This window comes from Onychomys torridus, chromosome 2 (genome assembly GCF_903995425.1).
Source record: "Onychomys torridus chromosome 2, mOncTor1.1, whole genome shotgun sequence".
Classification (NCBI taxonomy): Eukaryota; Metazoa; Chordata; class Mammalia; order Rodentia; family Cricetidae; genus Onychomys; species Onychomys torridus.
Window position 1 is genome coordinate 65,875,034 of NC_050444.1, and position 121,896 is coordinate 65,996,929.

Here is a 121,896-nt window from a genome sequence, read left to right on the forward strand (position 1 = left end):
GGTAGAGGGGAGCTGGTTGATTCACCGCCAACCAGGGAGCTGAGAACAAGGAACAGTTGGGCATAATGGTAGTATGCCTGTCCCCAGTCACCTAATTCCTCCAGATAGCCCTCACTGGTGGGAGTTTCTATAACCTTGAAAGATGGCACTACCAGCTGGGGGCCACGAGATCATGAGCCAGTGGGGGAGGGGGCATTTCATACTCAAACTGTGGCATTTCTGGCCTCTTTACCTGGCCTCACACAGAATGAAATGGAAAGTGTCTCTCCAGGCCTTTTCAAATGGTCTGATTTTCTAACTACTAGAGAGCACTTAAATTAAACACGACAATATTAAATTCATCTTCTGTAATAACTTCATCTCGGGACTCTTTCCAGCTCTGTTCACCTCCTGAAGGAGCGTGGAAAGCAGCTGAACCCTGCCGTTTTCAACATGCTGGCAACTGTTTAGATACTTTGGGTTATTTCCTCCCTGTTGGCTTTGTGGGCAAAACAACACCAGGAACTTATAAACAACCATCATGACAACTGTGAGATGGTTTCCTGAGTAACCTAAAATTTGACAGCAATCATATTAGCAGGCCACTAAGTATCGATTGTGGTGGTTTGAATGAACATGCCCCCATAGTCTGGGGCATTTGAACACTCGTTTGCAGTTGGTGGTGCTGTTTGGGAGGTTTTGGAGCTGTGGCTTGTTGGAGGAAGTGTGTCACTGGAGGTGGGCTTTGAGAGTTAAAGACTGGCACCATTTTGAGTTCTTCCTGCTTGTGGTTCAGGATGTGAGCCCTCAGCTTCCAGCTCTGGTCGTCATGCTTCCTGCCACACTTCCCCGCCATGTCAGATTCTGACCCTCTGGAACCATTAGTCAAATAAACCTTCCTTCTCTAAGTCACCTTGGTCGTGGTGTTTATCACTGCAAAAGAAAAATAACTGGTACACAGGTTCCTGAAACCTACCTGACATTCAGCTATCAGTAATTAATTACTGTCATTATCCCAGACTGTGTCTTGCCTTGTTCTCTGCTTCCTGGCAAGACTACAGACTTACATAACCGATAGCTCACGTGAGAATTTCTGATATTGGGCTGACAGGATGGCCCAGCAGGTAAAGGCACTAGCTGTGCCAGCCTCATTATCTGCATTTTATCCCCTGATCCCACTGTGGCAAGAGAGAGCCAACTCCTGAAAGTTGTCTTCTGACCTACACACACACACACCAGGCACAAATAATAAATAAAACAAATTTAAAAAGAATTGCGAATATCAATAAACACATGAAAATGCATGCAGCTTTGCTGGTAATCAAATATGTATAAATAAAAAATTAAATGTATGAGTTATCATTTGCACCTACTTAATTAGCAACACTTTTTAAGTGGTAGTGCTCTGTCAAAGATGAGGTTAAATGGGAATCTATACATGCACAATAAATCCATATATCCCTACTAGAACATACTTTAACTTCGAGACAGGGTTTGTCTGTGTAGCCCTGGCTCTCCTGGAACTTGTTCTATAGACTAGGCTGGCCTTGAACTCAGAGATCTGCCTGCCTCTGCCTCCTGAGTGCTGGTAGTAAAGGTGTGCACCACCACCCAGCTAACAGGTGCTTTGACTCAGGAATTCTGCCTTTAGAATTTATTTCAAAATAATCAGGAAAGCAGATGTTGACATGCACAAACATGTTCATGATAGTGCTGTTTAGGAGAAAACGGAAAATAAAATATCAAAAATAATTGAATGGTTGAATTTATAATATATCTTTATGAAAGACATTCTGAAATATTACAATCATCTCTTTGAAAAACCATTAACACAAAGAAATTCTAGGTTGTGATATTCAGCCAGAAGATTCAAATGTAAAATTATGTCAGTCACTCAATTCTGTAAGAAAATAAAATAGAAAAAATAATGGCTTGTGGTAAGGTTGAATATTACTTTCTAACGTTTTCTGTATTTTCTAACTGTGTATTATGGTGTTGTTCCCCATAGAGAACATATTAATTTGCACTCCCACCAACAATCTATAGAGGAGTTTGTGTCTGCTGATCCTCAACAATACAGTGTGGTTTTGGATATTATAGAGCTTCATTATTATGTCTGGTAATATGTGACAGCTCAATGTCTCTTTCACTTGGAGAAAAGGTTAATTTACTTGATTTGTGTGGGTGTTTCGCTGCAGGTATGTCTGTGCACCACCTGTGTGCAATGCCTGTGGAGCCCAGAAGGGAGCGTCTGGTCCCTTGGAACTAGTTACAGTTATGAGCCACCTAGTAGATTTGAACCTGCATCCTCTGGGGGAACAGCCAGGGTTCTTACTCACTGAGCCATCTCTCCAGCCCCTACTTGAAACTTCTTATGAATGAGGCTGGGCGTTTCTTCAGCTACCAGAGCCCCCATAATTGTTTCACTATAAATTATCTATTTCCTGTCGCTTGACCATTTTCCTTTTTTTAAATTTTCACATTTAAAAAAAATTTTTTTTACATTATTTTATTTGTGTGTGTGTGTTCATGGACAAATTGTGCCCAGACAATTTGTGGGACCGGAGTCAGTTCTCTCTTTCCACCATGTGGATCCTGGGGATTGAACTCAGGTCTTCAGGCTCAGTGGCAGGCACCTTTACTGGTAGAGTGATCTTGCCAGCCCTGATGGTTTTTTTGTTGTTGTTGCTGTTGTTGTTTTGTTTTGTTTTTTTGTTTTTGGATGGATTGGTTTTTGATCTTTTCATGTTGGTTATTGCAAACCAGTTGATTTAAGAATATAGTGACTATCAAGAATATCAAGTCACTCTGAACTCCCGTCCACAAAGCAGACTCCATGGAGTTCTGACTGGTTTAGTGATAGTCTCCAAACTACCACTAAACAATCATTCCAGGAGTCAGTAATTTGGACAGAGTACATGGGGGTGACTTGATTCCATTATGTGGTATCTGGGTCCTCACTCGGGCTGGTGGTGACTTGGTATCTGGAAACTCTAATCAGATGTCTGATGTGGAAACTGCCTGGCACTGCCTGTGGAGAGCCAGTGTGCATTCTACCCTAACCTTCTCTGCGTGGGAACTTTAAGTCTTGGAACCAGTTAGTTCTACACAGTACGAAAACTGGCAAAGACTCTTTTAAAAGCCAGCACTATATACTGATGGAAAAGTGAGTTCACTCACCTGCTGACTGTGGGTTAGGACTTCAGCTGAGTTGAAGGGTGGCCTCTCATGGAAGCTCTCTAGGGAGGCTGGCCTGTACCTCACAGCACTGATAGGCTCCTAGTGTGAAGAGCCTGGGGATGCCAGTCAGAAGCAGGATTGCCTTCCCTGGCCTGGTCATGGAAGTCACATAGTATCTTAGTGTAGCCATGAGGCTGCTTAGGTTTGGTGGGGGAGAGATGGACACGTCTCTTCTGCTCATAAGGAGTATCAAGTAACATTAGCAGTCTGTGGGTTGGGAAAATTTGCCACAGAAAACGCTTATGACTCTTCATAGTTCTGGAAAGTTGCTAATTTACTATGCACTGTAGAAAACAAAATATTTTGTGATCTTCGTATATTCTTTTCTATGCTTGTTCACTATGCTCTTTATTGTTGTTGTTATGTTTGTTTTTAGAGACAGCATTTCTCTGTGTAGCTTTGGTGCTCATGCCAGAACTCACTCTGTAGACCAGGCTGGCCTCAAACTCACAGAGATCTGCCTGCCTCTGCCTCCCTCTCAAGCGCTGAGATTAAAGGTGTGTGCCACCACTGCCTGGCCAGTATACTCCTTTGTTTTAGTTACTTTTCTATTGCTCTGAAGAGACACCATGACTAAGGCAACTTATGAAAAGGCTTTTATTTGGGGGCTTGTTTAGAGTTTCAGGGGGTGAGCTCATGGCCATCGTGGTAGGGAGCATGGCCAAAGGCAGGCAGGCAGGCAAGTGCTGGAGCAGAAGCTGAGAGTTTGTATCTGATCTGTAAGTTAGAGGCAGAGAAAGAGGGAATGTGCCTGGCATGGGCTTTGGAAACCTCAAATCCCTCCCTAGTGACACACCTCCCCCAGCAAGCCACACCTCTTAATCCTTCCCAAAACAGTCCACTAACTAGGGACCAGGCACTCAGATATATGAGCCTGTGTGGCCATTCTCATTCACACCACCATGCCCTCTAATGGGTTACACCGGCTGGTGGCACCGTTAGGTGCACTGGTTGGTATTCCCCATGGCTGTGACCAATACCTGACCAAATCAGATTAAAGGATGAAGGATTTACTTGGGCTCATGGTTCAGGGGATAGAGTCCATCGTGGTGGGGAAGGCATGGTAACTGGTGCCTCATCTGTGACAGTGGGAGCTTGAGTCACAGCTTGTTACCCGGGATCAGGGAGTTCAGGGCAGGAGCAGAGTTGGCCTGTAACCTCTCAGAAGGCTGCAACCAGCAAGTGTCCAAGTGTTCAAACATGTGAGCCTGTGGGGCACACTGCACATCCAAATTGTAACAATAAGAAGCATGCTTGTTTGTCGGGGAAACACCTCTTCTCTCCCCGCCCATCTTTTCTGCTTAGTTCGTGTGGTGTTTTGTAAAGTATTCAGTAACTGGTAGAGAGAGTAGGCAAAGTTTTGGAAGTCAGTCTCTCCAGGTCTCACTTTGTTCATCTGTAAAATGGGAGCTATATCACCACACTCCTCTGTCTTTCAGATCTCTCAGGAGGTTGAAAAGATATGCCAGGTGTGAAAATTGGAAGGGTAGGCACTACTTGAGGGCAAATGATCACCTTGAGAATGAGTGGATGGGTTGGGAAAGAGGAAGGAGGTCACTGGATGCTAGCTTAATTTAAATAGACAATGTCTCTGGGCTCTTTTTTTTAAAAGAATTTTTATTTTATGTATGCTTTCGTGGTGCCTGTGGAGGTCAGAGACTCTCAGCTCCTTTGGATCTGGTTGTGAACCACTCTGTGGTACTGGGTACCAAACATCAATGCTCTGCAAGAATAAATTCTCATAATCACAGAGGCACCCACCAGCCCCATATCTGTGTTAATATCTTAATGAAATGACTTATACTCTAGGTAGCCATGCCTGTGTGGCCTGGCAAGCACCTTTATAGTGGCAGGAAGTGGCTGTCCACCTGTCTGTCTGGTGGCTGTCTACCTGTCTGACTGTGAAGTGTTGCCCACAGATGCTCAAAAGTGGACCCCATTTTAACAACCTTCCTTGTACTTAACATCGTTTTGTTTTGTTTAACTCATTCTAGAGAAGGGGTCTAACCTCAGCACTGTGGTACAGGAGGCCAAGGGCGCTGTCTGTGACGGCTGTGTGAGTGGTGTCTTCCACATCTGTGTCTGTTTCCTTCTCATAGTGAGTGAGAGAACAAGGTCTCTGGACCTCGCATGCACACCAACAGTTTTGGAAGCTCTCCACTTAGTGAGGCCTCAGAGTTCCCGGGGAGAGGTGCTTCCGTGTGCCATAGCAGCTCACTTCAGGCAGGCACCTGCCTTAAAGCCTTTTCTGTTGTTTGTGACAGGGTCTCATGTAGCCCAAACTGGCCCCAAACTCACTATGTGGTTGAGATTGGCTTTGAACTGATTCTCCTGCCTCCATAGCCCATGGACTGGAGTTTCTGAGGTGTGTATCACCACACCCAGCTGACTCAAATGTTAGTTTTCTTTCTCTTCAAAGCATCCTATCTTCAGAATCCTGAGCTTCCCATCTCACAGGGGCCTCTCCCTTCTCTGAAGTCCCAAGAGCACGTCTAAGACTCTCTATGAGAGCATTTCATAGACTCTTGGAGTAAAAATGAATAACTAGTAGTTTTATATATTAAGCAGTTAGACCCAAACAATGTTGTAGTAACTAAGTTAAGTCCCAGTAACTGTTAGAAAACCAGTGCAATACATTAAAAACATTATTATTTCATCTCACTTTTTAAATTTAAAAAATTATGCACATATGTGTGTGTGGTAGGCAGTATGTGCACATGAGTGCAAGTGTCTTTCGGGGCTGGAGTTATAGGTTGTTGGAATGGAGCCAGGGTCCTTTGCAACCTGCTCTTAACTGCTGAACCACCTCTCCAGCCTGTTGTATCCCATTTTAAAGTCACCCCTGTCATTTACTGACGGGATTGTGTGTCTGTCAGAGCACCATACCTTCCTAAGCCCCAGGGTTTTCGTTTCCTGTTCCATTCTGTCATGGCAATCAACGAAAACCCAGCTTTTACAGACACACAATGGCACAGAAAAGACAGGCATGATCCAGTGTTGAGATGGTGAGGTCCAGGGAGCTATTAGTACGCACAGGTCCAGTAGATTTTGAATATTGACATGTTGCCTTTGAAAACTGAAAATGTAGGAGCTGGGTGAATTAGCTCTCCTGTTCCAGGAGCCACAACTGTGGTTTGGCCACAGTTCCTCTGTTCCCACTGGTGACAATGGCTGTACTCTGCTGCTGTGACAGCTACCTGAAAACACACATTGTATTCCTCATCACAGCCTTTGAAAGGTCAGGGCCATGTCTAATTGGTCTCTGTGTCCTCCGTAGCACCTCTCAGGGACAGTAGCAAGCATTTAATGACCTTTACAGAGGCAGGGCATCCACACAGGCCACATGATTATTCTCTTCCCAGGACACTACTCTACCTCGGTGAGCTAGCACAGTGCCTTGCTCCTAATCACCTCATCAATTTTACTTAAATAAATGAACTTGTGTTTGCTTGCTTTGGTCCACACCTGATTCCTGACAACAAAGCAGAGCAATTCATAGGCCCCAGTCAGACTGAGTAGATGCCTCTACCCCTCCAGTGTGAGGTGGGGCTTGGCATGCTGGACACAGCTCCTCCCCTGCTCCTACACTCCGATGAGCATTTTAGCCATCCCTCATCTAGGAGGTGTGGTAACAGTACAGGGGAGAATTGTAAACGACAAAGGAGATGTTGCTTGCACCAGGGCTTTGAAGGACATCCAAGTGGTGTGCCCTAAAGGATTACAGTTCAGCTGTGGACCAGCAACCACCGGCACACCCTACCCTTCTCGTCCTGATTGGATTGATGGGGGAGGGGAAGACAAAGCGGAAAGGACTGGGGAGCGGAGGCGGGGGCTATAAGTAGCTATTTCTGATTCCCAAGTGACCATGCTTTAGGCTTAGGCTGAAATTCCCTGTGAGCTGCACTAATGGAGAAATTAGTATCAGTTGACACAGTAGCATATGCTCTGAAATGTTCTCCCATTATGCTTCATGAGAAAGGGCAGGAATTCCTGGTCCATTATAGGAAATCTGTGCAACGGTAGCCTCTGGGAAAGCATGCCCTGATAGCCTCTAGGCTCCGAAAGTCAGCTGATAACTCCAACTTCTGGAGGATGCACAAGGTATTACTAATTTCTTAATTAAATATTGTATTATTTCTTTTCAGTTTCATACCATGTATTTTGATCATATTCATCTTCTCCCCCAACTCCTCCCCATCCACCCTTACTAACCTGACGTCACATCCTCTTTTTACTTTTGGTAAGAGTCTAGTAAGTACAATTTGTACTGCCCACATTCTCTTGGGCATGGGGCCATCCCCTGGAGTATGTATGGTCACCCTACCAGGGGTCACACTTAAAGAAAACTGACCCACCCTCTCACCAAAGCTATCAATTGCCAGTAGTTCCTTTCCTCGTGGTGGGACTTTATGGCAGGCTGGGATTTTGTACAGCTTGAGCTCAGGCAGGTCTTGTGCATGCTGTCACAGAGGGGTGAGGACATATGTGTGACTATCCTATTGGTGTCTGGGAGACACTGCTCCACTGGAGTCACCCACTGCCTCTGCATTTTACAGTCTTCCTGTCCCCTCTTCCATGATAATCCCTGAGCGTTGGAAGAGGGAGTGTGTATAGATGTCTTAGTCAGGGCTGAGAGCTCCCAGGTCTCTTACTCTCTGGATTGTGAACCTGCTGGGGGTCTCTGTGTTAATTGCCATCTCCTACAGGAAAAGCTTCTCCAATGAGGCTTGAGAAGATGCACTAAACCATGGGTATAATGATAGCTCATTAGGAATTAGTTTAATATTATGTCCATTGAACAGACTCTAGCACCTCTGACCTGTCTAGCTACAGGTTCTTAAGACTCAGTCTGTGAAAGAAAATCGTCTTTGTCCATCAACACAGGGCTCTTATTCTTTGAAGGGAAAAAGAATATATACTGTTTTCATGAAACTGAGCATTTCAAAGCAAATGTTATTCTGACAACTTTGTGAATACCTGCTGTTTGTTTTCAAGCTAATCAGCGTGTGTGATATTGATTGGCCAGTACTGACATTTTAAAAAACATGTCTTCGCTGTCATTGATAAGTGTGTGCTATCTCATAAGTTAACAGTTGTATTATGGAACCATTAGGACTGATTTGTAAGAAGGGTCCGTCTCTTTCAATGCCGGTAAGGATGCAAAGGAACGAGGAGAGAAGGGAAGACCCGAGCTTCACGGATTGTGCAAGGCAGACAAGTGCCTTGGGGACCCAGGGGCTTCACAAAGCAAAATAATAGCTGGGAAAGTCCAAGGCATCCCAGCTCTCACACGGGATGCATGTTTCACCCTCCAGAATCCTCACAGACCCTGGAAGTCAGTATTATCTCTGTGTTATGATGAAAAACTGAGCCCTCATCTGTCCAAGGACACAACCCTAGAAAGGGCTTGAGTTAAGATTCAAGCCATGTCTGACCCAGCAGCCCAGATCCTTTCTAGAACATTTCTCTGATTCAAAGAACAGGCTGAGGCACAGTGTCACAGTACATCATGGCAAAACATGAACAAAGCCTTGTTTTTAAGAGAATCTGGGTCACCTTCCTTTCTTCTGTCCTACACAGAAGATAGGAGAGGACACTGAGAAAATGGTCCCTGTGCCAGGGTCTCCCTGGGTCCAGCTCTCGGAACTTAGGGAGAAATACCAGCCCACACCCTCATCCCCCAATTCAGACTTGCCCAGTTTGTCTTTGACACCAAGGGGTGGGTCCTAGCTCTCAGAACTTAGGGTTAAGGAGGAGTACCAGCTCACATGCCCATTCTCTCCATTCAGGTTTGTAGTTGTCTCCTTCCCACCAAAGTTGGAGAAATCCGGCTGCAGCTTTTTGATAGTGAAGATGGGTAGGCTGGGCTAACACACCCAGAGAGCAGGACAGAGCCTTTTGTCTTTAAAGGTTTTCTTCTTCCTTCCTTCCTCCCTTCCTTCCTTCCTCCCTTCCTTCCTTCCTTCCTCCCTCCCTCCCTCCCTCCCTTTGTTCCTTTCTTCCTCTTTTTTAAAGGCATATTTTTATTTTTATTTATGTGACTACATGTGTGTCTGTGTGTGGGTTTGTACACCTGCATGCTGGTGCCAGTGGAGGTCAGAAGATGTCAGAGCCCCTGGAACTAGAGTTACAGGGGCCTGTGAACCCTCTGACATGGTGCTGGGAACAAACCTCTGGTCTTCTGGAAGAGTAGTATGTGCTCGTTTGTTTGTTTGTTTTTCAAGACAGGGTTTCTCTGTGTAATAGCCTTGGCTGTCCTGGATCTCCCTCTCTAGACCAAGCTGGCCTTGAACTCACAGAGATCTGCCTGCCTCTGGTGTCCTGGGATTAAAGGCATGTGCCATCACACCTGGCATAGTGTGTGTTCTTAACCACTGAGCAGTTTTTCCAGACCCTTCTTCGAAGTCTTCCTTTCTGGGTCATTATAAGGCAGCTAATATGACATTGACAATACTGTGGGAATAGATCCCAAGGCCATGCTAGCCTGTTGATCTATCAGGGTGCCATGTGAGAACCAAATTTAAATTGTGACCCCATTGCCTGCTGGCTGGGTAATCTTGAGCAAATTGCTTAACTTTGCTGAGTCTTCTCATCTGCAAGCTAGACACCATAATCCTGTTTATTGGAGCTTTGTGATCATTGACAGCATGTTGAAAACACATACCACACAGGTGAGGTTTCTTTCTGTCCTCAGAGCCTCCAATGGGCTCTTCGTTCTCTGTCTAGAAGATGTACCTCTTCTCTCTCTTCAGGTGGTTAACACAGATTCATTCTCTAGTATCCTCCAGTAGATAACCAGAAGGAACTCGGTACTTACTAGTTGAATGACCTTGATAAGGTTGTTATTAGTTTTATCATCTCTAAGGTGGGTAGATGGCTCAGTTGGTAAGGGACCTGCTGACCAAGCATGAGGTCCAGAGTTTGGATTCCCGGAACCCATATGAAATGCAAGGTGTGGTGGCATCTGTAACCCCAGATGGTTGTAGCCAGAGTTTTCTCCATACCTACCTGGCTCACGGTCAGGACAAATCTCTCTCACCCGCTAGTCCAGCAGCCGCTCAGACCCAACCGAGTAAACATACAGAGACTTATATTGCTTACAAACTGTATGGCCATGGCAGGCTTCTTGTTATCTAGTTCTTTTACATATATAGTTCTTCTATAGAAATTAACCCATTTCTATAAATCTATACCTTGCCACATGGCTTGTGGCTTATCAGTATCTTACATGTTGGTACTCATGGTGGCGGCTGGCAGTGTCTCTCTCCTCTCTCAACCTTCCTGTTCCCAGAATTCTCTTTTCTGTTTGTCCCACCTATACTTCCTGCCTGGCTACTGGCCAATCAGCATTTTATTTATACATAGTGACATCCACAACAGATAGTTTCCTAGAGCTCATTGGTCATGGTACCTAGTTGAATCAGTGAGCTCCAAGTTAGGTCAAAGACCCTGCCTCAAAAGAGAAGGTGAATGGGCTGAGTGTAGTGGTGGGCGCTTTCTTTGCATTTGGTTTGGTTTGGTTTTTTGAAACAGCCCTGACTGTCCCGGAACTCACTCCATAGCCCAGGCTGGCCTTGAACTCACAGAGATCCACCTGCCTCTGGCTCCCGAGTGCTGGGATTAAAGATGTGTACCACCATGCCTCACAGTGATGCATGCTTTTAATCATAGCACTCAGAGGTAGAGGCAGGTGGATCTTTGTGAGTTCGTGGCCAGCCTGGTCTACATAGTGAAACCCTATCTCAAAAAAGAAAAGAAAGGGGTTGAGGATTTAGCTCAGTGGTAAAGCACTTGCCTAGCAAGCTCAAGGCCCTGGGTTCAGTCCTCAGCTCCAAAAAAAAAAAAAAAGGAAAGGAAGGAAGAGAGGAGGGAGGGAGGGAGGGAAGGAGGGAGAGAGAGACAGAGACAGAGAGAGACAGAGACAGAGAGAGACAGAGACAGAGAGAGAGACAGAGACAGAGAGACAGAGACAGAGAGGTGACTAGGCAGGGCATGGTGGCTACCTCTTGAATCCCAGTACTCCAGGGGCAGAGGTAAGTGGATCTCTTTGTCTTTAAGGTCTCCTGGTCTATACAGTAAGTTTCCGGCCAGCCAAGCTACAGAGTAAGACCCTGTCTCAACAAGTCAGGTGAAGAGAATAGAGGAAGATACTCAACATTAGCCTCTGGCCTCCACGTACACGAGAGGCCTTACCTGTGCCTATACGGTGTTTAGAGGTACATACAACACACACACATAAAAACAAAAACAAGCCAGGCGGTGGTGGCACACACCTTGGATCCCAGCACTCAGGAGGCAGAGCCAGGTAGATCTCTGTGAGTTCGAGGCCAGCCTGGGCTACAGAGTAAGTTCCGGGAAAGGCACAAAGCTACACAGAGAAACCCTATCTCAAAAAACCAAAAACCAAAACCAAAACCAAAACATGGAAACGCTAATTATATATAATGCCTAGGGTTGTTACCTGAAATAATAAAATTTGGTTAGAGCAATGCTTGACAAATTATTAGGAATCAGTACTTTTTTCTTAATTTTCAATGCATTTTCCAGAGGATATTTCGAGTAAAGCATTGCCTGTGTTTAGCTTTTTAAATTCTCTTTGATATACTTTCTTTTTGAGACAGGGTCTCAGTATTCCAGGCTAGCCTCAAGCTCGCTGTGTAACTGAAGCTGTCCTCTCAAGTCCTGGGATTGCAGATGTGCGGCACCCCTGGTTTATGTGGTGCTAGGGGCAGAATCCAGGGTTTTGTGCACACCCCACCAACTGTTGTTCCTCAGACACCAGCCACCTTGTCTTTTGTCCCAGGGCTTTTTGCTGGCTTGCAACTTGCCAAGTGGGCTAGCTGGCCAGTGAACCCTGGGGATTTTCCTGTCTCTACCTCTCCAGGCCCAGGATTGTAAGCACACACCACCACACTCAACTTGCATTTAATATGGGTTCTGGGGGTTAAATTCAGGCCCATGTGCTTCCGAGGTAAGCACTTGTTGATGGCGCCATCCTCGCTGCCCACTCTCGATTATCACCTCTACGCACATTGAGAATGGCATCTGACAAGGTTATAACTAATTTCCCTTCTTCTATTGAACATAAAATTTAAAAGTCAAGAGGAAAATTATAACCCACTATATTACTCAAACTTTTTAGATTTTTATTTTATGTGTACGAGTGTTTTGCCTTTATGTGTGTGCACCATGTGTGGGCTAGGAACTGACCCTGGGTTCTCTGAAAGAGCCGCAAGTGCTTTTAACCACTGAGCCATCTCTTCACCACCACCCCTTTTTTAACTGTTGCTGTTATTCATTCTCCATTACTGATAATTGAAGTTTGTTTCATTTATCATGTCCTGTAGTTATACTCTACAGAAAGTCTGTGGGCCACAGATGCTCAGGCTTCCTCACGTCACTCTTCGCCTTCATTCATTGCTGGGTATGAAAATCCAAGTTTTTGCTGACTTTCCTTCAGCACTTACAAGGTATTGTACCACCTTCTCCTGGCTACCGTGATTCTTCTGAGAGTGCCACTGTCATTTGACTGGCGCCCCTGGGTCAGACCACTTAGTGTCGACACTGTTTCTCTGTTTTCCATTTTCAGTGTAATTATGACATTCTGACACGGGTTTCCTTGGCTTTATTCCTTTGGGTTTGATATTGACTTCTTGACTGTTGGCTGCCTTTTGCCAAATTTGGGAGAATTTCAGTGATTTTTTTATTTATTTTTATTTATTTGGTTGGTTGATTGGTTGGTTGGTTGGTTGGTTGGTTGGTTGGTTGGTTTGGTTTTTCAAGACAAGGTTTCTCTGTGTAGTCTTGGCTGTTCTGCATCTCGCTTTGTAGACCAGGCTGGCCTGGAACTCCACCTGCCTCTGCCTCTCGAGTGCTGGGATTAAAGGTGTGCACCACCACCTCCCAGTAGCAATTTTTTTTTAAAAGATAGTATTGCAATGTAGTTCAAGCTGGGCTTGAACTCACTATGTAGCCCAGGCTGGCCCTCGGACTTGATCTTTTGCCTCAGCCTCCTGAGTGCTGGGATTGCAGGTGTGCATCTCCACACATGGCCTATCAACAGGTACTTCTTCGAATGCTTTTTCAGCACTGTGCTCCCCTCTCTACTTGTCTTGGGAATCTGATCTTGTGACTGTTTGCTTAATTCCATTTTTGGGAGTTTCTGTTTGTTTGTTTTTTTCTTCATTGTATTTCTTTTGCTCAGGAGAAAGACTATTAATCTACTGATTTTTTTCCCTGTGTTATTTTTACTCAGTTATTGAGTCTGGCCAGTCAGTTTTTGTTGTTGTTGTTTGTTTGGTTGGTTGGGTTTTTTTGTTTTGTTTTGTTTTTTCTTTTGGTCTTTCAAGACAGGGTTTCTCAGTCTACTTTTTCAGCCTTTCAATCTATATTGTAGCAGGTGATAATTGACTGTCAGGGAGAGAAGAATATCACCACACTGTCATCGGGTGGGAAGAGACTTTGGACCCCTCACCAGACCACTCTGGTGTGATGTGTAAAATAGAGTTAATCATAGCAAGGCAGGATGACGCTCCCACTGACCAGTGCAGAGGAGTAGCAGAGGACGGCTGTGGGCCACTTTTCCCATGGTGTTTGGCTGGAATGGGGGTATTGCCACCAACCTTTCCTATCTCTTTGGCTCCAGAGAGCAGGACCTGTTTCTCTGTCTCTATGTCTCTTTCTCTTTTCACCACCCCCCCCCCCCCCCCCCCCCCCCCCGTATTTCCTGCTTGCTGGTCTCTTTAGTGCGCTGTCTGAGATTCATAGGAAAGAATTCATCACCCTGATTCCTGAAGTGCTTTGCTCTTTTGCTTTCTCTCTGCAGTGTCCAGTGTCTGCACAGGCTGTTTATATACCACACTTAGGGGCTTTATCTGTGTCTAGAAGAAAAAGGGTGTCTCTCTCATTTTATCTGGGACAAGACATCCTAGGGTTGTGTTTTTCAATTCCTATAACACAGCAAAATGGTGAATTTGTATTTGGTAACTCAAGTTCTTCAAACGCTGCCGTTTTCCTCTTTGGGACAGCTCTGCATGCTTGTTCGTTTTGCTCCTTTGGAGACTCTTATCGTTGGTGGGCCTCTGGATGCACAAATTTGTCAACTCTTGCACTTAGAGCTTGCTGGTCTCTGTACCCTGCTTGCACCGTGAGACGCTTCTCCTTTCCACCTTCCAGATCACTGAATTAGTCCTCGGTGGTGTCCACTCCGATTTCCACTTCCACATTTGAAGTGGTGAACTTTTATTTTTATAGTTTGGTGGCTCAAGTTGAACTCCAACACACTCGCCTACTACCTTGGTCTCCGGAGTATTTGAATTATGGTGGTGTGTCGCCATGGATGGCTGGAATGTTTACATTTAACAATCGCCTGTTTAGGTCCCGAGAGCTAGCTCGGCAGTAAAAAGCGTTTGCTGCTTTTGCAGAGAACCTGAGTTCATTTCCCCGCCTCCTCACTCTAATCATTTGTTTTCTATCTCTATGTGAGTCTCTTTACAATTTTTTTTCCAAGACAGGGTTTCTTTGTGTAGCTTTGCACCTTTCCTGGAACTCGCTTTGGAGGCCAGGCTGGCCTCGAACTCACAGAGATCTGCCTGCCTCTGCCTCCTGAGTGCTGGGATTAAAGGCGTGCACCACCACTGCCCAGCTCTCTTTATAATTCTTAGTTTTTTGTTTCTTTGTTTTTAATGTATTCTATTGCCAGGTGTAGTTGTGCACGCCTATAATCCCAGCACTTGGGAGACAAAAGCAGGACAAGGGCCCTGTGTCAGCCTCGGGTATAGAGCAAATTCCCAGTTAGCCTGGCCTCTGTGGGACCCTGTCTTAAGAACCAAACCAAACCAAAGCGTTCTTTCTTCTTTACAAGACAGAATATCTATCCCATATGGCTCTGGATACCAGCTTGATGTTATCCCTTCAAGAATTGACTCCCCTCAGTGACATCTGCTCTGCCTTGCCTGCTCCCATCAGTACCTGTGCAAGACAGCCTGCTGTGGTTTCTTGGTAGCAGCAGTTCAGAATCAAGAAAGGGAAGAAAGACATTACTACTTCTTCTGTGGTTTAGTGGGGAACAAGGTGTTTTTTGGACCCACTAGGCTGAGATGAAGTAGGAAAGACCTCTAGGGTCTCCAGACAGTCCCCAAATAAATGGGGAGGGGCTGGCTGCTGTGTGCCACTGTACTGTCTTCACAAGGGCATCTGGTACGTGCTAAGCTGGGTACCCTGGGGTGGAGCTACATTGGCCTAAAGGAAGGGCCAATTATTAGCTCATTTTCACAAAGACTTCTGATAGTGAATGCCTTTTCTTTTTCATGTATGTGTGTGTGTGTGTGTGTGTGTGTGTGTGTGTGTGTGTGCCTGTGGAGGTCTATGGAGGCCAAAAGAAGGGGTTGGATCCCCTGAAATTGGAAATACAAATAGTGTGAACTACCCAGTGTGGGCTAGAAACAAGTTCAGGTCCTCTGGGAGAGTAGCAAGAGCTCTTAACTCCTGAGCTAGCTCTCCAGCTCCTGGACACCCTTCCTAATCCACATAAGGATGCTGTGCAAGCAAGTGGTGGCTCTGGGAAAGGCAGTTTGGCCCACTTGGAACATCTCCCCCCGCACCCACCCCAGCAGGTCTCAGTAGAATCATGATATTTGCTCACAAGAGGGCAGAGCCATCTCTCCCTTGTTAATAGTCCATCTCAGTTAAGATGGGGTAGGCCCCTTGGGCTGCTCTAAGATTCACACCCTTCACTGCAAACGTACTAGTGAGGCCACTGTCTTAGTTTCTTTTGGTGATAAAATGCCATAACCAAGGCAACTTATAAAAGAAAGCATTTGCTGGGCGGTGGTGGCACACGCCTTTAATCCCAGCACTCGGGAGGCAGAGCCAGGTGGCTCTTTGTGAGTTCGAGGCCAGCCTGGTCTACTGAGTGAGTTCCAGGACAGCCAGGAGTGTTTTACAGAGAAACTTGTCTTAAAACAAAAAAACAAACAAAACAAAACAACAACAACAACAACAAAAAACCCCAAAATAAAAAAAACCCTAAATAAATAAATAAATGCATATAATGTGCAGCTTAGTGATATAGAGGGTTAGAGTCTATGACCATCATGGTGGGGAGCATGGCATCAGGCAGGCAGGCATGGTGCTGGAACAGTAGCTGAGAGATTACATTTAGATTCACAAGCATGAACAGAGACAGCTAACTGGGAATGGCATGGGTTTCTGAAACCTCAAAGCCTGCCTCCAGTGTTACACCTCCTCCAATGAGGCACACCTCCTAATCCTTCCCAAATAGTTCTGCCAACCAAGTATTCAAATATATGAAAGCACCACAGCTATCTTCTAGGGTCTTAGGCCTTGATTCACCGTGAAATTTTGTACAGCATGGTGGAGCAGCACGTTCACTGGTCCTGCAGTGACTATCTCCCTGAGCACACCCCCAGAAGTGTCCTGTAGTCCCCAGCTACAGACCCCAGTGTCCTGTGTCCTCTAGTCATCCCAGCAGTAAGCTCAGCTGTAGGCAACAAGCTCCTATCTGAAGAGAATGCCCCTGGGTAGTCACCCAAAGGTGACTTAAGGAATGTCTTTGTAGTGTGACTTGGTTGCAGTCATCTTTCTCCCCCTCAGATCTGAATTGCGTTATCAATCTCTGCAACGTCATGCAGACATTTGACCTCTCTGCACTTGGCTAACTTTCGTCATCTGTGAGATAGGGGGAAAGGTATTTGTCCTGCGTCACTCAAGGAGCTGGAAAGAATGAGATGAGAGGACAGCTCTGACTTGGGGTGTTGACAACTGTAAAATTCCTTGGAAGAACAGAAAGTATGAACGTAGTGCTGGAAGATGGCAGCCTCCGTTGCCGGGGTTGTAGGAAGAAGGCTGGTGGCATGAATTTGTCACCATCCGGTATATCCAGAGCCGAACTCCCCATAGAAAAAGGACCATGGGAAGCGGGAGAAACCACATTAGGAACACAAGAGAGTAGTTACCATCACTAGGCCATGCATTCCTGGGAGCTGATCTCCCAAACAGTAAACTAGGAGAGTAAAGGGAATTTTACCAAGAGATAGAAAAGACAGCATAGGAGATGCTGAATCCATTCCTCTGTGCTCAATACTGTCCCCCAAACACTGAAAAATCTATCACCAGAGGAATGTACCTGGTGAAGGCCATAAAGACTCTGAGTATTTTTTTTTTTTTATTTGTGAGAATCAGTCTCAACTCTATGTAAATGTCCTGATTTCTCCCTCTGTTTCCAAGTCATTAAGTCCATTGCATTAGCAAAATATTAGAATTCCAGTGTTATCAGTAGCATCAAGGAAAGAAATTATGTGAGAGCAAAGGGAGCAATCCAGAAAGGAGATGTGTCCCATAACAAAGCGGAAGTGCAAGGAGGCCATTCTTAGTGACTGCAGTAAGTGATTAGGAAGGTTTGGATAGTATAGAAGGCTGAGCAATCCACTAAGAAGGACATGGTGGCCAGGCATGGAGGAGCACGCCTCTCATCCCAGCACTCGGGAGGCAGAGGCAGGTGGATCTCTGTGAGTTCGAGGCCAGCTTGGTCTGTAGAGCGAGTTCTAGGACAGTGAGGGCTACACAAAGAGACCCTGTCATATCATTGTGACCAAAATGCCCAACAGAATCAGCAGAGGAAAGAAAATGTTAATTTTAACTCGTGGTCACCTGGCCTCACGTGCTTAGCAGAACAACATGATTGCAGCGGCGTGTGGTGTAGGACAGGTGTTCATATCTCAGCAGATCAGAAAGCAGGGAGCATGTTGAAATCATGGGCTAGCCTACAGTACCCAAAGGCTATACCGAGGGACCTACTTTCTAAAGTCCTCAGTTCCCCTCAAACAGTACTATGAGCTGGGGAATGAGCATTCCAAACATGAGCCTGGAGAGAGGCATTCCTGTTCAAACTATACCATGGACTTACTCGTCCAACTCAGTTCTTAGGACTTTGTGACTAGATGATTCATTCTCAATAAGTGAGCAAGGATGTCTGCATCTTCATTTTCAAATCTGGGGAATAAGAACTGTTGCCACCATTTCTCCCTTTAGAGCAATAATTCCTTAGCCTCGGGTGGTCACGTGGTCTTCAGGACAGCTGCCTGGTTGGTTCCATCTGTAGAGCACAGCACCTCTCCTTTGTGACTAGATAATGTTAACTCTTGATTCCAGATCTCAAAAACCAGTCAACAAAGGACTCCCGGATCTCAACTGTCATCACATGCCATTCTTTCTCTTCTTTATAGGAGAGAAGCTGTAGCCCAGAGCCTTGGCTTGCCACATGGCAAGGACAGGGGAATCAGAGTCAAGAACTATGGCAGAGATGTCATAGAGGGCTGTTTCTTTGGTTGTTGTGACTACATTGGGATCCTTATCCCTTATCCTTGTGAGTGCAAGACACAGCTGTGCTCCACTATGCCTGTATGGGATGGGGCTTACTTCTACTGGTCGCCTGCAACACTTTTAACAGTTCATGGGACTTAGTTCACCAGAGTCTGGGTTTTTTTGTTTGTTTGTTTGTTTTTTGTTTTTATCCTTTTGGATCTTTGGTGGGGCCACCTAGCTCCCAAATAAATCACATGGAAACTTATTATTACTTATAAATGATCAGCTTTAGCTTGGCTTGTTTCTAGCCAGCTTTTTTGTTATTGTTTTTTTTTTTTGAGACAGGGTTTCTCTGTGTAGTTTTGGTGCCTGTTCTGGATCTTGCTCTATAGACCAGGCTGGCCTCAAACTCACAGAGATCTGCCTGGCTTTGCCTCCCGAGTGCTGGGATCAAAGGCATGCACCACCACTGTCATGCACTAGCCACCTTTTCTTAGCTTAATCTGTCTACCTTTTGCCTCTGAGCTTTTACCTTTCTTTATTTCTGTATACCTTTTCTTTCCATCTTATTCCACGTCTGGCTGTGTGGCTGGCTCCTCTTTTTGTCACTCCTTCATCTCTCTTTGCTGTGGATATCGCTCTGTGTAAATAAAGTTCTGATTGGTCAGTGGCCAGGCAGGAAGTATAGGTGGGACAAAGAGAAGAGAATTCTGGGAAGTAGAAGGCTGGGGAGACACCGCCAGCCGCCGCCATGGAAAGCAACATGTAAAGACACTGGTAAGCCACAAGCCATGTGGCAAAGTATAGACTAACAGAAATGGGTTAATTTAAGATAGAAGAAGTAGATAACAAGAAGCCTGCCATGGCCATACAGTTTCTAAACAATGTAAGTCTCTGTGTGCTTTCTTGGTTGGGTCTGAGCAACTATGGGACTGGCGGGTGAGAGAGATTTGTCCTGACTGGGCCAGGCAGGAAAACTCTAACTACATCTCTTCCCAGATTTCTCCTTCTATTTATCTCTCTGCCTGCCAGCCCTGCCTATCCTTTCTCCTGCCTGGCTGTTGTCTGTCCAGCTCTTTTTTAGACCAATCAGGTGTTTTAGACAGGCAAAGTAACACAGCTTCACAGAGTTAAACAAATGCAACATAAAAGAATGCAACACATCTTTGCATCATTAAAGCAAGTGTTCCACAAATGTGACATCTTAATATTCTACAAGAGTCCCAATGCAATTGCCTTTATTATACTTCCTCATTAAGAAGAATTGGAATATAAGCTAAACTATTGCATTACTTATCCAGTATGGATCTGTATTAAAATCATCGCACTTCAAAGGGCTTAGGTCCGTGATGGGCACTCAGCCAGGCTGAAGGAGTGGATGAAAGAATGACTGCTTGGAACCCCACTAAGGAATCAAGCCATTAGATCTGAAAGAGACTTGAAGATCCCTGAACCCCACTTCTCCTTTCTGCTGAGTCCCCAGGCAGGAGAGGATTTACACAAGTAGAAGAACACTGTGTCACCCCTCCTCTGTCCTGCTTCTCAGTGTTTTGATGTGAAGGCATTAAAACGCCAATATGCTTGCATTCTGGCACACAAACTAAACATTTATAATGTCTAATATAAAATACTACTCCATACAAAATGGAGGGGTCAGATTTTTGTTTTTGTTTTTTGACCCTATGGGATTGAATCATTCTGAAGAATACTCTGTACTCTAAATACTATAGACAGTAAAACTGAAATTTGAAGCAGTAAACTATTCTATTTTGGGAACAATAGATGTTTAGTCAGGAGGAGCCGGGCATTCTAAGAAGGGAGTTGTATAGAAGAGTTCACTATTAAGTCAGCTCTTAGGAGTATTTGAATGCAAAGAACATTAGTGCAGATAAAGGGAAGGTACCGGCACTTAGCACATGACAAATGGCACCCTCACTGCCATCGAGAGAAAGAACTTTGAGCTGAAATGGTACTTATGGGAAATAAATTAAAATCTCAGATGTTTTAGTCAGGAAGTCTCATTAGGATGCAACACAGAGTCTCATTATGGGTTATTATACGGTGTCACTAAAAAAAGGAGAGACATCTGAGAGGGACAAGGCACAGCCAAAGAGCAGCCTCACTGTGTCTGGTTCTGTATTAACACAGCAGCACCTGATGCTGTCCTCCATCAAAAGTGACTCTTTGGGGTGACGAAGGAGAAGACTGAGTGGTTTGTATTGAAGTGACAGCTGTTAGTGTAAACCTCTTCTGAGAAGCATATATATATATATAATTTGCCCGTTTATTCATTCACTCGGAAGCATTTATGGCATAGTAGGAAGACAAAACTCAGTAAGGCACTATCTTTTTCAGGAGGGTCCCAAGAAGACAGACACACCAGCAAACCACTGTAAGGAGTGTGTGTGTGGGGGGGGGGGCGGTGCTTTATCTGACAGATGTGGAAATTTATCAGATACACTGAGGGAGACTAGGAGGGCTTGAGGAAGCAGAAAATATTAAAGGATGAGTTTGTCTGTCAGGCAGGGTAGAGCTGGGAACTGAGGACGTCTTCTAGTGGGTGGTGAGCACTCACGCCAGGTCTTCAGTCGTGAGAAGTTACGATGTGAGCCTCAGGGCAGCTGCTTTAACTGTAGGCAGGGAACTTTCTCTTGGACACTCAGCCGCCTTCTCTGAGGTAAGCAGGGCAAGCACACTGTTATAAGTAGGTAACAGCCGACGACTTAAGCATCACTAACAGTGCCGGCCAGCAGGCCATCCTCCTGCCCCAAAGCAGAATTTAGATCATTGCCAGGTTGCAGGTGTTTCTGTGATGCCCCCTTTCCTGAGGAAGAAACCCAGAACTGAGGTTCTAGCACTTTCCCCAAAATTACACAGGGTAAAGAAGTGGTAGCATTGGGATTTGAACCCAGGTGCCTGGCTCTTAGTCTATATTTTTAGCACAAAGCTTGTGTCTTTTTTTTTTTTTTTAATATGGAATGCGTCATGAATTTTTGTGTCATCCTCTTGCAGGGACCATGCTAATATTCTCTGTATCATTCCAGTTTTTTAGTGTATGTGAAGCCAAAGTGAGCACAAGTTCATGTCTTTCATTTCAAGATGTAGCCTGGGAACATTGGTGTTTGGTGGGCAGGTGTGCAAGGAGTGGAGATTGGCCTTCAGCCATAGTAGGGCATTAAGACTTAACTGCCAGGCATTGTGGTACACACCTTTAACCACAGTACTTGGGAGGTACAGGCAGGAGGGTCTCTGGGTGTTCCAATCCAACCTGTCCTATATAGTGAGCTCCAGGTAGAGAGACTGTACCTTTAAAAAAAAAAAAAAAAAAAGCCGGGCAATGGTGGTGCATGCCTATAATCCTAGCACTTGGGAGGCAGAGGCAGGTGGATCTCTGTGAGTTCGAGGCCAGCCTGGTCTACAAAGTGAATTCCAGGCCAGCTTCCAAAGCTACAGAGAAACCCTGTCTCGAAAAAAAAAAAAAAAAAAAAAAAAAAAAAAAGGAAGGAGCAGCAGAGGAATCTTCCTGAAAGGGGACTTAGATTGTGTTTAGAGACTGTGGCAGTGTAAGAAGGATGAAGGAGGGCTGGAGAGACAGGAGGTATTACCGTAACCCTGATAAGAAACAGTGAGACTGAGCTGAACAGCTCAGTGGTTAAGAGTGTGTACTGCTCTTGCAAAGGACCCGAGTTCAGTTCCCAGCACTCATGTCAGGTGACTCACAACAGCCTGTTACTCCACCTCCAGGGATCCAATGCTTCTGACCTCCATGGGCATCTACATTACATGTTCATATGCATGTGTACATACACACACACACACACACACACACACACACACACACACCCCATTGGAACGAGTCTTTCTCTTTGCTGCCAGCCCCCAAATAATGACACAGAGACTTCTTATCAATTATGAAAGCTCAGCCTTAGTTTAGGCTTGTCCACCAGCTCTTATAACTTAAATCAACCCATTTATATTAACCTAGATTTTGCCTTGTGCCTTTTTACCTCTCTTTCATTCTGTATGTCCGACTCCCATGTCTCGTTGGCGTGTCCCTGCACCTCAGTTTTCTCCTCTGACTTCCTCTCTGTGTGCCTGGAAGTCCCACTTATACTTCCTACCTAGCTATTGACCATTCAGTTTTTTACTACACTAATCACAGCAATATTTTTTCACCCAATGTACAAATATCCTACAGCATTTCTCCCTTTTTTTGTCTAAATAAAGGAAAGGTTTTTAATTCTAACATAATAAAGCTATATACAATAAGAACAATTATCAGGTAAGAATTAGATTTACAATGTCCAATCTTATCTGCATTTGGCAAATTCAAATAAAATATTCCATTATCTATCTTATCTTTGTGAATCCAAAGTTTTGTACCTAATTTACCTTTTATTCTAACTTGTATTACCAATCCAAAACTATCTTTTTAGACTTTAAAACATTTTCTTAGATAAACAAATTAAGCTTTTATGTCTCTCAACCCTATATATTTTACATCTATTATGTAAGTTTCTTTTCTGAATTTGGTAGCAAGAAAAATTGTAACTATAACTATCTTGTCTTTAATTCCATCATGGACTTGGAGAAGGATATATTTATTACCTGAGTAAACAGCAATGCAGAGAAAATAACTTCCAAAACTATATAAACAACAGAGACAGCTGGCTCTCAAGTCACTCAAGTTTCTTCTGTAGTATTGGGTCATCCATCTTTGGCCTACCAGTCTAGAATATCTCACAGATTTTTCTGTGAAGAAGGAATTTGAAGGACCATTCTACCTTGTCTTGGCAAGGTTCAGCAGTCACTTTCTTTTGTGTCCTGCTTGTCCAGTTTGGACAGCATACTATCAGCAGTTGAGGCAAGGGCAGTTCCTTGCCCAGTGGCTAATTTTCCTACAATAAAAGCAAACTGCAAAAGGAGGTTCTTTGATGCTCATCATCCTTTTTTTGAAGTAAATTGGTGCAGCCAGGAGCAGGCATGTCTCACTGTCATAAAAAAGCCTTAGGTTATTAAACTTATTAAATGCCATATTATGTTGGTCTCTGAAGTGTTTGAAGACCCTCTATCTATCTAAAATACATCTTTGTTTAACCTTGAAAGCATACTAACATAACTACAAGTTTGATTATTATAGATAACTACTAACATGTATTTCTTAATTATACATTATATTTTCGAATGAGCAGCATAGGTACAATACCTTAAACAAGAGTAGAAACATATATACACTATTTTTAAAAACCTTAAATTTGTATTAATACACAAAAATGCATACCAATGTAAAATATTTGAAACTAGTGGTTATTCAAAAGTAGACTCAATAATAATACACCTTTTTATCCCATCATTATATGCTGTATGCCCTCCTTTTCCCTTAAGAAACGATTATTGAATCCAACCTTCCTCATTTAGTTTCCTCTCTTACCATAACCAGTAACAATTTACAGCCAATCCCTGTAAACAATTACAAACATCCATACCCCACCAAATGACCACCCACCCCACCTCTTGGGAATGTGGTCAACATGTTCCTGTTGTCTGAGGGCAATGGCATCTTTAGGGGACCCTAAGAAAATGGGGATAATGGTCAAATCTTGGGAAAACTAGCTGTATTATTGGTTGTTCAGTCTCTGCTTGATGGGAAAGTATAGAGCTTAACTGAAGTCTTGGCTGGATAGTCTATGGGGCCGAACCATCTCAGCTAGCAGCTTTGAAGTTGGTCTGGATGCAGAATATTGAGGAAACCGCTATAGAGTCATTCTGAGAGGTTGGCTCACCTGGACTACATGTCTTCATTGATGTTTGGTCCTTTTTCCCTTTTCTAAAATCATACAAACTTTTAAAGGTAACATACATATCTGTATTAACACAAGTATGGAATGTTGGTGTGTACAAGTCAGCTAAAGGCGCTTTTTTATATTTGAGCAGATAAAAGGCATTTGTCAACTTCATAAGTTCATTTGGACCGTATAACCAAACCTCTATTCATGCCACATGAAAGGATAGTATTAATAATAAGTCATGAGGATTCTTTAGCCAACAAAGTTTATTTTATCTCATCCAGTCTCAGAGCTGTTCCCATGAGAGGAATCAGCATATACATCACCTATCTTGTAGTTTCTCTTGGTTAATTTCTTTATGTCTGTAGACAATATTTTCAGGAGGTCTCCCTGATCAAATATGGTCTCTATTAATTTTGAAGGAATCCACAGCTTTTCATTTCCTGTGGAAACAAAAGTACAACTTCTTTGCCAATGCAACACATTTTCCATTCTGAACTTCCACTCTGAAGCCAAGACATTCCTAAAGTGTATAGGCTGGTCTAATTCAGCAGTCCCTCTTATAATCCAGTGTCTCTCAGCACTTGTCATTTTTTGTTCATTAGCATTTTAAAAACTCAGTGCCAACAAAGCATCGTACAGAATCCATACACCCTGTGTATTTCCCATCTTTACATGGCTTTTTAAATATACTCCTTTACTCTCTTCTTAAAGAGTTCACTTTATAAATTTTAAACTATTTTTTGAGTGTCTCTATGCATTTTCTTTTCTTTCTTCAGCATCTAAGCACATTTTAAAGCATATTATATCTGTTTAGAGGTTTTCTCAGTCTAGATCTGACTTTTTGTGCATCTGCAGCATTTTCTGACCACAATGCAAATTTCAAATTCCTAAATGGCCATTGCATGGCTCTGGCTGCTGGCCACACCCACTCTGTTCCCTGAGGGCCTAACCTCAAGTCAGGGGATACTGGGTGGGAGCTGTGTTTACTGCTCCAGCTCTGGGAATTTGTTGAGTGTGAGCAGCAGGCATTTTACCTAGTGCACCAGCTGCTCCAATGCATTTTACCTAGTGCACCAGCTGCTCCAATGCATTTTACCTAGTGCACCAAGTGCTCCAATGCTCTGCTGCACAGCAAGGCCTTTTAAATGAGCTGCAGGCCTCTATGCTTCTAGCACTGGGCTCTGTGTATGTGACCCACCTTGGGCGCCAATTGCAATGAATCTTTTTCTGTACTGCCAGCTCCCAAATAATGACATAGAGACTTATTGTAAAAGCTCAGCCTTAGCTTAGACTTTTTCCACTGGCTCTTCTAACTTAAATTAACCTACTTATATTAATCTACATTTTGCCTCATGGCATTTTACTTTTCTTTCATTCTGTATGTCGGACTCCCTCCATGTCTTGTTGGCGTGTCTCTGTGCTTGATTATCTCCTCCTACTTCCTCTGTCTGTGCAGAAGTCCCGCCTATACTTCCTGCCTAGCTATTGGCCATTCAGTTTTTTTATTACACCAATCACAGCAATACATTTTCACACAGTGTAGAGTATCCCACAACACATAATTCTTTTTTTTTTAAGCCTATAAACAGATGCAAGGGCAATAGATGAAGAGGAGGAGTGTGTAAGAGACATTAAGGAGACAGGGTGGACTGGACCTAATGGCCTCTAGGAATGAGGTACAGGAAGAGTAGAATATCTCTTTGGTTTTTGGCTTTGGTGCCTGTGGGAAGATGGTACCTCCACAAGTAGAGACAGAGAAACATAATTTAGGGGAAAGATATGCATTTGTTCCTGGCTCTGTTCCTGGGACCCTGGAGGGGAATTCGGCAGGTGTTCAGGCATCATTTGTGTGTCTGGTTTTGGAGCACAAAAGAATGACTGGATTTGAGTCACCAGTCCATAGAAGTCAGATGCAGAAAGACAGTGTTTTCTCTTACATGTAATTTAGATTCCATATGGACACATATACTTGGAAATGGGAGACTGTTTGGGAAGATAGAGAGAGCTGACTAGGAGCAGGGTAGTGGTGGTACAGGAATGGGGTGGTAAATATGGTCAGTCCACTAGGTACTTGGCTGAATGTCATGATGCAGCCTGTCACTTTGTACAATAAATATGTTCTAATAAAATTGAGGAGAAGAATTGTTCCACAAGAGTGCAAAGAGAAAGACGTCAAGCAGGCCAAGAGTGGAACTGTGGGATCTACCCGGCTGGCAGATGAGGGAGAACCAACCTAGGAGGCTGTAGGGGAAGAGCATCCAGGATGGCAACCCCCGAAGCCAAAGGTAGCCCTGCTGGAAGGATACTTCTGACCTCGGCATCTAGGAAATTTGTGACGGTTAGGATCAGACCTGATGAGAATTTTTTGTTTTGTGGTTTTTCGAGACAGGGTTTCTCTGTAGCTTTGGAGGCTGTCCTGGTACTCGATTTGTAGACCAGGCTGGCCTTGAACTCACAGAGATCCACCTGCCTCTGCCTCCCGAGTGCTGGGATTACAGGCGTGCGCCACCACCTCCGGCTCTGATGGGGAAATTTTGTTCTTGTTGGACAACATGGCTGAGCTCTTGTTTTCCTGTCTGACACATGCCCTGTTTGGTGTTTAATCTGTACTGTGGACATAATTTAGTCATTGATCTTCGTCTCTAAGATATAGCCATTCAATTAAACTTTATTATAAATTGTAGGTTCACAGGCTATTGTGAAATATATTTAATTTTCTTAAAACTGACTTTAAACTCAACATGGCTTCTGAATCTTCCATTTCTACCCACTTCCCCAAGAGGTGCTTACCCTGTCTAGAACAGAAACAGGGAAGAGAGGCATCTGCCCATGGAAATGGGTCTTCCAAAAAATGGAGCCACTGGCGAGAGAGTGGCCTGGGTTTGGGACTGGAAGCTGGGGAGCTGGTGGGAGCTAGAGTGTGCAGGCCCTATTGGTTACCAAGGGCTAAGGGCTGACCTGTTGCTTCCCCCACCTGACCTTGAATTAAGGATCCCATCTGTCTGTGCTCCATTTGACAATCTGGTGGCACCTTTCCATCCCCAAAATTCCTCCCATGAACCGGTGCCATTAATAACACAATATTATAACTATTGACCAGGAACAGCCTCCTCTAACTCTCAAATCTTAGACATCCTGGGTCTTCATTCTGGTCCTCTGCCTGGAATGCCTTTTCCACATTCTTTTCTCTCTCCTCCCTCCTCCCTCCCTCCCCCTCCCTCCCTCCCTCCCTCCCTCCCTCCCTCCCTCCCTCCCTCCCTCCCTCCCTCTCTCTCTCTCTCTCTCTCTCTCTCTCTCTCTCTCTCTTTCCGAGACAGGGTTTCTGTGTAGTTTTGGTGCCTGTCCTGGATCTCGCTCTATAGACCAGGCTGGCCTTGAACTCACAGAGATCTGCTGGCTCTGCCTCCTGAGTGCTGGATTAAAGGCATGCACCACAGCAGCCACAACCCGGCGCCTTTCCACTTTCTATTAGCCAACTCCAGTTGGCGGTCCAGTTTATTGTTTTATTGTTCAGAAGGCAGCAGACCTTCAGCATGTGGGATGGTGCTATGGGTGCCAGATCAGCACTTTACTAAGTCGGCTAGGCTGTACAGTCTAGAAAACAAGGACCATGTTTTTCTGGGGGTCGCTCCTCCAGTGTCTGGCACAGCATAAGCCTGGAGGTCTAGCTCTTGCATCTTGGAGACTTGCATGGGGAGAGAAAGGTGGTCACACAGGAACTGGGTGACCCGACTGGGGGAATCAGAAGAGGCATGACTGCAAAGCCCCAAATACCCCAGTTTATGGCTTCCAGATTTTTCCACCCCCCCCCCCCCCAGGAGAACAGAAAGATTGGGAGTATGGCTCCTGAGGGCAGAGGCCGGAGTAGTGGTCAACAGTGCCTAAAGTGCGGCCACTCCCTTCCACTTCCCTCAGCAGGAGAGACTGGGGACCAAGAGTAGGGAGACATAAGAAAGAATAAAGGTCCTTAGTGTTCCCCAGGGTCTCCCACCTCGAGGTAAGAGAGCTGGGAAGGCAGAGGTTAGAAAGGGATCCTTCTGGGTTCCATCTCAGGCCTCGGGTCTGGGTGACCTTGCGGTGTCCCTTTCCCCTCCTGGCCTCAGTGTCCCCGTGGGGACGCAGCGTGTCCCGGGGCGGGTGAGGTGGGGAGAACCAGAGGAGGCAGGGCCGGGGTGGGAGCAGGACCGCCCACTGCGGCGGCCCAGGACCTCCGGAGCCGGCAGGGGCGGCGCGCGGGGCTCCTCCCCCGGGGCGGGGGTCGCGGCGCCGGCAGCTGGCGGCCCCGCAGCTGCAGCCTCAGCACCTGCCGCCGCCAGACGGCGCGGGCGCAGCCGGGCCCGGCGTCTCCCCCCTCCGGCTGCAGCCGCGGCGCGGGAGGCGGAGCCCGAGCCGAGCCCGAGCCGAGCCGCTGCCCGAGCCCGGCCCGCTACCGTGGCCGCCGCTGGGCGGGGCGCCCCTGCCACTGCTCCCGCCGGCTCCGCGTGCGCGCGGGCGGCGCCTCCTCTGCAGGTAAGGGCGAGGCCCCCGCGCCGCCGCAAAGTTTTGGGGAGGACCTGAGTCCCCACATCCCAGGCCTGCGCCTCCGGGAGCTGCTCCCTCGGATTCTTCCGCGCCGCCCTCCACGCTGCGCTCGCTCCCGGGTGACCCGCGCCGCTCCTCGTGTCCTCACTCCCGGCGCCCGTGGCTTGGCCGCCGGCTTGCTTGGGACCTGCAACGGTTAACTCTGTACACGGGATCCCCGTGCCTTAAGTTTCCGAGGTCTGCACCGTGTAGTTAGTGGGAGGAGCGGCCAGCCGGGAGGCAGACCTGGGTTCAGGTGCGGCCGCCGCCAGCGCCAACTTTCTGAGTGACCTCAGATGAGCCTTGCCTGTCCGGTCTCCACGGCCACACCTGGACCAGAGTGGGTTGAGTTGTTCTCCAGGGCGATCAGCTGAGGTGTCATGTCTGTATTGCAGGAGCACCCGGAGAGTGTTTCAGCTCCAGGGCTCGTGGGGCGTGGAGAGGAAGGTTGGAGACACCAGAAGTCAGTATTGGGAGAAGGGGGTCACGTCACTAACTTACAGCAGCCTTGGCTGAGTTTTAGGATGGGTGGGGTGAAAGCCTCTCGAAATGGAGGCGCTCCAAGGGCTAAGTGTCCCGGGGCGATCCAGGCTGTGTGACCTTGGGCAAGTCCACGTGTTTTGGCTGGTTTGGGTGCCTTTCTAAGGTAGGGTGGAAGTAGTGTTCATGAGATGCATTCTTGAAATAGATTGAGATAGATTAGCTATACGCTCTACAGAAGGGGATTCTCTGAGCTCTCCCTTGGAGGGTCAGTTTGGGTGGAACCATTAATTCACCAAGAATCTATCCAGCACTTACAAATTGGTGTTTGGAAAATGAAGGAAGCATTTGGAGTTTGCTCCAGGAGTCTCAAAATAGACATGGCAAGAGTTGGCGAAAGCGCGCCTTGCCTTCTCCGGTGCATTGGCCCATCATAAAATATTCAACGGCATAATGATTTGTTTTCAAAGTGGCTTATAGATCAGGAAATGTTTCTGTTTGTGAGGCGGTTATTTTTTGCAAAAACCTCACCAAATTGAGGGAGGAAGATAATGCACTGTTGCAGGGCCCTGAAGGTTGCTTGCGGGTTTTTATTTCCAACCTAAGGTGAGGTTGAGATGCTTTCCGATGCAGGACATGGAGACTCACTCTAAACCAGGAGCCCCCTGGTGGGTGTGGTGGTGGGGGGTCGGGCATGGGGTTGGAGAGGTCCATGGTTCAGGAAGGACAGGTCCTCACTTCCAGGACTGGTGGATTATGATGCAGCCAGAGCAAAGTTGAGAGTGTGATACCTGACCATGTGTGGAGCAAAGCGAGCTTTGCCGCTGCCCAGTGACTTGTGCTGCAGTTAGCCAGTTAGCGTCTCCCCAGTGAGAGACATCTCACAGAAGCAATTCTACTTGATTTCCTCCCTAGACATCCTGGTTCTAGGTTTCAAGCCTTATGAAGTCAGAAGGCTGGGGAGGTTGGTTTTGTGCCGGGGTGGGGTTGTGATACCTAAGTTTGCCTTTCCTAGGTGATGTTCTGATTTGGAGACTAATTGGCCCAGAGCCTTTTTATCCCCACAGAGGCATTCAGACACAAGCTTGACTTCCCCCTCCTCATCCTTTAGGGTTCTCAGGTGCTTTCTCACCATGCATTGGGAGGAAATGAGGAAAATTACTGACAGGTTCCCTCACTGCAACAGCTGAGGAGTAGAGAATTATACCGCGGGGCTTCTGGGGTCCATCGGTGGGGGTTTGTGGAAATGGACTGTGAACTCCAGCTGGAGAGTTGGAGGAGCTGGCATGCTGGAAGGTGGAGGGAAGGACGGGATGGCAACAGGTGGACGGGGAAGCCGTTTTCAAGTCAAGGGCTGGGATGATCACAGACTAGCAAAGTTCAGGTCATGGGGCATGAGGGAGTCTGGCGGATGTGCCGTGAGAGCCCTCTGAAAGCAGAGGACAGTGGGGAGTGTGTCAGTCTCCACTGGCTGTGGGACTGAATTGGGGTCCTCTGAGTCTCCATTTTCTCATTTGTCAAAGGCGAATAGAGATAATGGCCAATGCACAAGGTAGAGCGTATGTGAAAGCGACAAGCATGGTGTTTGTATGTACTGGCGTCTGGTCAGAGTGGGTACCTCTTTTAGCATGTTCATGGGCAGCAGGTTCGGTATGTGGCTGTGCACTCGTGGGAGATAAAATGGTGTCTTTGTTTGAACTTGTGCATCCATGTAGAACCTTTCTCCCAGGGTAGAGCTCCAGTGACAGTGTGTTCCTTCTCAGGGAACCTCCTGATCCCAGAAACAGGCACGTGTTCTCTGGAGGGAGCTCAGATCTGATTCGGACACCGACAGCTTCCAGTGTCCCGTAAATACCAAAGGTGGTGGAGGCTACCGATGGGGTCATCAGAAGCCACAATCCCTGCCCTCCCTCAGGCTTATCACTGTGTGCTCAAGGACCCAGGCAGGAGGATTTGACAGTCACTTATAAATGTGTCAGCTTTGTCCATGTAGGGACTGGGCCCTGGCTCCCTTCTGCTTTTGTGTAGGATGCTGACCACTTATAGTGGTCAAAGAATGAGAGCAGAGGGCGGAGAACAGCACTCGATACTTTATGACTTGGTGTAGTGCGACATAGCATCCACAACACCCCCTCCTTGGTTCATTCAGCAGTTATTCCTAGGATGGCTACGTGAACCAGAGAATTATTCTAGGATAGCAAAAGGCCTTACCGAAGTTTGTGTTCCAGTTAGAGGAACAGAATAAACAACTAACTACACAAATAAGGCAATTGCAGGTTGTGCTGTGAAAGAAACACTCGGGGCGGTATGGGAGAAAGTGATAGGCACAAAGCACGGGGGCCTTCGGGGCGCTTGTCTGTCTCTATATGCTACAGCAAAGGATCTAGGAAGGGGCTGTGCTGAAGCTTCTTGGAAGAGGATACAGATTTGGGCCACACTACCTGGATCTGTCTACTTATTCTGCATATATTCTACCTTTAGGTTACTTAGTAGTTAAAAAACTGTGTGTGTGTGTGTGTGTGTGTGTGTGTGTGTGTGTGTATGCGCGCGCGCGCGCGCGCACACGCGCGCGCAAGTGTGTGCCACAGTGCATGGAGGTCAGAGGACATGACAACTTGTGGGAATTGGTTTCCTCCTTTCACCGTGTAGGTCCTGGGAATTACACTCAGGTCTTCACGTGTGGTCACAGAAGCCATCTCACCAGCTCCGGGTCATGTGATCTTATGAGATTCTATTTCTTTATTTGTTTACCAGGGGGAGTGTTGGGTCCACTTGATAAGGTTGTTGGGAGTATTAAATGTGTTGATACATGTAAGGTACTTAGAAGAGGGGCCTGGAAAGGTGGCTCCCCAGGTAAAGGCACATGCTGCCAAGCCTGATGACCCAAGTCCAGTGCCCAGGCTCACATGGTGGAAAGAGAGAACCAATTCCCAAAAGTTGTCTCTGACTGCCATGTGCATGCCCTGATGCGTTTACACATGTGTGCATGCTCACACAAATAAATGATTATGTGTATTACATACATTATTATGTGTAATATATATGATTTATTTACTTGTATGAGTGTTTTGCTTTTATGTATGTATGTCTGTGTACCATGTGTCTGCCTGGTGCCCTTAGAGGTCAGAAGAGGGCATTGGGTCCCCTGGAACTGGAGTTATAGATGGTTGTGAGACACCATGCGGATTCTGGGAATTGAACCCAGGTTCTCTGCAAGAGTATCAAGTGCTCTTAGCTGCTGAGCCACCTCTCTAATCCCTAATTTTAAAAAAGTACTCAGAAGAGTGGCATGTATGTGATAAACACCAAGTAATAGGGAATAAGGACCATCCCAGGTAGAGGGACTGGGTGTTTTCAGGGTGAGACAGGTTGTCTACACAAATGCTATCCCACAGTTACTGGGCACATTCTGGACTAAGCCATTTGAGGAGTTCAGGAGAGGGGTCTCCAGGTCGCAGCACCCACTCGAAGCTGCTCTTGCTTTGCTTGGGGAATGGCATGATCAGTTGACATGCTTCAGGATCTCTTGTCCTCTCTCCCTCATGGCCCTTTCTCTCTCTCTCTCACCCCTCTTCCCTTTAATGCCCTCCCTACCTTTCCCTTTCCTCTCTGCTCCTTATTTCTCTTCCCCTTTCTCACCACAAGACCCCCAGAGCAGCACCCTTTAGTGCTCTCTGATGAATGAAGGGAACGCTTGAGTGAGGTTGAGTGTATGGCCATACCAGCCCCGATACCGAATCCCTGACCTTGCCTCCTGGCCATAGATAGGGTGGTCGTCTTCCTCCCAGGCTGGAGACTCCACGGCAGGAGAAGATAGTCATCTATTGCTGTGAGGAACGTCATCAATGACTTGTCCTCGATTGCTCCCTCTTTATGGTGGCCACGATATTTAATTTCCAAAGTCTCTCAGACTTCCCATCTTTCCAGTCTCTCTCGACTATCAGGCTGCTGTCATTTCTTTCTGAAGTGGCTCTGATCACATCCTGACCTTTCTCATAGACTTCACGGGGTCCTGTGCTGGAAGTTGAGAGTCCCCAGTCTTGTAGACATGTCATCCATCCTTCTTCACCACTCTTAGTCCCTCACCCCTGTCTCTAGCCACCTTCTCAGGTCTCTGCCTAGCCTTAGTGTGAAGACCAAGCTCAAGTCCTACCTCCCTAGGGAGCCATCTTTCTAATTGCCTTGTCTCGGGTGTTCATAAACCCCTGACCTCCCCGGCACCCTTGGTAGTGCTCATGGAGAAGCAGCTGTTTGGAAGGTTTTGTGTGTAGTCCTCTGTGCATGTAGATAGAACCCACAAGAGGCCCCCAGAATGGCAGGTGCAGTGCCCCACTTCTCCCCACCCCATCCTCCTGTCGTAGTGCCAAGCTGTGGTGCATGCTTGTCACACACTTGCTGTTCAAGATTGACAAAAGCCTGTGATTTTCCTGAGATCAGAAGTGATTTGAGTGAAGCCAGAAGCACGCCACTGACGCCGCCGCCGCCGCCGCTGCTGCATAAGGGTTGCATGTGGTCCTCAGCTGAACCCACTCGAGCAGTTCTCTCGGCTCTAAATTAGGGCCTTACTGGGTGAAGAGTGATGCAGCCTCAAAATTGAGGAATTTTGAATTTAGCTTTTCAATGTGACCTATGCTAAATAAACATGCTGTGCATGTTTGAGCCTTCAAGCTTTGAACGATAATATCATAAAAAGCATTCTTGGCTTGGGGATTTAGCTCAGTGGTAGAGTGCTTGCCTAGCAAGTGCAAGGCCCTGGGTTCAATCCTCAGCTCAAAAAAAAAAAAAAAGCATTCTTTTGAAAACGTATTCATTATTGTAGGGGGAAGGGGAGAAACTCAAAATACCAAGCTTTCCCAGCTAGCACCTTTACCCACTGAGCCATCTCACCTGCCCGTAAAAAAACATTTTTTACTGTACCAAGAGATCTGGTCCAGTAATCTTTCAAGTGTCATGCATGCCCATGTGCTCAGTGCCTTCCACCACACAGTTCTGATGTATGCATGCTGTTGTATTTTTACTGTAGTCTAAGGCAGGCAGCGAACAGGGGCTCAGAAGCAAAGCAGGAGCTTGTGTTTGTTTGGGTAAGTATAGATCCCCGTTTGCAGCTCTGTAAACAGGACAGCTTGTTTTGCTTTGTTTCTAGATTAACTCTCTGCCTGAGGGACAGTGAGAAGGCTGGTGTGGCGCTTTGCCAGTTGATGGGAAGTAGTGGCTATTATTTCACTGATATGACATGTTTTCGGGGACTCATCTGATATTTGTGGTGGGTAAAAATGGTCCAGGCTTCCAATCATTCAGTAAGCCAGCTGCTGAACGATGTGCGTCCTTAGTGTTGGTTCTTTGGGAGAGAAAGAAAACACAAACACACAAACACACACACACACACACACACTCTCTCTCTCTCTTACACACACTCTCTTACACACACACACTCTTACACAACTCTCTTACACACACACACACACAGACACACACACACACACACACACACACACACACACACACACACACACACACACACACACACACACACACGTGCGCGCCCTGGAAAAGAGGTGGCAGTAGATATGAAAGTGTCTTCTTTTAACCTCTCTTGAGGAATCAATCATCTAAGAACCCAGCAGTTTCTATAAAAGGGCAACATGGCGAATTTTCAAAATCCTGAATGGAAAGAGCTTCAGAGGAATTCATCCAGATGTAACAGCGCTCCTTTCTCTGAGATTTTGACTTAAGAGAAGACAGATGTGCAGGCAGATGAGAAAGGCTGTACTTCCTGTCCACAGTATCCAGAATATGGACAGGGTGTAGGCTACAGCCTACCTTCCCTAACAACCCATCCCCAACCAAAACACCCATCCCATGTTTAGTTGATGAGTTACTTCTGTGTCCTTGGTTGCAAATACAGAATTCACAAGGAGGGTCTACAGACATACCACCTTGAATGCACATGCACTCATCTTAGAAGCTAAAGAGGGTCAGGTCTGCTTAGTACTTGCCTGGGAGGATTTAGAGGGAGGGGAAAGAAAACGCAGTTATCCAAGAGGGATGCTTTTTATTTCCTCTTAAGATAATTGAGCTGGTACCTGGAGTCTGTGCTCTCTGGTTTTCTTGGGAAAAGAGCATCAAACTTAGGCTGCACAAAGCTCCCGGGCACCTGCTCAAGTGCCGTTTGTTGGCTGCTGGTCAGCTTGGAAAGGGATGTCTGTGTGGAGCTGCATGCCTACCCGCCTTCTTCCTCTCTGGGTCAGGGAAGAACTGATTGTTTCTCTCTGAGGCTCAATTCTGGGGAGGTTCTGTGCTTAGTTCTTCACAAACGCCATGTAATAATAAAAGTGGGAACATGCCTTGTCTTATGCAAAGACCTAAATTTACACCTACTTAAAGGATATTTTAGCTGTCAGTCTCAGACCTTCCAGGGCTGCCAACTGGTCAACTGCACCCTTTGTCTGGGGCAGGAATTCCTCTAGCACACCCAGAGGTCTACTTGGACTGACCTTCCTCCAAGCACTTTGATCCCACCCTCAGCTGACTCTGATTATTAGAAAGTTTTTGTTACGCTGAGCCACAAATCTTCCTTGGGCGATGAATTGCCCTGTTGCTTTGACTCTGTTCTCTGAGCCTCCCCCCCCTCCCCGGCCCCCAACACACCCAATCCATTTCTTCATTCCTGCAATAAATAGTCACGTAGGCCATTTAGACATTCAGAGATCAGGCTCCCGAGTCTTCATGTCTTCAGGCAAAGTAGCTTAGATTGTCTGGTGCCCAAAAAGGACTAAGTTAGGACACAGCTGTACAGGGGTCTGCTCAGCCCAGGAGCAGGGTTGTCACCTTACTTCAGGGTCTGTCTCTGGGTTATTATAACTGGAGTTAGAGTCAGAGCCTGGCCTCCAACAGCCCCAACAAGCAAGGCTCGGCCACTGTCCTAAGACTCTAATTACAGAGACAAGGGACTGTGAAAAGCAGAGAGATTTATTCAATATAAATTGGTCCAGTGACTCCCCACCCCACCCCCAAGTCAATCATTGGAGCACTGGAATGGGCTTTAGGTTTAAGTAGAGGAAGAATTTGAGCAAGGGGCAAGAGGTATACATAGTTAAATAATCCTGGTTTAGGTGTGGTGTCAGTGATCATCCCTTTGGTCTTGCAAGGGTGTCCAAAGAACCTCATATTGATTGAGAGGACAAGTTGGGTGTTCCAGGGTGTGGCCCCCCTCATGGACTATGTCCTCAATTGAGAGGTAGACTGTTCCTTGAAGTTCTCTTAATCCAAAGTAACTCTAAAGGAAAAAGGGTCAATAACTTATCTCCAACCTGTCAACCCTAAAAGGGGGACATTCCTTGATTGATTAGCACACAGACCTTCCCATCTAAGCAAGTGACCCACAGTTCAGGAGACGGGCAAAAATGAGGGTCTTTATTCTGCTTTTAGTATCCTGTGGGCTCAAGGAAGGAAAGTGGGAAAAAGCAGATTCTAAGAACTTAGAACCATTGGCTGATACTGGGTAGCCTGGTCAGCCCGACTTGACTGCTTCTGAGGTGCTGTATTAGTTACCTGTGGATGCTGTAACACCATCACACCATGGCTTTTAAAGCTATGGAGATCCACAGGAGGTCGCAAAATCAAGCTGTTGGCACTGCGGTCCTCTGTGTGGAGGCTGGGGCAGGAGTGGGGGCAGAGCAGGGGAGGAGGATCCTTCCTTTACTTCTTTCAACTTATGGTGGCTGTTATATTTCTTTTTTTTTTTTTTGCTTGTTCTTGCTGTTTGCTTGTTTGTTTGGTTTTGGTTTTTCGAGATAGGGTTTCTCTGTGTAGCCTTAGCTGTCCTGGAACTTTCTCTGTAGACAGGCTGGCCTCGAACTCACAGAAATCCATCTGCCTCTGCCTCCCAAGTACTGGGATTAAAGACTTGTGCCTCCACTGCCCTGCTGTTGTTATTTCTTGACTTGTGGATTCATGGCTCCAGTCTGCCTCCTGGACGTCTCTTCTGCTTTCTGTATCAAGGACATTCATGATGGGCTGCTCACCTAAAGCCCAGTAACAGAATTCTATGTCGAAAAAAGACTTTTAGTTATTTACAGATTCCCTTGATTTGAGATTTGCACAGATTTCTTCTAGGGGATGTGGATTTCACTCAGCCCTTGGCTCCCTATTTTACTTACATTCTTTTGCTTGGGAAATTTTTTAATTACATTTTGTGTGTGTGTGTGTGTGTGTGTGTGTGTGTCTGTGTGTGTGTCTGTGTGTGTGTGTGTGTCTGTGTGTCTCTGTGTGTGTGAGTGTGATCTGCATGAGTCTGCACTACATGCATGTCATACCTGGTGCCCTCTGTGAACCACCATGTGGGTCCTGAGAATTGAACCCAGGTCCTCTGGAAGAGCTGCCAGTGCTCTTAATCACAGAGTCATCTCTCCAATCCCGAGTGGTTTTATATACATGAGGTGGGGGTTGTTATGTAGACCAGGCTAGCCTCAAAGTTTTGATCCCCCTGTCCTAGCTCGCCCTCCTGGTGCTCAGATGATAGGAATATTCCAACAGGTCAAGCCTGCCTCTGCTTTCCGATCCCCATGTTTTCATTCTCTCCTGTCGGTCAGCATCCTGGCTGCTGTCATGCTTGTGCTGCAAAGATCATCCTCTCCCTGTTTTGGGGGTGGGAGGGGCAGGGCCTCTGAGGCTCAGGCTGCCCAGAGCAGTGCAGGTCTTTCTGGTCCACGCCCTCATTTCAGCAGCGTGTTCCAGCTTGTCAGTGGAGTTTTATCAATGGGAAGAAGCTGCTGCTGCTGTTAAAATATTCATCAGCAGCTCTTAGAGTTACAGACAGTCCCCCAGTGAGTGCCCTGGACGGAAGAGACAGGGGGAATCTTAGGTCTTTGTATTTCCCTCCAATAGGGAAAACAAAAATCATTTGTTTTCTCAGGGCCCAAATACACATCTATTTCTATAAAAACAAAGAAAACAAAACAGAAACAAACAAACAAACAAACCAGGAAGTATTGGTTGGAAGTCCTGAAAAGAATGTTGTGTGAGCTCCCTTCCCCTTCAACAAACTTTGTGCAAAACCCTACGGTCTTTTAAATGTGATTCACAATCTGCTGCTGCCTTCTGGGCTCACGGGGCAGTTTAGAGCACCCAAAAGCCTTGGAGCAAGCAGGAGTGGTGGGTTTTATATGCAGTTCACAGGGCTGAGGGAGAGCAGGGGACAGGATGGTGGCTTCATGGGGCCAAAGTCTGAGCAGCTCCAGATTCTGCTCAGGGCTGTCCCCTTTGCTCCCAAGGTTCCAGCCTCACATCTGCCCAAAGCACCCTCCATGGCTGCTACTCCAACCCCAGTTCACCTGAGCTTTGCCAAAGAAGGCCTATGCAGGGCAGGAAGCAGGGGAGGGTGGGGAGGAGAGCGATGAATCATTTAAGTCCCTGCCTCACTTGCAGATGACAGTTGTTTGGCTCTGGGCAAGGTGCTATACCTTACAAAGACCCGTGGGCATGCCTTGGGAAAAGATCTAGAAGGGCTTCCCGAAGGCACTGGCATTTGAACCAAGCCTCCACGAGTAAGACATTTAGAGGGAGAAGCAAAGCAGAACTGTGCATTCAAAGGAAGTGAGCTACAGCCTCACCGGGGACCCAGGTTGCGGTTCAGGGCCCATGGATGATGTGCAGGGGCCAGCACGATGGGCCATAGCTGGATCATAAGAATCTCGGGTTTGAAGGAGACCTTAGGCTCACATGGTAAGAAAAATATTCACAGGGAGCTGCTGGGAGCCTGAAGGGCTGGGTAGGGGCAGGGCAGAGATCTGTTCTGGTTTTGCATGGTGGGTCTAGAGGATGAAGCCTTTCCATTTTGACAAGCCTTGTCTGCTGGAGCTGCTCTGAGACATCTTCATTTTACCTGTCTGGGATGGGATGCCTTCACAGGGCGGAGGGAGCCTCCCCTTCTGCCACATCCCAGTTCAAGATGACACCCCCAGAACTGTTTGGTCACAGGGGATTTCCATATAGTCTGTCCCATTTTGGGGGGACCTTCTCCCAGGTAGGCATTGAACACTCCTCCTTGCTCACTCTGGAGGTTAGAAGCTGAGCACTCCAGGGCACAGACTCAGCGAGCTGTGTTGACTGAAGAAATAAATAAACGATGATGGTTATGACTGCTGGCATGGTTGCATTTGTCTGGCTTCCTGCCGTTCTGTGGCTCTTTTTATGGTCACCAGGTATATTGCCTAAGAGCAGATGTGGGCCTCTGGGGTGTTGTGAGGTAGACCTGCTCCTGGAGTCAGTGTGCCCTTGTCAAGCAAGTGTGGCAAGAACTCAGGTGGTACTTAACTGCTCCGGATTCATAGGATGGAGAAGCTGCAGCCCTGGCTTCCAGCCTTCTGATCTATGCCTTGTTGTCCTGGACCTGCCATGTGCTCCAACTGGCTCCTGTTAGTACGCTTTAGCCTTCCTACTGGAGACTGGAGGTCTGTGTGGTCCAGGGGAAAGTACCAGGACTTATGACTCCATCAGCCTGGGTTTTTCTGGCTTCATGAACCAGGCCCAGAATTTAGTTGCTCATTCATTTGATTATCAGGGCATGTTAAAACTGCGGAAGAGTCAGTCAATGCCCATCTCCCTTTTCTGTTCTCTGAAGAGCTGTCAGGAGAAGAGAGACAAGACTTGTTTGGTTGGCTGGGCATAGTGGCACATGCCCAGGCTCCTGATTTTCAAGCCCAAAGCATTGGTGATATTTTAGGGTTTTATTCTTTCTGTTTGTTTTGTTTTGTTCCCGAGACAGTTAGCTAGCTATGTCCATCCTTCATTTTATCACCATTCATTTCTTCAGTTAACACAGTTCACTGAGCCTGTGCCCTGGAGTGCTCAGCCTCTAGCTTCCAGAATGAACTAGAAGGAGGCTTTGGTGCCTACCTGGGAAATGTTCCCAGAAAAATGGGACAGCCTATATAGGAATCCTCTGTGACCAAGCAATCCTGAGAGTGGAGTTTTTCAGGTAGCCCTGGCTATCCTGGAACTCTCTCTGTAGACCAGGCTGGTCTTGAACTCACAGAGATCGGCCTGCCTCCACCTCCCAGGTGCCTGGGTTTTATTATTTCACCAGTTGTCACTGAGTCTGTGAATCTGGCGAGTACCTCCCTGGCAGGGCCCCAGTGACTTCCAGTCCATGACACTGCATTTAATGCCTCAACACAGACTGCTAATCCACTGCCTGGAGAGTTCTTCTAGGCCTGAGGAACTGTGCGGGTAGGGTAGTTCTCAGTTTTGTAGAGGTCATTGGTGGGGGGGGGGGTAAGGGAGGGGAGAGAGACGCCCAGCAACTTAGCCCGAGGCTCCCTATAGAAGGAAGGAATCCCTAGCCCAGGGAATCTGATGAACTTGGGGAATGTTCAGCCTTTTGGCCCTTGAGGAAGAATTATCTAGACCTGTTTGCTGCCTTCATGAAAACATGAACGGGAAAGGATTGAATTTTTGCCCTGAACTGGAATTGTCAGTGTGGAAAACCCCAGGGGAGATGGCTTGTGTTAGGGGCCTTTCTTCAAAGGAAAAAGAAAAATTGCAAACCTCTAGAATTGATTGACCTTTGTGCACAGGGCTCTTGGGATATGCAGCTTGGCTGAACAAGTGCAGCTGTGTGCCTGAGAACTGGCCATGTAGATGCAAAATTCACACCTGAAGGAAATTACTCCACGTTTTAATATGATTGTGTTCGGAAACTAATCTTCAAAGACAGTTTCAATTTTCCCAGCTGTCTGGGCAACAGATCCATATAGTCTGTGTCCAGGCATCACCTCTCTTATATTTATTCTGCTCAACTTAATTTGGTTAGATTCTGCACACTTTTATAGATTGCCTATTATGTAAGTTCAGTCGGATGTTGAGAGCTTTGGGGTATGAGAGAATATATCACCAGCCAGGAGTTTTCTTTTCTAGCCAGGCTCCCGAGACTTGTGCCCAAGAGTCGTGGAACAGTGCTCTATTCACTGGGGATTGCTGAGTAGATTGGTATGCCAGCCAGAGTTCCTGCCCCAGGCACTGAGGTCCTGATGGATGGATGGATGCTGAGGAGGGTGCTGTGGGAAAGCTCTTAGATGAATCTGCAGCTGAGATGAGCCAGGCAGGGATCACAAGTCTGAACTAAGATGCCGGGGAAGAGAGTGGAGCACAGGTGAGGCAGCTCAGTAGTTTGGCCTGAGCTAACCTGTCTTCAGCCTCTCTCCCCATGCCTTGGTGATGAAAATATTCCCCCTCTGTGGCTGGTACTCTAGCAAGCTTCTGGACTTTGCTCTTGCCCCACCGCCCTGTTTTCTTCCCAAGCTCATTAATGACCCTGCCCTGGCTTCTCACAGCACCCTGGCTATTCTCTCCTCTTAGCGTGGTGCCCATGGCGGCGCAGACACCCCACCCCTCTTGCAAGAGGTAGCAGTGGGAGAAAGAAAGACTGAAATGTTTGGTGAGAGAGGCATGGAGGTGAAAACGGTGTGCCTGGTCCAGAGTGAGGAGACCACCAAGGTGTCCTTAGAGGCATGAGAGACCCCTTTAGAGGAGCAGATGTATTTTTTTAATATATCCAAAAATGTGTTTATTGGGCTGGTTCCCACTCATCTTGAATCAGGTGCTTTCCAGTGCTGCTTCCTCCTGAAGGAGCATCCTTCTGTCAGCCATGCTTTTCCACCTGTGGGCTGACAGAGGACAGTGCAGCAGCCGACACACAAGACTACCGTCTGTGCATGGCTAAAGACCGTGGTGATCGTATAGCTTCCTGGGCATTTCACATCCATAAAGTAGGAATTGGGGCTCTGCACCAGGCGCTTTTTCTTGTGTTTCCTCTTTTCCTCGTCTGGAGAGGGATGAAGGAGATCCTTTGCGGGAGGTGTGGTCTGGTAGGGAGGTCTGATGATCAGAACCGCACTGTAAACATACTCTGAAGAGCACTGTTGACACTAAGGTTTGGGGACGTCTCCAATAATCAAAGAGCTGCACATAAAAGCAGTGACACGCCTTTGTTTTCTTATTTTTGAGAGAATGTCTCTTGTAGCCCAGGCTGGCCTCAAACTGTCTGTAGCTAAGGAGGACCTTGACTTTCTAACCCTTCTGCCTTCATTTTTCCGGTGTTGGGATTACAAGTGAGTGCCAACATACCTGGTAATAGTCAGTCAGTGGTTGGGTTCAAACCCCGGCCTCAACATGCTGGACAAGCACTCTACCAATAGGGCTACATCCCTGGCTGCAATGTTACCTTTATACATCTATCAAATTAAAGGACAATGAGCATTTTGGGGAGTGGCTCTCCCACAGATGGAGGGAGTAAATTTGAGATAACCTGTCTGCCAGGCATTTTGGCTGTATCAGCTTTCAAATGTGCATTGTACTACAGGTACTCAGAGGACATGTTCATGTGTCGGGTCAGGATTTAATACCATCCTTGTCTATATAGTGTGTTCAAAGCCAGCCTGGGCTACCAACTGTCTCCCCAAACAAAACCAAACAAAAAAGCTCTGCATTGGTGTACAACGGTCTTTCACCCAGTAGGCCAGTCCTAAGAATAACCCGTGATGCATCAGGCAAAGATGTGTCTATCAGCAGTGTCTGTAAGACACAGAAAAAGAACCAAGTGTCCAGAATAGGGCATTGCTTCAGACGGGATGCTTCTACCTACAGGACAACTGTAGCAGAAGAGCAAAGGCACAGGGGAAACCAGGTTATAACTCATCCAAAAGGAAAGTTCTCAAGCTATGTTGAAAAATGTGTTTTCATACGAAAAGGAAAGATAATGAGTACCTTGGAGATTTTAGAGAATATTTTCTTATTTCTAAGAGATGAAAATTTTCTGCCAGGCGCATGTATTGCTCTGGTAATCCGAGAGGGGAAATGACATTATTTAAGAACAGAGACACTTCGGGAAGTATTGTTTGAGCTCAGGTGCATTGAGAGGCAGCCTAGCACATCATCGATCTTGCAGACTCTCAGACAGGTAGCATTTTCGAAGGCAGCGTGGTCTTGGGTCCATTTGTGTGAATATTTATAGATGTGAAAGCTTGGGGCAGGGAGGAAATAGATTGATTTTTTTCCCCTTGAACTTTTGAAATTATTTTCTCCACTCCATTTGTAATTGAACCCACACAGCTATTCTTATTCCTTCCTTTCTTGAGTACTCCAGTAGGCCTAAAAATATTAACTGGCTTAGGATGTGGGTTTTGCTAAAATAATTCCCCTTGAAGTCTTCATGGGGTCCTCTCATGCTTTGAAATGGGACCCCAAGGAAGACTGCCCTCTGACATTTATTTTGCCCTTCACCTTGATGTGTTTTGACCTTCCTTTTCTAGCAACCTTAGACTCTCACACTTGAGACCAGTCCTGAATGGTTGGGATAATGGGACCCATCAACCATAGAAGGAAGGAGCCCAGGGGATGGGTAGCAGGGCTGGGCACTGTGTGCTGGAGAAGTTGATGTGGGGACCAATCTGGCATCACCTTATCCTGTAGACGTAACATTAGTCTGCAGAAAAAAAGATCAGAGCTGGGAGTATCTCGTTAAATATTAATTACAGTGATGCCTTTTGCCACGCATCTTCAGAGAGCTCTGGGCATTTCACAGACATTACCTCATCATCATCTTGGGAGAAGCGTTCTTGGGTGAGAAGTTGATGGCTAGGGTTATGACCCTCTGTGGGGGCAAAGCGTAACAAATATTTTGTTGTATTACCTTATTTACATTCAAGGTGCTAAATACCCTTCTAGACTTAGACTTTTTTATGTGTATTTCTAATTTTTTTCATGTTATTTGTGTGTGCATGTGTGTAGGCATTGTTAGGAATTGTGCACGAGTAGGGAACCCCCCAGCTGTCCAGGCCAGAGTACCCCACCGTGGCGGCTTGTGGAAAGTCATTCACACCCAGGTGCTGCATCCACATGGAGAGTTTCTTATACTAGAGAGATGAAGAGAAGGATAGGAAAGAGGGAGACAAAGAAGAAATTGAAAGGGAGAGAAAGCTCTGGAGTGCACACCTGGGGGGGGGGGGGAGAGGGAGGGGTAAGAGAGGGGAGGGAGAGAGAGGAAGAGAGGGGGAGGAGTTTTTCCTTAAAACGAGGCTTTTATGTCAGGACGCAGGCTGGGTCAGAATATTAACAGGCTTTGTGTACCTGCCGTGGAAGTCAGAGGGCAACTTTCAGGAGCTGGTTCTCTCCTCCCATTTTGAGATCTAAGGCTCAAACTCAGCTCAGCATACATGCCTAGCAAGCACATTTACCTGCTGAGGCATCTAGTGGCCTAGTTTATTTTGAAAAGGTCTCAGCCGGGCCATGGTGGCACACACCTTTAATTCCAGCACTCGGGAGGCAGAGGCGGGTAGATCTCTGTGAGTTCAAGGCCAGCCTGGTCTACAGAGCAAGATCCAGGATAGGTACCGAAACTACACAGAGAAACCCTGTCTTGAAAAACCAAAAAAAAAAAAAAAGTAAAGAAAGAAAAAAAGAAAAGGTCTCCTGTCACCTACGTAGGCCTTGAACTCACTGTATCTATGACTTGGAACTTCTGATCTACTTGCCTTCATCACCAAATTGTTGGGATTACAGGCATACCCCACCACTCCCAGCTTATGCTGTGCAGGGAATAAAGAGTTCTAGGCAAGCACTCTAAAGAATGAACTGCATCCATACCCCGCCCCCAGCCCCCTCTCTCCTTTGAGACAGGGTCTTACTCTGTAGGCTTGGATGTCCTGGAACTCATAATCCTCCTGCCTCAGCCTTCCAAGTATGTCACTACCTCTGGCCTCCCAAATACATGTTTTAAATTGTTGAACTTGGGAGTGGTCAGGACTAGATAACAATTGATAAAAGAAAACAGAGGTGGGTTTTGTCTGGTTTGGCATATCTTCCTCCATGTCGTCCCGCATTCCTCAGAAGTACAATGGCCTCCCTGCCCTTTCTCCCACTAACGCTTACTGACTGGGGTGATTCTGGGAGTAAAATTTAACCTCCTTATTCCACACTTCAGATGTTTGTTGATCTGGCTTCTTGGTGTCAACCCCACCCTCAAGCCTCAACCCTACCTGACATACCCTTTGTTCTCTCTTGGTTGTTTTTTGTTGGTTTGTTTGTTTATGTTTTTGTCTTGTTTTGTTCAGATAGGGTTTCTCTGTCTAGCCCTGGCTTTCCTGGAACTCTGTAGATTAGGCTAGCCTTGAACTCACAGAGATTCACATGCCTCTGCCCTCGTGCCCAGCTGCCCTTTGTTCCTTACCACCGTGAGGTTTGGGTCTTGAGGATAGCCTGGTGCCCTACCCTAAGTACTTTCTCTTTCTAATGTCTCTCTGGCCAGCTTTGCAGGACTCCCTCTCCTGTGCTGTGGAGATGGCTCCCTTCCCTGGGATCTCCCTTTACTCTGAGTTTTCCAGAAGACCCCTGGGCTTCCTACCAGCTCCGGGCCTTGCTGCCGTTCACTGTCTTAGTGGCTTCTGTGTGCTCCCTGATGACATCCCCAGCTGGTTTTTACTTCGGGGCAGGTTGATCATCTTTGTCTCCCTTAGCACCTTGCACACATTCCAGATGTTAATGCTTATTGAGAGAAAGAATAAAATGGGCACAGTTTTAAGCTAGAGGTCTGTGGTCTATGCCAAGTCCCAGGGGAGTGAAGGACAGAGGTCACTGACTGACAGAACCCCACTTAGCCTGACTCCTCCATTTTCTTTTTCTTTTTCTTTTTGTTTGTTTGTTTGTTTGTTTTTCGAGACAGGGTTTCTCTGTGTAGCTTTGCGCCTGTCCTGGAACTCATGCTGTAGCCCAGGCTGGCCTCGAACTCACAGAGCTTCACCTGGCTCTGCCTCCTGGGTGCTGGGATTAAAGGTGTGTGCCACCGCCACGCCACCCAGCCTGACCCCTCCGATGAACCCGTTCACTTGCTGCCTTCCTGCCCACTACACGCAGGCCCATGCCGTCACTCTCCACTGTGTATTAAATATCTTTCTTCTCTCATGGTTTAGCACAGTTAAGCAGAGATGGTGAGAGCCCCTTCCCCGTTACCCTGCTTTCTTATCTTCCTATTCTTTTCTGCCTCCTGTGCCAGGCATCCATGATGCACAGGATCCTAGAATTATAAAGAGCTTTACCTAGAGCCTTCTCTGTCCCTGAGAGCTGGCATGAGGGCCCCCGATCATTTTGTGCTCCACCTGGGGCAGGCTGCATGAGGCTGGGCAGGTTATTTAATCTTCCTGTGCCGTCATTTCCCCATCTGTTAAGGGAGGATAATGTGCTTGGGGGTGACCTGCCCATCAGGGCTCCTGTGAGGCTTAGTGAACTAATGCTCTTGCCATTCACGTCAGCCGAAGGTGACTGGGCAGAAAGAGCTGGGGACCAGGTGTTGGGTCCCCATAGAATGGATGCATCCTAAGCCCTTGGGTGTTATCGTCTGGGTTGCCCTTGGCACAGAGGAAGCCAGTGTGCCAGTCAAGAGCCTCTAAGGTTTCCTCCTTTGGCTGGCTCAAGTGGCTGAGGTCTTGGGGATGACAATGGCATCCAGACGACTTCTGGGCTTAATGCACTGAAAGGAGAGAAGCCAGCCTTGTCCTGAGAGTCGTACTGCAGCCCAGCAGCAGCAGCTAGGAGTGCCCAGTACTGAGAGCAGTGCAGCCTGGGCCAGAGACCATCACATTGTGCCCACATGGCCTCACCATCCTCTCCGCTCCACCTTATTGATGAGCTTTGGATACCCACATTCCTCTGGCTGCAGTCCTGGGAACGTTGGCCTTTTATCTTTAAGAATAGCCTGGGAGCAGTGTCCTGGGATGAAGGGGAGGTGTCCTTGTGGAGAAGAGGTGAGGGATTCATGTCTTGGAGGAGTCCCTTCAGCTCAGACTGACTGGTGAGTAGTCATTTCCCACTCTGAAGTGAGTCCTGTTTGCTCTAGACTGCTCTCAGAAAGGGACCACTTTGACTTTCAACTGTACTAGCTATTCTGTGCATGTGTATATGCAGCAATAAACATAGCAGGGAAACAGATTTAATTAAATATATGTCTATTTAAATAAATATCCACTTCAGTAGCATGTTTGTTCTCAAGCATTCCATTAAAATCTGTTTGAGCAAAGGACCCTTTTTAGTCATAATGACAATGTAATTATCAAGGTTTCTTCCCAATATGTCTGGCAAATATCTCTTATGTGTGTGCTGGCAAACCCTTGTATCATTAATCATTTGTATGTAGATAGCATAATTATTAAATACTTCTGGCACTAAATTGCTCACAGATTTTCAGAATTATGGGGTTGTAGGATGTAAATAACAAGGAAGATTTCCGGTTCTCTCCAGGGTTCCTTTGTGTGTGTGTTTGTTGTGGGACTGGGGCATGGGTGCCAAGGGACCACTATGAACGTCAGTGGGCAACTCTCGGGGAGTTGGTTTTCTCCTAGCATGATGTGAGTTCCAGAGAGCAAACTCAGGTTGTCAGTGAGCAAGCACGTTGACCCACTGAGCTGTCTTGCCAGCCCCCAGCTCCAGATTTTGTACAGCACATTGTGTCCTAATTGGGTAATGGGTGGGCTTGGGTTACACAGTGACCTGGTGACAGGGTGGGGTCAGTTTTTTACTGAACCTCTTTCAAGTTCAGATTCCTCGGTCTATTGTCTAGACTTTTAGACACTGTAGACTTTAACTTCTGACATACACATAAGATGGGGGAAAATTCACAATTTTATTGAACTTTCCCCTAAATCTTGATCTAATTACAATGAAATTTCTAGTCTTAGAAAGATGACCCTGCCTTACCATAGCTGGTTCCCTTGACCTTGAGTCTCTGGTTGACCTGACAGTCTGCTCTGTGAGTCCTTGAAGTGTGGCTCCCTTCAGGGTCACACACCTGTGGTCCCAGTGCCGAGATCCGGAAGCAGGAGGATCAGGAGTTCAAGGTCATTATTGGCCTGGGCTATGTGGACTGTCTCAGAAACAACAAAAACCAAAAATAAAAGAGGGGCAGAGAGATGGGGAGGGGAGGGGGAAGGGGAGGGAGGGAGGGAGGAAGGAAGGGAGAGAGGGAGGAATGATGGAAGACTTTGCAGAAGTCACGATGCTCGTGCTGTGGGGTAACAGCTAACACAAGTTTGGGGGGGGTTTTGTTTGCTTGTGTTTCTTTTGTTTTTTGAGACAGGGCCTCCACATCTTCCTGGCTGTTCTGGAACTCACTGTAGACCAGGCTGGCCTCAAAATCACAGAGATCCACCTGCCTCTGCCTCCCAAGAGCTGGGGTTAAAGGTGGGCAACACTATGCCTGCATGCCTAGGTGAACAGAAAATTTGACGTGGAAGATTGGGGCTAAGTCAGCACATTCTAAACAGAGGGAGAACAGGTAAAGGCATGTCAGGGGTGCTGTGGGTAAAGACATGACATGGTAGGGATGCTGTGGGTAAAGACATGACGTGTCAGGGATGCTGTGGGTAAAGACATGACGTGTCAGGGATGCTGTGGGTAAGACATGGCAGGGATGCTGTGGGTAAGACATGGCAGGGATGCTGTGGGTAAAGACATGACATGGTAGGGATGCTGTGGGTAAAGACATGACATGGTAAGGATGCTGTGGGTAAAGATGTGTCATGGCAGGGATACTGTGGGTAAAGACATGGTAAGGATGCTGTGGGTAAAGATGTGTCATGGCAGGGATGCTGTAGGTAAAGATGTGTCATGGCAGGGATGCTGTGGGTAAGACATGGCAGGGATGCAGTGGGTAAGACATGGCAGGGATGCAGTGGGTAAAGACATGGTAAGGATGCTGTGGGTAAGACATGGCAGGGATGCAGTGGGTAAAGACATGGCAGGGATGCAGTGGGTAAAGACATGGCAGGGATGCAGTGGGTAAAGACATGGCAGGGATGCAGTGGGTAAAGACATGGCAGGGATGCAGTGGGTAGTTTTGGATGGAGGTTATTTGAAGGTGATTAGAAGAAAATGAGGCTAGGTAAGTAGGCCAGTATATTAAGCAGGAGGCTTTTCTTGTACCTACCTAGGAGTCATGCTTCATCCTGGAGGCAGTAGGGAGCCATTGAGCGGTTTCTCATAAACCAGGCCTGGGCAGAGCTGTGTTTCCAGTGGGGTTAGCAGGCAGTGTGGGGCGGGGGAGTGTGAGGAGAGCCTCTTGTTATTCTTGCTCTGTAACTTCTGCCTCGGTGTGTTGATGGATTGGAAATTGTCTTAATGTTTAACTAGGAGGTAATTGCTTTTCTTCTGATGGCCATTGGATTTTGAAAGGGCATAGATTATTGTCTGGGGGCGGCAGCTCTAATTTTATAATCGGGCATGTGCAGGAAAACAGAAACTGCTTAACAAAATGGCTTTGTAGGAAACTTCTAGAACAAACTGCTTCCTTCCTTCTCCTTTTGCTTTTCAACATTTTATTTTCTATGTTTGTGTCCACTTCACCCAGTAATGGTCTGGGGATGCCAGGCCCCATAAAAGGGTTTCATTCACTTTTTCCTGTGGTGATACTGTGTTCTCCAATATACTGTGCACCCTAATAAACTTATTTGGGGTCAGAGAACAGAACAACCGCTAGATACAGAGGCCAGAAAATGGTGACACACACACCTTTAATCCTAGCATTCCAGAGGCAGAGATCTACCTGCATTTCTGTGTGTTCAAGGATACAGCCAAGCATGGTGACTCACACCTTTAATCCCAGGGAGTGATGGCAGGAAGCAGAAAGGTATATAAGGTGTGAGGACCAGGAACTAGGCCTGGTTAAGCTTTTAAGCTTTTAGCAGCAGTTCAGCTGAGATCCACTGGGATGAGGACTCAGAGACTTCCAGTCTGAGGAAGCAGGATCGGCTGAGAAGTTGGCCAGGTGAGGTGGCTGTGGCCTGCTCTGCTTCTCTGATCTTCCAGCATTCACCCCAATACCTGGCTCCAGGTTTGTTTTTATTAATAAGACCTTTCGAGATTCATGTGACATTTCCAACTCTTGTTCATCTTCCCTCACTGAAGACCGACTGTTGGGTACCTGGTGAAGCTCGTCTGACCCATGTTGGTAGTGGCTGAGAGAGGAGTGTCCTAGAAGAGGATGTCATGAGTGTTGTGACTGGTCATATGTGCTGTGGAAACTGTTACCGTTGGTTTTCCTGTCCTGGGCGTTGGTCAGCTTGTACCATTGGCTATAGTCACTCAGCCAGTATTGACTGGACACTTGTCTAGCACTGGAGTCATGGGAACCAGAGAATCATGATAGACGGCTTATTGTCTAGCAAGTAAATGATCCGTTCTGAGGGAGGGAAGGTGCCGGGCACGACGGGAGCACCTTGCTCAGAGTCAGAGGTAGAAAGTGGAATCTAAAAATCATTTGGTGAGGATTAGTAATTGCCTGGATGGAGTTGGGGGTGTAGGGTCTTGGGAGTGACTAATTATGAGTCTGGGGTTTGAGGGGAGCCATGAAGTTGCCCTGAAGTTGATTGTGATGTCAGAGGCTCAACCCCATGGCTGTGCTGAAAGCAGGCCTTTCGTCCTTCCTTCCTTCCTTCCTCCCTCCCTCCCTCCCTCCCTCCCTCCCTCCCTCCCTCCCTCCCTCTTTCTTTCTTTCTTTCTTTCTTTCTTTCTTTCTTTCTTTCTTTTAAATTTTATTTTATCTGGCATGGTCAGACAGCCTGGGACTCGAACCTGGGTCCTCTGGAACATCAGTCAGTGCCCTTAACCACTGAGCCATCTCTCTCTTCTTTTCTTTCTTACTTTTTTTTTTTCTCGAGACAGGGTTTCTCTGTGTAGCTTTGTGCCTTTCCTGGAACTCACTCTGTAGACCAGGCTGGCCTTGAATTCACAGAGATCCACCTGGCTCTGCCTCCCGAGTGCTGGGATTAAAGGCGTGCGCTTTCACCACCACCCAGTGAAAGCAGGACTTTCATACCTCAATAAAGCTGTCTTGGGAAAAAAAAATCATTCAGGGACTGTGGCTGTAGCTCAGTGGTAGAGTGCCTGCCTAGTGTGTATGAGGTCCTGGGTTTGAGCCCCAGCCCTACCAAAACAGACAACCAGAACAATAGCAGTAATGGTGGTGATAATAAAATCTACGGGGGAGCCAGCAGTGGAAGGGGCTATACGGGCAATGAAAGGTCCCGCTCTGGGAGCAGAGCCGGAGGAGCCTAAGCAGGGCTGGAACTCTCTGGAATGTGAGCGTATTGAGAGGCTGAAGAGAGAGACACACGGGGCCTGAACAGTCAGGGCCTTGACAGCCTAGAAACAATGATAGCAGCTACCGTTTGTGCAGCGCCTCTATGCCGGCCAGGCACAGCATGTCCTGAGCAGTTACACGCATTCCTTCCTTCAAGCCCACACCAGCCTTGTGCAGCAGGTGCTGTTATTGTCACCACTTGATCAGTGGGGAGTTAATCTGCCCAGAGTCATCCATCTGTGAAGGAGCAGAGCGGAGACGGAGCTCACAGTGAGAACCTAATACATCACCCTAAAAGTTACCGGTGTCGGAGAGGTTTGTGCCAGAGAGTGACAGTCAGAGGCACGTCTTAGAAGATCATTCCATGACATGCGGCATAGATGAGAGAGAGAAACACCAAGGCTAGGGGCCCAGGAGCTGCAGTGGTCCACCTCCGAGGCCATGCCAGCTCCACCATGTCGGGTGGTGGTGGAGGCGGGAAGAAGTGGAGACTTGAGAAAGCATGTTCGCGGGAGCCGAGGAGTGGCTAGATTTTGCTGTTGCTCTGGTTTCTGTTGTTTCGTTTGGGCAAGGCTGGAGGAGCTTAGACCCAGGGCCTCATGCATGCTAAGCCAGTACTAAGCACCGAGCTACATCTACAACTCCCAAACGCGGACGGATGTCCCCCAAGCCTGGGTTCTGGGCTTGGGAAGTAGAGTGGGACGGTTGCTGTTGGTGCAGCTGACAGGGTCCTGTCCTGTGTGAGCTGGCTGGCGGCTGCTTGTGACAGAAGAGATTCAACTTCTGACTCCTCTGCCCATCAGAATCTTAATGTAGGTCGCGGGGCTTTGGGATGTGTCTAGATTTAAGGGTGGAGATGGGGGTGCAGAAAGAAGGGCTTGCTGGAGCTCCTGTGGGGGCAGGACTGGGGTGGCCTGAGGTGTGTCCCTACTGCTTCTTAGACTGGTGTGCCTTCACTTGGCACATCGTACTCTCCAGGGAACCCTCGCTCCATCCCTTGGCAGAGACCTCTCCGAGCCTTAGAAGAGGTTTCCTTGCTGCGCAAACAATAAGAACAGACACATTCCTAGAATTTACTCCCAAAACCAAAAACCCCACATGTTAAATCAAGTTTGTATTTCCCACCTGTCTTTGCCCAACGTAGGGGTTGATTCCTCCTGAAGAAAATAGCCTCACAGATTGTGGTCATGTAGGTATATAGCCTATGGTTTACAGCCCGCATTAAATCGAAGTGTTTGATTTGACAGCAGTTTCTGGAATGCTCTACGGTTTCTGGTTAGAATTCAGGAAAGAGAGTGCGGTGGCATGGCTACTCTGCTGCTGACTGTTGCTCTTTGCTTCTTATGTATCTCAGCAGGCATTTAGTTACACGTCCCTTTCCTTCTCCCCATGGGCAAAACTGGGCTCTGCTGAGGCTGGGGACAGAGCAGAATGCTTCACAAGGGCTGGCTTTCTACATTTCCGGGCCCTGTGGTGTGGGGGATCTGTGAATCCCACTGGCATCCATTCACAGCCGTCAGTGCTGCTCCTAACGGCTGCCATCACCCAACAGCTGACCTGATTCCCTGAATCGTTTGCTGTAAACGGTGCAGTTCTGCAAGAGAGAGAAGGTTTCCGGGCAGAATACTTAATTAGGGCTTAATTAAGACAGCCAGAATAACCCTTCGGCCTGAACCTTGTGCAGGGTCCTGATTGGCAGATGGCACCTGGCACTCTTGGCTGTCTGACAGCAACCAGGCCTCATGCAGAGACGAGCCAGACCCATGCTGCCCTGAAGAGTTAGTTCTTAGATGCTACAGGATGTGATAGGCATCCTTTCTCTTGAGAATCCCACACTCTTGACTTGTGTTCACTAAGAGTCATCTGTGAGTTTTATTTTCTCTAGAACCTAAGGAATTCTTCAAGGGCAGGGGTCATGCTGGGTAACCTGGGTCCCCGATACCATGCCCAGCACAGGTCTCAGTGAAAGAGGGGATTGACATGAATGGAATGAGTCATGCTGACTTAGAGGTTCCTTTTTAACTTTAGATGATTGAAAAGTCTTCACACTAGAGTCTAAACCCCAGGTGTGGACTTGAAAAATGCAGAGTAAGGCCATGGCCAAGTACCTCATCTGTGGGAAGGGTATGAACTTCAGACAAGGGACCACAGGGTCGAACAGAGCCTTGGTGTCACCAGCCGTGAGTCACAGCCCTGTGACGTAATCCTTGGGCCCAGCTCTGGAAGCCATTGTTGATATACTATGCTGTTATTGTGGTTGGTTTTGATCTGAGAGGATTGGAAGCCCACCTCACTCCCTAGACAGACACATGGAGTCACAGCTCAGACTGCTAGAGAGGTGAGCCGTGGCTCTGGGACCCCTCAGTCTAAATTTCCCAAGCAATGCAGTTGTGGATTTTGGTTTTGGTGCTCATGGTATCAGATACGCCCAGAGGGTTTTGGAAATTTGCTAGTGCCTAGTGATATCTGATGAATCATTTCATAGTTAAAAACACAGATTTTAGTCCTCACTGTACAATTTGGTTGAAATATCCCCCGATGAATTTTCAATACTTCTACTAATGAGAATAAAGACATTTGTAATAACCAACATGTCTGTGAAGATGGAAGAGACTCTCCTCAGTACCTGAGGGACACCAGACACCATAGGCCCTAAAGACCTCTGTGCTGAAGGTCCCTGCAGACTTCCATTCCTGCTCCTGGACTCTTTGTGCACCTGTATAGTATTGCATCCCAACAGGAAGAGTCCTGGTTGCCAAATCTGTGGTTCCAATCAGGATAGTTTTTATTGGCTCCCTTATATATATTTGACCTGGTCAGTTACATACTTTTTGAAATAATAAAATGCACAACAGAAAATTTACCTGCTGAGCTATCTCCAGCGTTAGCCATTTTAATGTATACAGTTTGGTGGCATTTAGATAGATTCACATTGTTGCATAAACACTACTATCTAAAGTTTTTTATCATCCCCCAAGTAAATCCTATACCCATTAAGCAGCATTTTTCAGTCCCTCCTTCCCACCAGGCCTTGGCAGCCACCAGTTTACTTTCTGTCTCTGTATAGACTTGCTAACTCTGGACATTAAATGTAAGTGGGAGCATACAATATTTTATCCTTTGGGTCTGGCTTCTTTCAGTCCGCATGTTTTCATGATGTATCCACGTCATAGCATGTATCAGTACTTCATTCTTTTTAGTGGCTGAGACGTATTGCATTGTGTGGGTATGTCGTGACTTCTTTACCCATTTACTCATTGATGCCCTTTTGGGTTGTTTCTGCCATTTGGCTATCATAAATATTTCTCCATGAACATTAGTGTGCAGGTTTTCGTTTGGACGTTCGTTCTCAGTTCTTTGGGGTGTATACCGAGGAGGGGACTTGCTGGGTCAGTGTCATCCTAAGGTTAGCGCTCTAAACCGTTGACACAATCTCTTTGAACCTCCCTTCCCCTTAGTCTTCTCTAGTTGCTCTCAGGCCTCCCCGGCTATCTCTTCTCACATGGCCTCCATGGTTCTTCTGCACCTGGAATGACAGCCCTGCCCAGCCCCCTCAGCTCTGTCCGTTCTCCCCTAGTGGTCTTCAGTGGCAGCTGTGCCCTGCAATCCCCAGGGTTCCTTTAACAGCACATGCCCACCACTGTGCATATTATCTAATTACCGTGGGGTGGGAGAAACGTCCCCTTCCACTGGTGACAGGCTCTGGAAAGTCTAGGGTAACTTCCTGGTGGCATGGTTAGTGAGAGTTGGGGGGTCTCTGCTCTAGATGTAAGGGGTCAGTGGGGAAGACCTCTGAGCCCAAATGGAGGGAGGAGGGTCGTGATATGACACCAGATGAGAGCATCTGGAAACTGCTTGAAAACTATAGAGGTCTCCAGCAAGTGATCCTTTTGTCCCACTCTAAATTAGGTGACATGTTTCTCTGACTCCTCCAGGGACCGTGAGGATTGTGATAGCATGATCTCTCCTATCCTCCAGCCCTACCCCACCCCCAACCCCCACTGTCTCTATCTGGCATCCTGCTGCTGATCACTGTTTCTTATAGGAACATGTAGAAATCAAAGCCAGCTCAAGGAGGAAGAAAGCGAAGCAGTGGTGTTTGTTTAGGTGTGTCCTGGCTAAGTACCTGGTACAGATTTGACTCAAGAATTAGGAAAATGGGCAGAAGCCCAGGGTGAGATCTCAGTCAATGAAATCCAATGTGAAGGGCTGGCACTGATTCCATCTCTGTCTCCTCGCATTTAACCCTTTCTAACACTCCTTTCTTGTGCTTGGTGTAATTGGAGTCCCCACCAGAATGTATGAGGATTTAGAGCTTTGTTCCCAGGGTGTCTCAAGCCCTAGACAAATACCTAGTACAAACAAGATTCTGGGTTCTGGATTTTCATATGAAGACTGTAAGAAGGGCTGGGGGACGGTTCAGGAAGTAAGCATGCTTGAGGTGCAAGTGTGAAGACCTGAGTTCAAACCCACAGCCCTCACATAAGAAGCCCTGCATAACTGAGTGTGCCTCTAGTCTCAGCACTGGGGAGTGAAGACACACACTCCTGTAATATAATCGTGTTTCCCAAGTTCATTCGCACAGACCCTTCACTTTACAGCTGGGGAAACTGGGATTTGAGTGTAAAGGGGTGTGTGTGTGACTGGGTCCTGTGTCCAGCTGGTGACAGCAGGGGCCCGATCACAGATCTTGTGTCTCCCTATGGAGAGAGCTCTGTTCCTCACCCACTGAAGACAAGGGGCTTGGCAGCTGCATGTAATTCAACAGTGACATTTGCTTTTATCTCTGAGGGTTGCCTCAGGGACCCCAGGACAGCTGAGGTGAGGTGTAGGCCGCACTGGTATTCGAGTCAGCCCTTTCCCACATCCTTTCCAGGGCTCATTGTCCATCTGATAAGGAGGATGAATTGTGTGACCAACTTCCCATCGTCCTCTTGGAGTGGCCTGGGCCCCATGCCCCCAAATCACTGTCAAAAAAAAAAAAAGAAAAAAGAAAAAGAGAAAAAGAAAAAAGAAAAAGAAAAAGAAAGATGCGGCCTGAGTTCCCATCAGTGCTGGCTGCTGCCTCTCTGGAGCTCCCAGAGGGCCACGCAGAGGCCATCTGCAGTGAGCTAGATAAGAAGCTCAGCTCTCTCTGAGATGCCCAATCTTGTCAGGCAGATGTATAATCTGAGGACATGTGATCCCAGGATACCCTGGGCCATCATTTCCAAGAACATTTGTGTTTACCCTCTGCAGCACTGAGGGCGATTTAGGGTGATGATGGAAATGGATATTTTCTGTTTAAATTGTTGTGTATGCATTTTTCTGTGACTAGGGGAAAAGCCAGACCTGACCAAATCTGTGGTATAGTGAATATTAGTTTGGGGTGCCATTAATTCGGGAGGCACCACACCATGGTGTCATTTCCATGTATGTCATGTGCCATCAGGATGGTGGCCTGGCAGTTTGCTGACATGGACAAAGTCACAAAGGCAGCTAGCTGTCATTTGGGAGTGCCGCCATGGATTGTGGTGACCCTGGGTGCTTTCTCGAGAGCCATGCCCTGTGTCTCGTTTGTACCTGGTTCAGCATGAGATGGCCGAGGATGCTGATGACCAGGGCCCCGGACACTCCAAGTGTAAGATGGGAAGTTAATTACACAATTTATCGTCAGCATCAGATGGAAAAGTGAGCCCCAGAAAGGACGTGGGGAGGGCTATGTCTAACACTCATGCTATGGGGCTAAGGAAAACCTTGGGAGCCAGTTGGGAGTCACTGGTTTTTCTTTGGTCCATGGTAAACCTCCTGTTAGGCACCAGAAGTCCTTTTCTCTGAAACAAAAGGCGCTGGGTGGAAACAGCTCTTGAAAAGACAAGCTGAGGAAAGGAAGATGGAGGAGGCGCAGGCGCATGAGATGAAGTAATGCCACTCAGCTTTTCCTGGACTGTTTTTATGAGAAATGAAGTAATGCCACTCAGCTTTTTTCCTGGACTGTTTTTATGGCCCAGGCGAAATGACTTGTGAATAGATTCTGTATCAGGCCAGTGTTGACTGGGATCCTTCAAGGGAAAAGATATAAAATGCCTCCCTGGGGTCCTGGTGGCCGCTGTACTAGAGAAGTATCATGGCCTAGGATGCCTCTTCTTTTCTCAGAATGACATTTCCTTGGTAAGTGGCGTATCAATCTGAATTCCTTCTAAGAAATTCAGGTGCATATGAGATACCAGCTCTTTATCCTTCACCAGCCATGGCCAATGAAATGAAGCACAACAATAGCAACTCATTTGTATTAGAGATGTATATACAAAGCCAAGTGTGGTGGTGCACACCTAGTCACCCAAATTTGATCCCTGGAACCCAGATGGTAAAGGGAGAGAACTGACCCTTGAAAGTGTTCTCTCTCTCTCTCTCTCTCTCTCTCTCTCTCTCTCTCTCTCTCTCTCTCTCTCTCTCACTCACACACACACACACACACACACACACAAATGCAATTAAGAACTTTTTTAAAAAGACAATAAAAATTAAAAGTTAATATGCGCTTCCCTAAAATATTTACTAGTGACGTTTTCGTTGGGTTTAGAAGTTTAAATAAATTATTCTGATCTTACCACTGCATTTTAGGCTTCCGTGTCTCTGTCCTTATTCATTCAACAAACACTGCACAGTGCTCAAAATCACTGCTAGGCTATGCCTGGGTCCTCCTCTCCTCCTCCCTTCAGGGAACTTACCGTTGAGAGGACAGAAAACAAGCCCGGAATCCCCGTGGAGTTAGAAAGCACACACTAGAGTGTAGATGAGCTGGCCTCAGCTGGGTGGAAGGGCATGGTGGCATGGTACTGTGATTAGAGGCCCTGTGAAACTGACCTGAATGTGGTGAGGCTATGTGCCGAAGGTCAAATCTAATTAGAATTAGTTCCAGAGAAATGGGAGGTCATCACAGACACAGTGAAGGGCTACAGAGAAGGAAAGAAGCCTCAGGACAGAGGACTTTATCCACTCCAGGCCTCAGTTTGTCTTCAAGTTAGCCCATGAATCTGTAGGTAAAAATGTTAATTTCTCCTCATTAGGCTTTGAGTACCGTGTCCCCCTAAAAAGCTTGTGGATTGAAGCCTTCATTGTTCAGCCTTATCCCAGGCCCACAGCGATGGAGCCAGCCAGCCGTGGACTGGATGAACCAAACAAACCCTTCCTCTCTTGCGCCCAATCACAGACTGGAAACAACTCAAATCCTTTCTCTCTTAAGATGTATTCGTGGGTATTCCATCAGTCATGAGAAACTAACACACCCCTTCCCCCGAATTGGTCATAAGAGTGGGGTGGTCTCTTGGTAGAAGATAAAGTTATATTCATGCCAAAAGCTTGGAATTTAGGGATAAGGAGCTCTAGAGGAATAAAGGGAAATTACAGGATGGTATAGCATTTCAGATCTGTAGAGAAATTGCTGGTGAGGTTAGCAGACATAAGCCTTGTGACTTTCCCACAGAGAGCAAGCCAGGTGCCCAAGTCTGAGCTCAGCGCTGTCTTCAGGGGTCCCCAAGTTTTACCTAAAACCCATGTTAAAAATGAGCATTCTCACGCCACCTGACACCCACTGAATCATTTCTTCCTTAGCTGTGGTTCTCTCGTTTCTTTTTTAAAAAAAGACTTAGGATTGGGGGTTTAGCTCAATGGTAGAGCGCTTGCCTAGCAAGCGCAAGGCCCTGGGTTCGATCCTCAACTCAAAAAAAAAAAAAAAAAGGCTTAAAAAGTGTTTTTTATGTGGATGGGTGTTTTGCCTGCCTGCACATCTGTGCAGCATGTGTGTGCCTGGTGCATGTGGAGGGGGCTGGAATTAGAAGTGGTTGTGGGCCGCCATGTGATGCTGGGAACCAAAGGGTTCCAGTGCTGTTAACCACTGAGCCATCTCTCCAGCCGCCTCCTCATTTCTTGCTGGTGTTGCATTTACTGCCCAGCAACTCCACCACTGCAGTGAACATTGCTATTTTGTTTTCTCTTTTAAGCAAAATTGTTCTATTTTTCTTTTTAGAATAACAATCACATGGTGTTTCTATATTGTTTAAAACAAGGAAATTGAGTTAAATGTAACAAATGACCTACAGCTTATAATGTAACCATTTATAATAGTCTCATTTCTATTTATAAGATAAAATATATTAATAGTTTTATTTAAATTGAAGTTTTACTTCTTAGGGTAAATCCTACTTAGTTGAGATACATAATCCTTATAATGTACTGCTATTGGAGTTTGTTGGCAATTTTTAAATTTTAAAACATTTATTAAGAATAATTTCACAAAGGAGAGGAATAGGTACAAAGTACATGATAAACGTACATGAAAATGGCTTAGGTAACTAGGTGTAATAAAAATGCAAAGATTAAAAACATGTATTAATTATAAAAGAGTAATAATTTAAATGTACCAAAAGCAGAGAGAGTAATACAGTGAACTTTATGTATCCATTTCTCAACTTGAGGAATTAACATTTTCTTACTTGGATCTTATTTCAGAATTGTGTGAGCAATTCACAAATAAAATTGATCTCGGTATCCTTTCTTTAGAATAATCTTTCTCTGACTTTAACCTCAAAGTTATCTTTGCATCATTAAGACAGTCTGGTTGTATGCTCTCCTTTTCTCTGCTGAAGAATGTTTTCTATTAATTCTGAGGACAGGAGCTGAGTCCTTTCAGTTTTCAGATTGTTGTTATTTCTAGTTCTTTACATGGGGGCCCAAGGGCATTGGCCTTCAGTTTCAGTAGATCAGGCTGTAGTCGATTAGTCTTCATGGAGCTAAAGGTTAAAGACGTTTGTGGAAACCACAGAATAAATGAGCCAAGGCGTTTGCACTGGGCAGAGCGCAGGTTGAGAGCTGACTTCTGATTTAGGAGCTCTAAGCTTACTTTCCCCTCTCGTTCTTGGTGACATGCATGGAGTGGCTTTTAAACATATTGTTTCATTTCTATGTATGTGTGTATGTATGGAGCATGGATAGGCAGGTAGTATGGAGGCCAGAGGTATTGGATCTCCTGGAACTGGAGTTACAGGTGCTTGTGAGCCACCTGCTGTGGGTTCTGGGAACCGAACCAGGTCCTCTGCAGGAGCAGACATTGCTCCTAACTGCTGAGTAATCTCTCCAGTCCCATTGTGTCATGTCATGCCCCCCCCCGCCCCCCGCCAGTGAATGTGTTCTTTTTTTAAAAATGTATTTATTTTTAGTGTATGTGCATTGGTGTTTGGCCTGCATGTATGCTTTTGTGAGGACGCACAGACCGTTGTGAGCTGCCCTGTGGGTGCTGGAGATTGAACCCAGGTCCTCTGGAAGAACAGTCCTTGCTCTTTACCACCAAGCCCTCTCTCCAGCCCCGAGTGAATGTGTTCTTATTGAAATGGGTCTTTTTGCTACAAGCATCATGGTGAACACATCCAGGGAAGACCAGAATTGACCTCTTAGTCCCTCAGCTCCCCTTTCTTATTTCTCCCTGAATGGCCTGCATGGAATGTGTCTTCCGTGATCTAGGGAACTCTTACCAGATTTCATTCACATGCCAGGGGGTTGATAGGGAGGTCTTGGAAGAGGCCATTTCATGAAGCTGACAGGAAGCCAGGAATCTGCTGGCTGGAATTCGGGGCCTTACTAGGCTAACTGGAACGATACGTTGCTAACAGGAAGCCACCTAGTGCAGCATAACTAAGTATGGTATCCGTCATTTCTCATTTTGTTAAGAATAACTTATAATACAGGTTTGTAAATTTTTGTTGATCTCATACAAAACCATGTTAACTTGGTCTCAAGTGGTATTTTATTTTAATTTGCTATCTTTTTCTGCTTTTATTTTAATTTTGTTCACTTAGGGAATACCGCATTCACTCATTCAACCAATATTTACTATGGTGACATTGTCCTGAGAGAAAACAGACATGTCATAGTTCCTGTGCTCAGATTACTGACAGTTTAACAGGAAGATATAAAAAATGGTGGGGGGAAAAACCAAGCTAATATAAGATCTTCACTAATAGGTTGAAAAAAATCACAGAATAGGGTTGGAGAAATGCTGACTGCTCTTCCAGAGGACTCAGGTTCAATGCCCAACACCGACATGACAGTTTACAGCTGTCAACTCAAGTTCCAGGGGATCCAATGCCCTGTTCTGGCCTGTGGGCACCAGGCACATATGTGGTACACAGATATACATGCAGACAAAACACTCTTACGTGCATACACAAAAATAAAATAAGCCATTAAAAGAGAAAAATCACAGAATAGCACAGGTGTGTCTTTAAAATTTGAAGTCGTGAATATCATTCGTAAAAGCTTTACCTTCCCTAAAGAGAAGAAGAATGCGTTTCTATTTCTATAATATGTCGTAAAACGTACCAGCCTAGGGGCTGGTGAGATGGCTCAGCAGGGAAAGGCGCTTGCTGGGCCAGCCTGGCCACCTGAATTTGACCCTGAAACCCTCATGAAGATGGAAGAAGAGAGCTGACTCAGTTGTCCCCTACTTCCATAGGAGCACCATGGCATGTACACACACACACACACACACACACACACACACACACACACACACACACACACACACACACACCCACCCACCCACACACACACACACACACACCACACACACACACACACACACACACACACATACACACACACATACACACACACACACACACACACACACACAATAATATAAAACAAAAAACACAAGCCTAATCTCTTTCAGGGATGATCTTTTTTTTAAAAAATAGATTTTAAGGATAATTTCTCTCTCTTTTTTTCCCCAAGAACTTAGTGTGTGAGGAGCCTTTCTTGAAGCACATCTGAGAATTACATTTTGTGTCTTTTATATTTGAAACATACTTTCAGTTCAAGAAATGTTATTATGATTTTTGCATTTCTTTGCTGTGTTTTCCTCTCCTAATTCCTGTTGTTGATAAGCCGAACATACTCAACCTGGCTTTTGTCTGATAGTCTGATTGAATTGCTATCCAACCTTAAAGGTGTCACATAAGTGATTTCTGCCCTGCACTTTCTCTGCTTTCCTTCTGTTGTGAATTTTCTGTAGCATGTGACAGCTTTGAGTGCCACCTCTCAGACCCCCTTTGGATGTTGGTACCCTCAATTTAATGCCTAAGTGCTTCTAAGATGTCGGCTATCTTTTCATACTCAGTTCACCTGTCCTTTGGCAAAATATTTTGAAAGGGTCTTTTCATACTTTCTTCAGTCCAGCCAGCCAGGAGTGGGTTCTGCTTGAGAATTTGGGCATTTAAGGGTTTGTGCAAAAATGGTGTGAAGTCAGAGATCTAAAGCCAGCCTGGACTGTGAAGAGCTGCTAGAGGAACCAAGGATGCTTAGCGTGAGGCAGAGGAGACTGAAAGGCAACAAAGTCCTGCAGGAGACCAGGACTGTAGAGAGGTGGGGTTCAGCTGCAGGCAGACACTTCCACTCAAGGGGATGGTGCCAACAGTGAAGGACAGAACCATCAGGGGGCCAGATGATTCTTGGCATTGGGATTGTAGCAGAGGTTCTAAATGGTTGGGGATTATCTGCCTCTTTCTTTGTTCCATTAACCTAGCAGCCTGGCAGGCAAATATTAAAGCCATTAGCAGGTCATTCTCTTGACTTTAAATGGTCCTGCTTGGACCTTGCTGAGTCAGGGAGCACTTTTAATGGGTTCGTTGATGTGGCCATCTGTCTGGTCTTTGGAGATCCCTAGATGAAGGCACGGGCTTACCCACAGTCCAGATATATAATGCAAATTAATTATTTTAATTAGAGTCATATATGTTTATCGAAATCAGTTAGCTGAACTGTATTTGGCAGCAGTCTAACAATCTCTGTAAGTAAATGCTGCAGTTGGATGACCGTCAATGGGAAAGGAAAGCGGGTCTTCAGTTCTCGTAGGTGTACGCGAGATCTCAGAAAACTCTGCAGTCCTTCAGAGCCTGGAACCACATGAGAAATTTCACATCTGTGCTGCTGTGGTTGCTCCAGAACTTCCAAATACTCTATGTAGGATTTTAAACCTAAAACAGAGGGCAACATGTGTCAGCTCTACTGGCTCCTACTCTGACAGAGGCTTCCAATCACATAGCTGGAGGAACCGCAGAAGTTGCCTGGTCCTGACTCCCTGGAAGTTTCTCTCTCATATTCCTGCTTAAGTCCCTTCATGGACCAGAATCTTAATTCTTTACAAAACTCATTCTATCCTTGGATCTCTATAAAGGTCTTGACTGAGTGTGAACTGAAGTTCCTCCCTCTGTGGTATTTCTCCATCAACCCTGGGTCTCCATCCCAGAGTCATGGGGATATGTACCATCCATAACAGCCTTTTGGCTGTCTGTGAACCACCCTGATATTGGCTACCTCCAGGTTTTGACTAAGATATTTCTGGATTGCTTTCTTCCTCTTTCCATGCTAGGAATGAATTCAGGGTCTTGCCCATATTAGGCATTCATCACTCATCCCTAGCCCAGTGTTCTGATTCTCAGGGAATTGTCACATGGCTTATTTTAAGTCTCCTTACAATCCTAGTTCCTTGAAAGTGTGATGCTCAAAAAAAAATTGTATTCTATGACTTGCCAGCTAACTTGATCCCCTATGTGAACTCGTGGGGGCAATTACCTTTGGAATCAATATCCCAGGATGCCACTACACATTTACTTTCCTGTCTCTGCATTGTTGGAAATCTAAGACCTACATTCTTTCTCTTCTATTGTCTGGATCACAGAAATCCAATGTGATCTTTGTGTCTGCGGCAGGGGAACATTAAATAACCTTTGTTGTAAGAGTACCTAGAGGTAAGGAAGGAGTGCAGACGTCCCAGTAGAAAACCGACAGGGACAAAGGCATGAAGAGTACATATGAACAAGCAGGGCCTATGGAAAACGTTTAGACAAGCCGGTTGGTCGCGAAGTACCTTAAATCACACCGTAATGGACCTTTGTGATGGAAGATGATTGTGATGTGTTTGCAGCTTAAAAATGCAGTCTTGGGATCTCTGTGAGTTGGAGACAGTGAGGGCTGTATAGTGAGACCCTGTCTTAAAAAAAAAAATGTAATATAACATCCTATTTTTGTGGAAAATATACTTTTATGGGTTTCTGTAAACTTTGGTGGGAGTTAGCATATTGTTAACAGATGTTAATCATATGACCTCTGAGGTGATGCTTGAAGTGGCCTGGGTATTTTGGGTTATTTTAATGTGATAGGGTGATGTTGTATATATTTTTTTAAAAGTATGTTTGAACCAATAGCCAGACATAACTTTCTCCATCCTATTAGAACATATTCTTAAGGGATGTGTTTAGTGTTTATGAGAGTATGAATATTTACTTTTCACCTTCTGTATTATAAAATATAAATATTTAAAAATTGTTATTTATTGTTGCTGGATTCTAATGGCTCCCTGGGGGGGGGGTGAGAAAGTAGGGTGTCAGTGCACAGACACTGGGGGTCAACAGTTGAAGGCAAACAACAAACTTGTTTATTTAATAACAGGGAAGCCTTGTATACCCTCCACCTAGCACCCAGTCTGTGTCACAATCTGGTGGCATTGTGTGGTCGTCCCTCATTGGCTGGGCACAATCAGGAACTGTGACAGCGCCTGTTGCTAGGCCCCTAGGCAGACTCCAGGTTGGCTCATAAGGAAGTATGTTATGTGCATGCCTTGGCAACTGGTTTGAGCTAATTTCCTTGACCCTATGGGCCTGTCCTACTACAATTTATTTTTATTTTATGTGTGTGGGTGTGTTTGCCTGTAAATATGTCTGTGTGCCACATGTGTATTCTGCTCATAGAGGCCAAAGAGGGTGTCAGATCCCCTGGAACTGGCATTATAGACAGTTATAAGTTGTTGTGTGGGTGTAGAGAACCGGACCTGGGTCCTCTGGAGGAGCAGCCAGTGCTCTTAACAACTGAGTCATCTGTCTAACCCCCAGGAATGTAAATATTTGGGTCGTGTTTTCTTCATGTTGATAATTAGAAAAATTATTAATGTTTATAAATTCTTTTCGGGCAGGAGTGTGGATTGGCACTATCTTAGAAGCAATATAGACTTCAGATTTTTTAAATGAAGATGTGCCAGCAGAGCATGGTGGCACACACCTTTAATCCCACCACTAAGGAGGCAGAGGCAGGGGGATCTCTGTGAGTTCTAGGCTAGCCCTGTTGCATAGTTCCAGAACAGCCAGGGCTACATACAAAGACCTTTCCTCAAACAACAACAAACAAACACAAAGAATACATGCTTAAAGAATTTCACTGCTAGATATTTATCTCAAGAAAATATCTGGTAAGTGGCCATTTGCCGTGGATAGGATTCTCACTGCAAACCTCTGAGTGCGTGTTTGAGTGTGTGTGTACACACGTGCATGTGCATGCACTTATGTACACATATACACATATGGGTGGCTGAGTTCAGTGTTGAGTGTTGTCCTCTGTCTTTTTCCATGTTAGTTTCCTCTGGTGTTTTACTATAGATTTCTGGAAATAGTTTTCTTTTCTTTCTTTCTTTATTTTTTTTGGGGGGGGTTATTGAGACAGGGTTTCTCTGTGTAGCTTTAGCGCCTTTCCTGCAACTCAAGCTGGCCTTGAACTCACAAAGATCCGCCTACGTCAGCCTCCCGAGTGCTGGGATTAAAGGCGTGCACCACCACCCGGCTTAGTTTTGTTTTTTGTTTTTTGTTTGTTTGTTTGTTTGTTTGTTTGAGACAGGGTTATCCAAGGCTGGCCTTGAACCCCTTGGATAGCTGATCCTGACCTTATCCTCTGGAGAGTTAGGATTACAGGTGTGGCCACCTTGCTTAGTTTATGTGGTACTGGAGGTTAAACCCAAGGCTTTGCATGCTAAGCCACTGCTATACCAACTGATGATAACTAAGCCCCATGGTAAATGAGGATTAACTTGTACATACTACATGATTTTCCTTCACTATGTTTTCCTATGTCATCATATTAATACTTTGAGAAATCACCTCAGTGTTTACATTATTATAGAGATATAAATAGTATCCAGTGCCGAGCCAAATAGTGAGCCATACTTTTCTTTCCTTCTTACTCTGTGGCTGGCTGGTCCCTCACTCTCTTTTCTCTTGAGCCTAGATTCTTCTCGTATTTATTCTCTCTGCCTGCCAGCTCTACCTATCCTTTCTCTTGCCTCACTATTGGCCATTCAGCTCTTTATTAGACCAGTCAGGTGTTTTAAGGTAACCAAAGTACCACAGCTTCACAGAGTTAAACAAATGCAACAGAAAAGGATGCAGCACGTCTTTGCATCCTTAAACAAATATTCTACAGCATAAACAAACGGAACACATTTTAAATTAATATTCTACAACATGTAAGCCTATGGGAGCCTTTTATTGTTACTCTTTGTAATTATATGTGTGTGCGTTTTCAAGTGTGAGGGCACATATATGTGTAGGTGTGTGCTGGTATCAGCCTTCATCACTTTTCACTCTTTCATGGAGACATAGATAGACTCTCAGTTGAAGCCAGAGCTCAACAAGCTTGTCTAGTCTAGCCAGCTTACACCAAGGATCCCCTGCCTCTGCCTTCTAAGGCTGGAATTACAAGCAGGCTGCTACACCCACCAGGCATGTATGTGGGGTTTGGAGAGCTAAACTTCTGTCTGTGTATGGCAAGCACTTTACCCACTGAGGTCAATGAAGGGGTCACTGATGGCAACAATATGCACTTTGCCAGAGTTGAGGGCAGCTGTGCTGACAGGGTGTCCTATCAGCCAAATCTGTTTACTCTGACCTAAACATCTGAGTTCGCATGTCACAAGAAGATGTAGTTGTCTCTGGAATGTGGAGGATGTTTTATTGTATGTAGCCTGTGTCTATGTTCACCTTTTGTTCATTGGTTTGTGATTTGCTTCCATTTATTGAAAAGCATATGCCTCCAGATTTTCAAGGCATTTGGTTTGGGGGTATCCTATGCTCATTTAGATGTGCCTTGGCAATCCTCTCCCCCCTGCACCCCTGGAGATGCCCCACTGTCACACTGTGGGTTGCCTTTGGATTCTTTTTGATGATGATGATGATTTAGTTTTCAAGACAGCATTTCTCTGTGTGACCCTGGCTATCCTGCAACTCGCTCTGTAGCCCAGCAGGCCTCAAACTCAGAGATCTGCCTGCCTTTGCTGGCATCAAAAGCGGGTGCCACCACCACCCAGCCCTTGATCGTTATTTTTCAGACTATTCACTTTTCTTTAGTCATAGGAAAGGCTGCTCTTTCCCCACAAGGTACCATTTTTTGTGAGAACTGGTTTTGTGATGCTGGTCCTACCAACTGGAAACTTTCTTATGCAAAATAGCATTAGGGAAAAGTAAAATGGCTAAATGCAAATAATCCTGCTTTGGGTCCCGGAATAGAAAAGGAACACTGGGGAAACTGGTGAGATTTTAATACTGCCTGCAGTTTGGTTAATAGTATTGTGCTGATGGTTAATGTCTTAATTTTGCAAAAAAAGAAAATATTAAAGATTATGTAAGATGATATTTTCCAGAAAGCTGAGTTCAGGGAAGATGGCAACTCTGTGTTATCTTTGCAATGTTTTATACACCCCAAAGTATTCCTAAATAAAAAATGAAGTTTCTGTTCGGGATGTGTGTGCATGCATTTTGAGACAGGGTATCATGTAGCCCTGTTAGACCTTAAACTTACTGCATAGCTGAGGATGATTTTGCACTTGAACTTATGATTCCAGGCATGTGCTACCCACCATACCTGATTTAAGTGGGATTGAGCTCAAGGCCTCATGCATGCTAGGCAAGCAGTCTACCGATTGAGCTACATCCCCAGCTCTCAAAAATAAAAAGTTTACATAGAATAAAACCACATCTTACAGATGTGTAAAACTCACCTTTGAACCTGTCCTTGCTGTCTGGGGAGAGAAGGAGAGTGAAGCTCTTTAACAAATCTATGTGGTAACTGGTGTTTTAGATTTCCTGCCCTTTCTGGGGTCATCTTAGATGGCTTTTATTTTTCTTAATAATTCTCCTTGTCAGCCAGGTGGTGGTGGCACATGTCTTTAATCCAGCACTCAGGAGGCAGAGGCAGGCGAATCTCTGTGAGCTCAAGGCCAGTCTGGTCTATTAAGTGAGTTCCAGGACAGCCAAGGCAGCACAAAGAAACCCTGTCTTGAAAAAAAATCTCCTGTCTCCAAAGTTTTCTTGAACAATTGTATGGTGCTAAACAGCACAATTGCCTATAATTTGTTTTTATTTGCTTTGTATCCAATTTTATTTCCTGCTGTATTTTTATTTTGTGTGGTTATTTATTGGGTTATGATGAAATTACTTTGGTGATTTGAGACCAGTGTTTTTAAAAAGTGAAATGGACTAGACAATAGAAATATCAATATACATTGATTTATGAAACATTAATCTTGAAGCATACCTCTTTTCTTGTGATCTGACAACATCTATCAAAGCACAGATGCATGTAGCTTTTGACCTATCACTGGGGAATCTATCCAGATATACAATTGTATACATGCAGAAATGATGTATATACTATGAAACTCATTGAGTATTGTTTATAATAGCAGAAGACTGGCAATAACCCAAATGTCTATCAACAGAAGACTACTTTTTAGATTACAGTACTGTACTGTAATCTAGATATAATGGAATAACCAGTTAGCAAAAAGAATGAAGAATGATTCTATGTACTGATGTAGAAAGACATCAAGGATATGTATTCAAAATTTAAAAAAAAAAAACAAAAAACCTGGTGCAGAGCAATGCCTATGGTACCCCCTTTTGCAATGAAAAGAAGTATAAAATCTCGGTTTCTATTTACTTGCCCAGGCATAGAGAAACTCAGAAGGAGAGGGAAGAGTATGGGCCCAGGAGCTGGGTGGAAGGGACCACATACTGTATAAGTGTTCATTTTAACCATGGTAAGAAGACTTAAGGGTACATTCTTAATGAATTATTTCTAAGATAGTTGAAGAAAACCTATTTCTGATCCCCCTGCCTCCACCTTCTGCATCCTGAGATTACAGGATTTGCACCATCATGCCCAGTTTATGAGGTGCTGGAAATGAAACCCAGGGCTTTTTGAGTGCCAAGCAAGCTCTCTACCAACTGAGCTACATCACCCCCCATCTCATCACACAATTTTTAGCTCATAATACAAAGCCTACATATCTTTTGTATAAGCTGGTATGGAATTATGCAGGTGAATTAGCTATTTAAAAATTAAGTATAAAACAATGAGCAAAACAGCAGTCAGAAGAGCATGCCAGTCATGTGACTAAGAGTGCTGTCATGGGCTACAGAGGCATCTCAGTGAAGAACTCTGGCTGCTCTTCCAGAGTACTTGGGTTTGATTCCCAGCCCCCACATGGGCAACTCACAACCACCTGTGACTTCAGTTCAAGTGGATTCAGCACTGTCTTCTGGCCTCCCTGGGCACAAAAGGCATGCATAGATTGTGTATATAACAACAGAGAAGCAAGGAACTCCTGCAGATAGATGAAACAAATCTTAAAAAACAACAACAACAAAAACAAAACAGGAGTTCTGTCATGTCAGGTGTGATGGTGCATGCCGGTAAATCCAGCAGGCTCATAAGTTCAAGACCAGCCTGGGCACATAGCAAGACCTTCCTTATCTCAAAGTAACAAAAGCAAGAAAACAAAGAACAAAAAACTTGAAATAATGCTGTCACGGGCTGCAGGTCCTGGAGGCAAGTCGGCAGTGAAACCTTACCTTCTTTAATTCCGTCATCCTTAGGTGTGAGACACAAAGGCATTCTGTTTACCACAAGCCTGGGCTCTTCAGGCAGGGGATGCTGAAATGTTTGCTCTGTGGACTGTGAAGATCTGAGCTAGGTAGGGAACTAGTTATTTGTTCAGTGGGTCTTCAGATGGGTGGGCATAGGAAGCATCACATGGATGTGGCCGAGTCCTGTACCAGGTTTGGGTTTGTGTCCTAAAAACATTCTTCTTTCGTTCATACCATTTAGGTAAATGGAAGAGCTGGAGGGCAGTTTATCCCAGACTCGGAAAGCACACAGAATAGAACAAATGGTTGCAAGATGGCTTCGGCGCTCCCGGGACAGCTCAGCCCGGTAAGGCTCCTGGGCTGGCAGGGGGACGTGTCTATGGAGGTTTGGTGCTGCTATGGGAGGTGGCCTGTTCTGAAAGGACCTGGGGCTTGCTGTCTGTGGCTTGACTTTGTCTGCCATATGCAGAGAGATAGGACAGGTAAGTAGGCCAGCAGTTTGAATGGAATGCCTTTCCTTATACCCCTGCCCCAACATGCACTCATATATACAGTCACACCCCAAACTCACACACACACACACACACACACACATCATCATCATCATCATCATCATCAACAACAACAACAACATGCATACTTATACGCATGTGCGTATACGCTTTCTGGGCACTTGATATAAGAGTTTATATTCTTTCCATGTCCTCATTTCCGGCAGCTGTTCCTTCCCCATGGTCCCTATGTCTTTCTAAACAAAGTAAGATGATATTAAATACAGGCCTGAAATGGCCGCTACAAGAAAACGTTAAAATAAAATTTCAAAGCCTTCGTCTTTTGTCTGGATGTCCCATCTGGTCCCGCCACAGAGTTGAAGTGCCAGTTGTTACTGAGACAGGGAATTAGCTCCCTTTTACACACAAAACAGCTCAGGCTCGGAGAGTGACCAGGGTGCCTTATTTAAGACCACTCTCAACCCCGCTCAAAGACCTTTGATGGCCTCCATTTCATAAATATATGGGTGATTTGCCTACATGTGTGTCTGTACCATGTGCGTGCAGTGCCCACTGAGCCTAGAAAGAGGCCTGGCCAGATCCCTTGGAACTGGAGTCACAGATGGTTGTCAGCCACCATGTTGGAGCTAGGAATGAAAAACTAGGTCCTCTGGAAGAGCAGCTGGTGCTCTTAACTATCTCTCCAGCCCTACCTTATAGCCTTTCAAAAAATGTTTTTATATTAAAGAAAACAACAATAACAACAAAAAAATAGGTGTAGTGGTACATGCTTTTAATCCCAGTACTTGGGAGGCAGAAGCAGGCGGATCTCTATGGGTTCTAGGCTGTCTTTGTCTACATAATGAGTTCCAGGCCAGCGAGGGCTACACAGTGAGATTTTATATAAAAGAGCAGCTCCCCACCACTCCTCCCCCGACAGAGTTTCTCTGTGTAGTTTTGGTGCTTGTCCTGGAACTCACTTTGTAGACCAGACTGGCCTCGAACTCACAGAGATTCGCCTGGCTTTGCCTCCCAGGTGCTGGGATTAAAGGTGTGTGCCACCACCGCCTCGCAAAAGAGCAGCTTTTGTTAATATATATTGACTATACATGACAATGAATTGCATTATGTGTTTTCACATATGCACATAATGTATTTGATTGAATTCCCCCACCCTCTCCCATCCTGGCCCCTCCCACTTCTGTTGACCCCCTTCCTCTTTCCAGATACTCACAACTACTTACCTTTTTTATGGTTTGTTTTTGTTTATGCATGTGTGTATGTGTGTGTCCCATTGAGTTTCACTAGGGTTGTTCACAGAGGTGTGGATGAGTGTTGATTTACAGGAACATGAGCCCCTTCCCAGTGGCTACACAACTGAAGAAAATGTTTCTCCCTCCCCATCAAACTTTAACTGCATAGCAGCCCTCACAAAGAGTGAGTCCCTCCTACTGCTAAGACAGAGGGTGGCTTCCATTTCAGGTTGGACTTGATACCTTCCTCGGAGGACAGAATTCATGCCTGATACTGTGAATCTGGTCAAAAGCCCCTGGCTGGGGAGATCAGAGGCCCCTGCGGTTTTGAAAAAAAAAAAAAACATATGCCTGTCAAATTGCCTGTTTTTTAATAATAATAATAATAATTATTATAATTATTATTATTATTATTATTATTATTATTATTATTAGTGTGTGTGTGAGAGAGAGGGAGGGAGGGAGAGAGAGAGAATGAATCTTGGGCATCAAACTGGGTCCTCAGGTTTGGTGGCAGGTGCCTTTAACTATTAAGACATCTCACCTACCTTTACCTTCCTTATTTCTTTTTTGAGAAAGCCTCTCACTCTGTAGCCCAGGCTGGCCTCGAACTCACAGAGATCCACCTGCTTCTGCCTCCCGAGTGCTGGGATTAAAGACGTGCACAATCATGTCTAGCATTAGCTCTTCCTTCCTTCCTTCCTTCCTTCCTTCCTTCCTTCCTTCCTTCCTTCCTTCCTCCCTCCCTCCCTCCCTCCCTCCCTTCCTTCCTCTCTTCCTTCCTTCCTTTCTTCCTTTCAGACAGGGTTTCTCTGTGTAGCTCTGGCTGTCCTGGAACTCTCTTTGTAGACAAGGCTGGCCTCAAACTCACAGAAAGTTACCTACAGTTGTGAGCTGCCATGTGGGTGCTAGGAATTGAACCTAGGTCCTCTGGAAGAGCAGTCGGTGTTCTTAACTACTGAGCCATCTCTCCAGCCCGAATTTTTTTTTATTTTAATTTTATTTTACATGTGTGAGTGTTTTGCCTGCATCTGTGTTGTGCTACATGTGCATGTCTGGTGCCTGCAGAGACCAGAAGAGGGTGTTGGATCCCTTAGAAGTAGAGTTACAGCTGGTTGTGAGCTGCCAGGTGGGTGCTGGGAACTGAACCCGAGTTCTATGGAATAGCTTTTAAAGAACAAGCCATGGATTTTTTATTATTATTTTCATCCTTCCTTCTTCCAAGAGGGCATCTTGATGGCTTATAGTTTTAAAACACTAGAGAAACTGAAAAAGCGAATAGGGATGTTAAAAATACATCACAAATACTAGACCAGGACTTAGCATACAAATCTTCAAGTTAGCTCTGGGTTTCCTGGTGGCCAGGGCCAGCAGTGAGAGAAATTCCCTGAAGTCTTTATTGTGGCCCAGGAAGTGGTTACCTGCAGTCACACCATTTTGCATGCATATTCTCTGTTTTGTTTTATTTTTTTCTTCAGAATTTCAAAGACCAAATAATTTCAGTCTTCACTTTTACTTATAATTGCCACTCTCTACATACTATTTAAACCTTATGCTTGACTTATGTTATCTGGGAGTAAATCAGCTCAAAGTGGCTAAACCTTATGAAATAATGGCTAACTTTATGCACCTGGAGTGATGCAGCGTGTCTTCAACTGATGTTTTACTGCGGGGAGTGTCAATTCTCAGTGCTACTCAGATGGCCTGAGTTTGAAATAAGTTCTCACCAGGTATTATTGGTACCATCATTAGTCAAATTCAGCTGTAGTAGATTTGAATGCATGTACCTAGGCTGAGGGAAGCCGAGGGCTGCTTGTAATTCCAGGAAAGGGAGATTATGCAAATACAGTGAAGCTGACTCCCGGATGACCACGTGACTTCATATTCCATTATGACAATACTGTGTGCAGTGTCAGTGCTCTTTTGGAAATAGCTAACCTGTAGGGCTGGAGTGATGGCTCGGAGGTTAAGGGCATGTATGCTTTTTGCAGAGAACAGTTCCCAGCACCTGCATCAGGTCATTCACAGCCACCTGTAACTCCAGCCCCAGGGGATCCGAGGCCCTTTTCTGGGCTCTGCAGGTTCCTGCACTCGGGTACACATACCTACATATATGCACATAATTTCAAAATAATAAAAACAAACCTGTTTCTTTTGAAATAAACAAAAGAAATAGCTAATCCCTCAAATGGCCTCTTGATATGGTTTTTGTCTTGGTTACTTTTTTTAGTCTTGATGTAGGCTAGAGTCATTTGAGAACAGGTTCCCTGTTTATACTCGATTGGTCTGTTTACAAGCCTCTTGGGTATTTCCTTGATTAATGATTGATGTGGAAGGGCCCATCCTGCTGTGGATGGTGCCACCCCTGGGCAGGTGGTCCTGGGTGGTATAAGAGAGCAAACTGAGCCATGAGGAACAAGCCAGGAAGCAAAGTTCCACCATAGTCTCTGCAGAAGTTCCTGCCTCTAGGTTCTTGCCTCTAGTGCCCACACTGACTTCCTTGGATAGTGGACTGTAGTTGAAACAGTAAGTGCCAATGTGAACCCTTTGCTCCCCAAGTTACATTTGGTCATGGTAGTTTATCACAGCAATAGAAACTCCACTAGACAGGTTTGAAATTAATTCATTAATTATTTTAAGGTAAAGTCTCACTATGTAAACTAGTGATGACTGGCCGAGAGCTCCTTATGTAGAGCAGGCTGGCTTTGAACTCATGGAGATCCACCTGTTCTGCCTCCTGTGCTGGGATTCAAGGTGTTCTCCACCATGCCAGGCATAAATGGCATGATACAGGCCTGGGGGTGTCGCTCTACAGTAGAACATATGCTTTATATGTGCAAGGCCTTGGGTCTTAGCTACAGAACTGCAGCGCGTGATAATTATGCAGTACAAGCAAAAAGAGCTGCGTCATTGTATAATTGTACCACAAAAATCATAACTTGTAGGCATTTTCCTTACAATTAAATCAGGGGGTTTTGTTTGTTTGTTTGTTTTTGTTTTGGGGGGTTTTTTGTTTGACTCTTTTTAGACAAAGTTTCACTATGTAGCCTTGGTTCATCTGGAACTCATAGAGATCTGCCTGTCTCTGCCTCCTATGAATTATTATTTGTTTGATTTTGTTTTGTCCTGTTTTTTGAGACAGGGTCTCTCCACATAGCCCTGGCTGTCCTGGAACTCACTCCGTAGACAAGGCTGGGCTCAAACTCAGATCCACCTGACTCTGCTGGGCGTGTGCCACACTCGTGACACAATTTTTTAAATATCTGTAGGACTATAAAAGTAAGGCTATGCTGTCCTAGAAGCTGTCTTTCCATTTCTCCTTTCTTCCAACAAAAGTTGTAGTTAAATGCATTTCCTTTCCTTGATGAGTTTTTGTTTCTGGTTTTTGTTGTTGTTGTTCTTGTTTTTGTTTTTTTTTCCCCCAAGACAGAGTTTCTCTGTGTAGCTTTGTGCCTTTCCTGGAACTCACTTTGGAGACCAGGCTTGGCCTCGAACTCACAGAAATCTGCCTGGCTCTGCCTCCCGAGTGCTAGGATTAAAGTCGTGCACCACCACCACCACCCGGCGAGTTTCTTTATTGCTTCTAAATTTTAAATAATCCTAACCTGGGGCTCGAGGGATGGCTTAGTCAATAATGTGCTTGCCTTGTGAGCATGAGGACCACAGTTCAGGTCCCAGCACCCATGCAAAAGCTGGGTGCAGCAGGATGTGTCTGTAACTCTAGCAATGGTGGGTCCCTAGAGTTCATTGGAAGCCAGTTCACCCAGTTGGTGAGCTCCAGGTTCAGTGAGAGATCCCATTTCAAAAAAAAATTTTTTAAAGAATGTCTCAAAAAAGGAAACAAAGGGATTTTGAATATTCTCGTGGAGAAGAAAGATAAATTACCTTGATTTGAACATCACATGATATATATAGGTGTATTGGTACTCCATAAATTTGTATAATTATGTGTCATATATATGCAAAATTTTATTATTTCAAAAGGAAAAAGTAAGGTGGAATATGATCCAAGAAGGTACCCACGTCAACCTCTGGCCTCCACACTCATACACACGCAAAGAAAAAATTTTTTGTAAATTTTGACCTAATGAAAGTTTAATTTTTAATGCAGTATAGTTTAAGATAGCTATTATTCTATATTTGGTTTTTCAGTGTGGAATTTATTTAATATAACCTAGGAAATAAAGATATAGCCTAATGTTTTTCCCCAAGACAGTAAGCAGTCATGAGTCACCATCCTTGTCTGTTTCCCTACTTAACTGACGGGACCGTTGCTGCATTCTGAAGCAGGAGATGGCATTTGTTTCTGAGATGTTGATCTTACTGCCTGCCTTATATAGCTGGGTTAAAATTACTTATATTAATTGTATCCTCCATCTCATTTCCTGCTAAACTAGGCTCTTCTTGGAGTTCATTTTCAGTGCTTTTATGCTCAGTTGCCGTTTTTGCCATACAGAATAATTTCACTTGGTTATTAAAATAAGCATGAAATTGACTGACTTTTCTAATCTTTGGAGATGAGCGCTCTACACAGCAAGATTGGTTTTTATCTTTAAGCTCAAAAAATATTTCTTTCAACCTAGTTTGACTCTTAGAACTGAATATATTGAATATATGTACACACACGTAAACACATATGGCATCTCAGTAGTCACAGCCCTTTCTACTGGCTTTATATACTTTCCAGATTTGTTTGTTCATCCCCATTATAAATAGTCTACTAGGCCTGGTGGTGGTGGCTCACGCCTTTAATTCCAGCACTCAGGAAGGAGGCAGAGCCAGGCAGATATCTGAGTTCAAAGCCAGCCTGGTCTACAAAGTGAATTCTAGAACAGGCTCCAAAGCTACACAGAGAAACCCTGTCTTGAAAAAACAAAATAAAGGAAGGAAGGAAGGAAGGAAGGAAGGAAGGAAGGAAGGAAGGAAGGAAGGAAGGAGTAGTCTACTTACCATAAAATAGAGGCAGCTTTGTTTGTCCTTTCTAATATTCGTAATGAAATATCCTTTCAGGTACCAGATTTTTTTTTTTTTTTATTGCTTCTTGACCTGTGAGCAAGTTGAAAGATTTGAGAACATGGACTAGAGAGGTGGCTCAGAGATTAAGAGCACCGACTGTTCTTCCAGAGGTCCTGAGTTCAATTCCCAGCAACCACATGATGGCTCACAACCATCTGTAATGAGATCTGGCGCCCTCTTCTGTGTACATAATAAATAAATAAATCTTTAAAACACACACACACACACAGAGAGAGAGAGAGAGAGAGAGAGAGAGAGAGAGAGAAAGATTTGAGAACAGTCTAGAAGCTCCTGATTAAATCTACAAATTACATTTAATCTACACTATTTCCTAAACCCTTTGCTTGAATTGTTTGTGACATGTTCTCAGGCTGGCTGTGAACTCATTGTGTTGTCTAGGTTGGCTGAAAACTTGGGATCTTCTGCCCCAGCCTCCCAAGTGTTGGGATTGCAAGCTTATACTGCCATGTCTATCTCTGAATCACGTGTTTAAAGTACTAACACACCTGGGGATGTAATATAGTAATAGTACAATAGTAATATGGTAATAGTGTGTAAGGCCCGGGGTTCCACCACTCGTACCACAAAAATAATAAATAGTGGTCATGGATGTGCTCCTCTCAACGGTGGAGGTGCTCTACTCACAATACCTACATTGACTGCCCCTGATACTGTCTTAGCACAGGACTATTCCTCCAACTATGACAACATGCTAATTTCCTTTCTGATACAGACTTGCCTCTGTTCCACATTTTTCTGAATACATTTCAAATTACAAAATCTGGTTTATACCAAATTCAGCTTTTAAAATCACTCAAGCTAAACATAATAGGGTGTTTAAACATCTATTTAAACTGCTTCTCTGAAAGCTGCTGGAACGTGAGAGTGATTCCAAGCAGAGGTAAAACACTTCCCTGGGTTTCAGAACAGAGAGAAGGCCAGAGGATGTTTGAAGTATAATCTATTTCCACCTGGCATTTTTCTCTTTTCGGTGTTATTGATCAGCTCAGCATGAACTTATGAGCCATAAGATTTAGCATTAGCATCTACAAACTGTTTGTGATAAATTGAATGTGTTTTCTCTGCTCCTACCTTAGGGGTAAATCCAGTTATCTGATGGGAATTGCATTAGTATAACGATGTGTCTTCTGCACTTTGGGTGTAAGCTCGCAGAAATGACCTCAGATGTATGGTTTGCGTGTACCAGGCATCACCAAAGTGGTAGACAGATATTTTTGGATCACCACTTAATTTTCTATTTCAAAGACGTCTCAGAAGAGGACATTTTGTTATAGAAGCCATTTCTTTCTGCCACAGTCAAATATTAAATGTTCTCTGTGAGAGAGGCCAGTTTGGTCGTGTACTTAGATAATCCCTTTCCAAGCAAAAGCTAGACGTGGCCTTTGGGGAAAATGTCAACTCCAGACTTTGAACCAAAGTCGCTGACGCTACCCAGGGATTAATGGACACAGTGGGGCCTTGTTTGTCTACCATTGTTAAAGAGTACACCCTCCAAAGGGAAAGTGTCAGATAACTGGAGCCTACTCATTTGGAAAGCATCGAGATGGATTCTGTCGAAACCCTGTGGTAAGAGTGTGTGTTCTTTCTTTTATTCTCCAGTTACTGAGACTCCAGCTGGCTGAGTTCCTCACATGGATTAAGAAAGGTTCAGTCTAGAGAGGCCTGCAGTTTGCATTGGCCATTATACATATGAGGTCTGTTTGAAGTAAGATAGTAGCTGGGTGTGATGGTGCAGGCCTGTAATCCCGGCACTCAGGAGGTAGAGGCAGGAGGATCATAAGTTCAAGCCCACCCTCAGTTACATAGGGAGTCTGATGCCAATCTGGGTTCAAACTTCATAAGACAAGCTCAGAAAATCAAAAAGAAGTGCCAGGGAGATGACTCAGTAAGTAAAAGTGTGAGCCACACCCGCCTGACAACCTGAGCTCCATCCCTGGAAACTAAGAAGTCGAATGCAGTGACACATACCTGTCATCCCAGGGCTCCTATTGTGAAAAGGGAGGCATAGATGGGAGAGTTGAGTTGGCTGGAAGCTTGAGGGCCAGCTGTCTGGAAGTATGTAGCTTGGTGACAAAAACAAGAAGAGAGAACCCACCCTGTGACCTGCGCGCGCATGCGCGCGCGCGCGCGCACACACACACACACACACACACACACACACACACACACACATTTAAAAATAAGAGGGGAGAGGGAGACCTCTGGTTCTGGTTCTTTGGGCACATTCAGCAGATGGAGATATTATTACCCAAATTATAAGACCGAATAGGAATTGGATAGGTAGAGTGCATGGTTGGATATGTTGAGAAAGAGAACGTGTGTGTGTGTGTGTGTGTGTGTGTGTGTGTGTGTGTGTGTGTGTGAGAGAGAGAGAGAGGGGGGGGGGGTTAGAGAGAGAGAGGTTTCCAGGCAGAAGAAAGAGCCTGCCTAAAGGCTAGCATGTTTAGAGAACTCAAAGGAGACCAATTCAGATGGAACCAAAATAACAGAGAATGAATGACTTGGTCTTGGAGGCTGGAGTGACGAGCAGGGGCTATACTGAGCCATATGTACAGGTTTGAATTAGGTCAGTCAGGGGAGACATAGGAACAAGACCGAGAAGGATGAAAAGTGGGGCAACTGGTTAAGAGCCTGTTGGCAGAAGTCCACCACAGGACTGAAACAGAATGTCAAGATCTTTTGGTATCAGGACTGATTTGATGTTGGGGTCAGAGCAAGGGAATATCAGGAAGGACTTCTGGGAATCAGGCCTGAGAAACTGCTGTCACCCCAAGGGTACCATTTACTGAGCTCTGGGACATGGCAAAGATGAGTCCTGGCTAGAACAATAGTCATAGAGCTGAGTGACACCCAAATCAAGCAAACGTAAGAGAAAATGAGCAGCATTGAGTTATCCAACATATTCATATTGCTAGTTACTCGTGGGTTTATATACATTTACACTTCTGGCTAATTCATTGGCTTTATTGGATCATTACCTTAAAGGAATGTCACAGCTAACTAATGAGCAGTATCATGCTGCATATCTATAGTATTTTGTTCATTTACACACCCAGTAAGCCCTGTCAGTTACATCCTGGAGAAGTCTTGATGCTTCCTGTGAACTAACATCTTCCCTTGGTGCTGTGAGAAATACACAAGTTGGTTTCTGCTTCCATGAAATTAGAGTCTACTGCAAGTAATGATATTTGGGTTAAGTAGCTTTCAAAGGTTCAAGTGCTCTGGGGTCATAAGAGGCCAGGACTCTGAGGAAGAGAAGACATTTTGACTGGACTTGGCTTGTCCTGATGACTTTGTGCAGTGATTAGCTGGAAAAGTTGAAAGCTAAAGGTTAAAGCTAGTGTAGGTGGGACAATCAGGCTAGAGTGAGGTCTGGGAAGGGGCATAGGCCAGTGGGTCCTGGCCAGCACTTCAAGACTGGGGTGAGGGACGTGGGGACAAAGGGATCTGTGTTCTGTGAGTGGTTAGGAGATACGATGTGGGGGTATACGTGTGCAAAACAACCACTAGGTCAGCATTAGGAAGGGAGTGTCAGTCAGCTGAGAGGTTGTTCATCTCTTTATCAAAGCAAAAATACCTTATGTGTTTGCTGTGAGGGCTAAGTGAATAAGTTACATATAAAAACATACTCCTTCATTGATGGTATGCTCCTGCTGTTGCTACTACTGCTAGTGTTGTTCCCATTAACTGATCAATTTTGCTTTCTTCTTTTGGATTTTTGAGACAGTCTCAGGTAGCCCCAGCCAGCCTCAAATTCACTGTGTAGCTGAGGATGACCTTGAACTCTTGATCTCTCTCTTCCTCTACCTCCCAAGGGCTGGAATTACAGGCATGTGCCACCATGCCTGGATTTAGTTTTCTAAATTTATTTTTTAATCTGAGAGAATTTCTAATCCATAGGACATTAAATCTGTGTTTTAACAGAGACCTTTAGTTTCTCCTTTTAGCCCTCCCAATCCCCACCCCAGGAAGGAACCTGGTCTGACTTGTACCGGATTTGCCTTCCTTTACAGCTTCAATGACAGTTTCGTCATTCCCCTCCAGTAAACCTCTCTGACCCTGAGTTAATGAACACACACCACTAATTTTGGTCGTGGAATCCGCTGGTGCTGTTTTCTAACTACCTAGCATTAGTTCATTAAAAATGCCTGGCACCAAATATCCCTTCCACTAATCTGTTTTTAATGAGTTGTTGGAGTCTTTCTGTGGCTGGGTTTTGTTTTATCCTGCAGCTCCAATGATTTCTAGTCTAGGAAAAAGCTGGGGGGCGGGGATGAGGGGGCCAGAGAGATGGCTCAGTGCGTAAAAGTGCCCACCCTGCAAGCCTTCCAGCTGGGGTTCAGTCCTCAGAACTGAGTAATAATGGGAGAAGAGAACCAACCCCACAAAGCTGGCTTCTAACCACCATGTGTGTGCACTGAATGAGCACACACATACACATACACACAACATACACACATACACAGCACACACATACACACACACACATATTTATACAACATACACACACGCATACACACACATACACAGCATACACACATACACATATATACACAGCATACACATATATACACACACACACACATACATACATACATACACACACACACACTAAATAAAATTAAATGAAAATAAAGGTGATACTTGCCCATTTTCTATGCTCATTTCTCTTATTTTCATCCCTGATTAAATGTTCTAAACTTTCTTTTGTAACATTAAATAGGCATAATTATCCTTTACTTTTTTAAAAACACAGATGGTATTTTTTGGTTTTTGGGTTTGTTTGGGTTTTTTTGCCAGAGCTGAGGATCGAACCCAGGGCCTTGTGCTTGCTAGGCAAGTGCTCTACCACTGAGCTAAATCCCCAACCCAGATGGTGTTTTTTAAAAGATTATTTTATGTGTATGAATGTTTTGCCTGCATGTATGTGTATATGTTCACTGTGTGTATGACTAGCGTCAGCATAGGCAGAGGGCATCACATTCCCTGGAACTGAATTCACAGATGGTTATGAGCCACTATGTGGGTGCTAGGAACTGAACCTGGGTCCTCTGCAAAAGTAGCCAGTGTTCTTAACTGCTGAGCCATCTCTCCACCTCCAAATGTTGAGAGCTTTCTGTATTTCTGTGTTTATGTGCATGTGTGTGTTTTTGTGCTCGTGTGTATATGTGTGGATGCGTGTGGAACCAGGGGTTGACATCTGGTGTTGTCTCCTTTATTAATCTTGTTTGTTGATGCGGAGTCTCTCACTGAACCTTTGGCTAGACTGGCTGTCTAGCAAGTTCCGGGGATCTGCTTATCTCCACCTCCCAGTTCTTTGGTTGCAGGGTTTATAGAGGTTATGCTGCCTGGCTTTATGTGGGTTCTGGGGACCTGGACTCAGGTCCTCATGATTTCTCTGCTGAGCCATCTCTCCAGCCCTCAAATATTGAATTTTTGCTTTCAATGTAAAGTATATCACTTACATTTAGAAAGACCTTTTATAGTGTGTGTGTGTGTGTGTGTGTGTGTGTGTGTGTGTGTGTGTGTGCCTGGATTGCTCAGGCTGGCCTCCAACTCGCAGGCTCCACTGTCTTCCTGTCTCGGCCTTCCAGCAGAGAACAACAGATGTGCTCTGCAGCCATCTTATAGCTTTAACACCTGGAGAGACAGCTCAGTGGGCGAGAGCACTTGCTGCTCTTGCAGTAGACTGGTGTTTGGTTCTCAGCACCCATATTTGGGTGGCTCACAGTACCTGCAAATCTAACTCCAGGGGATCCATCTCCCTCTTCTGACCCCAAGGGTACTTAAAGATGTGTGTACATATACACAGATACATACATGCAGATACATAAATTTAAATTTTTGTAATGTTTTTTTGTGTTGTTTTTCTGAGACAGAGTGTCGTGAAGCCCATTGTGGTCTTGAACTTGTGATCCTCCTGCCTCTCAGATGCTGGCATTGCAGGGTAGGCTTCTATGGCTGGTGTTTTTTTTGTTTTGTTTTGTTTTGAAGTAGGGTGTTCTTATATAGCTCAGGCTGTATGCTACCTCTAGCGCCTCCTGCCTCAGCCTCCTGAGAGCTGGGATTATAGGTGTCCTCACTACACTTGGCTTAAAGTTTGGTTTTTTTAAATCCAGACTGGCTATGGGTTTAAGATTCATACATTTTTGTGATTTCCTGCCATATGGTCTGTCTTGCACTAGGTCTCTCTGCTGATCCTTCCTCATGGGGACACATTGGCTTCCTGGAGGAAAGGCCCTGCCTCTAAGCAGCAGGGCTTGGCTCATCTCTCCAGAGTCTGGCTGTGCTCGTCCATCAGTGGGCTCCTGGTCGGAGAATGCATGGGGTCCAAAAAGCTGGCTCTAGGAGACAGTGTGTAATACTTCCTGGTTCTTGATGGGACTGTGAGGTCATTATAAATGACACAGTCCAGTAGGTACGGTCCTGCCGCATCAGGCAGAGTTCCTGACAGTGTTTAGTAAATAGATGGGAATCAATTATAGACAACATGGTGCAGAGGCCTGAGGGAGCTGTTACTTCTCCAGTCCTCTTGTTTATAATAATGATAAACACCTCGGCTCATCGCTCTTTGCCCTTCCTCAGAAGGAACTGCTGAATGTTAGGGTGAGAAAAATCATTTGCTGCAGATAGATGAAAAATAGTTTGAAATTTGCTTTGTGGTTTTAAGGGGTAGAAAATACAGCTTTCAATTTCCTTGCTTTTAGATGTAGAGAGAATATGTATATTTTAGAGATTTAATACTAAGGCAGTCCTTGCTTTCTGGCATTTCATATGGAAATCCTTACAGTTACAAAGCTTAGCAGAAAAAAAAATGTATCATAAAGCTAAACAGATAGAGCACCTAAGGAACCTCCATCTATAAAATAAGCCATCATCAAACAGATGTACCTCTAAGCAGAGTACCTCTGGGGCTAGAGGGACTTCCAGAGGCTAAAGCACTGGCTGCTCTTGCAGAGGATCTAGGTTCAGTTCCCAGGACCCATGTTGTGTAGCTCACAACCTCCTGTAATTCCAGCTCCAGGGAATCCAGCGCCCTCTTCTGGCCTCCATGAGTCCCCACACATGTGTGCGCATACACACACAGACACACACAGACACACATAAAAAATCAAAGTGAAACCTTTAAACAGAATAACTCTTGCTCCTGTATTTTCTGTTTCCTTCTCTGCTCAGGTAGTCCTCCTCACTGGAATGCCTGTCAACCATCTGTCCTTCAGTCATTGATTCTCTTTTAGTCTAGAACCTGGGCTGTGTTTCTCTAGGTGCACCCAAGCCCTCCATCCTATCTCCATCCCTACAGAATGAACACAGTTCTTCCACCTTCTGGGTGCCCATAGCATCCTGTGGCCCCACTTCTAGAGCGTGGTGCTAAGTCCTATTGTAGCTGCTACCAGCATTGTGTCTCGTCCCTCTCCGTTTGAGGCCAGCATGGACTGTATAACCATTCCTTATATCCCAAAACCAAGCCCTGAAGATTTAGCCTGGTGGCTGAGCTCTTGCCTACCACATGCAAGACCCTGGTTCGAGCCTCTGCACTGGAAGAAAAGGCCTGGTGTTTACTTAAGTCTCCTATCTTTCTGTCACCCCTGGGGCTGACCCAGCTGATGTCCACTTTTTGGATGCTTTTTTTTTTTTTTTTCTTTAAACTTACTCCTTCTCTTCCAGGGCTAAAGTTGCTGCAGCTGATGGGCCACCCGGGAACCCAGCCCAGGCTCTCTCGACAGTGAGGCACACCGTAACACTAGACAAGGATGCCCTCCTCCAGAACTATGGATTTCACATTTCCGAGACACTTCCTCTCACAGTGGTGGCTGTCACAGCAGGTAGGGGCTGATGGGGACATGTGAAAGGATCTTGGCCTCTTAGAGAAAGTAGCTTCTCCTCCCGCCCCTTCCAGTTTGTAAGAAAAGGCACAAAAATGCTACCTGGGAAGCTGGAAAATTCTGACCTCATTCTGTCTTGGGCTTTTCACCTGATTTTTGTGCCAGAATGGAGTGGCCTGGGAGAACTCGCTGCTCTGAGCCCCAGACTCCCACTGGCCTCAGCCCGGGGCTCTGCATTCTCCTGGCTTCCAGGCCTGTGTCAGGGGCAGGGAAGGTATTTGGAGAAGCTGGATCCTGCATGTCCAGGCTGTCAAGCTTCTGGAGAGAGAGTATGTGTGTGTAACAGGAACTATTGATTTGTTTTCGTTTGAGTCTCTGTGAAATATAGTCTGGGCTGGACGGAGAGGAGCAGGCGAGGAGCCCAGTGCTTGTTCTCAAGCTTGAGCTATGTGTCGGTGTTAGACTTGAGGCTGGTTAGAGTGTATTAATTTCCACTTATTGACATAGGAAGGTACACACATTCAATTCCTTGGAGGGGAATAGACCAGTCGCTCGGCAAGCAGTGATGGCTTAGACGTTTCTGTTGCTTTTCTTTCTGTGGACCGTCTCCCTCTCTTGAAACTGAGGGAGAATATGTATCTTTCCCATGGTTTATAATAAGGAAAAGTATGCTCCATATGAGCCACTGCCCAAGGGACCTAGGCTGCCATTCCAGGGTACACTGTGACTTGTGGGGTGACTTGTGACTTTCTAGCCTGAGCAGTGACCTATTTTCTGTCCAACAGGCGGCTCTGCTCATGGCAAGCTTTTTCCTGGTGATCAGATCCTCCAAATGAACAACGAGCCAGCTGAAGACCTTTCCTGGGAACGAGCGGTCGATATTCTCAGGTACTCAGCTGTCTTCCAGCATCCAGGGCCGCACAGGAGAGGGAAGAGCAAAGCTAGGCCTTAGGAGTGCTGTGGCTAGCCCCGTGCCCAGGCAGGCCCTGACCCCTGTACAGCACCAGGAATAGTGTGTGTTTGGCCATGACTGTAGTATGGTCTGCTGTCTTCCACCTGCCTACAGAACTTTGACAGGCATAGAGTGCTTATTTCTCAAACCTTCACTGTACCCAAGACTCCATGCTAAGCACTGTGGGGCGTGTACTGGTGGATACTGCGTTGGCCCTGTCCTCTAAGGATTGATGGTAGCATATGGCAAAGCTTGAACTAAATATGTGCCAGTATGCTGGCTTGTCTTTAATCCTGTCACTGTCTGCTTGGGTGTTCTTTACTGTTCCAGCCTGACTGGCATATATGTGATTTCATTGGTGTGACATCTATATCTCTCTTTTGTGTCACTGTGATTTACATGAATGCTTCCCTTTCTGCCTGGACCTTCCCAAGAGCAAGACAGATGAGCAGAGGCTACTCAGTAAGATGAGAGACCTGTGGCACTGAGCACCAGCCACCAGACTGAAAGGTAGACAGATGAACAGTGGTGAGGTAGGGGAAGCCTTGGAGACAGCGTCAGGACATGCAAGCTTTGGCTTCTAAGTGTTCTACTCAGTGCTGCTTTGTGACTTTAATATTAATAGAGATGAGAAGCGGAGTTAAGTGAGGATAGTCTGTGCCCTTTTGGGAGCTGGCTGGCCTGGCTTTGTGGGTGTGTGCTTCCGTGCACTGACAGGTGGCACACACAGGCAGAGGAGGGACTGACAGTACAGAGCCCCACCACTGCCCTTGGGAAGCTCAGTCCTTCTGTGGAGACAGACAGACAGAGTTCAAGGGAAGATTCACAGGGAATCTCTGGAACCAAACCCAGGGTTGCTTCAGGAGTGCCAGGAGTTTAATTGAGTCTGAAGCTGACAGGAAAGGATTTGATGATTTTAAGTGAATATAGAACCTTCAAAGTTTGCTTTCTAAGTTATTGGGCCGTTTTCCCAAAGAGGATCGCTTCCAACAGATTTTTCAGTGCCACTGACATTTCTGTCAGCCTTGTACTCCAAGGGATCAAGGGATGTATTTATAACTTTAAGCCACAGTCTAGAACTGGTGTTTAGGTAACAGTTGGCCCCTGTCTGCTTACTGAACATCTAGTCTGGGCAAGGAACCCTGGGAGGCAGAGGAACTCTGCTCCCCAGCCACTTACAAGCCTGTGCAGGTCGGTGTGTGTACAGCCTTCTGGGATGAGGATGAGCAGGCATGGGAAGCAAGGTTATGTAGCCAGAGTCCTCCAACAAGGCTACAAGCATGGGAGACTCCCGGCTTAGGGAGAAGCTGCAGCTTGACAAAGCAGAGAAGAGTCCAGAAATAGTTCAGCTATACCTTTTTCATTGTATCTATTTATTTGAGACCAAGTCTCTTGTAGCCCAGGTTGGCCCCGAACTCACATGACCTTGAACTTTACATCTTCCTGCCCCCACCTCTCCAGTGCTAGGAGACAGGTGTGTGGTACCACATCCAGTTTTCGGGATTCGGAGGATCGAATCCAGGGCTTTAGACATACTAGACAAGCACATGCCAGCCTCTGCGGCAGGACCTTTATTGCTAGGTGGAATTTGGGTGATGATCTGGGTAAAATGATGAACTAGGGCCATAACACTTGGAGCAGGGGAGTGCCGAACACTGCCCTTTGCCTCAAGGAATGTTCTGGGAAGTAAAACCTAGATGATGGAGGGTCCTGGGTGCCAGTTTAGCAAGATCCAGTGTCATTCTCTCTGAGAAGGGCCACCACAGGGTTATAACTCTGCTCCCTGTGCACGTGGGAATCCCAGCATGGATTGCTGTTGTCCTGTATCTGAAAGCAGTGTGTATTTTCCACTCATTTTTGTTGGAAAGGATAAACAAACTAAAATAGCCTGACAATAACAACAACAAAAATCTCTAGTTTCTCCAAAGAGCTTTCTCCCAAATATCCTTTGTAGAGCACCAGGACCTTGGATTTTTGTGATTTACCTCTGAAAAGGCCTGAGCTCACATGAACTGGAGCAGAGGCGACCCCCAGACAGTGGGAATCCTCAGGTTGAGCTTAACCATTGCGGGGAATGATGTACCCTCCTCCACTGGCCTAAATGTTTGTATTGCAAGAAATCAGAAGAAAGTTTGCAAACTACTTCTTTCTGTAGATATGGCATGCCCCAGCTCCTTGGCCCTTTGTTAAAGAAAGTGGAGGTGTGACAGTTACCTGTTTAATTGCTTTTGAAATCTCCAAGATAATTTGAGATAACAATGTCTATTCAGGGGTTGGGGATTTAGCTCAGTGGTAGAGTGCTTGCTTGCCTAGCAAGCCCAAGGCCCTGGGTTCGGTCCTCAGCTCAAAAAAAAAAAAAAAAAATGTCTATTCAGTCTTTTGATTATATGCTTTGGGCTCACTGCAGTGACTGTGTGTCCCAAACACCACAAAAGAGTTGACTTTTAGCTGATAGATGTTATCGACAGAGGAATGTTTAGCCGATGTGTTTGGAAATAATTAGATTACCTGTGTTGTCACTGTGCTTTTAAAAATAAAATTATCTTCAGGCATAAAACTAGCCAGTATCAACTGCGTGAGTTCCCTACCATAGGAGAGTAAAGAAGGAGGCTCAAGTTAGTGGCTATGGAGGGTCCACATGGCAGAGGTAAGCATGCAGGCAGGATCCAGGCAGGAGTACTCCCGGGTCCTCCTTTGCTTTGCTGAGCCCAAGAATTCTTTCTAAAGAGGTTCTTTATCACAGTGTGCCACACACACACACATACATTCACACCACATACATATATATACACGTACGTATACAACACACACCACATACACACCACACATCACACACACACACACACACACACACACACACACACCACACACATACCATATATACACACCACCTATACATAACGCACACATACAACACACACACACAGACACACACACAAATGACTGAATGTTTTTCTTTATCCTCTTCTGTTTTTCAGGGAAACTGAAGATGCTCTTTCAATTACAGTTGTCCGCTGCACATCGGTAAATCTCTCTCTCTTTTTTATTTTTTATTTATTTATTTATTTGTTTTGGTCCTGTATGTTAGTTTCACTCTCCCCTGACTCTGAAACTCTGATGCTTCTTGCAGATATCCCTTATAAACAGGGCAGAGGGTGGCAGCTGCCAGGCAGTGGGTGGCTAGTTAGCCAATGCTACCTGAAGACCTCCTGGCCACAGGTGCTGTGGTCCAGACCTCAGGGGAGGAGACCATGTGTAATGCAGAGTGGGCTAATGGGGGGACAGCACACTGGGATGGGATGGCTTTGGACAAGTCCCTCCTTCCAGTTTCTACTGGGTAAAATGGTAGATGACAGTAACTGCCTTATCTGCCTAATGGATTGTCCAAGGCACCAAATGAAGTGTCACATGTGACAGTTTTATCAGCTGAGGTAGGATAGCTTCCATGAGTCAGAAAATATCACACCTGGGTCACCAACAGGATCCTTGATGCGGGGACAGGGAAACTCCTGGGATCAACTGAAAGAACAAACTGACCAGGGAGGGAACAGTGAGAAAAATTCACATTTTGAGAATTTGGCTACACATAGATCAAAAAAGGAGGAGGGAGCAACATAGGGAATTTTAACAATATATTTAATAACCTAGCCTAATTGACCATGTATTAGATTCACAAGAAAATGCAGTAACACCCCCCTGTTGTGCAGTCTTAGTTGAAGATGTGTTGCATTCTTTTATGCTGTGGAATATTTGTTTAATGATGCAAAGATGTGTTGCATTCTTTTTTTCTTTCTTTTTTTTTCCGACACAGGGTTTCTCTGTGTAGCTTTGCACCTTTTCTGGAACTCACTTGGTAGGCCAGGCTGGCCAGAGATTTGCCTGGCTCTGCCTCCCAAGTGCTGGGATTAAAGGTGTGCACTACCACCACCCATATTGCATCCTTTTATGTTGCATGTGTTTAACTCTGTGAAGCTGTGTTACTTTGCCAGTCTAAAACACCTGATTGGCCAATAGTGAGGCAGGAGAAAGGATAGGTGGGACTGGCAGGCAGAGAGAATATACAGAAGGAGGAATCTGGGAAGACAAGGAGTGAGAAAAGAAGGAGAGAGGACCCCAGGGACCAGCCACCCAGCTACATAGCAAGCTAAGGAGTAAGAAGTAAAGAAAGGTATATAGAATAGAGAAAGATAAAAGCCCAGAGCCAAAAGATAGACAGGATAATTTAAGTTAAGAAAAGCTGGCTAGAGCCGGGCAGTGGTGGCGCACACCTTTAATCCCAGCATTGGGGAGGCAGAGCCAGGCAGATCTCTGTGAGTTCGAGGCCAGCCTGGGCTACCAAGTGAGTTCCAGGAAAGGCACAAAACTACACAGAGAAACCCTGTCTCGAAAAACCAAAAGAAAAGAAAAGCTGGCTAGAAATAAGCCAAGCTAAGCCTGGGCATTCATTTAAAAAAATAAGCCTCTGTGACTAGGTGGAGGGTACCCAAAGAGCCAAAGAGTAAAAACAAACCAACAGCACCTCACAATTAAAACGAAAAAGTTTGTAGGTGGGGTGTGGAGGCTTACACTTAAAATCCTAGCTCTCACATGGCTGAGGCAGGAGGACCAAATGTTTGAGACCAGCCTGGGTTTCCGAGCAAGTTCCAGGCTATCTTAGGTTATATGTGAGACTCTATTAAAAATACACAAAACAAAATATTTAAGGCTATAAAGGTTCCTTTTCCTGAATATAATTTAAAATAAAAACTAACCTGGGTGTGGTGGTACACACGTTTAATCCCAGCACTCGAAAGGAGGGTCTGTGAGTTTGAGGCCAGCCTGGTCTCCCTGGCGAGTTCTAGGACAGCCGGGGCCACATGGAAAAGGCCCATGTCTCAAAACAACAACAAAATTACTATGTGTTGAAGCTGTGACCAGGGTAAAACTCATAGTCTTAACTGTTTTTACTGTTTGAAAAGAAATACATCAATTAAGTATTTGGTGAAAACAAGTTGGAGAAAAGAATAAAACGAATTAGATAACCAAGTGTGGCGGTGCATGAAATTTGTCAGGCAGAGGCAGACGGATCAGAAGTTCAAGGCCAGCCTCAGCTAATACCTAGATGAAGGCCAAGCTGGGCTATATGAGATTCTGCCTCAATAGACCAAAACAATCAACTAAAATGATTAAAGAAAATAATAAAAATCAAAATCTACATCTTATAGTGAATCCTCCTTCCTCAGCCTCCTGAGTGCTGGTATTATAGGTCTGTATAACCACCCTTAATGTTTTAAAGTAGCTGAGATACAGGCAACCTTATCACATACATATGGTGTTATAGAGTGTATATTGTTGTCATGCCTGATGACCAGAGTTCAATGCCTGGGACCTAGTGAAAGAAAAGAACCTCCATGTGGGCACCATGGGGTCTCTCTCTCTCTCTCTCTCTCTCTCTCTCTCTCTCTCTCACTCTCTCTCTCTCTCTCACACACATACACACACACATGCATGCATGAACACACGTGTGTGCACACAGTAAATAAATGTAATTTTAAATAAATAATAAATAATAAAAATAAGATGTAAACAATATGGATGATTGACTATCAGACCATTGGCTATTGAAGGATTTCCTGTGCATATGGGGATAGGAAGAAATGCTCTTTCTTTTATTTGTTTGTTTGTTTTTTGTTTATTATGTATACAGTGTACTGCCTGCATGCCAGAAAAAGGCACAAGATCTCATTATAAATGGTTGTGAGCCACCCTGTGGTTGCTGGGTTTGAACTCAGGACTTCTGGAAGAACAGCCAGTGCTCTTAACCTCTGAGCCATCTCAACAGCCCAAAAATGCCCTTTCAATTGTGTGAAAATGTAACATGTTTGTGGTCCAAACATTCCATAAACAAAGAACTCATCTCCTCTCCCTGTTCAAGAAATTTTTTGTTTTATTTCTTGGGAACAACAGGGGGGAAAGTCACCCAATTAGGATTAAAATGTTTGCTCTAAATATGACAAGCTGGATGTTCTATGCACATCTATTTTGTATTCTAACCAGTTTGTCTATGAAATAATGTGAACTCAATATAAAAATGGGGATAGCTAATCAGTGTAAATAGCAGTGCAGGTGGTAAGCCATTCTTTTTACTTAGCTTATTATCATCTCAATGGGAAGCATCTCAATCTTGATTAGGTGGGGGTTTTCCACAGCAAGTCTATGAAATGGACAAAATAGAGCACTTGGTTCTGTGAGGCAGAGAACAGCACAAGCTTTAGTCCTTAAAATTTGAAAAGTAGGGAAGGAAAAAAGTGTATATCCCAGTACCAAGCTTTCCAAGTAGAATGTGAGTACTACACTCAGGAGAATCTGTAGGAACACCCATTTCTGGTCACCCAGACCTCTGAGAAATGTCCTGACTGTAGGCTGACCTCGTGGCCTCGATCAGCAGCATTCAAAGCATTTTACAGACATGGCAACATGAGCAGACATAACTTGCTTCAACAAGGAAGCTTGGCATTACTGTGGTCATGATAGATTCTTAGAATCCTCAAATAATTTTAACAGACTGGGAACTACATAATCCAAAACTAGAGCCAGGCGGTAGTGCTACACACCTTTAATCCCAGCACTCAGGAGGCAGAGGCAGGCGGGTCTCTGTAAGTTCAAGGCCAGCCTGGGCTACACAGTGAGTAACAGGACAGGCACCAAAGCTACGCAGAAAAACCCTGTTTCAAAAGACAAAAAAATAAAAATAAAATCCAAAGCTAGAACATTAACTACTACTTCTCATAGCTAGGACAAATGAATTTATGGAAAAATATATTCTGGCTTAAAATTTGCATTTTAAAACAATTATCATTGTTATTTTTCTTAAATTATGTGTGCTGGTATGTGTCTGTGTGTGGGTTTGTGTATGTGAATGCAGTGCTAAGGAAGCTAAGTTCCAGGCAATTGTGAGCCACCTGATGTGGGTGCTAGGAATTGAACTCAGGTTCTCTGGGAGAGTAGCAGGAATTATTTTGTTGTTTCTGAGACAGGGTATCACTATGTAGCTCTGGCTGTCATGGAACTCGCTCTGTAGACCAGGCTGGTCTTGAACTCACAGAGATCCACCTGCCTCTGCCTCCTGAGTTGTAGGATTAAGGAGTGTGCTACCATGCCCAGCTGACTTTTTTTCTGCTCTTTAACACTTTTAAGCATTAAACTCTGCAACAAAAGCACATTTTATCAGTGAACCCAGGAAGAGTTAGGAAGTCCTAGGACAAATGATGGTTCATATCCTCCAAATTGTTCCTTTAAATATCGGCGCACTTACACAGGTGGTTTGCAGAGTGTTGAGATGCTGGGGTGCCTGGTTTGTGGTACTGACGTGCAGATGTGAAAACGCAGGAGCCACCGTGGGGCCCATGGCTTTTCCATGGCGGGTGATGGTGCATTCTTTCTCAAGGCAGCCAGTTTCATGGCTCCAGGAGTGACAGGCCCTCTTTCCACGTAACTCTCACTGACTAGCCTGCTTCAACACAGTTGCCTTGTCTGAGGCAGCTCTTCTGAGATTTGAAAGCAGCATGGCTTCCGTGTCTTCACGCTGGACAATTACTTCCTGTAGGTGTGGTTTTTGTGACTTTTCTCTCTGCTGATGGTTTTCTGGATGGATTACAGTTTTGTAGTGATCTATGCTGTGGTAGTTTGAACGTAATTGGCCCTCATGGGCTCATAGGGAGGGGCACTAATAGTAGGTGTGGCTTTGTTGGAGTAGACGTGGCCTTGTTGGAGGAAGTGTGTCACTGTGGGGGTGGGCTTTTTTCTCCTTTGCTCAAGCTTCACTCAGTGTGACACCCATTCACTTCCTGTTGCCTGTGGATCAAGATGTAGGAATCTTAGCTCCCTCTCCAGCACCATGTTGCACCATGATGATGCTGGACTGAACCTCTGAAAATATAAGCTGCCCCAATTAAATGTTTTTCCTTTGTAAGAGTTGCCATGGTCACAGTGTCTCTTCACAGCAATAGAAACCCTAACTAAGACACTAGCAGATGATGTCATCCAGAAAAGTCCATAGTTCCACCAATAGCCAAACAGAGCTCCTCATGTGCACCAGGAATGCTAGTGGAGCTCGGGAGTGGGTCAACCCTTGGCCACTCACACTGTTAGCTTGGGTGAAATTTGTGGTCAGGGAAATACCGAGCTGGTTTTCAAATGAATAGCTTCTAAGCTGAGTCCACTACCCGTGCTTGTCCAATTGATTTTTTTTCCCTGAGTCACTCTTCCTATTAATCCCTGTCAGGTCATGTTGCCTTGGCAGGTGTTTGGCTGCTGGGCTTTCGTAGTCCTGAGACTAGAAGGCTTATTTGTACAGTTGCCAGCTATAACCATCGTCCTTTCTTGTCAAGGAGCCTCCTCTTCTCAGGTCTCCTCTGCTTCTAGTGCTCAACCAGCTAATTTTCTTTATCAAGGTCCAGCTCTGGGCCTAACTCTTCAGAGGTTGCCCTCCCTAGTGTGAGAAACAGCGATTGCCTCCTGTATATCCCTGATCTCTCTCTGCTCTCTTCTGTTCTGTCTCTGGTTGCTCTATCTTCTGAGTCTTTAGTGGTACTGTTCTCCTGATGCTTTGAATACTCACAGTTGACAGCCCTGTCCCTCTGTGCCCTCTTCACTTGCTCTTGGGTTGCCATGGCCTTTGACTCACAGCTTCTCCTGATTCTCATGGATCTCATTCAATTTCTGTTGCTTGAGAGCTGATGCCCTCCGACAGTTCTACATTCCTAAATTCTTTCTCTGCCTTCCTCCAAGGCATTGCTAAACATCATCAGGAAGGGTTAAGCCAAAGGGAGCCTGAGTTACTTAGCTAGAAATCAGGACTTACAGCTCAGCGGTAGATCCCTTGTCTGACAAGAGCGAGGCCCTGGGTTTGATCTCAGCACAGAAAAGGAAGGGAAAGGAAAGAAAGAGACCAGAACTATCTAGAGTGCAGGTAAACCACTGCTGACCCCACCTGATGGCTCTGCATCTGGCCTCTGCAGCGGGGTTGCGGGAGAGATTATTAAATGCTTTGCAGGCTTTCCAATGTGTGCTTTTCTGAAACTTCCTGGTTTGTTGTGGAGAACGTGATGTTGACCATCTGTAGTCTTTAAGTATGTCTTCCTTTCTCTGATCTTGGGCAGTGCCAACTGTGGCAGATTCTGGTTCCATGAGCATCTAGATTTACCTGGAGAGCCCTCTTAAACCTCCTCAAGTCGTCTGGTCATCTCATCACCAGCTCTGGATTTCACCTTTTTCTTTTCTTATTTTAGTTATTGTTTCAGGTTGTTGGAAAACCAGGAATTTCCACATGTGTTTCTTCCTGGGAACAGCCAGGCTTCCTTCCCTCTCTGCTTGAGGTTTTGTTATGGTCATGGTTTGAAAGCAAGCTGTGTCTCTGAGATGCTGAATCACACCAAGTAACATCACAGTTATCTTCTTGTTAAATGTCAAGTCATTTGTTCATTTCATGCACTTCATGCATTGGTCTATTGATATCTAAGTCCTTGAACTTTGCTTACTGCAAGTTCCCCATTGCTTTCCTTGGCTACATAGAACATGGCCCAGAGTGCCATCTTGGGGCTCTTATACACCACAGACACCCTAAAAGTTGGCCTGAAAGACCTAGAGTGTTGAAGGGAATGTGGGATCTAGCTGGAAATAGTCCACTGAGCAAGAAGAGCATGTCCTGTTGGATTGATTCATATAAGAACTGTTCAAGCACCACATTCTGACCTGATAAGAGCTGTATAAGGGTTTGCCATTCTACTTCTGGAGACAGAGTGCCAATCACATGTCACAGGCCAGAGCATCAGGGAGCTCTATCTAGCTCCCATAGGTATACATGGACAGACTGAAATTCAGAGAAGGCCAAAGACAGCCAAGATTACCCAGTTATTTTTAAGGTTTATTTATTTATGTGTACGCATCTATCTGGTGCGTGTGTGCACGCGCATGTGTGTGCACATGGAGACCAGAAAGGCTTGGTATCAGGCTTTGTTACCTAAGAGCTAGGACCTGAAGTCCAGTCCTAATGATTTCATTATTGCACAGTAAGCACTTTTAATCATGGGGCGTCTACACATACACGCGTGTGCACGCATGCACGCGCACACACACACACGCACACTCACACACTCTCACACGCATGTGCACACACAAACGCACACAGCAGTTTGGTGTTTTCATAACTCCTGAGGTAGCACTTGGGTTGGACTTCAGGGCTTCCTCTTCTAGTCTTCTTTGTCCCCACTTTGTCCCCTTCTTTGTCACCACTACCATGCTGCCATTTGGGATTTCCAGCTGTGCAGACACACAAGAACAGTATCTAGGTTGGATTCCTTAGATTCTAGGAAAAGAAATCTTTAAACAGCGTACCCTCCCTTCATGTGGGCTTGACTGAGTCTGTAGCAGCCATGAGGCTGTTGGTTGTTGTTTTAAGAAGATGTAAATGGTTTTGAGTGCAGTGTTCCAAAGTGTGTCGTGTTAATATGTTTCAGGGAGTTCCCAAGTCATCCTTCTTGACTGAAGAGAAGAGGGCCCGGCTGAAGACCAACCCTGTGAAGGTGCACTTTGCTGAGGAAGTGCTGGTCAGTGGGCACAGCCAGGTGCGTCACTGGTGAGAGACGGGAGTGCTTGCTCAGGTGGACAAGCCTCTTCTAGCACGTGCCTCCCCGAAACTCTGGAGTCCTCAGAAAGTGTTTGTGAGAGGCTTAGTGTGCTTCCTGCTAACCCTGGACCAGGGAAGCTCGTGGGGCCTGAGCTATGTGGGATGAGGAACAAGCTCTGAGTGTGGCTGCCTGGTATTCACCAGCTGCACTCTCCGGCTGTGATAGTCCTACAGGTTCCAGTTCTCACTAGGAAAGAGCTTACCATTCTCTTGAAAGGAAATACTAATTATTGCTAATAATGATGGTGGTAGCTAGGATTGCTGTTTTGATGTTTTTTTTTGAGACAGGGTTTCTCCGTGTAGTTTTGGTGCCTGTCCTGGATCTCACTCTGTAGACCAGGCTGGCCTCGAACTCACAAAGTTCCGCCTGGCTCTGCCTCCCGAGTGCTGGGATTAAAGGTGTGTGCCACCACCACCTGGCCTTATTTTTATTTTTTATTTTTGTGTGTATATCTGTGTTTATCTGTATACTGTGTGTGTGTATCTGTGTTTGTCTGTATACAGTGTGTGTGTGTGTGTGTGTGTGTGTGTGCATGCATGATCATGCACACAGAAGCCAGAAGCGGTCATTGAATCCGCTGTGGCTGGAGTTACAGTTGTAAGTACCCTGTGGGTTCTGAGAACTGAATTCAGGTTCTCTGCAAAGAACAACAAACATTCTTAACTATGGAGCCATTTCCCAGCCTGAGGTTGGTGTTTTTAAATACGAATTTATTTATCAAAGGCACATTTACTCATGACTTATAAAATGCCTAGCAACCATTCTGAATCCAGCCACCAGTGTTAGATTTTACAACTTTCAAGCCAGAACGTCTTTTCATCCAAAGAAATTGAAGGAATGGGGTCCATGGCTATTTAAACAAAGGATCCGGTTGACCTGGTTCACATTTATTCTCTTATTTTCTCTCTGCCCTACTATCAGACAGACATCTTCAGTTAGAACAGAGAGAAGAAGATACGTTTGATCGGGAAGGGCCAGCAGAGGCCTACCACATTAATCCGTAACCTAGGCTGCTGCCTGTCAGCAGTGATTTGAATCTCAGAGTTGACACTTGTGAAAATGGGTTGAACCTCTCCAAAGATTAAATTTAGATCCAGCATGTGCATTCACTTAATCTTAGCCAAAAGGCCAAAAAGCGATCAACTTGCGGATTGCAGAGTAATATACATGATGAGTAGTGGGAATAAGAAACAACCCAGCACAGAGAGAATGAAGGCACCCAGGTGTGGACCAGGTAACCTGGACTGTTACTTTAAAAATGGCCATCATCCTTCCTCCTCTGGTGTCTATTCTGAAAAGACAAGAGAAGGACGCAGATAGGCTACAGAACTGGTTAAGGGTTTTGGTGGTGACGGGCAGGTTAGAGGACCAGTCAGTGCTCTCCAAAAGTGTCCCTGGGAAGCTTCCAGGTTGGCATCTGCACCTGCCATCCATGGATGAGGAAGTGAAGCCAGTGAGCACTGTGACCTGCCTCTCCTTCCTCACAAGTGTTTAGAGGCTGATGATACTGATTGAACTTCCCTTGAAAAGTGAGAAGACAGCTCTAAGGGTGCACACCATTCTAGAACAGTGGTTCTCCACCTTCCTAATGCTGCAACCCTTTAATACAGTTCCTCATGTTGTGGTGACCAACCATAGATTATTTTGTTGCTTCACCATAACTGTAATTTTGATACTGTTAAGAATAATAATGTAAATATCTGACATGCAGGATATCTGACATTCGACTCTTGTGAAAGGGCCATTCGACACTCCCACCCCCCTGCAAGGGGTTGCAACCCACAGGTTGAGAACTATTAGACTAGATTTTTCTGGAGTAACCCAGCCTTAGAAATGGGTCTGGCAGGCTGGAGAGATGGCTCAGAGGTTAAGAGCACTGACTGCTCTTCCAGAGGTCCCGAGTTCAATTCCCAGCAACCACATGGTGGCTCACAACCATCTATAATGAGATCTGGTGCCCTCTTCTGGTGTGCAGACATACATACAAACAGAACACTGTATACATAATAAATAAATAAATCTTAAAAAAAAAAAAAAAAAGAAAGAAAGAAATGAGTCTGGCTTGTTCACAGTTAAAGAGACACAAAGGAAGCTGTTACGAAGTGATGAAGCTGGTGAGCTGCCAACTCATCAGTAAATGAGCACAAATCAGAAAAAAATGTCAGCCTGGATGCTGAGAAAAGAGTTACAATCATGCACCCACTGGGGGCTTTGTGAAATAGTTTATAAACTTATGGGGGAGGTGGAAAAAGACACAAGTCAATGTCTGCCGTGAAATATGCCCAAGACATCTCACTTCTATAAATTTAGAATATAAAGAAATTCAAATGTAAGAAGTGCACGTACAAGAAGATAGTTGTAGTATCAGTCTTTCAAACAGCCAAACCCAGGAAGACGCTGTGTGTCTAGAATGGAGAAGTGGTTATGTCAACTCCGATATTTCAGTTCCTTAGGATATTCTAAAACCTTTGCAATAATAAATAGAAAGCCTACATAAAAATTCTATATGAAATGTTGAACAAGAATGAAAGAATGCAGAATTGGGCACAATCTGTTTTTTCAGCTCTCTAAAATCCATGTACAAACTTAGACAAGAATTGAAGCAAGCTTTCCAGAGAAGCAAACGATGTGAGATGTATGTCAGGACGGCATGTGTTTTTGGAAGCCTTGTAAATCAAGATTATAATGTTTTAAGGAGAAAAGACCAAGTAGGAAATCCAAAATGAGATTTCTACTCCCAGAGCCAGAAATGGGAAAGGAGAGGAGAGGGGCCGCTCGAATCAAGTGCCACGTCGTGGCTGAGTGGGATTTGGTACTGGAGCATGTCTTAGACAGGGTCTCTGTTGCTGTGATTAAACACCATGACCAAAGCAACAAGGAGAGAAAAGGGTTTCCTTCAACTTGCAACTCCATCACTGAGGGAAGTCAGGGTAGAAACCCAGGGCAGGAACCTGGAGACAGGAGCGGAAACAGGCCGTGGAGGAAGCCTGCTGACAGTCGGGTTCCTTCCGCTGCCTTGCTGAGTCTGCTTTCTTACACGCCTCAGGACCACCTGCCCTGGGGGGGAACGGGCTGGGCCCTCCCACATCAATCAGTAATCAAGAAAATGTACTACAGACTTGTCTATAGTCATTCTGATGGAGCATTTTTCTCTTCCCAGATAACTCTAGCTTGTGTCAAGTTGACAAAAAACAAAGCAAAACAAAACAAAACAAAACAAAAACCAGGACAGAGTGTGACCCTATCTCTTACCTCCATAAATAAAAACACTGCATGAAAAAAAAATTAACCGAGCTATGATATTTCACACTAGAAGACTCTAGATTCTCATGGGGAAAATGCTGTCAGGTGGTCTTTTTTTTTTCTGGGGGTGGGGGTGAGGAACTTTCTTGCCCCGTTGGGATTTATACCCAGATTCTCCATAGAAACACAGATACCCCTGGTTGTCCTGGTTCAAACCCTGGGGACTCGAGAATTTCTCACTAGTTCTCACTTAGTTTCAGCTCAACTCAGAGATCATTTAAATCCCCCCAAATGCTTCCCTGCTCCCAGGAATCCTGACTGGCATGGAGTTACTAAAGACTAGCCCTACACCTCCTACTCCCAAAGCCTGTAAGAGTGGCAGGGTCTCTTTGAGAAGTGATGGTTGGGGTCAGTGGAGGTACGTACAGGGTGTCTCTCTCTGTCCCCTGCTGATGCTTCACTGCAGAGCTGCTTAGTAAAATGGGGGAGGGGAGGCTCTAGGGAGGCACCCCACTTCTACCCCTACCCTTATTCCACACCAGCCCCACACAGAACGGTTAAGAATCTCAGGAAAGCCCCATGTGAAGAGCACAGAAAATGACAGACAGTGGTCATCATTTTTTAGCTGTGTCCCTTTAGGGTGGCAACCAACAGATCACATCAGCGAACGGTTGTGAGCCACCCATAGGTTCCTGCAGTGCTCTGATGGGACACGACTCCCCTTTCCTTCCCCACTCCCCATCACACTGAGCCCCTCTCCTGCATGTCCCTGGACAAGGCAGATCTACCTGCCCTGGAGAAATCCCCAAATGCTAATGAGCAGCAATCTGCTCTCCAAGACCGGCAGTACCAGGCAGCTGGGGATTGGTACGCCGGGAGCCAGAAGAGTGTGTCAGCGCCGTAACACCACCCTTGTGTTTTCCAGGGGAGCTCTCTGCTGTGTATGCCCAATGTGCTCAAGGTGTATCTGGAGAATGGACAGACCAAAGCATTCAAGTTTGAGGCAAACACAACTGTGAAGGTATTAAGAGTAAACCTGGGCCTTGCTTCCTAGCTTAATGGACTCCCAGACAGCCTGCCCTCTGTCTGCCTTGGTGGTCTGCCCACTGCAGTCTGAGTGCCCATGCCGAGATATGTGCCGTACTATCTCATTTGGTTCCACAGCCACCCAGTAAGATGGTGTTTTTGTTACCTCCTGCAGGGAAGGGACTCCAAGAAACCAAGTGGCTTGTCCAAGGTCATATTACATCTCTGCCTTCACCCTTAACCACCAGACTTCCCTGCATCTTGTCTCCACCTGCTACCCAAACACCAAATTAGCTAAACACCAAGGCAAGATGTGAGAACAAGCCCAGGCCCTTGCATGCTCTTGTACATAATAAACTCCCTCTTGAGGTTCTCTAAGAGGGGTTACTGAGCCTGGTAAAGGACTGCAGGAGCCTCCAGTCAAGTTTAGAGAGTGGGCAGCCCAGAAACTCCAGTCGTCCACAGCAGAGTGAAATGAAGCTACGGGAGATGGGATGAGCAGGTTGTGCCCGTACCACATAGGATGCATCTTTCTCATGCCAGCAGGGAAAAGGACGTGTCCTTGAGCAGCTATGAAGGGCAACCAAGATTTCCGGTGCACACCAGGAAGACGGGCATGATCAAGCCGGGCACGCGGTTGGGAGCACAGGCTGTTCTCTGGGGAAGAGAGGGATAGTAGCCATGGAGGGCCTCCAGTGCCAGAGAGCACTGTCCAGAGACAGGAGAGAGCATGGCTCTAGTTGTTCTCAAGCACGGAAGGAGAGAGGTCAGGGAGAGGCGGCACGAGGAAGCAAACTATCAGAGTTGTTTTTAGAACCCTAAAAGCCGTCAGAGCTGAGTGTGGTGACACGCGCCTTTAATTCCAGCACTCGGGAAGCAGAGCCTAGCTCTTTAGGGGCTGAACAGGCAGAGGTGGGACGATGTAGCTGTGGGTTATAGATGGCAACAAGACACATGCACTTGTACACGCATACACGCGCATGCGCACACACACACACACACACACACACACACCTAGGAACATACCTAATATTTCACTCTGGTACCTTTCTTTGGCAGTTTCCCAAGATACTCCAAATTCCCACGGTTTCTCCCTGAGTGTAACTTAGAAGATAGAGAGAGCCCTTTGGAACCCGGGAAGCTCCAAGCCGTTGGAGGAAGAAGAGGGAGAAATGGGTGGGTTTCATTCACGTCAGCCACTCTGCTGAGCACCTCCTTGTGTGCGGTCTGGCTGACCTTGAGAGATGACTGGCTAGCAAGCACTATCCCAACAGGCCCCACAAGTCCCCCACTTGTCATGACCCACTGGCTTATAGTGGACATCAAGCTTGCTCTGTTGCTGAGCTCTGGGCTGGGCTTGCCTCCCCCGCCCTTCTGCTTCAGGAGGGAGGTTTTGTGAGTGCATCAGGCTGGGTTTTCCTTCTATCATCTTCGATCAAAGGAGTGTGGACGAGGGCAAGTAAGCCTTCGGTGGCAGCCAAAAATACCTGCAGGGGATTTACAATAAAAGTTCATGTCACAGAGGAATTAAGAAGATAGAGTTATGACGGTGAACAAAGGCTTAGCCGGTATAATACTGGTTAATCTTATCGGCAGTAGCCGAATTTTATGAAGTGTGTCTTTTAGTGGTGGGTTCAGTTGTAGAGGGGGACGGAACCCATAGTGAGGGGCTGGTAGTCACAGGGAGCAGACAGCACTTAATGGTTTGGGGCTTTAAATCTGAGGTTCTGACGGGAGTTCTATAGTGCATCCACAGTGGTCACTCATCAGCTGGCACTTTGATGAGCATCTCCTAGGCCCCAAGCAGTGGCGTCTAACAGACCCCACCTGTGCTGGCTAGTCTTATGTCAGCTTGACACAGTCATCTGAAAGGAGGGAACCTCCATTGAGAAAACGTCTCCATAAGAGCCAACTGTGGGGCATTTTCTTAATTAGTAATTGATGGGAGAGGCCCATTGTGCATAATGCCACCCCTGGGCTGGCGGTCCAGAGCAAGGCTGAGCAAGCCATGGGGAGCAAGCCAGTAAGCAGCACCCCGCCATGGCCTCTGCGTCAGCTCCTGACTTCCTTTGATGGTGAACAGTGATGTGGAAGAGTAAACCCTTTCCTCCACAGCTTGCTTCTGGCCTTGGTCTTTGTCCCAGCACTAGAAACCCTGACCAAGACTCCAACATAGGTGAGGTTTACGCCATCAGAAAGCTGCTGTCTATTAGGGTAGGAGGAGATGAACAAGAAAACAAATGTTGGAAGTGAGCCTCTGTGGAACACTGCCCGCCAGCGAGTGTCCTCAGTGCCTTCCGCGGGGAAATGAATGCACACAGCAGTCCGGTTGACAGATGTTGATGTTCCACCAATACTTCCCAGTGTTTCTTCTCCCTAGAGCACTGTGCCGAGCCACACAGAACAAGCAGTGTGTCCGTGGGCACACAGTGAAGTGAGGAAGAGCGGTTCAATCTAGAATCCTTTCATCTACTTGCTAGACTGTCCTTTACAAAAAAAACATGATTTATTAAAGAAATAGTCATTAAATAATGATGGGGCTAGCCAGGCGGTGGTGGTGCATGCCTTTAATCCCAGCACTCAGGAGGCAGAGGCAGGCAGATCTCTGTGATTTCGAGGCCAGCCTGGGCTACAGAGTGAGTTCCAAGAAAGGCTCCAAAGCTACACACACAGAGAAACCCTGTCTCAAACTTCCCACCCCCCCCCACCCCACCCCCAAAAATGATGAAACTAAACATGCCCCAGGAGCTGGGGGCCTAGCTCAGTGGGAAAGCTCTTACCTAGTATGTATGAGGCCATCGGTCCAATCCCCAGAATGGAAAGCAAACAAAGACGGCCCCGGAACTGAGGATAATAGGTAGAATGTCATTTCAATATAATAGCCACACATTACCTCTCTGAAGACATGTGAGCTTAAACTTGAAGGGAGAGAAACAGCCTTGTGAAGAATGTTGAAAAAAGTGTGTAAGTCAGAGGAAACAACATCTGTGGGTGCCTGAGGCATTCACCATGACAGAGGCCCATTGGCGAGAAAGGGTGAATATAGCCCGGCAGCCATCAAACCTCAGCACAGCACTATCTGCCATGCCATCTGGATAGCCTCCCTGGCAGTCTGTAGACATCATTTCCTCCATTTCAAAAGAAGAAACTGAAGCCAGTTTCTCATAGTCACATGAGGTCCCTGGTAGGATTCTCTCTAGAAAGCAGTTGATATGAGGCAAGAGACCTGAATCTCCCCTTGGTACCTACATCCTCTGAAGAAAAGCAAGATAGATTGGTGCCGTGGGGTGCAGGGCCGTAAAGGTCCCACATAGGAACTGCAGTCCTGCTTGTGTTAGCAGTAGATACGGTGGTGGCGGCAGCTTCTCCCTCCCAGATATTCTGGGGGAGCTGTGGGAAGGCCCGGGAAGTCTTCCCTCCCACTCATCAGGTGACCCTGTTCCCTCTGCTGCCAGGACATCATTCTCACAGTCAAGGAGAAACTGTCCATCCGAAGTATCGAGTACTTTGCTCTGGCCCTGGAGGAGCAGTACAGCATCTCCCGCCTACACCTACTACATGAGGAGGAGCTCATCCAGCAGGTAGGAGAATCCACCCTGCTCTGGGGAGGCCAAGCTCCTCAGCCACATTAGGGCTGGGGCCTACTGCACTCACTCAGCCTGGGGATAGCAGGGCAAGACTCAGGCCTGGTTTGCATCCGCTCCTATGAGGCAGGCAGGGCACAGTCCAGGACACCCGTCTATCTTGTAGATGTGGAGATGGAGGCTTACATGGGTACAGTGGTTTTCCCAGTCATCACACATCTGATAAAGTCTTTTGCTTCTGGCTCTGATGATCTTTCCTGGCACCTGCTGTCTCAGAACTAGTAGGAAACATTGGTTCCTATGTCCAAGACCATTTTTTGTGGCACTTGCCCCACTGAGCTGTACCCCCATAATAGGACAGGCCAAACAGCCCGTCCTTCTTTGCTACCCAATCCTTTGGTCATGCAAAAAGTTGTACTGACTCCTTAAAGTCAAACACAAGCCAGTTCAACAAATCATTGTAGGGTGTATACTATGAAACGATCAGTAGATAGTCTACAGTTGAGAAAGGGCCGAGCTTCTTCAGCAGGGGAATGGAATGGGGAAGCCTTAACCTTGGAATCACTCAGCCTTCCTCACTGCAAGTGAGTTATGATCCAGTCACTGCTCACCTACTGCTAGAAACCTTTTTAGAATCTACATATAAACAACCACTTGCATTTGTGTTGAGGAAGAAAATCCAACTAAATCCCCAACATAGTTGAAGTGGGGGGGAAGGGGGGAGTATGGTGCAGAATGGTGCAAACTCCATCTTTACTCGTGGAAACTGACACACTCACGAGCAGTCCTTTCCTCCTGGCTGTGATCAAATTCCTGGCAGAAGAAAAGAGGGGTTTGCTTTACCTCAGAGTCTAGGAGCTGCAGCACATCGAGGCTACAGGGGCAGTTCTTGTCCATGGTGGTGAGAGCCTGTAGCAGATGTCACATTGTCTTGGCAGATAGGAAGCAGAGAGACTGTAGATAAGAAGTAGACCCAAGATACACCCCAGGGTTTTGCACCCCTGCCTCAGGACCCACTCTCTCCAACCAGGCCCCACCCCCTAAAAGCTCCACAGTCTCCCAAAACAGCCCTGCCAACTGAATTAACCAAGTGTTTTAACATACGCTAGGGGATGGGGGGTTCACATTCAGTCCACAAAGCAAGCGAGGAGCCCTAGGCTGTCTCTGGGAAGGTATTGAGTGGACAGGGGTTCCTCTGACAGAAGAAACATCACCCTTTTAAGTGCACATTTTACACCACAGGAAAGAAAGCAGGCTGGGAGAGAAGGCTGTGCTATCTGGGGAAAGACTGAAATAGAACAGGGCCCCCCTTTCTCTCTTTTCCCTTGTGAAGCCGCTTTATAGAGAGCCCAAGGTCACTGTGTCCTCTTTACCCTGGCAGGTGGTGGAAAGGGAAGAATTGCAGGACTCCCGCTGCCTCTTCAGGGTGTGCTTTGTTCCCAAGGACCCCCTGGACCTGCTGAAAGAAGACCCCGTGGCTTTTGAGTATCTCTACTTGCAGGTGACTGGGCTGAGCTACCTGCCGTGACAGTGTCCTCAAAGATGCATTGGGTTATTCTGGGTTGGTGGCTGTTAAACAACTCTCCCAGGGGGACTGTCTTTTCCTGGAGGACAGTGGCTCCCATTATCCCTCCCATCCTCTGAGTTGCTGTAATGGGAGATTTGCAGGAGACTAATCAAATTTAGGCTTAGTCCTCAATGTAGATGATACATTTTTTTCTAATACTATTAAGCACTGCTATCGTTTCCATTTTTATTGCGGAACAGGGCTTTAGTGCTTCGGAAACTCACGGTAGAGATGATGGGACTGGGTCTTAGGAGGCGCCTGTGTCTGAAGTCCCCGAGTAATATTTAAGCCATAACTGGTTGATCTCTCTCTCTCTCTCTCTCTCTCTCTCTCTCTCTCTCTCTCTCTCTCTCTCTCCCTTCCTTCCTTCCTTCCTTCCTTCCTTCCTTCCTTCCTTCCTTCCTTTTTTCTTTTTGTTTGTTTGTTTTTTGTTTTTCAAGGCAGTGTTTCTTCTTTGTAGCCCTGGCTGTTCTAAAACTAGCTCTGTAGATCAGGCTGGCCTGAAACTCAGAGATTCATTTGCCTCTGCCTCTTAAGTCCTGAGGTTAAAGGCATGAGCCACCATGCCCGGCTAGAAACCTGGTTCCCAGCCTGGGCCTGCCCTCTATTGCCTGGGCTGAGATTAATTTTGTTATTTTTATTTGGATGAAAAGAGTCATCTGGGAAAAATCACCAGTTTATAGAAGAGGCAATTCAATGTGGTGGGTTGATTGGCCCAGGTCTTACAGAAATGGTACCAAGAAATAATAACAGCAACAGCCACAACACCACCAATGCATTATATTTGCATTTATATAATTCTGTGTGCTTTATGCTTGCATTTCTGAATATTGTCTTTTCTATTCAATGTTTATTGGTGTGAGAGTGTCAGATTCCCTGGAACTGGAATTACAGACAGTTGTGAGCTGCTGTGTGGGTGCTGGGAATTGAACCCGGGTCCTCAGGAAAAACGGTCTGTGCCCTTAATCACTGAGCCATTTCTCCAGCCTACATTGTCTTCTCTAAACCCCACAGAAATCAAGCAGTGCAGATCAGATAGTTAGTATGTATTTAACAATGGAAGGCACCATGCTCAGGGATTCTTAATAATGTAACTAAGGTCGCACAGCCAAGAACTAACTGTCAGAGCCAGCCCTCAGTGCTGACTGCTGGTCCTGCAGTCTTCGACCTGAGAGAACAGGGGGCCTGATGTGCATTCTCTTGTTGCCCAGCTGCTCTATATACTCTCTTACAGAGTTGCAGTGATGTACTCCAGGAGCGCTTTGCTGTGGAGATGAAGTGTAACTCTGCTCTCCGGCTCGCAGCCCTGCACATCCAGGAGCGGATTTATGCCTGTGCCCAGCCACAGAAGATCTCGCTGAAGTACATAGAGTGAGTGGCAGGGGCAGCAGCTGTGTCACATTGTGGCCGCTGGCTTCTAGCCAGGGTGGACAGACTTCACAGGAAGCTGACATTCACCCATCTGCCTTTGTCTTCCCATCCATTCCCCTTTACCCAGCCTGACTCCCCATCTGGGTAGAAGCCACTTCTACATGCAAAGGGACCACAGGGTCCCCTTGGAAATTTCCAGTCCCTAGAAGGAAGTCCGAGGCAGTCAGTTAACAGCGTCTAAGGGCAGGGACGTCTTGGAAATAAATTCTTCCAACAGGTGTGAAGCAGTTGCTATTGCATTTTGCCCCCTCCCCCCAATGGGGGAGGTGTCAAGTCCTACGATCCATCCAGAATCTAGGTACATCTTGATTCTTAGCTAACACCTTTTATGCTAAGCCCCTCCCCAGGTCTTTGCTCTACCTTGTCTAAGCCTCAAAATCATACGGAGAAATCAGAATTTAAAAACAGAACAGATCCCTGGTTCTACCCCAGAATATTGAGTCAAGGAACAACTTTAGGGGGATTCTGAGGTTTCTGGGCTAATGCCATTCTAAAGCTTAGCCTTGGGGATTGACAGGTGCAAGGGTGTTTGGGCAGTGAACATGGCTAACGGTAGAGCACTTGCCCAGCTTATGATGAAGACCCTGGGTTTGTTCCCTAGCAGAGGGTGGGAACGTGGTTCATACGTATGGATGATCATGCCACATACTTTGTTATTAAAAGGATTGTGAACAGGCCTGTGGGATGGCTCAGCAGGTAGGGACACTTGCCGCCAAGCTGACTACCTGAGTTCGATCTCCAGGTGGTGGAAGGAGAGAGTTGATTCCCACAAGTTGTCCTCTGCCCACCACACATGAGCACACTTGCTAAAATACAGCATCTCAGACTCTTCTTACAAGTTTGACTCAGTATAGATGCACAATAAAAATAAAAAATAAAAAGATTGAGAGCTTCTGCTTTGATTCATGAAATATCACATAACACCGAGACCAGTCTATTTCCAGGTTAGTCGGAAGGTCCTAAATTCGGAATATGTATAATGTGTATCATGTGTGTCTATGGGGGAACCCCCACTCTTTCTCACTCTCCTTTTATAGAGAAATATGCATATATAGATAAATATGGATAGAGACAGATACCCCCTTTCTCTTCTGTCCCTCAGCATTCCTCCCACTAGAGAAAGGTGCTCATGACTGCTGTGTGTTCGGAATTCTGGATCTGAATTCCATGTCATTTGCTCTTCATTAGAACCAAGTGCACAGTAAACATGGACCCCCTTGTCTCCAATGTCTCATGGCAGGAAAGACTGGGGAATAGAGAATTTTATATCTCCAACTTTACTCCGAAATATGAAAGGCAAAGACATCAAGAAAGCCATTAGTTTCCACATGAAGAGGAACCAGAATTTGCTGGAACCCCGACAGAAGGTAAGGCAACCATAGCCTCTGCGGACCCACCCAGTTGTCTATCATGAAGCCTTAGGGGAAATTTTCAACATTGCCTGGATTTTAGACATGTGAATAACTCTGGTTTCAACACTTGTTTTTTTGTTTTTTTTTGTCTATTAAAGCAACTTATTTCTGCTGCTCAGCTACGCTTAAATTATCTTCAGATCCTTGGAGAACTCAAGACATATGGTGGGAAAGTCTTTAATGCTACCCTGATGGTATGTACCAGACCACGGTGGACTCCTGCTTGCTTGGGACCTTGAATATTTACAGATTGACAGATATGGATTAGGCTCATGGTGTGTGTTAGCCTCATGGAAGATGCTAGGGGAGGCAGAGCTGAATTAGTTCTGATTTCTGTCCTCAAGGATGAAATAAGCCACTTCACAAGACAAGGCCATTAGGCAAGCTATGACCACTGTTCAGGGCGGGAAGATAGATGCTGCCATTGCTGACTGAGTCTGGGTCCGAGAAAGGGAAGGCTTTCAGATGGTTGGACGAAGCCTGGCTGGAAAATGGGAGACAAGCACTGGGATGCAGTCTAGTGTAAGCAGCACCCTTGGGAGTTTTGGTACAGAAGGGCAACAGGGAGACTGGAAAGTAAGAGATGAGAATGGTGGACTGGCTGCCAGGCTGGGCCCTGATGGGGCAGACCAACAAACTGAGGTGTGGGCCTGAGACAGGAGAAGGATGATGCCCTCTGCCCTGAGCCCATTCCTCCTGCTTCCTTTGAGGAGCCTCAGCCCAGCACATGTGCTTTGTGGCCGTCAATGCTTTTGGTGTGGTTTAAGGCACTCTGTCCCATCATGCCGCCAGCCCCCCCCCCCCAGAACTTTCCAGCTCCAAGCCAGCTGGCCAGTCGATTTTTTTTTTCCCAAGAATACTAAGGAGAGAATTCAGAGGTTTTATGTATTTTATTATTTTCAGTGATGGGACAATCCCATGAGATGGCTGGCCTCACAGCATAGACAGAAGAGAAGTGGGCAGTTAGAGGAATGGGAAAAGTGGACAGAATCTGTATAAGGACAAGGCCCCAAAGGTGGGAAAGAGACTAGATTTCAGAACAGGGGGATTTGAAGGGCCTGGAAAAGCTTGTAGTGTTCCCACAGGCTCTAGTCCTCCTATCCCAAGACTGCCCTGACTTTTCCTGTCTCAGGAAAGAATTGGCCCCAGGAAAGGGCAGCCAGCTATACAAGACTGGCTGGGGCTTGACTACAAATATAGAATCATACAGCCTCTGCTGCCAGAGAACCCAACATGTAATATGAAATCTGAGTGTCGGTGATTGAAATAAGCAAGATGCACCCAGTGTTCCCAGAGATATACAGACATGGCGTGGGATCCTCGTGGCAGAGAGGGCCTGTTCGGGCTGAGGAGGCTGAGGCTTTCCCTAGGCATAAGATGTGGTTTGTTTATTTTGTTTTGTGGAGACAGGATCTCATGTAGCCCAAGCTGGCCTCAAATTCGCTGTATACCGGAGGATGACCTGGAACTGGTCCTCCTGCCTCGGTCTTCTGAGGGCTGGGATTACAGGTAGTGCTGCTAATGCCAGGGGGCTGGGGGTTTGGAGGGAGCATTTAAGGAAGGGTCAGGATTTACATAAGTCATGGTGGCAGGGTGAGAGTCCAGGAGAGGCGTGCAGTCTGAATTCAGATGCGTGGGTGACAAAGTGCAGATGATGGTTATGGATGAGGTAAGAGTTCTCTACTAAAAAGCCTTACAAAGGGGCCTGAAGAAGTGGCCTGGGCATCAAGAGCAGGCACTGCTCTTCCAGACAACCTTTAGTTCAGTTCCCAGCACTTACGTCGGGCCGCTCACAATTGCCTGTCACTCTAGTTCCAGGGAATTCAACACCCTCTTCTGGCCTCCACTTGTACTGAACTCATGTACACAGAGACACACATATACACATAATTTTAAAACCGTGAAACATAAAGAGTTCTTTTTAATTCAGTTGGGGCTGGGCCCCTTGCTGAGGAGCCCTCTCAGGGAATGGTGGGGAGGGGCTAAAGTAGGAAAGGCTTGGCAGAGAGGGGAGCCAGACGTGGCACACACTGTAATCCCAGGACTCAGGAGTCTGCAGCAGGGGGACCATAGATTTGAGGCCAGCCTGGGCCACACAGCAAAACCATTTCCAAAAATGACAGAGAAGAATCTGTAGAGAGGGAGATCATGCACGGTGTGTTTTCACGAGCTTGGGAATAGAAACTAATTGACCTTCCACCCTTGTGCAGTTACAGGATAGAGAATCCTACATTGCCCTTCTGGTTGGAGCCAAGTACGGCATTAGTCAGATTATCAATAGCAAACTCAACATCGTGTCCACCCTGGCGGAGTTTGCCAACATCAGCCGCGTGGAGCTGACCGAGGAGTCTGAGAAAGTGAGCATGGTCAAGGTGTATCTTCAGGACATTAAGGTAACACAGAGGAAGAGACTCTGGCCTCTGGGATTGGGTGTGAAATTATTCTAGGATAGTTTATATGAGCTCTGAGTGATAATAAAGTCCACTGTTTTTCTGGCTAAATGGAGCTGCCTCAAGTGGACCATGGTGAATAGGATACATTATCCTGAGAGGCTCCTGAGAGAGTTGTGTTCTATTGGTTGGACTATGTGTGTTTTATTGATGAAGAATTCTGGACCCAGAGTTTGTTGGGTGGAAGTTAAAATGGATAAATAGTTCAGGGTACCTCATGTGCCTTTCTGGAAGGTTCTACATTCACTCTTCCCTCTTTTGATGTCATCCAATGTGCTCAAAAATAGCCCTGTGTTTCTGCTCCTTCTTCTCCTTTTCCTGTGCTAGGGACCTGTTGTGTGAATGAGTAGGGGATGGTGTAGGTAGGGCATGGTGGCATCAAGGATAGAAAGAAAGGAGACAATATTTAGATTAGGGAGGAGGGACCCACAGTGTGCCAGGGTATGCATATGTGTTTATGTGCACATACATGCTTGGGCATTTAGATTTAGCTCCTCGCTGTGAATATATGGGCTGCTTGGGGGCCCCAGTCTGTGCACCGTGGTTGAATATACTTAATCTCTCTCCTTGGCCCCGTGGACCTTGTTGTATCTTGACCCTCTACAAACAGAAAAGTTCTGTTTGCCTTCACAGGTTCTGACTTTGTTGCTGGAATCCAACAGTGCAAAAGATCTGGCATGCTTGATTGCCGGGTACTACAGGCTGTTTGTGGATCCGGCTAGCTCGGTTTTCCTCTGGTCTGGAAACAGACAGCAGATTCACCGAGTTTCTGCTGAAGAAGGTGAGGGGCTGAGTCTTTCCCAGTAAGGACATGCTTATTTATTTCCAACCCAGCAATTGACCTTTCTTAAATAGGAGAGATGCGCTCTTAGTCTTTGGAACTCTCCTAAATGCCAAGGAGCGCTAGAAGGTCTCTGATTCCCTGAAGAGTTTCCCAGAATCCTCTCTAAGATCCATTGTATCTTATTTCTCGGCAAAAGGAGATGTCACTTTTTCAGACTTGGTCTCATCCGTGCCTTTGCCCTCTTTCTCATTCTCTTGAATTATGATGGAGACCCTCAGCCTTACATTCAGAAGAAAGGGTACCTGGGGACAAAAGACTTGAAATTATACCATGTAAAGAATGAAAGGGCCGAGTTTTAAAGGGCAAGGGAGAGAAACAGCCTCCCGGGCAGCTTCCACATCAGCTGTTCTATTGATGTGGCTTTTCCAGGGGTGTCCTGATAAATGTTTAATAACGGCCTCTGCAGGGGGGAAACCCCTGACCTAAAACAACTGTCAGACATAGCTACCATCATCACCACCATTTCAAGCTGCCAACATGATGGTCGACAGAGGTAGACAGAGGTGCTCAGTAGCTTACCGTTCTACAGTGCCTCCTCCTCATGGCAAAACAGGCATGGACCATCCCAGGAGACTAGACAGTTGGAAAGTAGACCGTGGTCGTCCATGCCATCTGTGGTTACCACAAGAGATGGTTTCCACAACCCTTGGTGCTCACTAAAATGTGCACATGTTCTGTCCTTTCTATGAAATGGTATATAATTTATACAGAACCAGCACACATCCTTGCATAGACTTTAAATCAAACTCTAAATTATCTATCCCACTGTCAATGCCAGGTATGTGTCTCCTCCAGAGACTGGTCCAGGATAGCCTTGCTTTCAGTTTTGAACGAGTGAGTTCATTAGTCTATAACAAGCAAAAGTCAAAGAACAAATAGTGGGCAGCAGACACACAGCAGGACATCAGATCTGGTGCTTACGTCATCTAGCAGGAGTGACTGGAGAAGCCTTGTAAAAATAGTCACCTGGAACCAGGCATGGTGGCGCACACCTTTAATTCCAGCCCTTGGGAAGCAGAGGCAGGCAGATCTCTGTGAGCTGGAGGACAGCCAGGACAGTCACTCAGAGAAACTCTGTCTTGAAAAAACAAACAAACAAAAAGTCATCTGGGGACCCTATCAATAAAGAGCAGGCCAGGTAGTTTTTTCTTCATGGAGGAGCTTCTGGTTTCCTGTTCCCACTGCCCATGTTTTTATGCCATGGGATAAGCAATAGGAATCTTGGTTTGAAACAGTCTGCCTTCTGGATGTCCTCAAGGACACAATTTTTCTAATCCTCTTTGGCTGTTGCTGTTCTCCTTTGTCCCTGTGACCAGCCTGACCCAGGGAAAGTAGTTTTGGGGGAAATTCTAAATAAACATGTTTGAATGGGGCCATCTCTTGTTTTCTGAGTCAGCACTCAACACGGATGCAAATAAGCACATGACAATTTACTGATATAATTACATTACAGTCAAATGGTCTGCCACTAAGCTATCCCCCATAATTTACATTATAGTGTTCCATTGTTATCCTAAGTTGTTGCAGGAACCATAACAAGAAGAAAGGCTTATACATGTTCAACACCGGTACATTTCACTCAAAGTGTTTTGAGACTATGGACGGATGAATCCACCCATATGAAACCTACAGATTTGGAGGGCCAACTGTAGCTAGGAAGTGATGCGCTTTGCGTATGTTCTCTTTGCTTTTGCCAAGCATTTGTGAGTGATGACTAGCTCAGAGTCTGGTCAGGAAAACACCACCAGGTGGGAGTGGTGTTGTTCTGGATGGTGATGGTGGGAGGGACTGCCACCATGATCAGAGACCATGCTTTAGAGGGTTGGACCCTGAAGAACACCTTAGAGCTAAGCAGATGAAAAAGGAGAGATCACTTGAGAAGAGGGAGTATGGAGGCATGACACCAGAACAAGGTTGGAGAAGGCTGCAGAGGGTAGCCAGTCTGCTGAGGTACGGACTGGCCCCAATCTGCTGAGGTACGGACTGGCTCCAGTCTGCTGAGGTACGGACTGGCCATACTGTGAGGGCTGTAACAAAGGAGGGATCAGGGCCTTTCTCTGATAGGAGAGCAACAAGGCCACACTCTGAGAATCTTCTCCCCTCATGAGGGAGCTTCTGCTCTTCCCTGTAGGGAGGGGAAGCCAGGAAGAGGGTCAAGCAGTGTACCGAGAGATGTTTTTAGGAAATAGTTCCAGAGGCTGGTTGGAGGAAAACAGGAAACCTAGCCCAATGTTGCTTCTCTCCATAGTCAGAGTCTTCCCAGGTACCTACTGTAGATGCATCTCCACTGTCCTAAATGGCCCATCACAGCAAAGGGTCTCCGAGGCCACTAGCAGCCTCAGGCCCCACTCCCTAGCTGTCTGACTCTATATCAAAGGTAGGCCAAGGATCTATTTTGTGTTTTACATTTGGTTCCCCATATGATTCGATGTTCAGACAGGATGGGAGAAATATTTGAGGGAAAAGCTGAGCACACAAGGGAGACCCGAGTGAATATTCACCACTCTTAGACAGACGGGTCTCCTTGGAAGAAGAGGTGGACTCATCCTGTCTCCTTAGGTGGCAGGACAGATGAGGGACAGGTAACCCCATGGTGTGGCATCCTCAGATCGTGCATCAACCTAGTGTGATTTGGGTCAGTCACTTCCTGTATTTTTCCCTTCCAGCAGGATAGCAGGACACACAGGGATCTGTCAGACCTGGACGTCCATTTGTAACTCTCAGTGTCTCATTTGTCATAGGCTATGAGTCTAGGGCCTGCAGTGACTCGGAGGAGTGCTCTGAAGTGGATTGCGTACTGGAGCCCCTCTCTGACCGACGCCTGGTGAAGCTGAGCCTCTGTAGACCATTTGTGAGAGAGGAGCAGCCCCCTGGAGACAATCCCACACCTGAGGTGACCAGGAGAGGCCCGAGCACCTGCGGGGCCAGCAGCATGACGGACAGTGCTGAGTCCGAGGCATCTGATTCGGCCAACACTGAGAGCCGAGGCTGCAGGACCAGTGGCTCCAGTGAGTCCATGGATGCTCTGGAAGAGGACGACTTAGATGCCTGCTCCTCCAGCGGGACCAGCTTCTTTCACTTTGGCCCACCAGGCTTCTCAAAGGATTTTGATACCAACAGCCAAGAGGAGAAAAGCAGCATCGAGACCAGGGGTTTCCTGTGTTTGCTGGACCTAGCCCAGAATACCAACCCTCAATGCCAGCAGATAGAGTGTCCCCAGGGCCTAGCTTCAGGGGCCTGCAGCTGGGGACCAGAACTGAGCATGGGCAGGCTAGACCCCAGGTTGTATGAGGGCAGCCGGACTGACTACTATAGCCTGTGTTCCAGCATCTCTCCAGGCAGCCACCTGAGTGACAGCTCAGGAAGTACAGCTTCCCGGCAGGGAGCTGCACCCGCACCATGGTCCCAGCAGGGCTGGATGGAGGCTCAGCCTAGCTCCATGCTGGAAACCCTGGCCCTGCGCCCACTGCCACCACTGGCCTTTGAGGATGGCAGCTCAGATGAGGAATACTATGATGCAGCTGACAAACTCACACCCCCAGACACACTCTCAGGTGAGCCCCATCCCCCATATCCCAACAGATCTATACCCTTAGCTAGCTTCCAAGAGCCCAGGGCCAGCTTGAGAGCAAGATACAAAGGCTTTGTCTACTCTTGAGGAGGCCACCCTGGATTCCGTGGACCAAATTACAAGCATCATGGCCTTGAGTCAGGGCTGCAAGGGAGGTTTGGAGAATTGTGAGCAAGGGGAGATGAGAGGAATTCATCCCACTGTGGGAACCAGGGAAGGCTTCCCAGACTCATCAGGTGGACAGAACACGCAATAAAGGAATGGAGAGTCCAGGTGAGAGGTTCACTGTGCCCCTGCGGATCCTGGGATCCAAGCAGCAGTGGTTTTTGGTGGCCTTTGGGAGTCCAGTGGTTCCTGATATCAGCTTGGGGATCTGTTGGCTGGGTTCCTCTTATATCTCCCAAAAAAGATTGTGAAAATTTAACCTCTAATCCATGATATACCATCTCATACAAACAAAACACCACTGTAAAGTCTTTCTCCAAAGAAAGACTTGCCGAGCTAACCAGAAAATCTTGCAAGACACACATATGTGCACACGCTCACACATACTCTCTCACACTGTCTCCCCACTCTGAGGTTAAAAACTGGCAGACATGGCAGGCTCTGCCTCAGCCCTCTCCTGCGCCTCTCCAATACTGCCCTCTCGTGGTTGCTCTTGACAGAAAAGCCAGCTCAGCTCCTGAGGGCTTCCGCCTGCTTGCCCCCACTCCCTTGCCCTGTGTCTCAGCAGACCTTTGTGTCTGCTAATGTGTCTGCCCTGCTCCTCAGCTGCTGGTGCCCATCAACCATCTAGTCTCCGCTGAGGGCTCCATTCTGCAGGGAACATTTTGTGGGTTTACCAGACCAGGGCCAGCTGCTCATCTCAGTCACAGGTGGTTCCGGCGGCGGCGGTGGCTTCATGCCTCTCTCTTGGTACCTGCCTCTAGTTGTTCATGTAGTTGTGTAAGGCTCCTTGAGTGCACACAGCACCTGGGCATCGTCGCTAAAATGAATGACTGAGCTCATGCCATCTCTGTTGACTTGATTTCATTTCTTCGTTTGTTGGGGGCTGATTTTGGTTTTTCCTGTTGTCTCACTGTGTGATTGTGGCTGTCCTGGAACTCACTCTGTAGACCATGGGAACAGAACAGCAATGGGTACACTACACTACACTCCCCAAGAACCCGGCTAACCGCTTCCCGGGCTCTCCCTGACCCCAACTCTGCCCTGCTGAGCTAGCCCTTATACTAGCAACAGGATGAGGGGTGTGGCTGAGACTGGCAGATGGGACTCTTATGGGGACCTAGTCCAAATTTAGGTCCATGTGAGGCACCTTTTCACAGGGAGGGGGCCAGTGTGCTAAGCACACTAGAACTGGGACTCTTGTGCCTGGGTTTCAGTCTAGCTCATGACACACTGTGAGCGCCATCAAAGGGTATTGGTCAACAAGACAGCACCTCTCAAACATAGCAGCACCTCAGAATCACCCAAGGAACCTTGTTCGAAGTCTGTCTGCTCCTCAGCTTTAACCTCAGCAGTTCTGACTTTGGAGGTCTGAGGGGTGGCCTAGAATTTGGCCATTTCAGTACCACGCAAGCAGGTTGGGGATGTTTGGTCTGAGTGTCTAACATGCCTCCAAGTCCCTGCTAACATGCAATCCTGATTTCTTCTGCCCAAATCCCAAGACCTTTTCACATACTGCTTCTCCTGAGAAAGATCATCCTAGCATGTATAAACCCCTCATGACTGACTGATGGTCACCCCCTTCACATGCAACATCAAAGTCTCAATAGACGCAGCAGCGGCTATGGGTGTAAGTGAACATGCAGAAAAGCTTGAAGAGCAAAGAGCCTTGAGATTTCCAGCAAGTCCGAAGAACAGGGTTGAGGCATGGCTGGCAGCCAGGCCAAGAGTGTTTGCAGCAAAATTCCCTAGCATTATTGTCAGGGTATTGTGGCTGCAAAAAGGACTTCTCACCACCATTAACAGTTATTGAGTTATAGTCTTTTTTTTTTTCTCTTTATTTTTATTTGTTTGTTTGTTTTTTTTCTTTTTAAGTTACAGTCTTGAGATATAGCCCAGGCTGGCTAGAAACTCAAGTATATAGCCTAGGCTGACCTTAAACTTCTCAGGCCTCCTGAGTGATGAAATTACAGACATGTACCATCACACATGGTTTTTGTTTTTTCTTCATTTTTAATTCATTTTATGTGTATGGGTGTTTTCCCTGCATATTTGTCTGTGCATGTGTGTATACAGTGCCTATAGGGGCCAGAAAAGGGTGTCAGATCCCTTGGAACTGGAGTCACAGATAGTTGTGAGTAGCCATGGGAATTCTGGGAATTGAATCCAGGTCCTCTAGAAGAGCGGCCAATGCTCTTAACTACTGAGCTATCTCTCTAACACACTTTTAAAATGTTTGTGTGTGTGTGTGTGTGTGTGTGTGTTTGAAGTTCTGGAGAGTTTGTGCTGACTGCCTGGGCTATGAATCTCATCTTTGGGATTGTAAATTAGTATTCTGTTGCTTGAGAACATGAGTGTTAGAGTACTTGCCCAACCTGCGTAGGGTCTAGGTTTGATCTCTGGCACTGCCAGTCTCCACCAGAGTGCACGAGGAGATGTCATCTCCTGAAAAGAAACTTGAGGTGCCATGACTAAAGGTAATAAATGGGTCTTGGGCAAGCAACATAAGAAATGTCTACCACAGTCATTATTCCCATCTTTCAGATGAGGAGACTGAGGGAATGAAATCTTAATTTGCCCAAGGTTTAGGACTTGAGTCCAGGCTAGCCTACGTGCTTGCCCAAGCATGGACAACCTCTCTCCTTCTGTTCTGTGCTTAATGTGATTTTTCCTTGTCTTGACTTGCAGGGCCCAGAGCTGCCGATCTTAGTGCCGAGAGATTGCAGAGTCAGTCTAGAACCCGTGGCTCTGAGGAAAGCCTGCATCCAGGACCAGAGGTTGGAGAGCCAAGCAGGCGGGGAGGGATGAAGAAGTATGCCAAGACCCTGAGGAAAAGAAGGTCCTTCCTCCAGACAGACCACACCTCCCAGGTCTCCTTCCCGCTGGAGCCATCAGCCTCCCAGGAGAACATGGAAGACGTGTGCTACTATGACAGAGAGCCCTACCTGAAACTCACTGCCCCCTCCCCAACTGTGTCCTCCTTGCAGGACGTGCAGGGTGAGCCCGGCCTCCTGGAGACTAAGGCCTTGGGGTTGCTGGCTTCCCTGAGGGAGACAAAGAGCAAAAATCCAGCCTCCAGGATCATGGAGATGGAGCCAGAGACCATGGAAACCAAGTCAGTCGTTGACTCTCGGGTGTCTTCTATCTCAGCCATTCGCCTCCGAATTGACCCTGGCAATACAGAGAATCTCGAGGCTACCCCCTTGGCTGTCACCACTGGCAGCTCCTCAGCAAGCATCCCTCAGAACCCTCCCAATTCAAACCCAGATTCTTCCAGCCCACAGGCCTCTCAGATCAGGCCTTTCCAAATCTTATCTCCATTTCCAGACCTAGATGGTACCACCCCCAAAGAACTCGGCCCCGAGCCTGCGGATAACACCTTCCCTCTTTCTAGTGCTAACCCTCATCCAGACAGCCCAGGGCCACATCATGCCCCTCCAGGAGACACAGCAGAGCTGGAAGGGGTCCAATCAGAAATGGAATCTGAATCTTTTTTAATAAATCATACACAAGAAGGTACCCCCAGATTCACAGGGTCCTCGTCTCCTAGAGATGGAACAACCCGTGGTGAATGTGGCGTGAGTTCAGGGGGGGTTGCCTTTGCTTCAGAAGAGGGGCAACAAGGACAGCTGTCTTTGGAAAGTGACAGTGAAGTTACATACAAAAATGGACCCAACGTATTTCAGGAGGAATTAGAGGAGGACTCAGATAACGTCCCACCAGCTCTCGATGTTAGCGCTCCGGCTGGTGAAATAATGGGCCCCCTCCCTTCAGAGGCTCCTGGAACATGGACAGAACAGACCCTGTCCTACTTCCTCAAGGACTCCCGAGGGAAACAGAGAGAAGCCATGGGCCAAGAACAGGAGCTGTTGGCAGAATTGGACTTGGGCCCTGATTTCTTACTTGGGGAGCAGACCACTCCATCAGCCTTCCCTCCAGAGAGGGTCAAGGCCCGAGCAGCTTAACCACATGATGGGGGAAGACACAGCCCCTGTGGACACTCCTCAGCAAGTCTGTGTCCATACAGTACCTTCCCTGCCAAAGCTTTCACCATGTCAAGAGGAGCCCCGCTCAGCAGATTCAGGCCACGGCTCCCCCACAGAGAGCAAAGGTGACAGTCCCATCATCTGCCTTCCACCTGAGAGGTCTTTCCTGTGCTTTGCCCCAGAGAGCCATCCTGAAGGCTCCACCAGTCTTGGCAAGGCCACCTCCTTGGGTTTTGCTGGCGTGAACGCCGTGGTGCCTGCCGGGATTGGCCTAGAGCATTGCAGATGCTACTTCTCCTATGCCACGTGCTTCCAAGGCCTGCAGCCTGAGACAGAGGAAGAAGATGGGGACCCACAGACCCACCCTGTTGCCCCCCTTACCTCACCACCCTCTGCAGGAAGCCAGGTGACTCTGCCCTGGAGGCCAGCCCGTGCCTACAGCTGCACCACACCCCTGTCCAGGAAAAGCCACATATGGCCAGAGTACTGCACCAGGGCTCTGAGGCAGCTGAAAACTGCCCCTGCAAGTGCCCCCGAGGGCTTTTTCCAACTCACAGAGAGCCTGCTGGAGCTACAGGATATTCTAGAAGCTTCCTGGGGGTTTGGGAACAAACACCCCACTGAGAAGTGCACCTGGCATTTTTCAGAAAGCCGGAGCCGCCTGTGCATGGGCTCCCAGAAGCTCCTGTCCAGCTGTCAACACGTGATCAGAATGGACCAGTCCCCCGAGGAGATGCAGAGTGCTGTGTGTGTCACCTTCCAGCATCTGATCCAGCTGGCTGGCCTCTGCTTCCAGTTCACAGACTGTAGCCGCTGCTCCACCCGGCACAAGGAAGTGGCTGGGAACCTGAGGGACGTGGTATATACCTACCACCAGTTTGTGGAGGCCGCGAAACTGACCTGTGAGAGAGGCTACCAGGACCTCAGTGTGAAACTCTTGGCTCGCCAATGCACAGCCCTCACAGCTGCCGTGTTCTGTTTGACCCAGAAGTTCCGGGCATCCACTGCCCTGTGAACAGGTCACTTACCCAGGGTCCCTTTACCCTGCCTGGAAAGTTCTCCAAGAAACCTCCTCTAGTTCTCCGCCCACCCCTTCAAATGTTTACTATATAGAGTATTCGAATAAACCGCTGCTTAATCCTAACCTGTCTTGTTCTGAGTGGGTAAATGTGGATCAAAAATGTTCACTCCAGCTGGGCAGTGGTGGCACATGCCTTAAGCTCAGCACTCGGGAGGCAGAGGCAGGAAGTTCTCTGTGAGTTTAAGTCCAGCCTGGCCTACAGAGAGAGTTCCAGTACAGCTAGGGCTACACAGAGAAACCCTGTCTCAAACCGACACCCTCCCCAAAAAAGGTTCACTCATTCATTCAACAGACATTCACTTCCTTTGCACCGGGCCTGTAATAGGAACTTGAGAAATAACAGGCTGTATGGCATAAGCCTTTTCTCCTCTGATCAGGTTGTGCTGGGGTATAGATAAATAGATATCCATCCAACCAGCAGGTATCAGGCAAAAAGTCTCAAATTTTATCCCGAGAACCCAGGAATTGCTGAAAAACAGTCTTGATTCCCGTTACATTAATTTGGCACTAACCTTCACAAACAGGTGGGTACATGTGTTCTTGGTAGATTGGACTCTCCAAGTCAGGCCTGGACCAGAAACCTGATATTTAGTCTTGGCTGCCTTGCTGCTGCAAGCACAGGTCGCCACTAGGTGGCAGTAAATTCCCTCGCTGCTTGGTCACCCATGTGCAGGGGTGTTCTCTGCTTTGTCTGAAACTGAACCCCTGACACTTGCACTGTGTTTCTGTGTTTAATATTATAAGGCAAACATTAAACCCAGGAATCAAATTTTTCATTATTGGACTAATATTAGGGCAGAAGAAATATAATCAATACTTTACTCACTGTCTTCTGCTGGTCAAGTTCATCCTACTTACCCATCATGAATGTGGACAAGCTGCTTAAACTCTTCTTGTTTGGGATTTTTCTCTCTTGCACATGAGGAGACTCATTGTCCACTTGATAGGACATAAATCTAGGAAACAATATAGTAAATTGTAAGTGTTGGTAACAGAATGCTCCGTGTTTCTCCTAGTCTGAAAATCCACTCCCCACCCATTGTTTTCCCAACACAGACAAACCCATTTCAAGGTTTCTTTGGGACACGTT

General features: G+C 46.2%; 2 protein-coding genes and 1 non-coding gene across 3 annotated transcripts; 1 reads left to right on the forward strand and 2 right to left on the reverse strand.

The window, feature by feature from the left end:
- Window positions 1-21,510: 21,510 nt before the first annotated feature.
- Window positions 21,511-21,621, reverse strand: LOC118578955. Its single transcript, XR_004944338.1, has one exon. It is a non-coding gene; the product is annotated as a U6 spliceosomal RNA (small nuclear RNA).
- A 20,335-nt stretch (window positions 21,622-41,956) lies between these two features.
- Window positions 41,957-70,223, reverse strand: LOC118577878 (40S ribosomal protein S27-like). The gene is made up of 4 exons (XM_036178542.1): window positions 70,206-70,223; window positions 44,222-44,284; window positions 43,961-44,022; window positions 41,957-42,248 (listed from the first exon to the last, which is right to left on the reverse strand). The coding sequence occupies exons 1-4, from the start codon at window positions 70,221-70,223 to the stop codon at window positions 41,957-41,959; spliced, it is 435 nt and encodes a 144-aa protein (XP_036034435.1).
- A 21-nt stretch (window positions 70,224-70,244) lies between these two features.
- Window positions 70,245-120,860, forward strand: Frmpd1 (FERM and PDZ domain containing 1). Its single transcript, XM_036179444.1, is given in 17 exon segments — window positions 70,245-70,327; window positions 70,462-70,566; window positions 84,670-84,827; window positions 85,613-85,715; window positions 88,758-88,803; window positions 96,276-96,383; window positions 100,615-100,710; window positions 104,171-104,296; window positions 105,681-105,800; window positions 107,101-107,237; window positions 108,538-108,664; window positions 108,808-108,903; window positions 110,920-111,102; window positions 111,793-111,940; window positions 114,745-115,557; window positions 118,428-119,692; window positions 119,694-120,860. Coding segments are annotated over 16 exon segments (4,674 nt in total). The 5' UTR covers window positions 70,245-70,327; window positions 70,462-70,465; the 3' UTR covers window positions 120,741-120,860.
- The last annotated feature ends 1,036 nt before the right edge of the window (window positions 120,861-121,896 follow it).

Bases quoted from the DNA above. Each gene is read 5' to 3' on its own strand.
- LOC118577878 (XM_036178542.1), bottom strand. The intron at 44,023-44,221 runs GTGGGGTACTCT...TTGCCCCCACAG, and splicing joins ACTTTCCACAAGCCGCCACG to AGGGTCATAACCCTAGCCAT. The intron at 42,249-43,960 runs GTAATGTCTGTG...TCTGATCATCAG, and splicing joins TCTCCCAAGATGATGATGAG to ACCTCCCTACCAGACCACAC.